Source organism: Salvelinus fontinalis, chromosome 11 (assembly GCF_029448725.1).
Source record: "Salvelinus fontinalis isolate EN_2023a chromosome 11, ASM2944872v1, whole genome shotgun sequence".
NCBI classification, from domain to species: domain Eukaryota; kingdom Metazoa; phylum Chordata; class Actinopteri; order Salmoniformes; family Salmonidae; genus Salvelinus; species Salvelinus fontinalis.
The window spans coordinates 44,357,346-44,472,916 of NC_074675.1; the positions used below are offsets into that span (position 1 = coordinate 44,357,346).

The 115,571-nt window shown below is 43.2% G+C and overlaps 2 protein-coding genes across 6 annotated transcripts; one reads left to right on the forward strand and one right to left on the reverse strand.

Moving 5' to 3' along the window:
- Window positions 1–16,232: 16,232 nt before the first annotated feature.
- Window positions 16,233–67,793, forward strand: LOC129865779 (rap1 GTPase-GDP dissociation stimulator 1-like). 3 transcript variants are annotated; one of them, XM_055938787.1, is made up of 16 exons: window positions 16,233–16,514; window positions 16,634–16,718; window positions 23,904–24,014; window positions 26,268–26,390; window positions 28,188–28,313; window positions 32,182–32,328; window positions 36,672–36,800; window positions 37,227–37,352; window positions 51,158–51,301; window positions 58,198–58,329; window positions 62,555–62,689; window positions 63,069–63,194; window positions 64,293–64,432; window positions 65,066–65,192; window positions 65,647–65,775; window positions 65,958–67,793. In XM_055938787.1, the coding sequence occupies exons 2-16, from the start codon at window positions 16,715–16,717 to the stop codon at window positions 66,083–66,085; spliced, it is 1,827 nt and encodes a 608-aa protein (XP_055794762.1). In that variant the 5' UTR covers window positions 16,233–16,514; window positions 16,634–16,714; the 3' UTR covers window positions 66,086–67,793. The 3 variants fall into 3 exon arrangements, with proteins under 3 accessions (XP_055794762.1, XP_055794763.1, XP_055794764.1); XM_055938788.1 differs by having other exon boundaries at window positions 16,233–16,718; window positions 23,907–24,014; XM_055938789.1 differs by lacking the exon at window positions 32,182–32,328 and having other exon boundaries at window positions 16,234–16,718.
- A 433-nt stretch (window positions 67,794–68,226) lies between these two features.
- On the reverse strand, window positions 68,227–101,749 carry LOC129865781 (tetraspanin-5-like). 3 transcript variants are annotated; one of them, XM_055938791.1, is made up of 10 exons: window positions 101,100–101,735; window positions 89,199–89,249; window positions 80,925–81,071; window positions 79,316–79,486; window positions 76,026–76,151; window positions 75,425–75,472; window positions 75,059–75,175; window positions 72,920–72,981; window positions 70,470–70,515; window positions 68,227–70,290 (listed from the first exon to the last, which is right to left on the reverse strand). In XM_055938791.1, exons 1-9 carry the CDS (start codon window positions 101,178–101,180, stop codon window positions 70,503–70,505), a joined length of 816 nt encoding a protein of 271 aa, XP_055794766.1. In that variant the 5' UTR covers window positions 101,181–101,735; the 3' UTR covers window positions 68,227–70,290; window positions 70,470–70,502. The 3 variants fall into 3 exon arrangements, with proteins under 3 accessions (XP_055794766.1, XP_055794767.1, XP_055794765.1); XM_055938792.1 differs by lacking the exons at window positions 68,227–70,290; window positions 70,470–70,515 and adding an exon at window positions 70,532–72,252 and having other exon boundaries at window positions 101,100–101,743; XM_055938790.1 differs by lacking the exons at window positions 68,227–70,290; window positions 70,470–70,515; window positions 72,920–72,981 and adding an exon at window positions 72,989–73,434 and having other exon boundaries at window positions 101,100–101,749.
- Window positions 101,750–115,571: the final 13,822 nt, after the last annotated feature.

The window sequence follows — 115,571 nt, forward strand, 5'->3', positions numbered from 1 at the left end:
TCAGAAACACAACCAGTCACAATGTTTTCCTCTGATTAGGCTACCTCAAAAGTACCTTGTAGGCATGCGCACGTTTGTCCAAAAATATAATTCCAGCGACCTCAAAATGGCTTGACGTTAAAAAGGTTGGATGGAAACCTGGTTATGTGAGTAACTTTGCAAGTAATGTTGGATAAAAAAAATGTCACGACAACATGGGAAATCATGCAATTTATTAGGCTACAGGTTAAATAAGTTCGGATGAACTTCAGAGGGTGGTGAAAGTGCAAGGCGATGAGCTTGATGCTCCTTTCAATAAAAATTGAGGGTCTTATTCTGGTGCGCGAATTGAATGTGAGACTGTGTTGCAGCGTGCCATGAGGATCTATGCCTGGCGGACGTTTGACAAATTATCTCATCATGTAGTATGCTATACCCGCACAGTATCTGCAAATTGTTGGCTAGAGCGCACGTGCCAATATCAGAGTGGGCATATTCGTTATACCTACGCAACATTTATAGTGACATAACTATCAGCTTAGCATTGATAATGCGATGGAAACCCATTTAACTTGTATTTTTTATTCGGTACATGGGAATTTAATCGCAACAGTTATGTCTATATGCACAATATATTTTATGCACATACTTTTATCCCCAACAAGTCAATTTGATGGAAACACATCTCTGTTGAGAAAATGGCCAATACAACATACAGAGATATAGCCAGACGCATGTTTCGAAACACAAAAAAAGAAAAACCGATTGCAAGTCGGACTGCGAATCGCAGAACAATGTTTCAACGTCAAGAACACGTCGCTCTACAAAGCACAACGGCCCGGAGAGCTCTGCAGGTAGTCAGCACCGTAGACAGCAGTACCCAAGCAGAGATTCATCGAAACATTAACATTCATCGCAGCACATGACATGCTCATTTAGCCGACAAATAGGCCGACATTCAAAGATAAAGTAGGTCTACAACTACAAAACTGGCACAGCGTAGGCAGTATCACACACACATACCGCCTGCCTATAGGTGCAGAGAGGTGATGATAAAGAGGGCCTGTAATAACATTGACTGCATTCATCTTAACCAAAGACCAATAAAAACAGTTTTTAAAAAGTCACCAGGTTCTCTGCTCAGCCGATCTAGCCATGTTGTGGTTTCATGAAGCCGCTTCCTCGTGCGCCCTCTTCGCAAACTCAGTTGTTGCGTTATTTTGTCAGGCCGTCTCTTTCAGTGTTCTCCATTGTGTCATAGGCCTCATCTGTGCGCATCTGTCTGATCTCAGCCATCCAGGTGTCAATTAGGTCCACGGCAGTGTTTACATCTATCCAATCATTTTGCAGATACTATAGTTAGAAAGGATGCACGTTTTCTTTAGTAAACAATTCCAACATATATAAATGTAAACTCAAATGTGCAAATTTTTTAAATCAGGTCATCGACTTCAGAGGCCGACTTTGGTGTAAGCTTGTATGGCTATGGTGCTTTATATGGTGCTTTATTCGGCGCAGGGCTACAAGGATCATAGGCAGGCTCCGTATAACCGCTTCTGTGGCCTGTTTCCAGGAGGCCCAGCTTGTGTCCAATGGGCTCTTTCCATCTGCATTTTTTTCCTGTTCCTCCTCAAGTAGGCCATCTTAAACCTTGAGAAGCTAGAAGTCAAAAAGCAGTACAGGGTGCTCCAATATACCAACAAAAACACGTTGTTTTCGCTACACAAGGAACATGCATCATTCATTAGAACTAAATTGAGGTTGTATGCTGCAGCAGCAGTGCATATAGAAAGCCTTGTTCGAACAGGTTATTTGATTAAATCGACACCCGCTACGCTTCAATCAAAGTCACTGCTATCTTGGATCGTCACTACAGTAAACCCTAACCATAAGGGCCAGTTAGGGTAAATGGAGCGTTTTGAATTTGGAACCTTACATTAAAACCACTTCCAATTTGAACTTCAAGCGGATAGGGATTTCCCAACAATACCGGATAGCACAGAACCTTCCGTCGCCTCAAGTAGTCCCTGTCACGCCAGAGCTGGCGCTAGCAGCAGTGGTTGGGTTTTCCATGCCGGTTTTCTTGTTGCAAGGACGATGACTAGAAGAAGTAGGTTGCAAGGATGATGACTAGAAGAAGTAGGTTTTAAGTGGAACACAGGATGCAATTAAAGTTGTAATATTCTCTCGCTGCTTGCGGTTTAGCGCACCTGATTTGCAGCCTACTTTTTATCCAGATCATTTTTTGCCTGAATGTAACTTAACTAGCCCGGGGCCGGGCAACAGCTAGCTAGACGTGACCTGGCCTCGATGAGCTCGTGCAACAGAGTAGGCTACACATCAACCGAATATGACAGACCTTGGTCATTTCTTTATTGAAATAATAATAAATAACATTGGCTTGATTTTCGAATAATTGTCATGTTGTTTTGGTACTGTGTGAAGTAGACTGTAAGCAGTGGCGGAACTAGAGTTTTATACATGCGGTGTTTTATACTTAACCCGGAGTTCTTCAATGTGGCAGATATTGTGGTCCAAAAGGGTTACTTCATTAGCATTCTTTAACATACTATGAATAGTCAGTGTCTCTAAATCGGAACTGCAGCTCAATTTCCCTCTCACACACTGTACTATACTCACATACTGGAAAGACTTGGGTCACTCTGTTTTCATGAATATATAATCTGGGTCTAAGTGTTGAACATCCAAAATATTTTCAGAAAATAAAGCTCAAGCAGCAAGGAGATAAGATTGCAATTTATGTAACACACAAATGCTTAGTTAATTTACAAAAAATGAAATTGATGATTAAAAAAACACTGCAATTTGACATACCAGGTATCAAGCAGAAATGGACTTGAAAAATAAAAATAATTTTGGTGCCCATCAATATTACAAACTTAGAGTATCATATTTATGCTCATATACATTACAGTTCAAAAGTTTGGGGTCACTTAGAAATGTCATTTTTTTTGTATAAAAAAAAAGCACATTTCTTGTTCATTAAAATAACATAAAATTGATCAGAAATACAGTGTAGACATTGTTAATGTTGTAAAGGACTATTGTAGCTGGAAACGGCAGATTTTTTTAACGGAATAGGCGTACAGAGGTCCATTATCAGCAACCATCACTCCTGTGTTCTAATGGCACGTTCAGTTAGCTAATCCAAGTTTATAATTTTAAAGGCTAATTGATCATTAGAAAACCCTTTTGCAATTATTTTAGCATAGCTGAAAACTGTTGTTCTGATTAAAGAAGCAATAAAACTGGCTCAAAATGGCCAGAAACAAAGACTTTCTTCTGAAACTCATGAGTCTACTCTTGTTCTGAAAAATGAAGGCTATTCCATGAGAGAAATTGACAAGAAACTGAAGATCTCGTACAACGCTGTGTACTACTCCCTTCACAGAACACGCAAACTGGCTCTAACCAGAATAGAAAGAGGACTGGAAGGCCCCGGTGCACAACTGAGCAAGAGGACAAGTACATTAGAGTGTCTAGTTTGAGAAACAGACTCCTCACAAGTCCTCAACTGGCAGCTTCATTAAATAGTACCCGCAAAACACCAGTCTCAACGTCAACAGTGAAGAGGTGACTCCGGGGTGCTGGCCTTCTAGGCAGAGTTGCAAAGAAAAAGCCATATCTCTGTCCAGTGTCTGTGTTCTTTTGCCCATCTTAATCTTTTATTTTTATTGGCAAGTCTGTGATATGGCAGCCTAGTTTTTTTTAGCCTAGGCAGACGATAGTGGGCGCTAGATCTGCACTGTCTTCTTGGATTGATGTGCATTCCCGGCTCGAAGGCTGCAAAGGCATTATTTTCCTCCTTAACTAGTTTTAATGGCAGGCCGTCTGGGGAAAAAAGCTAGGAAAATATGTGTACTGTCTTAATACTTGAAAATAAAGGAGAGCCGCACACTCTAGGAGCTCAGATGCAATTTTAATTTTTTTATTACTGTCTTAAGGGTCAGGCTTTTTATCAGGGGGTGGATTTGGTATTATTATAATTTTTTTGTCCAGGAGAGGGTAATGTAATTTGTAGTCGATGAAATGGGGGGCAGGTAGCCTAGTGGTTAGAGTGTTGGGCCAGTAACGAAAAGGTGGCTGGATTGAATCCCAGAGCTGACAAGGTAAAAATCTGTTGTTCTGCGCCTGAACAAGGCAGTTAACTCACTGTTCCCCGGTAGGCCGTCTTTGTAAATAAGAATTTGTTCTTAACTGACTTGCCTAGTTAAATAAAGGTTAAAAAAAATGAAATGTCATATTGCATCAGTGTTTGTTAATTAGTTGCTTATTATATATGTGTGCCCGATGCTGCCCCTCACCCCTGTGAAGACTTACAGAAAACATATGACCTCTGTCATTGCCAACAAAGGGTATATAACAAAGTATTGAGAAACTTTTGTTATTGACCAAATACTTATTTTCCACCATAATTTGCAAATAAATTCATAAAAAATCCTACAATGTGATTTTCTGGATTTTTTTTTCTAATTTTGTCTGTCATAGTTGAAGTGTACCTATGATGAAAATTACAGGCCTCTCATCTTTTTAAGTGGGAGAACTTGCACAATTGGTGGCTGACTAAATACTTTTTTCCCCCACTGTATATTAACTTGTACAAGCCCAATAATAGATTTTATTTGAAAATAACAATAATTTCATACCTTGATTGTCACGTTCCTGACCTGTTTTCTGTTGTTTTTGTATGTGTTTAGTTGGTCAGGGCGTGAGTTGGGGTGGGCATTCTATGTGTTGTGTTTCTATGTTGGGGTTAATGTGTTGCCTGATATGGTTCTCAATTAGAGGCAGGTGATTGACGTTTCCTCTGATTGAGAACCATATTAAGGTAGGCTGTTCTCACTGTTTGTTTGTGGGTGATTGTCTTCCGTGTCTGTATGTATACCACACGGGACTGTTTCGTCTGTCATTCGTGTCTGTTCCTGTTCGTGCGTTCTTCGTAGTTTGTAAGTTCTCAAGTCAGGTCTGTCTACATCGTTTATTTTGTTTTGTAGTCTGTTATAGTGTTTTCGTGTTTTCGTCTTACTTTAATAAATTCATTATGTCCACATTCCACGCTGCGCTTTGGTCCAATCCCTACTCCTCCTCTTCAGACGAAGAGGAGGAGAATGACCGTTACAGAATCACCCACCAACCTAGGACCAAGCGGTGGGGGAGAGAGCAACAGCGATCGCAGGATTCATGGACATGGGAGGAAATATTGGACGGAAAAGGTCCATGGGCACAGCCAGGAGAATATCGCCGCTCTCGTGAAGAGCTGGAGGCAGCTAAAGCCGAGAGGCGGTGGTATGAGGAGGCAGCACGGAAGCGAGGCTGGAAACCGGTGAGTCAAGCCCAAAAATTTCTTGGGAGGGGGCTACAAGGGAGTGTGGCGAAGTCAGGTAGGAGTCCTGCGCCAACTCCCCGAGCTTACCGTGGAGAGCGAGAGTACGGGCAGACACCGTGTTACGCAGTAGAGCGCATGGTGTCTCCTGTACGTGTGCATAGCCCGGTGCGGGTTATTCCACCTCCCCGCACTGGCAGGGCTAGATTGGGCATTGAGCCAGGTGCCATGAAGCCGGCTCAACGCGTCTGGTCTCCAGTGCGTCTCCTCGGGCCGGCATACATGGCACCAGCCTTACGCATGGTGTCCCCGGTTCGCATACACAGCCCAGTGCGGGTTATTCCACCTGAGCCCTGTTCCTCCTCCATGCACTAGCCCTATGGTGCGTGTCTCCTGCCCATTACCACAAGTGCCTACACCACGCACTAAGCCTCCTGTGCGCCTCCACAGTCCTGTGCTTCCTGTTGCTGCTCCCCGCACTAGCCTGAAGGTGCGTGTCCTTAGCCCGGTACCTCCAGTTCCGGCACCACGCACCAGGCCTACAGTGCGCCTCAGCCGGCCAGAGTCTGCCGTCTGCCCAGCGGCGTCTGAACTGCCCGTCTGCCAAACGGCGTCTGAACTGCCCGTCTGCCCAACGACGCCTGAACTGCCCGTCTGCCAAACGCCGTCTGAACTGTCCGTCTGCCAAGCGCCGCATGAACTGCCTGTCTGTACTGAGCCTGCAAAGCCGCCCGTCTGTACTGAGCCTTCAAAGCCGCCCGTCTGTCATGAGCCTTCAGAGCCGTCCGCCAGACAGGAGCCGCTAGAGCCGTCCGCCAGACAGGAGCCGCTAGAGCCGTCCGCCAGACAGGAGCCGCCAGAGCCTTCCGCCAGACAGGAGCCGCCAGAGCCTTCCGCCAGACAGGAGCCGCCAGAGCCTTCCGCCAGACAGGAGCCGCCAGAGCCTTCCGCCAGACAGGAGCAGCCAGATCCTTCCGCCAGACAGGAGCAGCCAGAGCCTTCCGCCAGCCATGAGCAGCCAGAGCCGCCAGCCAGCCATGAGCAGCCAGAGCCGCCAGCCAGCCATGAGCAGCCAGAGCCGCCAGCCAGCCATGAGCAGCCAGAGCCGCCAGCCAGCCATGAGCAGCCAGAGCCGCCAGCCAGCCATGAGCAGCCAGAGCCGCCAGCCAGCCATGAGCAGCCAGAGCCGCCAGCCAGTCAGGAGCTGCCAGAGCCGCCAGCCAGTCAGGAGCTGCCAGAGCCGCCAGCCAGTCAAGAGCCGCCCTACAGTCAAGAGCCGCCCTACAGTCATGAGCCGCCCTACAGTCATGAGCTGCCCTACAGTCATGAGCTGCCCTACAGTCATGAGCTGCCCTACAGTCATGAGCTGCCCTTCAGTCATGAGCTGCCCTTCAGTCATGAGCTGCCCTTCAGTCATGAGCTGCCCTACAGTCATGAGCTGCCCTACAGTCATGAGCTGCCCTACAGTCATGAGCTGCCACCCAGTCATAAGCTGCCACCCAGCCCGGAGCTGCCAGAGCCGCCAGCCAGTCAGGAGCTGCCAGAGCCGCCAGCCAGTCAGGAGCTGCCAGAGCCGCCAGCCAGTCAGGAGCTGCCCTACAGTCATGAGCTGCCCGACAGTCATGAGCTGCCCGACAGTCATGAGCTGCCCTTCAGTCATGAGCTGCCCTTCAGTCATGAGCTGCCTGTAGGCCTGGTGCGTGGTGTCGGAACTGGAGGCACCGGGCTAAGGACACGCACCTTCAGGCTAGTGCGGGGAACAACAACAGGGCACACTGGACTCTCAAGGCGTACTATAGGCCTGGTGCCTGATACCGGCACTGGTGGTACCGGGCTGAGGGCACGCACATCATGACGAGTACGGGGAGAAGGAACAGTGCGTACAGGGCTCTGGAGACGCACATGAGGCTTGGTGCGTGGTGCCAGCACTGGTGGTACTAGGCTGGAGACACGCACCCCAGGGAGAGTGCATGGAGGAGAACCAGGGCTCTGAAGACGCACAGGAGGCTTGGTGCGTGGTGCCAGCACTGGTGGTATTGGGCTGGGAACACGTATCTCAGGGCTAGTGCGGGGAGCAGTAACAGGACGCACAGGACTCTGGAGACGCACAGGAGGCTTGGTGCGTGGTGTAGGCACTGTCTTAACCAGACGGCTAGCACGCACCTCAGGACGAGTATGGAGAGCTGTTCCCAGTGACATTAACTCACCAATACGTTCATTCGGACGGATGCCGTGCCTCATGCACCAAACCAGTACATCCCTCATATCTTTCTCCTTCAATTTCTCCATTAGCTCCTTTACTGTCTCTGCGTTACTCATCTCCAAATCCGCCCTCACCGGCTCCTTATGTAAAGCAGGAGGAGTTGGCTCAAGTCCCCTGACGGACCCAACTATATACCCCGAGAGCCCCCCCCCCCAAGACATTTTTGGGTTTGACTTGCGGACTTCCAGCCTTGTTTCCGTGCTGCCTCCTCATATCGCCGCCTCTCCGCTTTCGCTGCCTCCAGCTCCGCTTTGGGGCGGCGACACTCCTCTGGTTCTGCCCAGGGTCCTTCTCCGTCTAGGATTTCCTCCCATGTCCATTCCTCCTTGTACACCTGCTGCTGTCCGTTAACCCGCTGCTTGATCCTCTTCGTCCGAAGAGGAGGAGTAGAGATCAGACCAACATGCAGCAGGTTTAGAAAACATAATGAATTTATTAAACGACGAAGACGAACACGAAACAACACTTGGAATAATTACAAAATAACAAAACGAACGAAGACAGACCTGAACTAGAGAACTTACAAATAACACGAAGAACGTACGAACAGGTATAGACTACAAACCAAAACGCTACAGTCCCGTGTGGTACAAACATACATACAGACACGGAAGACAACCACCCACAAACAAACAGTGTGAACACCCTACCTTTATATGGTTCCCAATCAGAGGAAACGACAAACACCTGTCTCTGATTGAGAACCATATAAGGCTAATTACCAATGGCCTAAACATAGAAACACAAAACATAGAATGCCCACCCCAACTCACGCCCTGACCAACTAAACACATACAAAAATAACAGACAACAGGTCAGGAACGTGACAGTGTTTCTGTAAGCTCACATTTTTTTTTTATCCGCAAAATATACATTTTTATATTTAATAGATTTACTATATGAATACAGTTGTCAGGGACAGGCCAGGTTGGCTATTTTCAAGCTATTCAGAAAATATAGTTTACCAATTACTTCACACTAGAAGAAGTTAAGTTACACTAAAGCTACCCCTAATAAAAATATTGTTTACTTAACTAGAACTACTTTGATAAAGTTGCACACTACTTCCAAACTACTTTGTCATAAGTCTGAAGTGTCATAGAATGCAAATAGCAAGAACAGATTACTATATAGTCAAAATATCCTATTAAACACAACAATGTTTCAAGTGAAAATTAGACGGGTCTAATGCTGAAAAAGAAGATACATTATTGTCTACCACACCCATGTTTTATTTTTACAAAAAAAGTAGTGTTCCAATATTTGACTGCACCGCTACTTGGCAAAAAAATTATTAACTACTGAAAACACTACCAATATTTGAATTTAGTTCAACTACCACCAAGCTACGCAAAATGTAGTTTAATTACTAGTTTAACTAGTCCTACATGTAGTTCACTACTCCCCAACACTGGCTATTTTAGCCGGAACAGTATGCTCAAATGACCTCTTGGAGTAAGGATTAATATTATTTATTTATATAAGAGGAAATGTTGAAAGTACCAATCTACAGCTATAAAAAATACATATGGATAAAAAAATCTCTGCCCTTCTCAGGATAATTGATTTTCAAATGACTCCCTGTCATCAGTGGCTATTTTAGCATGTACAGTTGAAGGCGAAGTTTTCATACACTTAGGTTGGAGTCATTAAAACTTGTTTTTCAACCACTCCACAAATTTCTTCTTGACTAACTATAGTTTTGGAAAGTCGGTTAGGACATCTACTTTGTGCATGACAAGTCATTGTTCCAACAATTGTTTACAGACAGATTATTTCCCTTATAATTCACTGTGTCACAATTCCAGTGGTTCAGAAGTTTACATACACTAAGTTGACTGTGCCTTTAACCAGCATGGAAAATGCCAGAAGATGATGTCATGGCTTTAGAAGCTTGTGGTCAGCTAATTTACATAATTTGAGTCAATTGGAGGTGTACCTGTGGATGTATTTCAAGGCCTACCTTCAAGCTCAGTGCCTCTTTGCTTGACATCATGGGAAAATCAAGACCTCAGGAAAATAAAAATTGTAGACCTCCAGAAGTCTGGTTCATCCTTGGGAGCAATTTCCAAACGCTGAAAGGTACCACTTTCATCTGTACAAACAATAGTACGCAAGTATAAACACCATGGGACCACGCAGCCGTCATACCGCTCAGGAATGAGAGGCATTCTGTCTCCTAGAGATGACCGTACTTTGGTGCGAAAAGTGCAAATCAATCCCAGAACAACAGCAATTGTAAAGATGCTGGAGGAAACGGGAACAAAATTATCTATATCCACACTAAAACAAGTCCTATATCGACATAACCTGAAAGGCCGCTCAGCAAGGAAGAAGCAACTGCTCCAAAACCACCATAAAAAGCCAGACTACGGTTTGCAACTGCACATGGGGACAAAGATCGGTACTTTTTGGAGAAATTTCATTTGGTCTGATGAAACAAAAATGGAACTCTTTGACCATAATGACCATCGTTATGTTTGGAGGAAAAAGGGGGACGCTTGCAAGCCGAAGAACACCATCCCAACCGTGAAGCAAGGGGGTGGCAGCATCATGTTGTGGGGGTGCTTTGCAGGAGGGACTGGTGCACTTCACAAAATAGACTGGTGCACTTCACAAAATAGATGGCAACATGAGGAAGGGAAATTATGTGGATATATTGAAGCAACATCTCAAGACATCATTCAGGAAGTTAAAGCTTGGTCGCAAATGGGTCTTCCAAATGGACAACGACCACAAGCATACTTCCAAAGTTGTGGCAAAATGGCTTAAGGACAGCAAAGTTAAGGTATTGGAGTGGCCATCGCAAAGCCCTGACCTCAATCCTATAGAACATTTGTGGGCAGAACTGAAAAAGCATGTGTGAGCAAGGAAAGTGGTGATCCTAACTGACCTAAGACAGGGAATTTTTACTATGATTAAATGTCAGGAATTGTGAAACTGAGTTTAAATGTATTTGGCTAAGGTGTATGTAAACTATCGACTTCAACTGTACATCTTGGTGAGGCAAACAAAACGGAAATGTGGGGATGCATGTCACTACACAACACGGCACTAAACAATACATTAATTTCACTATAACTGTGACAAACGGAGCCCACAAACTGTTAGGGCCTACATAAAGCTGCCCCACAGCAGTCCCAACACCTTACTTACCACTGCTACACCTGGCTATCAGCAGAGCCTTGTCTGGCAGCGAAACAGTTCATTCAGCCTCATTTACTGCCTTTTAAAAAAACATGGCTGACTCTCTTAAACAAATGTGGTTTCTACTGACACTTGAGATTTACAAACTATGGCATAAGAGGACGACAAACGGATAAGAGGCAATCCGTCATTTAGATTAAGACATTAATGAGCGAGCTAGGACGGACGTAGCCATAAGTATTTGTTCAACACTTTTGAAATATACAGCGACAGAATTCAGAACATGAGCCGCTCTTAGTGTTCTCCCTGTATACCAAGTCAGAACCGTAGGCTAAATAACGGGGGCATATAAGCAGACAATGATATCTCTTACAATATTCAATGATTACATTTCTCTAAAACAGGTTAGTCTACATGTGCACCACCAAGTCAGAACAGTAGGCGAAATTAAGAGGGGAAAATAGACCAAATTATTAGGGGTAGGCACATGGGCTACTAACAGTTTACTACACAACACACACTTAATATTACTTTCTTAGCTACAGTATGCATATTACATGATTTATGCAGCAACATACAATACATTTTTGTGCTCCCCTTGTTGTGCTGTGCTCACTTGAACAGGAAGGTGGTGCAGCTGTCCTTCACAGGGTAATTTTGACATCAGTCTGGCATTCTCTGAATTTATGGTGCTTTCAAGACAACTGGGAACTTGAAAAAAAAAGTTTGAATCATGACGGATGTGATCTATTTATTTCATATATTTTCGATCTCAATTTCCATCTACGGACTGAACATACTCTCCTGCAACCCGCCTCACTCAATGTGATACGGATCTGCAAATTTTGACACTTTAGAACCGGAACCCCCATCAGAAGCTAGCCAGCTACTAGCTAGTAGTCAGTTAGCCAATGCTAGCGGTCATCACCGTTAACTCGGACATCAGCCAGCCTCAGCCCGGTTAATTCCTGCCAGTCTGCACAGCGCGATATCAACCCAGAGCATATCGGACTGCTTTTTCTCTACCACATCTCCGGATTCCAACAGCAAACTCTGAACCTTTACACCGGATCATCGCAGCTAGCTAGCTGCTATCCGAGTGGCTACTCCTGGCCAACGACTCTGTCCCGAAGCAAGCACCAGTTAGCCTGCAGCTAGCCTAGAGCTAGGCCCATCTCCCGGCTAGCCGAAGAGGTCCATCAGCCAATTCTTGGGCTACAATACCTATTTTGCCAATTTGGCCTGGATCTTTTTACTGCCAACACGGAGCCCCGCCGATCCATCACGGCTGGTCTGCCGACGTAACCGTCCAAGGGGGTTTTCAACAGGTTCTTCCGTTGCGATGTCCCCCGGAGGCCCGCCTGCTAGCCCCTGCCTTCTAGCTGTCTGAATCGCCGTGTCTCCAGCTCGCCTAGCTACTCACTGGACCCTATGATCATTCAGCTACACATGCCTCTCCCTTATGTCAATATGCCTTGTCTATTGCTGTTTTGGTTAGTGATTGTCTTATTTCACTGTACAGCCTCCAGCCCTGCTCAATATGCCTTAGCTAGCCCTTTTGTTCCACGTCCCACACATCTGGCTTAAATGGTGCCTCTGGAGAAAACGTCTCTCATCATCACTCAATGCCTAGGTTTACCTCCACTGTATTCAAATCCTACCATACCCTTGTCTGTACATTATACCTTGAATCTATTCTTCCACGCCCAGAAATCTGCTCCTTTTACTCTCTGTTCCGAACGCACTAGACGACCAGCTCTTATAGACTTTAGCCGTACCCTTATCCTTCTCCTCCTCTGTTCCTCTGGTTATGTAGAGGTTAACCCAGGCCCTGCAGCCCCTAGCTCCACTCCCATTCCCCAGGTGCTCTCATTTGTTGACTTCTGTAACCGTAAAAGCCTTGGTTTCATGCATGTTAACATCAGAAGCCTCCTCCCTAAGTTTGTTTTATTCACTGCTTTGGCACACTCCGCCTACCCAGATGTCCTAGCCGTGTCTGAATCCTGGCTTAGGAAGGTCACCCCCAAAAAATCCAGAAATGTCCCTAACTATAACATTTTCCAACAAGATAGAACTGCCAAAGGGGGTGGAGTTAGCCTGCAGAGTTCTGTCTTACTATCCAGGTCTGTGCCCAAAGAATTAGAGCCTCTACTTTTAAAAATCCACCTTTCCAGAAACAAGTCTCTCACCGTTGCCGCTTGTTATAGACCCCCTTCAGCCCCCAGCTGTGCCCTGGACACCATATGTGAATTGATTGCCCTCCATATATCTTGAGTTCGTACTGTTAGGTAACCTAAACTGGGACATGCTTAACACCCCGGCCGCCCGACAATCTACGCTAGATGCCCTCAATCTCACACAAATGATCAAGGAACCTACCAGGTACAACCCTAAATCTGTAACCATGGGCACCCTCTTAGATATCATCCTGACCAACTTGCCCTCTAAATACACCTTTGCTGTCTTCAACCAGGATCTCAGCGATCATTGCCTGCGTGTGTAATGGGTCTGCCCCTCACCACCCCTCATCACTGTCAAACGCTCCCTAAAACACATCAGCGAGCAGGCCTTTCTAATCGACCTGGCCCGGGTATCCTGGAAGGATATTGACCTCATCCCGTCAGTAGAGGATGCCTGGTTGCTCTTTAAAAGTGCTTTCCTCCCTATCTTGAATAACCATGCCCCATTCAAAAAATGCAGAACTAAGAACAGATATAGCCCTTGGTTCACCCCATACTTGACTACCCTTGACCAGCACAAAAACATCCTGTGGCGTTCTGCATTAGCATCGAATAGCCCTCGCGATATGGAACTTTTCAGGGAAGTCAGGAACCAACATACTCTGTCAGTTAGGAAAGCAAAGGCTAGCTTTTTCAAACAGAAATTTTCATCCTGTAGCACTAATTCCAAAGAGCTTTGGGAAACTAAAGTCCATGGAGAATAAGAGCACCTCCTCCCAGTTGCCCCATGCACTGAGGATAGGAAACACTGTCACCACTGATAAATCTACGATAATAGATAATTCCAATAAGGATTTCTCTACAGCTGGCCATGCTTTCCACCTGGCTACCCCTACCCCGGCCAACATCTCAGCCCCCCCCCCCCCCCCCCCCCCACCCCGCTTCTCCTTTACCCAAATCCAGACAGCTGATGTTCTGAAAGAGCTGCTGCAAAATCTGGATCCATACAAATCAGCTGGGCTAGACAATCTGGACCCTCTCTTTATAAAATTATCCGCCGCAATTGTTGCAAATCCTATTACTAGCCTATTCAACTTTTTCGTATCATCTGAGATCCCCAAAGATTGGAAAGCTACCGCGGTCATCCCCCTCTTCAAAGGGGGAGACACTCTAGATCCAAACCGCTACAGACCTATATCCATGTTACCCTGCCTTTTCTAAGGTCTTCGAAAGACAAGTTAACAAACAGGTCACCGACCATTTCGAATCCCACAGTACCTTCTCCACTATGCAATCTGCTTTCCATCATAACCGTCATCGATAAAAGACCGTACTGTGCAGCCGTCTTCATCGACCTAGCCAAGGCTTTCGACTCTGTCAATCACCACATTCTTATCGGCAGACTCAACAGCCTTGGTTTCTCAAATGACTGACTCACCTGGTTCACCAACTACTTCTCTGACAAAGTTCAGTGTGTCAAATCGGAGGGCCTGTTGTCCGGACCTCTGGCATTCTCTATGGGGGTGCCACAGGGTTCAATTCTTGGGCCGACTCTTTTCTCTGTATATATCAATGTCGCTCTTGCTGCCGGTGATTTTCTGATCCACTTCTACGCAGACGACACCATTCTGTATACATCTTGCCCTTCTTTGGACACTGTGCTAACAAAGCTCCAGACGAGCTTCAATGCCATACAACACTCCTTCTGTGGCCTCCAACTGCTTTTAAATGCAAGGAAAACTAAGTTCATGTTCTTCAACCGATTGCTGCCCGCACCCCCGCACCCTCCCGCCTGACTAGCATCACTACTCTGGGCGGTTCTGACTTACAATATGTGGACAACTACAAATACCTAGGTGTCTGGTTAGACTGTAAACTCTCCTTCCAGACTCGCTTTAAGCATCTCCAATCCAAAATGTAATCTAGAATCGGCTTCCTGTTTCGCAACAAAGCATCCTTCACTCATGCTGCCAAACATACCCTCGTAAAACTGACTGTCCTACCGATCCTTGACTTCTGCGACGTCATTTACAAAATAACCTCCAACACTCTACTCAACAAATTGGATGCAGTTTTTCACAGTGCCATCCGTTTTGTCACCAAAGCCCCATATACTACCCACCAATGCGACCTGTATGCTCTCGTTGGCTGGCCCTCACTACATATTCGCCGCCAAACCCACTGGCTCCAGGTCATCTATAAGTCTTTGCTAGGTAAAGCCCCGCCTTATCTCAGCTCACTGGTCACCATAGCAACACCCACCCGTAGCATGCGCTCCAGCAGGTATATTTCACTGATCATCCCCCCAAATCACTGAAGCTGGAGTCTTATCTCCCTCTAACTTTAAGCATCAGCTGTCAGAGCAGCTTTCCTATCACTGTACCTGTACACAGCCAATCTGTAAATAGCACACCAAACTACCTCATCCCCATATTGTTACTTATCCTCTTGCTCTTTTGCACCACAGTATCTCTACTTGCACATCATCTGCACATCTCACTCCAGTGTTAATGCTGAATTGTAATTATTTCACCTATATGGCCTATTTATTGCCTTACCTCTCAACTCTTCTACATTTGCACACACTGTACATACATTTTTCTATTGTGTTATTGACTGTACATTTGTTTATATGTAACTCTGTTTTGTTGCACTGCTTGGCTTTATCTTGGCCAGGTCGCAGTTGTAAATGACAACTTGTTCTCAACTGGCCTACCTGGTTAAATACAGGTGAAATACAATGTGAAAAAAATAGAGGCCTGAGTTCCAGACTTTGACCATTCAAAGCGTATTTTCCCAGTCGGGGTTAATTTGAGTTCCCAGGTGTCTGTAACTCACTGAAGTCAGATTTCCCAGTTCTGAGTAAAAACATTTTTTGAGTGTGGCAGAAATGGCCAATGTAGAATTTTTATAATTTTAAGCTTGGAAAAGAGACCCTTAAACCGAGAATTGGGACTACACACGCACTCCACTGAATAGCAGGCTAGTGATTGCTTTGCAATGCTTGCAGTTAGCCACTTATTTTTCAATTTGCGATTTCCAATTTGTTGTGTAATGTTAATTTGCAATGGCCTGTGATACTAGTTCAATGAAAATAGTGCCTTAGTCTTCCAGTAAAGTAGCTAGCAGACCAAACCATGTAGCTACAATTCTGTTTGTATGACTTAATTGCTATGAATAGTGATGTCACTTGAAAATTGGACATTTTTAATAACACTTTAGGGCGTGGCACAAGCAAACGACACAGACTTTGGCCAATGATCGTGGAAAACGAGTTATGTGCAGGCCAAGAGCCAATCAACCGCCAGCAATAGGCTGCGATTCACTGTGCGTGGAATCTGTAGCTGATGCATGTGCAAGCGAGCGAGTAGTAGGAAGTGCGTGTCTAGCAGAGTTGAAGCAAACTCTGTGGTTGAAGTAGCGAATATTGGCGTCGATGTGGATTAATATTACTAGCGGATAATTTACTCAACCATACCATAGTTGTGAGGTGGGGGTTGTACTATAGGCTACGCTTCAAGCTTTCCCGGTGGCATCTGGGAGGGAGCGTGCTGTGGCTTACTGTTTTTTGCCGGGGACGACACGGCGTGGGTTAGCTAAGGTGGGCCTTGCCTGGGTATATGATTGACCAGCTAGCTAGATAGCATCTTCAAATAATATAAAATCAAGTGTTGTTAACCAACACTAGCTAACAACTTGCACGTTTTTCGCTGTGAATAGCAGTTTGACAGCCTCCTGGGCGCATCCTGATCCGAAACTGCTTGGAGTATCGCTCACACTAGCTAACGTTACAGTAGCTAAATGGGTGAGTAATCAACATCTGCTTCAGAACGTCATTTAACGTAAATATAAATTAGACAGACGTCGACATAGTAGCCCACAAATGCCAGGGTAGGGTATCGTAATTAGCCAAGCTAACGTTTACTAGCAGAAACATTTCCTTTGGGAGCATCAAACTAGAAGACCGCACTCGGTGGCTCTAGCGTTGGATTCAAAGGAGTTACGTTAGGTGGGGTGAACATAGAGAAAACGGGCAGCTAGCGGTTCACATGCCCATCGTAGCCTATACTTGTCAGACGGAGAATCGCATTATGTAACACGGGCATTGCTAGACAGAACCTGCATTTGACCGCCATAAGCTGTCATTTTTGGGGACGAGCTGCGTTTGTTTCAGTTTGAGCCTCCTTGTGACGTGTGGATTTTTTTGCATTGATTCCTCAACTATAGATTATTTAGTTAACCACATGCATAGCATACATGTTATGACAGCCATACTACTTGTTTACTAACATAGTGTACTAAACTGTCTGAAGCGCAGAGATGTTTATCATCCATCTCCCACTGTTACGCAATAGGCCGGCGCACACACACACGCCGTTTTGTATTAGTGTCCTTCTGGGGACCAAAGAATTGATTCCCATCCTAAATCCTATTTTTCCTAACCGTAACCCCAACTGTAATTGTAACCCTAAACCTAACTCCTATGCCTAAAATATAAATGTTCCTTATATGGACCTGCAAAATGTCCCCACTTGTCTGAATTGTCCATGTTTTACTATCCTTGTGAGGACTTCTGGTACCAACAGGATAGTTAAACAAAAACACAGAGACAGACTGACAAATCAAAATGTTCATGGCCAATTAGTAATTGTGCGCTGACTGAGGATGCTATCTCTTAGTGTAATGTACTTACTCCCATTTTAACCAGAATAAATGATTTCAAGTGACTTGCATTGGACCGTTGAGGATGTACTGTACTCTTGTCACATCAGGGTTTTTGACTATTCCAGAATTCTAGGGTATATGTTGAGCCTCCATTGCTGTACAAGGTGCAATCATACGATACTAGCCTTCAGAAAATGTTGCGTGATTCAGCAGAAAGGAGGTCCGATGGACCCATCCATCCACAGACACAAAACACATTATCTCTATAGGACAGGGGTGCTCCAGCAAAGCAGAAACACACTTAGGTCATTGCATTTATCACGGTCGTTCCACCAAATTAGTACCTTTTTAGCATCCCTTTTGATATTTTATGTAAAAATTGTGCACCAATATTGAATTTTAAAAGCTGTTATATTGAAGTGGCCTTTACCATAGACCACATGGAACATTAAATCTGAGTGGCCAAAATTCTGCATTTTGGCATGTCCTTCGGTGCGCCCTCTGTGACTTAGGAAGATTTTACCATTGTAAAACTCTCGTTGATTTCAGTCATTTCTGAAGATTGTTATTGATTTAGTGATTAATTTTATTGCACGTCTGTCCTTCATTTTAAGTTCAACCCTGTTATGTGAACTGAACTCATTTTAGTATGGTGAAACTACTACTTAATTTCTTTTTCAAAAAAATCATTGAACATGTAATAGTCAAATCATAGTATAAAACTCAGATCTGGTATTACACTTTTTGGCAATTTTCTGGTGGAAAACTGAGCAGGTCGATCATAACGTCAACCCTGTAACCCGTAGATAGACAGGCAATTAAAAACTAAACACAAATACTGTCAGTTCTCTACTTACCCACAGTTAGATTAACTTGTGTATACCATTTCTATGTCTCTGCTTCCAGTTTGAAGAGGTAGTTTGGCAACTGGAAGTCTACAGGTACAGTAGCGTGCGCTAACTTCCTTCATACCGCGTGCAGAAATATAAACATCCATGGTATCCACGTTTTTTTTAAACTACTTTAAAAAAAAAAAAAAAATATCCGACTCTGGATAAGTAGAAACACAGCTTCATTGCCAGTCTCGCAGTATCCCTTTTAGCATTTTTTTGTTTTGTTGTGAAGTTTGCATTCAATTGCCCCTTCCTGTTGCACACAGCAAGCTTCCATTCCCCCTGTCACAAGAGGGGTTAAGGCTAATTTACTGGCCCATTGAGACAAAACGGCTGCAATCTCAAATTATTTCTGATTGTTTTCAATTAAAATGGTCAAAATAAACAGCTTTTTGGCAAAGAGCAATTTCTCAAGCAAGAATTTAGCTAGGACTGTCTGGGAGTGGTCTGAGTTGGGAGGGGAAAACTGAAAATTAGCTGTTATTGACAGATTTTTAGAACTAACTAATTAATCAGCTGGTGACCAGGCATGCTAAACCTCCATCCCACAAACAGGTTTACATTTCAGACAGTCTTTTCAAGTAGCTCTTACACTAAAAGGGGCGTCATGGTCACAATTTCAGTATTATCCCAACCACATAGTGTGGAAATGTGTATATAAAACACTGGAAAATGTATGTTTTTGACTGCACTTTTAAGATAATCTCCAACCCTGTTAATCAACCTTGTTTCTTTATTTGGCACGTAATAGGTACAGTTGAAGGTGGAAGTTTACATACACCTTGGCCAAATACATTTGAACTCAGTTTTTCACAATTCCTGACATTTAATCCTAGTAAAAATTCCCTGTCTTAGGTCAGTTAGGATCACCACTTTATTTTAAGAATGTGAAATGTCAAAATAATAGTAGTGATTTATTTATTTAACCACATTCCCAGTGGGTCAGAAGTTTACATGCACTACTTGGTAGCATTGCCTTTTTAAATTGTTTAACTTGGGTCAAATGTTTCGGGTAGCCTTCCACAAGCTTCCCACAATAAGTTGGGTGAGTTTTGTCCCATTACTCCCGACAGAGCTGGTGTAACTGAGTCCACTTTATAGGCCTCCTTGCTCTCACACGCTTTTTCAGTTCTGCCCACAAATGTTCTATAGGATTGAGGTCAGGGCTTTGTGATGGCCACTCCAATACCTTGACTTTGTTGACCTTAAGCCATTTTGCCACAACTTTAGAAGTATGCTTGGGTCATTGTCCATTTGGAAGACCCATTTGCGACCAAGCTTTAACTTCCTGACTGACATAACATAATTATGACTCACATAATTTCCATCCTCATGATGCCATCTATTTTGTGACGTGCACCAGTTCCTCCTGCAGCAAAACACCCCCAAAACATGATGCTGCCACCCCCGTGCTTCACGGTTGGGATGGTGTTCTTCGACTTGCAAGCCTCTCCCTTTTTCCTCCAAATATAACAATGGTAATTTTGGCCAAACAGTTCTATTTTTGTTTCATCAGACCAGAGGACATTTCTCCAAAAAGTTCGATCTTTGTCCCCATGTGCAGTTGCAAACCGTAGTCTGGCTTTTTAATGGCGTTTTTTGGAGCAGTGGTTTCTTCCTTGCTGAGCGGCCTTTCAGATTATGTCGATTATAGGACTCGTTTTACTGTGGATATAGATACTTTTGTTCCTGTTTCCTCCAGCATCTTCACAGGGTCCTTTGCTGTTGTTCTGGGATTGATTTGCACTTTTCGCACCAAAGTACGGTCATCTCTAGGAGACAGAATGCCTCTCCTTCCTGAGCGGTATGACGGCTGCGTGGTCCCATGGTGTTTATACTTGCGTACTATTGTTTGTACAGATGAACGTGGTACCTTCAGGCGTTTTGGAAATTGCTCCCAAGGATGAACCAGACTTGTGGAGGTCTACATTGAACATTTTTTCTGAGGTCTTGGCTGAACAACCCTCCAGGCGAGCTTCAATGCCATACAACTCTCCTTCCGTGGCCTCCAACTGCTCTTAAATACAAGTAAAACCAAATGCATGCTCTTCAACCGATCGCTGCCTGCTCCTGCCCGCCTGTCCAACATCACTACTTTGGACGGCTCTGACTTAGAATATGTGGACAACTACAAATACCTAGGTGTCTGGTTAGACTGTAAACTCTCCTTCCAGACTCACATCAAACATCTCCAATCCAAAGTCAAATCTAGAATTGGCTTCCTATTCCGCAACAAAGCATCCTTTACTCATGCTGCCAAACATACCCTTGTAAAACTGACCATCCTACCAATCCTCGACTTCGGTGATGTCATTTACAAAATAGCCTCCAAAACCCTACTCAATAAATTGGATGCAGTCTATCACAGTGCCATCCGTTTTGTCACCAAAGCCCCATATACTACCCACCACTGCGACCTGTACACTCTCGTTGGCTGGCCCTCGCTTCATACTCGTCGCCAAACCCACTGGTTCCAGGTCATCTACAAGACCCTGCTAGGTAAAGTCCCCCCTTATCTCAGCTCGCTGGTCACCATAGCAGCACCTACCTGTAGCACGCGCTCCAGCAGGTATATCTCTCTAGTCACCCCCAAAACCAATTCTTCCTTTGGACGCCTCTCCTTCCAGTTCTCTGCTGCCAATGACTGGAACGAACTACAAAAATCTCTGAAACTGGAAACACCTATCTCCCTCACTAGCTTTAAGCACCAGCTGTCAGAGCAGCTCATAGATTACTGCACCTGTACATAACCCATCTACAATTTAGCCCAAACAACTACCTCTTTACCTACTGTATTTATTTATTAATTTATTTTGCTCCTTTGCACCCCATTATTTCTGTCTCTACTTTAAACTTTCTTCCACTGCAAACCAACCATTCCAGTGTTTTTTTTTGTTTTTATTTGACTTGCTGTGTTGTACTCACTTCGCCTCCATGGCCTTTTATATTTTTATTTATTTATACATATATTTGTTTGCCTTCACCTCCCTTATCTCACCTCACTTGCTCACATTGTATATAGACTTATTTTTTTTTCACTGTATTTTTGACTATATGTTTGTTTTACTCCATGTGTAACTATGTGTTGTTGTATGTGTCGAACTGCTTTGCTTTATCTTGGCCAGGTCGCAATTGTAAATGAGAACGTGTTCTCAATTTGCCTACCTGGTTAAATAAAGGTTAAATAAAAATACAAAAAAAATAAATTTCTTTTGATTTTCCCATGATGTCAAGCAAAGAGGCACTGAGCTTGAAGGTAGGCCTTGAAATACATCCACAGGTACACCTCCAATTGACTCAAATGATGTCAATTAGCTGACCACAAGCTTCTAAAGCCATGACATCATCTTCTGGCATTTTCCATGCTGGTTAAAGGCACAGTCAACTTAGTGTATGTAAACTTCTGACCCACTGGAATTGTGAAACGGTGAGTTATAAGTGAAATAATCTGTCTAAGCAATTGTTGGAACAATGACTTGTCATGCACAAAGTAGATGTCCTAACCGACTTGTCAAAACTATAGTTTGTTAACAAGAAATTTGTGGAGTGGTTGAAAAACAAGTTTTAATGACTTACTATAGTCATTTTTAAAAATGTTAACCTCCTGAGATGGGAAAACAACATGTTTTTTTAATTAAGTTGAACATGCGCTCTTTATAACAATGTTGGATGAGGTTACACGACCAAAAAGGTACTCATTTAGTTGAAGAACCCATTAATCCTTTTGATTTAAGTAGATGAGTAGAATTGTCAGTAGGCTATCTTGACTCCTTGGAACAGAAAGCTAGGCTTGACTGGCCCTGTCATGTCTTTATGCAAACATTGCCTGTGTGTTTTATGACGTGTTATGAGAACACTTGACTCGGGCCTCATTGGCTATAAGGAGGGACCCTGACAGATACCATCATCTGAAAGGCAAGAAAAATCCATTATAGAATTGAGGCCAGCCTGGAAAAAGAAAGTCTCGTTTGACTGGTTTTAAAATGTCATACGATTTAATCCTAATCCTCACTGCACACAGGAGAACACCTGCGGGATGGGGAACGTCAGGGTCTTTGCTTTCTGTCTCTGTGTGTCACCGCACCTCCGCTTGGCCCCGTGCAGCCCAGAATCCAATTAGCTGAGCACTGTAACAGCTCCAGACACCAAAATCTGTAAATTATTAGTATGCCCAGCATACCAGGTGTACTGTCTAGACACAGAGAATGTCCATTACGATAAGGACCCATCACAAAGTACTGGCGGATTCCAACATGACTTGAACTCATATTCGTATTTTATTGACATGTTGGTGTTTACCCAGTGAGTATGTTGACGCAGTCGTAATGGTTTGATACCCACTGCCTAGAGCTGGGACAATAAACCAAACATTTTAGGCACCGGCCACTTATCGTGGACATTTTGCTCATGTCGTTCATTATGATAAATAACCTATAGGACTCTACTAGAGAAATGTGAAGTTTGAAATGAAATACGTTTGCTAATATGGGTGTTTATGAACTTAATGTTCAATTTAGCGTTATGAAAATATCTATTTTCTTTTAATGCAATACAGATTTTTGTCCATATTGCCCAGCTCTACCGCTGCTACGTGTCAGCTGTGCCCGAGGTTGTGGAGCTCCTCAGGGATGAGTTCTACATCCGCTCATGTCCTGATTTATACTGGGGCTCACCACTGTATGACCCCTGGACTGTCTACCATAGTGTTTTGTCTAGAGCTACCATTTGAGAGGGAGAATGAGGAAGGGAGGAGGCAGCACAGGGCTGTGTGGGTTCTTATTTAGTCTGAGGAGCCAAAAGGCTTAGACAGTCAGGGGAAATCTTAAATTCCAAAAATTATGCATGTTTTCAGGACAATTTGTCATGTTATGGTCTCCCTTGATTTTGTAATACTGTTTGAGTCACTCCGATAGCGTAAGAACAAATCATAAGCCATGGCAACATTTTTTAGAATTGAAGGAAATTTTGCTTTAAAATGGCAAAATTGTCTCCGCGGCCAAGTTATATATATTTTTTTACGATTGTCAATTGCCAACTGTGCCCAATACCACAACCTTGCCACGCCTCCCATCTAAGCCCCATTTGGACAAAAAAACAATCCTGCTGTCTGTCTGCCTTGCTGTGTAATAATGTTACTAAAACAGGGATTATAGACTACTTATTTTGAGACCCATTTTTATTCAGAATTCACAAAATGATGGATGGGGGATTTAGTGTCGCCTACATGTCTTCTCGTATACCGTTTTACTGTGTGATATGATTTGTGGTTGCTCTATACTGTATGGCCCAAGGTAGTTGTGGTCAAATCTAACATCCAGCCCTAGTGTGTGATTTAAAAACATTGAATAACATAGGCTACCTTAGACCGAGGAGTAAATTGACAGGTTAGGACGAGTGCTCATTCACCTTTGCCCTTTTCCCTCCTCTCCCAGCAGATAACCTGAGCGAAGCGTTGAAGAAGCTGAAGCTAGCCTCAGCAGACAGCGCCACAGACAATGTGGAGAGCTGCCTGGACTGCTTGCTCAAAGCACTGGCCCACAACAGTAAGTTTGACCCACATTCCTCAGAGTAAGTGAAATACACAGTACAGGATGGAGGAAAAATGAAGAGCCTAGTTAAAGACTAATTGGAGAACAAAAAAACATCCTAGTCACCAGGCTCACATTTGTTTTCGTACAAGGCCTAATTAAGAATATCTCAGTCAGTGTTGTTCACAAACTTGTCTGTCCTCCTTAGTTTGGGAAACGCAACCAATATGGCCGAAACGCAAACAATACAATATTATCACGTTACTTAAGTGCCGATACGGTATGTATCGCGATTCTCACGATTCTATATGTATTTCGATTCTGTGATTTTATTGCGATTCAATGTTCCAAACATATTGATCACCATGTCTGCTGCAGAGGAGAAATGGAGAGGTATGAGAGAACTAGTTTTGATCAGTCGTGGAAATAAAAGTGCTGAAAACGTTCTCTATTTAAAAACAAGATGGAGAGGAAGCTATGAAGGAAAATACTAGAGTTTTTGTGCAAGTATAGCCAACTAGCGCAAAAAATATTGCAGTATTGTCATAACGATTAAAAAATATTGTCGGAAGTCAAATCCCGATATGTAACTATATTGAGCCCCTCCCCACCATCACTAATAACCATCTGCATGATCTGGCTCGGCCTATCAAGTATCTTGTTTTTGGAGCATTGTAATGGCCTAACTTCTGTGCTTTTAAATTCGAGTTGTTGGTTTTCCGCATCCTCTACTGTCTTTTTAGCTTTGTGCTCTGGTGTAGCTAGGTTTAATGTTCTACTGCACTTGGAAGCACAACCCCCCCCCCACCCCCTCTTAGTCTCTTTTGACACTGACAAGTGATGAGCGTTCAATAGTCTGTTTGGGTGAGGAGATGGCCAAGAACCAAAAGGCGCACACTTTTGCCGATGCTACCTTTAGCCTAATAGTAAAAATCCAAGTGACGGTAATAATCATTTCATTGGTTAACCCTGCAGGTCTAGGGACTTAGATCGCAACATCTACTAAGCTAACATATGGAATTGTTTTAAGATGGTCATAAAATGTACTGTTTAAGCTAGATATTTTATCTTTTTAAATTAAACATTGAATTTGACCTTTACTGCAATAGCCCATAGAAACTGATTGAATTACACATTTGTATATGACAAAACAGTCAAAATGTATTGTAATGAATATGGTTTTGAAGTGCCCGTCATTTATCTGGGAGATAAGAAAACTCAGGCATTTTTAGACCTGTTTGGTTACTTCACTTGTGGCACTTTTACCCCCTATGCACGTGGTGCTATTTTTACAGCCTGGTACCAGGTTACCTTCAGACGACTCCCCTTAAGCTTGTGTGCGTCGTAGAGAAAATTAACTGACATTTGTGTGTGTGAGAGTCTCCCCTTTGTAGCTCAAACGGTTCTGGTTTTAAAGACCATTTCCTTGTCTGGAGCCTCTTGTGTAGAAAAACACAGCTTTTAGAAGCCTCATGTCATGGAATAGGCACACACGTTATAATGGCGGAAAGAGGGGATTGAGCTGCGGTGACTTGCATAAACACACAGGGAGCTTTTCAACATGTGATGCCTATGGGCGGCGGGTGGCCTATGGGCGGCGGGTGGCCTAGGGGCGGCGGGTGGCCTAGGGGCGGCGGGTGGCCTAGGGGCGGCGGGTGGCCTAGGGGCGGCGGGTGGCCTATGGGCGGCGGGTGGCCTAGGGGTTGGAGCGCTGGTCCAGTAACCGGAAGGTTGCTAGATGGAATCCCCGAGCTGCCAAGGAAAAAACTGTCGTTCTGCCACTGAACAAGGCAGTTAACCCACTGTTCATAGGCTGTCATTGTAAATAAGAATTTGTTATTAACTGACTTGCCCAGTTAAATAAAGGTAAAATAAAAAATTGACTAAGAGATTAATAATCAGTTCAGGGCTGCACTGTCGTCCTGCTAGTAATTTGATTTATATGGGACATTTTCTAGAGCTTGGTTTAGGATGATCATAAATAACCCCAAAATGGAATGACCTGGATGGGAAGGGATTATCTGCCTCTCCTTGCCCAACTCACCTATTTTTCAATTAATCCTTCCTCGATTCCCTACCATCTTTCTACTGTCCTCTTTCTCAATAAAGCATTCGAAGGTCAGATGGGAGATACCTTGGATCTCCTCCAATATGGTTGAGAAAGGGCCAAGGGGATAGGATGCAAGAAATCAATGAAAGACAAATTGAGATAGAGCCCTTGTCTTTTTTTCACAACTGTTCACCTCCTTTCTCCGCTCTTCCTCCTAGATGCTAATGCCAGTGAGAAGGTCCAGGAGATGGGCGTTCTCCCCCTGCTTCCCACCCTGCTGGCCCCACAGTCCTCCTGCACCCCCAAAGTAGCCAACATCATAGCCGAGGTGGCCAAAAATGGTGAGGCTCCCCCCGCTTGGTTTCTCCACACCTCATCTCATCCTCCCCAGGAAACATCATTCTCCTCACTTTTGGTTCCGCCGTCTTGTCAGTATACCATTTTATTTATTTTTTAACCATTTTTTTTTTTTTTTTTACCAACATTTTATTATATTCTCAGCTTTGTGTGTGTGTCTGTCATACAGTGGCGGTTTAGCATATATCTGTATTTGTTATTTAATTGTCATTATCTTAATTTTGTTAATTGAATGGGATTGTGATTCATCTAGTTGTGGGCTGATGGTGAAGATTATGGATGATTCTCTTACAGATGATCAATCTTAGACAGTCACTTATGGGTGATGATTCTATAGATGTTTGCTGTGTAGCCTAGATTGTGGTCTAGTCCCTGTGCTCATTTCTGTTTGTCCACGCCACTCCCCATAAGCAATTCTGCCTTTAGCCATTCCAACGGCAACAGATGGCTTCAGTCTTTCTAACAGAAGGCACCATAGGAGACCTGTCTGTTGGCGTTGCCATCCGTCTTGCTTTCCTAGACCGTAGTCGTTTTTACACAATGTCAGCACAGTGAATCATGCATTTACTTCCTGCCGTACTGTAGCTTGATCAAGGGAAAATGCACAGCAGTGTGTGGCTCATTTTGAGATTCAGGAACTCGTAAGATCTAGTTGAGGTTAGAACGACTCAATCAACCTAAGGCATTCATAACGCTCACAAAAGCACTTACCTAATAGACATGAAATAACATCTGCATAGTGTCCTATGTAAAGCTTTATACTAAGGTTGAGATTGGGCATTCAAATAAGTTGATGGCTTCTTGACTTCGCTCCAATTGTAGAGAAGTCACACATTTTCTTGGCCACATGTTGGACTCAAGCAGTCTTCCATTGGCAATGTGGCAGATTACAGTATGGAGGCCTCTCAACTTGCATACTGCAGTTACAGCAACAACTGGGCCATACTAAGTGCTTTTAGAGTAATTTATGAGTGGGTTTCAGGGAAGGCAGGTGCCGAGTTGAAAGGAAGTGACTTGAGAGTTGGGGGAAGACAAGTCTAACATAATGAATGGCTCGCTGCCTGCTGATGTGCCAGCCTGAGACTTGGCACCAACCCGCTGGCATTTTATCTGTCAGAGGCCCTGGAATTGTCTATGCCCAGTCCACAGTGGAATGCTTACTGTGTAAAAGATACTGGACTAAAATAACCTTTTTTCTAGTGTTTCTAGTGTTTAAAGTGTTTAAACACTTATTTCAAACCTAGTCAGTATTATGTGAAGGTTTTCTGTATTTGGCAGAACTTTAGGGCTGCCTTAAACGTGTTTCTGACAAAGATCCAGAGTTGTTTCATCCAGTTTATTTTTTATATGCGTTCATATAAAAATGGTCAAATGTGGATGCACTTAAGAAGCATCCAGTCTTCCGTTGACTAATCAATTGGAGTTTGGCACACACAGTATATTTCTGAGCAGATTGGAGGTTATAGTGAAATCCATTTAAATTCCAGTCAAACCAGCAAATTAACTGAAAATCCTCAGAAAATAACTGGTCCACTTTTCGGTCAATTTCAACTTGATTTTAAATGTCATCTCCTTAATCGAGACGGAATGGACCATGAAGATAGGAGTAGGGTGAAGTTTCCCCTAGACACTGATCATGGGTCATTTTTTTAATTTATTTCCCCTCGCTAATGGTTAAGTTTAAGATTGGGGATGGGGAAGTTTATCCCAGGTCTGTACTGTTGGGGAAACTTCACCCTGGAGCCTAATTGCTAATCCTGACTGCTTCCTCTCCCCTCCAGAGTTCATGCGGAGCCCCTGTGTGGAGGCAGGCCTCATCCCTCCCCTGGTGCAGCTGCTCCACTCCAAGGACCAGGAGGTGCTGCTGCAGACGGGCCGCGCCCTGGGAAACATCTGCTATGACAGCCGTAAGTTCATCCTGCTATAGGTCTCCCTCTCAAAGGCTTCTTTTACACATTTCCTATAGGTTTCCTTTAAACATTTGTCATAGGCCAGTTGGAAAAGGACCCGGAATCGGTGTGTCTGGGTTCCGCCATAATTATTATAATTTATGGGAAGGGGAGGTCTACTTTATAAGGAAGGGGACTGCATCTTGCCTAGGTGTAATTATAGGGGAAGTACTGAATCGACTTTTCCTTTCAACTGGCCCTCCTCTCTTCCCTCCTCTCCCCTCCCAGAGGTGCTGAGTTGCATCATGCCGGGGAAACTGGTGTCAGGATTCTAAACCGGCTGTTAGCGTTATCTGCTCTTTTTGATGACATTGGTCTGCTGAAAATCTGTTTAGTCTTAGTTCATCATAATATAATGCGATTTAACCTATTTCTCATCTGGATATATTGGAGGTGGGGAATAGTCTGGCCGGCTGTAAATTGGAATAGTCTGGCCGGCTGTAAATTGGAATAGTCTGAGGTGACTACCAGTATGATATTGTCTGTGCTTCACCTCATTATCAATATGAAATCCATATTTCATCTGTGCACTGACTACTTACTGTAAGTCGCTATGGATAAGGGCGTCTGCTAAATGACTAAAATGTCAAATGTACTATTGAGCATTTCTGTCCGTTTCAAGAGGCGACGGAGTGGCAGCCGTAGTCAGTCTAGCCCTGAGCTCCTGCCACATTTCTTTCCCCAGACAGACACCTCAGAGACCTATGTCTGTCACACAAAGGTAAAACTGCTTACAATTTCCCCCGATGCCTATAGAATAAAAAAATGTAGGTGACTTAATCAAGAGTTGTCGTGAATACATTTGAGGAGAAAATGTAATTGTCGGGTTTTGCTGAGTAATTAGTGGTCTGTCTGTGTTGGGGCGAGGCCTTAATGGCAGCTGTTGTTTCTGGGGCATTGTTTCTCCCAGACGTCTGTGGTTTGATAGAATCAGAAAGAGTTTGAGTGTGGGGGCAACTGATGAAGCCTTTTTTGGCATGGTGGCAGAAGTGTGTGCGTGTGTGTGTATCAGTCAGAGCTGCAGCTGTTTTCAACTCTTAATAGGGGCACCACTGAAGAAATCAGTTTGGAGGGAGTCTGTAGCTGTCTGGGTTCTGGCCCTTTCAAAATGTAATCAACCCAGCAACAACCCTACCACTTCAACTGCCAATTGCATTCATACAACTTCCAGACCTAGCAACAGAAAAACAGTGCCAGCATTTTGTCCATTGTTGATTTAACGCCATCCAGATTCAAGCCAGTTTGTTTAGTCCTTCTCCCTTGCTTTCTCTTTTTTGTTTCTTTCTCCTGCACTTTCTCCATCCCTCTCCTGCACTCTATCTCTCTCTCCAGTCTATGCGCATGCACACACATATACGCACGCACACTCTCACACACACACACTTGCGCTCACACTTTTTTTTTTCTCTCTTTCTCTCAACTCCATCTCTCTCCCCTCCTTTCTCTTCCTGTCCATGGTTTAGTGTTAAGGAAGTGGGCAGGCATCCAAACCAGGCTGAGGTTGGATGTGGGGGTCGTGGTTGCCTGTGGACTAGCAAGGTCGTGGTTGGCTTGTATCAGGAGACTAGAGGCGAACCAGTCTGTGCATGTCCAGGAACGGGATGACTGATCATTTAACACTTCCTCTGCCAGCAAGCCAGCTACGCTCCAGACACCCCATTCTGTCTGCCACCGCCATGCACACATAACACTGTATAATGTGTTGTGTTTCTGTGTTAAAACAGCTAGTACAGACAATGATATACTGACAAGGCCCATAACGCTTCCTCTGCTAGCTACACTCCAGACATCCCCATTTAGTCTGCCGGCGTCAAGAGCACAATGTGTGTCGGTATGTTCCTGTGTTGGCTAACGCAACGCATATACAGACGTCTTGTTGACTTTTCAATGTCCAGCGTTGGCGTACTGTCACAGGATGTGGCTTGTAATTTTCACAAAAGGAAAATACTCTTCCATTCCTTAATTGGAGAATTAGTGTCTACTTTGACAGTGTCTACTAGTGTATACTTTTTTATCCCCACCTCTGAGTTCGAAGAAAAGTCATGAATTCCTGGTCTGTAGTCTGTGGAAATTCAACCAGAATAGTATGCCTAACATTAGGAACTCCTTCCTAATATTGAGTTGCATCCCCTTTTGCCCTCAGAACAGCCTCAATTTGTCGGGGCGTGGACTCTAGGTGTCGAAAGCGTTCCACGTTTCTTGACACAAACCGGTGCGCGTGGCACGTAGTACCGTACCCCGCATTCAAAGGCACATAAATATTTAGTCTTGCCCATTCACCCTCTGAATGGCACACATACAATCCATGTCTCAAGGTTTAAACATCTTTCTTTAACCTGTCTCCTCTTAATCTACACTGATTTTGAAGTGACTTTAACAAGTGGCATCAATAAGCGACTGTTGCTTTCACCTGGATTCACCTGGTCAGTTGATGTCATGGAAAGATGTTCTTAATGTTTTGTACACTCAGCGTATCTATCGTCAGAGCACATGGCCTCCCTCCGGCTCTGGTCTTTCATGCTACATTATCTCTTGGCACATCAAGCACTCCTTGTCTACGTGATGTCTGCAGGCAAAGGTGATGTCCTTAAAGTTCAAACCCTAACCTCAGGCGCACCAACAAATCTCAATTTTAGTTGACCACAACTAGCATTGTTAACCACGTTTCTATCACAGGTGAGGTTGAGTCCTATTTCGTTTAATGATTTATAAATATGACCGGATTATTCTATGCATTTTTAAAAAAAGATCGGATTTGCATGGCTGTAGTCGATTGCTATGTCGCGCAGTATCCTACAAACGTACTGTGATCTGTAGTAATGTGGTGCTAATTCAGGTTACTCAATGAGGCGTCTGCTAAAAACGATTTCATAAAAACAGACTAGTCACTCGGTATGACATAACTTCAACTCCCATGGTCCCAAGGCTGTCTGGTCTTCAGTTCCCAAGATGTCGCCTTTTATTTGCACAAAGAGAACAGCCGTTTTGTCTCTCCTCAATTCAGCTGGGTTTCAGTCCCTCTACCTCCATACGTTTGCTGTTCAGTCATGCTCATTTGCATAACATGACTCAACTACATTCTGTTTAGCTGGACGCTAGTATGATTGTTGCTACCACTAATAACTATACTGTGTGCGAGCTTGACAGTGATTCTGACAAGTGGCATAAGATTGTCCACCAATTTAAGGCTGTATATTTTGAGCTAATTGGAAGATTTGCTGTGATTAATCGTGACAAATTGCAAATTCAGAATTTGATCAAATTTAACTGTAATTTACGATTTCTTTTAATTTATATATATATTTTTTTATACGAAAAGCATTACAAGAATATTGACCTGTCGGTTATGTCCAAAGTAACGGTAAGCAAAATCAAGGAAAATTTAAGGCGCACTTTTTTTTTTTTAACCTCAATGTCGATTTAAGACATCACATTGTTGTTTTTAGCTGTATAGATGTATTTTTAGATTTTTTTCAGTGCGTTTTGAATGCTTTCAGACTACGATTAATCGCAAAAGAAAGGAGTGCACTAAAATGACAAACTGGAGTTACATGTTTAACTCTGACAGCCCTACTGGGGTGGGCATGACCAAAAACACACTGGTATGCGCTTTGGTAATGCTAGTTCTTTTTATTTTATTTTTTGCTTTTCCTTGTTCTGATTAATCATTATTCTTTATGGTTATATTTAAATAGCATTTGTGATTTTGTATTTTTTTTCTTTTTTTTTGCTTGCTTAACTTTCTATTGATTTATTTTCCAGGTTGCTTGTTGTGATTTTTGTGGTTTTTCTTTGTTGATGTCCCCCTGACCTCTTTGTTTTGCAGATGAGGGCAGGAGTGCAGTTGACCAGGCGGGAGGGGCTCAGATAGTAGCTGGACACATAAAGTCAATGTCCCAAAATACTGACCCGGACAATGGAAAGCTCTTGACTGTCTTTTGTGGCATGCTGATGAACTATAGCAATGAAAATGGTAATGACAAACTCCCCCCGGATAAACAAAATTAACCAATCTAAACAGAGTAAACTTTTTAAAGAATTAATCTAAGAGATAAAGTGAGATGTTTTATTGTCACATACACCAGATAGGTGCAGTGAAATGTGTTGTTTTACAGGGTCAGCCATAGTATTACGGCGCCTCTGGAGGAAATTCGTGTTAAGTGCCTTGCTCAAGGGCACGTCAACAGATTTTTCGGCTCGGGTATTCAAACCATCAACCTTTCAGTTGCTGGCCCAATGCTCTAACCGCTAGGCTACCTGCCGCCCTACTTTGGCAGTGTTGGTGACTGTACTAAATGTAATGTTGACACCTTTTATCCAGTCTTAAAGTGATAGTTTACTTAAAAATGAAAATTGTCTGATATTTTCAGACCTCAAATGTAATTAATGACGAGACGAGTCCACGTCCCAGGCCATCTGTTGTGCTTGTTTATGTGGATCGCCATTAGCTTTTGCAGCTGCTATATGCCTCAAATCCAAACTGATTGTTATTTCCATATAGCTGGATCTACACAACTGGGACTTTTTAATAGATGGTGTAGGGGCATGGACTCATTAGCTGACTGTTTTTGAAGTCTAAAAATGTCTGACAAATTTAGATTTTAGCCAATGTTCAAGTTTATATTAGTCAGCCTTTACTCACCATGGTGACAGGAGGTGGTGATAAAGAGGACTGTTCAATATCTGTCCCCTGGAGAGTGGTCTGTCTGCTTCAAGTCCACTTCCATTGCTTTCTATTGTATCTTGCTTGAGGCCTTGGTAATTTTCCTCTTAAAGCAGTGACTGCTTGTCCTTGTAATTGGTGGTAGGTGGTGATGGTGTCCCTACAGCTTATACTGCAGCCATTTCTTCCCCTTTACACAGCACTCTCTTGTTTTCTAGTTAGATTGCCTATTCTCCCACAACCCTCCTTGCAAAGCCTATATGGTCTATCCAGGTGCAAGGTCCGGCGTAATCAATATGGATCACTTCTGTTGTCAACCTTCCAGCACCTGTTCCAGTTTAATTAGGCCGCGTTCCAAATGGGACCCTATTCCCAACGGGACCCTATTCCCAACATAGTGGACTACTTTTGACCAGAGAATAGGTTGCCATTTTGGACTTGTGCATAGACTCATAAAATATGAATCTTTCATTCAAATGAACACATTGTTTAGAACCGTTTAACTGTGCTAGGTAATTAACTAGTCTTGTTGTGATGATGCAACAGTTTTGCCACTGGGGATAAGCAGTGACTCATTCTCTTTTGCAAGTCACTTTACTGCACAACTCTTAACACTGCTTTTTAAAGGTAGACTCTGCAATATGACATCATACACAGCAGGGGGGACTTCCTGCTTACAGACATCAACAACAAATCAAATCTACCAAAACAGCCACTATTGACTCTTCCCAATGTGCGTCCTCACTTGAAGCCTGCCCACATTGGGAAGAGACAATAGTCAAGTGTCAGTCTTGCCAGATTTGAAATTGGTTGAGGTCTGTAAGCAGGAAGTCACCCCACTGGGTATGATGTCATATTGCTGAGTCTACATGTAAAACATTTCAAGTAGCTGCTGTGGAACCCTCTTCAAATTGGACTATAGAAAGTTGAGTTTTGGTCTTATTTGTTCCCCAGGAGTGTATTCACTAGTGACCTCATCACAGATTCTGTGCATAAACCGAAGAATAAGATTCTGCACGTAAACTGAAGAAACTGTTGCGGCGGTATAGAATGCGTAGGATAATGAGCAGCATTAGTTCTGGTGTTTGGACCCCGAGTAGTCATAGCTGATCAAATTACACAAGATTTTAGTTCTGGGTTAAGCGAGATTACTAGGAACCAAACGGAAGTAAATGGGCCGAAACGGAGTTGTAGCTGAATTTGTCCCATAAACTGTTTATTAATTGTTCTGATGCAAAACAATTTTGCAACGGTTTGCATGAATGAAAACACCCCAGGCTGGTTAGTGGTGTAGTGACGGATGCTCGGTGGGTGTTTTATGGCACTTTCGTCTACGTTCTAACCCTGATGTTCCACGACGTACTGCTCCTCTCTGAATAATGTCAATTATTAATGAACGGGCCAAGTTCTATAACTTTTTCTCCTCCTTGGGCAAGATGCAGAACGTAATTTTCGGTCTATCGCTTCACCTGTACGATCCCTGACCAGTCCGAGGTCACTCACCAACTGTTTTGTTCTCCCGTCGAAAATAGACTGAGGAAATTTAAGTGACCAAAAATGTGGCGTTCAGGGGAGGTACATGCAAGTCAGCGACAACTCAGGCTTTCTCTTGTTCTTTTCCCCCAATCAAACATGGAGCTAAGATAATTTTCTTCGTTAACCTAATGATCTGCGATCAGATCATCAGACATTAAACAGTGCTGTGGTTACACAGAAATAGAATTACTAGAACGGACATCCCCATTCGAGGCAATGTTCCACGATGTTTAGAATTCTGTTTACATGCGAGTTACTGTCCTCTGCTTGAAGCGGTGCTACTTCCAGTGACACTGACATTTAGCCTCAGCTGCCAAGCACCGTTATCACTGCACTAAATCAAACCATTTCACGGAGCTCAGCAAAGCCTGATTTGACTTGAGTTAAATCAGATTCAAATATCTCACACAGACATGTTTTGACTCCATTAGTCAATTATGGTTGGTTGTGGCCTCCAATCTGTTGAGCTTTGAATAAGGCCATTTTCTTTTATTGCCGCTCCATGAAAATGATGTTTGAGAAAACGAGACACTTCATGTAGCCTCTATACCAAAGTTGAGAAAATAATGTAAGTAAACGTAATTACAAATAGTGTGTAACATAACTGCCTAGTGCAATTACGTCCTGCTCAACACTGTTCATAGATGTAGTACCCAAATTAAGTTAATTATTTAGCACGAGGTTAGGTGTGAAATGCAGCCTAGAGTTGTTTCCAAGCCCTGTCATCGGCTATAATAAAACAAACGCTGTCTCAGATGTCACCACTCAAAAGGCTGAAAAAGTTGATGGTTGAAAATAATACATACAAATACCGCATGCTCTACACGTCCTTGGAACGGTAAAGAGGAGAGAAACCGCCTTCTCTACGCTGAGATACGGAATCTAACACGTCAGAGTGATGGCGTTCGTCTGCTCTGCGCACCACAGCGAGGGCCTGGAGCATTTTTGCAATTACACAATGCAAATTAGTTTGTGGCCGCCAGCGGATCATTCCCTTAAGCTGGCTGTTTGTAAACTCACCACAGCTAATATAACCTTCATTAACATTGATAGAAGCTCTGTACGTCCACTGGTTTTTACAGCGTCTGTGCAAATTGAAGAAATAGAAATCAATATTTTTGTATAAATGTAAATTTGGAATATGATAACTTTGACCCAAGTTGGTTTATGATTCTGGAATTCGCTCTTCTCCAGTAGGCCTTCTGCTTCTGTCGAGGCCTATTGTGGATTATGGTTAGGATCTAATGTTTTGAGTGAATAACAGTTCTGGCGGATGACAATTGCTGTTGGTTGTTTTTAAAAAGTTCCAGCAAAAAATGTCAGCTTGTATTTCAGAGAACCCTTATTAATTCACTAATATAACTATTTCTCAATTGGTTACCTCCTTTTAGCACTCACCCTCCTTCCTTCTAGCCTTTTATCGTCTCCTTCCGTCTCACTTTCCCATTCTTCTTTTCTTTAACTTTTCCTTTTTCTTCTTGTACCCTCTCTCTCCGCCCATTTTGTCAGTATTGGTAGTCTCTTAAAGCCAACTTAATCAACTCTTTCTCTTATCTTTCCTCTCTAGGCTCTTCTAGCTGGTTTTCCAGAGCTCACTACAACCAGGGAAATACATCTGCACTCTGATATCCTGTATTTGAAAAAAATATATACTGTTTAGCTAGTCTGCATTTAGCAAATGGTAGTTCAACTGTGCAAATTTGTTTCCTTGTTTGCATTAACTAATTTCCCTTTTTAGAAATTGCCTTTATGATCCTCTTGAGACTTGATTTTAAGACGTATGGCTTTATACCTTCCATTAGCTTTTCCACTTCTAATTATATTATTGACTAGTGTGGGTGTGTGTTTTTATGGCAGCGCGAAGCTGGCAGACAGACGTTTTCATAGCCCAATAATGTATCTCTCTACGTTTTAGGGCTGAGACAATAGTGCCTTCATAAATTACACACACACACACACACACACACACATCAGGGTGTTTCTGTTTAGTTAATTTGCCTAATTAGCAGAAACACTGCCCACCCTGATCTTTGTGGCCTTATTGTAATTCCATTTCCCAAACACTAGATGGCAGTGCTCTTACCTATCCTCTGATCTCCTCTGTGTGTCCTCTCCAGACTCCTTGCAGGCCCAGTTGATCAACATGGGGGTGATCCCCACCCTGGTGAAGCTGCTGGGGCTCCACTCAGACAACACAGCCCTTACAGAGATGTGCCTCATCGCTTTCGGAAACCTGGCTGAGCTCGGTGGGTAGTGGGACATCTTAGAGCTGATCAGAGAGGTCACTATGTATTTTGTGTATATACCAAAGAAAAGGTTTTCTAAATTAATTCTACGGTACATTGAGTAGAATACTGCTGCCACCCCACCATTCTGGACTTGGTTCAGTTTTTATACCATGCTGTCTGGGGCCTGGGCTTTGAGCATTAAAAAAAGGGTCAACCCCAGATTAAAGTTGAGCCGTGGACTCTCCTGTCATTCACATATGTTGTAAATCCGTGGACAGAACTGATTCCGGTGTGTGTCTTTAGCCTGGTGCCAAATCTTTGATCGTTATCATGCCGTACGCTCGGCATGAAAATGAATAAACACAGAGAAGAGTTGGCCTACGCACAAACCGACTGGACCAGTCATTTCATCTTGATTGAACTGTTTTTCTTCCGTCTCTGCAGAGTCCAGTAAGGAACAGTTTGCCTCCACGAACATCGCTGAGGAGCTGGTACGTCTGTTCCAGAAGCAGGCAGAGCACGAGAAGAAGGAGATGATCTTTGAGGTCCTGGCTCCACTCGCTGAGAACGGTAATTCAATACAACTTTTTCTTTATCCCCACAGGGGCAATTAAGACCGGCAAGTGAGGTTATAAATATTAAATATACACTATACATTACCTTCGGAAAGTATTCAGACCCCTTGACTTTTTCCATGTTTTGTTACGTTACAGCCTTATTCTAAAATTATTAAATAAAAGACTATCATCAGCAAGCTACACACAATAACCAATAATGACAAAGCGAAAACAAGATTTTGAATTTTTTGTGAATTTATAGCAAATATAAAAACATACCTTATTTACATAAGTATTTAGGCCCTTTGCTATGAGACTTGAAATTAAGCTCAGGTGCATCCTGTTTCCATTGATCATCCTTGAGATGTTTCTATAACTTGGAGTCCACCTGTGGTAAATTCAATTGATTGGACATGATTTGGAAAGGCACCCACCTGTCTATATAAGGTCCCACAGTTGACAGTGCCTGTCAGAGCAAAAACCAAGCCATGAGGTCGAAAGAATTGTCCGTAGAGCGCAGAGACAGGATTGTGTCGAGGCACAGATCTGGGGAAGGTTACCAAAACATTTCTGCAGTATTGAAGGTCCCCAAGAACACAGTGGCTCCATCATTATTAAATGGAAGAAGTTTTGAACCACCAAGACACTTCCTAGAGCTGGCTGCCTGGCCAAACTGAGCAATCGGGTGAGAAGGGCCTTGGTCAGGGAGGTTTCCAAGAACCTGGTGGTCACTCTGACAGAGCTCCATAGTTCCTCTGTGGAGATGGGAGAATCTTCCAGAAGGACAAGTGGCCAGACCGAAGCCGCTTCTCAGTAAAAGGCACATGTCAGCCCGCTTCGAGTTTGCCAAAAGGCACCTAAAGCCTCTCAGACCATGAGAAACAAGATTCTCTGGTCTGATTAAACCAAGATTGAACTCTTTGGCCTGAATGCCAAGCTTCATGTTTGGAGGAAACCTGGCACCATCTGTACGGTGAAGCATGGTGGTGGCAGCATCATGCTGTGGGGGATGTTTTTCTATGGCGGGGACTGGGAGACTGGTCAGGATTGAGGCAAAGGTGAATGGAGAAAAGTACAGATCCTTGATGAAAACCTGCTCCAGAGGGCTCAGGACCTCAGACTAGGTTGACGGTTCACCTTCCAACTGGACAACGACCCTAAGCACACAGCCAAGACAACGCAAGAGTGGCTTCGGGACAAGTCTCTGAATGTCCTTAAGTGGCCCAGCCAGAGCCTGATCTTGAACCCAATCGAACATCTCTGGAGAGACCTGAAAATAGCTGTGCAGCGACGCTCCCCATCCAACCCGATAGAGCTTCAGAGGATCTGCAGAGAAGAATTGTAGAAACTCTCCAAATACAGGTGTACCAAGCTTGTAGCGTCATACCCAAGAAGACTCGAGGCTGTATCCCTGCCAAAGGTAATTCAACAAAGTACTGAGTAAAGGGTCTGAATACTTATGTAAATGGGATTTTTATGTAAAAGCAGTTTTTTATATATACATTTGCACACAAAAAAACTTGTCATTATGGGGTATTGTGTGTAAATTTGAGGGGGGGTGGAAACAGCCTTATTCTAAAATGTGTCACGTAACCATGTGGAAAAAGTCAAGGGGTCGGAATACTTTCTGAATGCACCATATATACAAAGTATGTGGACACCCCTTCAAATGAGTGTATTCTGCTATTTCAGCCACTCCCGTTGCATGGCTGTGTGCTTAATTTTATACACCTGTCAGCAATCTCCATAGACAAACAATGGCAATAGAAGGGCATTGTTGAAGAGCTCAGTGACTTTCAACATGGCACCGTCATAGGATGCCACCATTCCATCAAGTCAGTTCGTCAATGTCTGCCCTGCTAGAGGTGCATCGGTCTACTGTGCTGTTATTGTGAAATGGAAACGTCTAGGAGTAACAACGGATCATTCACAAAGTGGTAGGCCACACAAGCTAACAGAACGGGATCTCTGAAATGCGTAGCCAGTACAAAATCGTCTGTCCTCGGTAGTGAGTTTTCCAACCGAGTTCCACACTGCCACTGGAAGCAACGTCAGCACAAGAACTGTTCGTCAGGAGCTTCATGAAATGGGTTTCCATGGCCGAAAAGATGCACACAAGTCTAAGATCACCATGCACAATGCCAAGCTTCGGCTGGAGTGGTGTAAAGCTCACCGCCATTGGAAACTCTTTCTCTGGAGTGATGAATCACGCTTCACCATCTGGCAGTCTGACGGATGAATCTGGGTTTGGTGGATGCCAGGAGAACGCTACCTGCCCCAATGCGTAGTGCCAACTAAGGGAATAATGGTCTGGGGCTGTTTTTTCATGGTTCGCGCTAAGCCCCTTAGTTCCAGTGAAGGAAAAGCTACAGCATACAATGACATTCTAGAGGATTCTGTGCTTTCAACTTTGTGGCAACAGTTTGAGAAAGGCCCTTCCCTGTTTCAGCATGATAATGCCCTGTGCACAATGCGAGGTCCATACAGAAATGGCTTGTCGAAATTGGTGTGGAAGAACTTGACCGGCCTTCACAGAGCCCTGACCTCAACCCCATCAAACACCTTTGGGATTAATTGGTACACCGACTGCAAGCCAGGTCTAATCGCCTAATGTCAGTGCCCGACCTCACTAATGCTCTTGTGGCTGAATGGAAGCAAGTTCCCGCAGCAATGTTCCAACATCTAGAGGAAAGCCTTCCCAGAGAAGAGTGGAGGCCGTTATAGCAGCAAAGGGGGGACCAACGCCAAAATAATACCCAGGATTTTGGAATGAGATGTTGGACAAGCAGGTGTCCACATACTTTTGGTAGTGTAGCTGCGAGCAGCAATAATTGTGGTTCACAGGATGACCAAAAGGAAACGAGATCAGTTGGGAAACAAAGCAAGCACTCCATCATGTAGGAACTCTTCCTTTATGTGAAATCAGTGAAAGCATTAACATGTTTCTCTCAATACCACAACGATGACACAAATTAAGTTTAGTCTAGTGCTGTAAAATCAAATTTCATTGGTCACATTCATGTGATTAGTAGATGTTATTGTGGGTGTAGCGAAATGCTTGTGCTTCTAGCTCCGACAGTGCAGTAATATCTAACAAATTACACAACATATACACATCGAAGTAGGAATGAATGAAGACTATATGCATATATGGACGAGCGATGTCAGAGGAACCGACTAAGATACCATAGAATACAGTGTATACATATGAGATGAGTAATGCAAGATATGTAAACATTGTTAACGTGACTAGTGTTCCATTCCTTAAAGTGGCCAGTGATTTCTAGTCTATTCCTATAGGCAGCAGCCTCTAATGTGCTAGTGATGGCTGTTTAGCAGTCTGATGGCCTTGAGATTGAAAAACAGCTTCAATCTCTCGGTCCCAGCTTTGATGCACTTGTACTGACCTCGCCTTCTGGATGATAGCGGGGTGAAGAGGCAGAGCCTCGGGTGGTTGTTGTCCTTGATGATCTCTTTGGCCTTCCTGTGACATCGGGTGCTGTATTTGTCCTGGAGGGCGGGTAGTTTGCCCCCGGTATTGCGTTGGGCAGACCACACCACTCTCCGGAGAGCCTTGTGGTTGCGGGCGGTGCAGTTGCTGTAGGTTGGTTCTTTGACTGCACCTTGTAATCATTCTTGGTCATTACTTAATGTGTTGAGTTTATATACCAATATACCAATTCAATTTTAGATGGCCAACTATAGATGGCTGAATAGATTGAGAGATATATATATATATATATATATATATATATATATATATATATATATATATATATATATATGATTTCTTTTTAAATTAGGAGAGCGAGAACTTGTGAAAGAAAATGAGGGGGAGAATGAGGTATATGGAAAAGGAAATGATGGCTAGGGTGCAGAAATGTAGTGTTGAATTATAATGTTAATGTTGTATTAGCATAGCCATAGGGATGCATTCCCTAGCTATTTTACATTAACCATGCGAACATGTCAGATAAGCATACAGAAAAAGTGGCGTGTGCATTTTAGAAAATGTCCAGTTAAGAATTTGAACCTCCCCTCAGCTGTATCGGTCTATCAGAAATGAATAATGTGTTGGTTGAAGTCAGTTAGGTGAGGAAGTGCACACTGCAACAACAAAATAAATTGAGCGACCACGGCTGGATTTGGGTCGGCTCCTAAAACCAAAACGTGCTCGTATGCCAAGTAGAATGCTAACCTTGTTTTGGGACAGTATATGATATTTGAAGGGGGATTGTCATTGTCAGTTTAAAGTACAGTGGCCAATTTCCACTCACGGCAGTCGGGCCTATATTATGTGGAGTTATCTGTGGCCTTGATAACTGCATATTGGAGTATAGTGGCTCTCGTATCCAAAGCTGCTGGGCTGAGGCTGCTCAGAGAGCGAGGGAGAACTAACACCCATAGTGGCAGGAGGAAGAAGACTGATGATGAGCGAAGGGCTCTGACAGTGAACAGGAAGGAGAAGATTGGTCCACCACCATCCTGCCAACTTGACACAACTGTGGGAAGCATTGGAGTCAACATGGGTCAGCATCCCTTTTAACACCTTGTAGAGTCCACGCCCTGACAAATTGAGGCTGTTCTGAGGGCAAAAGGGGGTGCAACTCCATATTTGGAATGTGTTCCTAATGTTTTGTACACGTGTGTTAGACTGAGCGTGTGTGTACGTGCACGTTTTGTGAGAGACAGAATGTGTGTGTGAGCATGCGTGACAGAGGGAGTGACTCACTGACTGTTGTTGTCGTTCTTGGCAGCACACTGGGTTTTCCCCCTCTGCCCTGTTCTTCGACAACGTTCTGCTTAAACTCTACTCCAGAGAACTTCCCCCTCTCTGGCACACGGACGCAGACACAATACAATCCTAGACTCAAAACATCTAATCTCGCTTACCCCTCACACAAACCCTGTATCCTTTTCTCCCGTCTATGAATGTACTGCTGTAGTGACCTCTTTACCGTTTGACCATAGCCACTGCCCAAGCCTGAAGTGTTTTTTTCCCAACACATAGTCCACATTCAAGATTCCCAAAAGCCAAATGGCAAAAAGCACTCACGGAGATCCAGGGACATGGTGCAACAATTTATATATATATATATATAATATTTGTGGTAGACCTGATCACCGACAATGACGAGACAGCCTATAGGGAGGAGGTCAGAGACCTGGCCGGGTGGTGCCAGAATAACAACCTATCCCTCAACGTAACCAAGACGAAGGAGATGATTGTGGACTACAGGAAAAGGAGGACCGAGCACGCCCCATTCTCATCGACAGGGCTGTAGTGGAGCAGGTTAAGAGCTTCAAGTTCCTTGGTGTCCACATCAACAACAAACTAGAATGGTCCAAACACACCAAGACAGCCGTGAAGAGGGCACGACAAAGCCTATTCCCCCTCAGGAAACTAAAATGATTTGGCATGGGTCCTGAGATCCTCAAAAGGTTCTACAGCTGCAACAGAGAACATCCTGACTGATGCCTGGTATGGCAACTGCTCGGACGCCGACCGCAAGGCACTTCAGAGGGTAGTGCGTACGGCCCAGCACATCACTGAGGCTAAGCTGCCTGCCATCCAGGACCTCTACACCAGGCGGTGTCAGGAAGGCCCTAAAAATTGTCAAAGACCCCAGCCACCCCAGTCATAGACTGTTCTCTACTAACGCATGGCAAGCAGTACCGGAGTGCCAAGTTTAGGACAAAAAGGCTTCTCAACAGTTTTTACCCCCCAGCCATAAGACTCCTGAACATAACTATTTGCATTGTGTGCCACCCCCCCAACCCCTCTTTTACACTGCTGCTACTCTCTTGTTTATCATATATGCATAGGCACTTTAACTATACATTCATGTACATACTACCTCAATTGGCCCGACCAACCAGTGCTCCCGCACATTAGCTAACCCGGCTATCTGCATTGTCCCACCACCTGCCCACCCCTCTTTTTACGCTACTGCTACTCTGTTCATCATATATGCATAGTCACTTTAACCATACCTACATGTACATACTACCTCAATAAGCCTGACTGACCGGTGTCTGTATATAGCCTTGCTACTGTTATTTTCAAATGTTTTATTTCTTTACTCACCTACACACACACACCTTTTTTTCACACTATTGGTTAGAGCCTGTAAGTATTTCACTGTAATGTTGTATTCGGCGCACGTGACATACTTTTATTTTTATTTTCTATAGATCTAACACAAATGAATTCTTTGATCAATATAAAGCGTAGATTACTGGAACTGTAAAAACATGAGATGGTCTGCTATGTATGTTTCAAGACATGTCTAGCTAGGACTCCTACCGAACGCCCAACTTCTTCCATTTATCCTAGACTACACACTTGCCACAGTACAATGAATGGGCAAGAGGGGGAGCCATATACTTATATAAACTAATAACAAAATGAATAGATCAATCCGGAAGGGAAAGGGGGATACCTAGTCAGTTGTACAACTGACTGCATTCAAACAAAATGTGGCTTCTGCATTTAACCTGATGACGTTAAAGCGGGGGGCTGCCTTAATGTCATCGGCGCCGGGGGGGCAGTTGTTGATTAACTACCTTGCTCAAGAGGAGTACGGCAGATTTTTACGCATTGCCGCCTCTGGAATTTGAACCAGTGACCTTTCCGTTAGTGTCCCAACAATCTTAACCGCTAGGCTAGGTAAGTATAACTCATATAAGTCATCTGTTATATCGCAGTCCAATTCATCCCAAAGGTGTTCGATGGACTTGAGGTCAGGGCTCTGTGCAGGCCAGTCAAGTTCTTCCACACCAATTTCGACAAGCCATTTCTGTATGGACCTCGCATTGTGCACAGGGCATTATCATGCTGAAACAGGGAAGGGCCTTCCCCAAACCTGTTGCAACAAAGTTGGAAACACAGAATGGTCTAGAACAGGGGTGGGCAAACTTTTTGACTCGCGGGCCACAATGGGTTCTAAAACTTGAGAGGGGCCGGGCCAGGAGCATTTGGAGGGAGTGTTTGGGCCGGATATACTAAAGCATTAAATGTAGTGTGTGCAAACCTCATAGCACAGTAAGAACACTACAACCCAATTTATTAACTGTCTTTCAAATGTGAAAAATAGCCCTTATCAGTTAATAAATTTGTCTCAAGGAATATGCAAGATATGGCATTTACATACTATTTCGCAGATACCGGGATGAGGAAATGTAAATAGATTAAAATAACATACGCACTGTGATTTATCAAGATTGCGTCTGTTTTTAATAAGTTTCAATCGAAGGTGCAAAGTTAAAGAAATCAACATTTATTGAAAAATGGAATCACTTTCAACATTCAAAACATTATTACACAACGAAATACTCAAGCTCAATAATATCTACTTGTGTTAAACTCCGCAAAATCATGGATGGATTGTCCTGACCGCGCGCTCTACAAACTCGCCACGGACGCCCTCGCCTTCACGCGCAAACAGTACACGTGTATCGTTGCCAAGCACACAGACATAGGCTGTATTAAATATCCTACCTGCAGCTGAAAATTTAAATTTAAATTAAGAGCGATGTGCGGCGTGTTAATAAAGCTACTGTACCGCTGCTGTGCGTAAATACGCATTGCTCTTAATTAAAATACGCACTTCCAAACTTTCCATATGCATTTTTTCATAACACAGCAGAAAAACTCACCATTTCAGTGGGAACAGTGTTGTTGGTCTCCCTTTTTTGCCAGTGCATCAAAGTCTGGAGTTAGTTTTGTTGTGGCAATTCTCAGGACAGATCTGAGGTGTTGGTCAGTTAACTTGGATCTGTGATGGGCTTTGTTGATTTTCATGACGCTAAACGTCTGCTCACACACGTAGGTCGAGCCAAACAACACCAGCATCTTCTGCGCCGTCCTCCGGAGGTTTGGAAACGCGGTCTCGTTAAGTGAAGCGTAAAAGTCATTCAGTTTAAGAGACTTGAACTGAATGAACTGATTTTGCTAAACTGATTTTTTCAAACTTGGCTTTGCTCTCCGGACACAAGAGACCTGCTGTCTCTACCATGCACTCTTTCAAAAACTCGCCTTCGGAGAAAGGCTTGCTAGGCTTTGCTAATTTGAATGCCAGCAAATAACTTGCCTTGGTACTTGACTCTTGAATTGCAGTTTGTCGGTGAAAAAAGTTCTGTTGACTCTGTAAATTAGCTGCCAACCTCTGAGCAGTAGCCGCCCGTTCTTGTGTTGACTGCTTGCTAGCATAGTTTGCATGCTTCGTGGCAAAGTGACGGCTGATATTGTGCTCTTTGAAAACCGCAACAGCTTCTTGGCATATCAGACATACAGCCGTTGATCGGACTTCAGTGAATAAGTATTTTGTTGTCCACTCCTTATTAAACACTCGGCATTCGCTGTCCACTTTCCTTCTCTTTGGTCCGCTCATTTTCACAGAAGGGCTTAATGGTGACGTGAAACGAAGTGAAAATTAAAGTGAAATAAAGAGAAATACGCGCCACTCCAACAACGGTCAATGTGTTTTGAGTGCGCCATCTATTGGGGAAACGTGGGCATTGCAGGGAAAGGGGAAAAAAAGGAGGTTTTTACTATAATTTGGACAAGTTCGGCGGGCCGGATTAAAAAGCCTAACGGGCCGTATGTGGCCCGCGGGCCGTAGTTTGCCCATGTCTGGTCTAGAATGTCATTGTATGCTGTGTAGTTAAGGTGCCTAGCCTGAACCATGAAAAACAGCCGTATTTCTGTATCCTAGTCATGTGAAATCGATATTAGGGCCTCATGAATTCACTTCAATTGACTGATTTCCTTATGAACTTTAACTCAGTAAAATCTTTGAAATTGTTGCATGTTGCGTTTTTTATTTTTGTTCTGTGTGTTTCTTTCTCTCTCATTCTTAACTGACTTGCCTAGTTAAATAAAGGTGAAATGAAACTGGCTCTCATGAGGACCGCCACAGGAAAGGAAGACCCAGAGTTACCTCTGCAGAGGATAAATTCATTAGCGTTGCCTGCCTCAGAAATTGCAGTCCAAGTAAATGCTTCAGAGTTAAAGTAGCAAACCCATCTCAACATCAACTGTTCAGAGGAGACTGTGAATCAGGCCTCCATGTTCGAATTGCTGCAAAGAAACCACTACTAAAGACACCAACTAGAAGAGACTTGATTGGGCCAAGAAACACGAGCAATGGACATTAGACTGGTGGAAATTTGTCCTTTGGTCTGATTAGTCTAAATTGGAGATTTTTGGTTTCAACCGCTGTGTCTGTGAGAACGGATCTCCGCATGTGTATTTCCCACCGTAAAGCGTGGGGGTGCTTTTCTGGTGAAACACTAATTTATTTATTTATTTAGAAGTCAAGGTACACTTGACCGGCATGGCTACCACAGCATTCTGCAGCGATACGCCATCCCATCTGGTTTGCGCTTAGTGGGACTTTCATTTGTTTTTCAACAGGACAATGACCCAACACACCTCCAGGCTATGTAAGGGCTATTTGACCAAGTAGTGATGGGGTGCTGCATCAGATGACTTGGCGTCCACAATCCCCTGACCTCATCCAAATTGAGATGGTTTGGGATGAGTTGGACTGCAGAGGGAAGGAAAAGCAGCCAAGTGCTCAGTTTGTGGGAACTCCTTCAAGATTGTTGGAAAAGCATTCCAGGTGAAGCTGGTTGAGAGAATGCCGAGTGTGCAAAGCTGTCAAGGCAAAGGGTGGCTATTTGAAGAATCTCAAATAAACAAATTAAAATATTTTAACACTTTGATTCCATGTGTTATTTAATAGTTTTTATGTCAATTATTCAACACTGTAGAAAATAGTACAAATAAAGAAACCCTTGAATGAGTAGGTGTTCTAAAACGTTTTACGCTGAGTATACAAAACATTAAGGATACCTGCTCTTTCCATGACATTGACTGACCAGGTGAAAGCTATAATCCGTTATTGATGTCACTTGTTAAATCCACTTCAAATAGTGTAGATGAATGGGAGACAGGTTAAAGAGGGATTTTTAAGCCTTGAGACATGGACTGTGTATGTGTGCCATTCAGAGGGTGAATGGCCAAGAAAAAATGTAAGTGCCATTGAACGGGGCATGGTAGTAGGTGCCATGCACACCGGTTTTTGTCAAGAACTGCAACGCTGCTTTTTAAAATGTTATTTACGCTCAACCATTTCCAGTGTGTCACCACCTAAAGGACATGCAGCCAACTTGACACATCTGGGGGATTCATTGGATTCAACATGGGCCAGCATCTATGTAGTGTGCAACTCAATATTAGGAAGGTGTTCCTAATGTTTGGTATACATGGTTCTCTGTATGTTTTTGGTTTTCAATGCAATATGGATAACCGGCTCTAACAACTTCTGTATGAGGGCTCCGTTATAATGAACCCTTGTTTTGTCATCTGTCCAATGTAAGTAACACTTCATTTCTGTGTCATGTAGGGTGAGGCCAGAGATTGAGGCAACATGAATGAATTTATATATATATATTATAACCGATGTTAGGACATATGCCTGTAATAAACAGTACATAGACCTACATAATAATTGGAAAGGCAGCATAGCAAACTTAATTATTTACAGATGCATTCTGTACAGTTTATTACATTTTCTTAGTGGCATTGTGCTTCATTACAAATTAGTCCAAGAAGCTAAACAACAAATGGTTACCAAGACCACCCCCGCCCCCTTAGTTACACAAAAAGTATTTCAGCATCACAGCCAGGATAGTAATAACAAACCACCATCTCTCTTGGTAAACCCCAGGTGACACGTCAACACTATTTCCTGTTATTAAAAAAAAAAAAAAAAAAAGTGAAAAGACAGTCAGATTGGCTTTGCAACACATTATCTACGTAGGCCTGCCTCTCTTTCTTCCTGTTTCACTTCATATATAAACTACCTACTACTTACCTTTTCATTTTCACTACACAACAAATGCACTGCCGTATAAATATATTTCCTTGGCCTTTTTAAGTTACCTGAGAGAAGTGTGATGTTTCTCCTGATCTCCTGTCGCAGGTCCTCGTTCTTTAAGACAAAAGTCAGGGTCTTATTGACCGCTCCTTGCAGGGATACTGTGCTCGAAACAGTGTATAGGCCCTGTGTGTCCTGGGAGAGGTGTGTGACTGTGTCTTCGGTGACGTCCTCACCACTGACAGTCAGCCACTGCACTGAGGGTCGGGGGTACCCCTCGGTGGTCAAGAGTAGCTCCACACCACAGGCAGATGTTGAGAACTTCAGGCGAGGCTCAGGGTAGAACGCTATACAGAACAATGATAGAATTGGATGTTGAAGTAGTATCATGACTGTGTGCTTGCTAAGAATATGAAGGGGAGCATGACTATAACAACCCCAATGGACTTCATTGGAGACATGGCTGTTAAATCAACTAAATGTTCCACTGAATAACATGTTTGTAAAGAGTGCAAAATCATGAGTCATACATACATGTATATAACTTATGCAAGGTGCTTGATTGTTTCTCAGCAAATTACAAGTTAGGAATAAATACTTTATTACTTGTTCCAAAAAGCAGGAATATAGATGTGGGTGTTACCTGCTAATTTAAGGGATACAGATGTCCTCTTTGGGCCCATTTCTGTGTGCACAGTGCAGGTATAGTTTCCCTCATCTCCCAGGGTGGCACGTTCCAGCCTGAGAGAAGCGTTCCCCTTCTGTATATCAGAGTGGTACAGGCTGGTTCTGTTGACATAGCGACTGCTCTGGTCGTTCAGGTGGTCCTGACCATAGTAGAAACTGTGGACCACCTCCTTGTCTAACTTCCATTCAATCTGGCTACGTGTTCGATCCCATTGTTTGTCCACAGGGAAGCTGCAGTCTAGGACTATATGTTGCCCCAGGATGGCAAGCTGCGTCTTACTGGGAACAGTGGTCTCAAACTCAGCTACGAAGACAGAAAAATAGAGGTTTTATAGAACCTCAGTCTCATAGAAGGCATTATCCACTGAGCCAAAGCTGTTCTGTGAAAGATTGACATTTTAGTCATTTAGCAGACGCTCTTATCCAGAGTGACTTACAGGAGCAATTAAGGTTAAGTGCCTTGCTCAAGGGCACATCGGCAGATTTTTCACCACGGCGGCTTGGGGATTCGAACCAGCGACCTTTCAGTTACTGTCCCAACACTCTTAACCAGTAGGGTGGGTACCTGCCACTCCAGATTTTGGAGTTGGTTCAGGAAGTGTGCAGTTCCATTTCTTACTTCTGGAGTTTTAGAAATAGTCTTGAGTTTTGTACAGTACAACCATACTGTGTGCTGTACTTTTACGTTTTAGATGGTTAGATTAGCAAAAATGGCAGAAACTTGCATCCAGTACCTTTAAAAATGGACAAATAGGACAGAGTTTGGATATAGGGCTATGTCCAAACATTCTTATCCAAAATGGCCAATTCATTACTGTATTGAATGTGTCTCGAAACCATTTTTGTTATTTTCAAACAAACCTTTGACCTTGCAAGTAATTGACCACATAAAACTTGATGTTCTCATCTGCATATTTAGTAACACATTTTTTTATAATCACTCTGTCTATATTACTGGTAAGATTATATTAATTGAAGATGATAACTGAATTGTTAGACTTACTTAAGTGGAATAACTTGAAGAGCAGAAATGAAACAACAAAAGTGAGACAGGATTTCCAGTTCATAGCCATGTTCTTGAGTGGACTGCATTCATTCAGCAAATCACATGGAAGTCCTTCAAGGAAGTTCAGCTGCAGACTCTTCCAACCAAATGTCCTCTTTTCCTTTTATATTTGTTTCTCAGTCTAACTCCGCCCCTCTCTGTCTCCACTTACTACATTAAGCATTCCTCTAATCAGTTCTCTGCCAGAGTGACTCATTTTGACTACACAAGTAAATTGGTGTCTGTCATTCCCCCAAGGGCATAGCAATTGTTCTACAGTCACCCACATGACTAACATGTAAAAAAAAAAAAAAAAAATGGGGGAATGTATTTTGGCTGATTGACCATTCTTGGTACACACGGGAAAATGTTGAGTGTGAAAAACCCAGCACCGTTGCAGTTCTTGACACAAACCGGGGTGCCTGGCACCTACTACTATACCCCATTCAAAGGCACTTAAATCTTTTGACTTGCCCATCCACCCTATGAATTGCGCACACATACACAATCCATGTCTCAATTGTCTCAAGGCTTAAAAATCCTTCTTTAACCTGTCTCTTCACCTTCATCTAGTTTGTTGAAGTGGGTTTAACAAGTGACATAAGTGATCATAGCTTTCATCTGGTCAGTCTGTCATTGAAAGAGCAGGTGTTCTTAATGTTTTGTACACTGGGTGTATACTGAACCATCATTATCCATGTCTGGACAGTGGACTTTTTTAAATTATTTTTTATTTTTTTACTCTGACACGCAAGTAGGAATTGGGTACACAAAAAAAGCATCAAGATATACATCCTGAAAAAGATGAGGCTGTTAGAACACTGGGATTTTGTGTCTGAGAATTTTAGCTGCAGCCAATGCTTTTTCAATCCGAGTCATTTCAAATCAAATTTTGTTGGTCACGTGCAGATATTATTGCGGGTGTAGTGAAATGCTTGTGTTTCTAGCTCCAACAGTTATTGCCAGATGAATGACCGGTTAATGATTGTCCGACAAAAAATGCACACAGTCTGAAAAATAGTTGACTTAAGTACTTTTGACGGACAGAAATGGACAATGATTGGGGTGTATAGCCTAAAGGTACAAACGTGGGGTGTGTCTGGGAGAGCTGTGGTGTGTGTGTGTATCATAAGTTGTTGATAGCATTTCCCGGCGGTGGATTAACTAATTTCTAATTTTGTATAACTGTCTCTCTCTCAGATGTGATCAAGTTGCAGTTGGTGGAGGCGGGCCTGGTGGAGTGTCTGTTAGATGTGGTGACTCACACCGTGGATGGGGAGAGGGATGAGGATGTGGCCCAGCTCAAGACTGCCTCCGATCTGATGGTGCTGCTGCTTCTGGGAGGTACCACACACATAGCGATTTCCGTTAGCCAGCAATTGCCGGCTTTTGGCCCAAAAATAATATGAAAAGCTGATTTTTAAATAAAAATTACCGGGAGAAAGAAAAATACATTGCAAAATAATGCTTTTTATTAATTGATGGAAATACCAATCGATGGAAATAGATTTGACCGTCATGCTTATCGCATAATTGCGTAATTTTGTGTAATTTAAATTGGCCTGTGTGTATTTCCGTTAGTCATCGTATATCTTAATTATCCAACACCACTATCCTACACGCACAGCATACAGAGCTATTTTGAGCGGATTTCTCCTGCTACTCCTCAGGAGATGCTTTATAAGACGGAGATGGGTGGGTATGCTTTATAAACATACACCAAGTCCCTTTTCATCCTTCATTGACCCCAACATATAAACTCAGCAAAAAATGAAACGTCCTATCACTGTCAACTGAGTTTATTTTCAGCAAACTTAACATGTGTAAGTACTTGTATTAACATAAGATTCAACAACTGAGACATAAACTGGACAAGTTCCACATACATGTGACTAACAGAAATGGAATAATGTGTCCCTGAACAAAGGGGTGTCAAAATCAAAAGTAACAGTCTATCTGGTGTGGCCACCAGCTGCATTAAGTACTGCAGTGCATCTCCTCCACATGGACTGCACCAGATTTGCCAGTTCTTTTTTATTTATTTATTTTATTTAACCTTTATTTAACCAGGTAGGCAAATTGAGAACACGTTCTCATTTACAATTGCGACCTGGCCAAGATAAAGCAAAGCAGTTCGACACATACAACAACACATAGTTACACATGGAGTAAAAACAAACATATAGTCAATAATACAGTGAAAAAAAATAAGTCTATATACAATGTGAGCAAGTGAGGTGAGATAAGGGAGGTGAAGGCAAACAGATATATGTATAAATAAATAAAAATATAAAAAGGCCATGGAGGCGAAGTGAGTACAACACAGCAAGTAAAATAAAAACAACAAAAAAACACTGGAATGGTTGGTTTGCATTGGAAGAAAGTGCAAAGTAGAGACAGAAATAATGGGGTGCAAAGGAGCAAAATAAATTAATAAATAAATACAGTAGGTAAAGAGGTAGTTGTTTGGGCTAAATTGTAGATGGGTTATGTACAGGTGCAGTAATCTATGAGCTGCTCTGACAGCTGGTGCTTAAAGCTAGTGAGGGAGATAGGTGTTTCCAGTTTCAGAGATTTTTGTAGTTCGTTCCAGTCATTGGCAGCAGAGAACTGGAAGGAGAGGCGTCCAAAGGAAGAATTGGTTTTGGGGGTGACTAGAGAGATATACCTGCTGGAGCGCGTGCTACAGGTAGGTGCTGCTATGGTGACCAGCGAGCTGAGATAAGGGGGGACTTTACCTAGCAGGGTCTTGTAGATGACCTGGAACCAGTGGGTTTGGCGACGAGTATGAAGCGAGGGCCAGCCAACGAGAGTGTACAGGTCGCAGTGGTGGGTAGTATATGGGGCTTTGGTGACAAAACGGATGGCACTGTGATAGACTGCATCCAATTTATTGAGTAGGGTTTTGGAGGCTATTTTGTAAATGACATCACCGAAGTCGAGGATTGGTAGGATGGTCAGTTTTACAAGGGTATGTTTGGCAGCATGAGTAAAGGATGCTTTGTTGCGGAATAGGAAGCCAATTCTAGATTTGACTTTGGATTGGAGATGTTTGATGTGGGTCTGGAAGGAGAGTTTACAGTCTAACCAGACACCTAGGTATTTGTAGTTGTCCACATATTCTAAGTCAGAGCCGTCCAAAGTAGTGATGTTGGACAGGCGGGCAGGAGCAGGCAGCGATCGGTTGAAGAGCATGCATTTGGTTTTACTTGTATTTAAGAGCAGTTGGAGGCCACGGAAGGAGAGTTGTATGGCATTGAAGCTCGCCTGGAGGGTTGTTAACACAGTGTCAAAAGAAGGGCCAGAAGTATACAGAATAGTGTCGTCTGCGTAGAGGTGGATCAGAGAATCACCAGCAGCAAGAGCGACATCATTGATGTAAACAGAGAAGAGAGTCGGTCCAAGAATTGAACCCTGTGGCACCCCCATAGAGACTGCCAGAGGCCCGGACAACAGACCCTCCGATTTGACACACTGAACTCTATCAGAGAAGTAGTTGGTGAACCAGGCGAGGCAATCATTAGAGAAACCAAGGCTGTCGAGTCTGCCAATGAGGATGTGGTGATTGACAGAGTCAAAAGCCTTGGCCAGGTCAATGAATACGGCTGCACAGTATTGTTTCCTATCGATGACGGTTACGATATCGTTTATGACCTTGAGCGTGGCTGAGGTGCACCCATGACCAGCTCTGAAACCAGATTGCATAGCGGAGAAGGTGTGGTGTGATTCGAAATGGTCGGTAATCTGTTTGTTGACTTGGCTTTCGAAGACCTTAGAAAGGCAGGGTAGGATAGATATAGGTCTGTAGCAGTTAGGGTCAAGGGTGTCCCCCCCTTTGAAGAGGGGGATAACCGCAGCTGCTTTCCAATCTTTGGGGATCTCAGACGACACGAAAGAGAGGTTGAAGAGGCTAGTAATAGGGGTGGCAACAATTTCAGCAGATAGTTTTAGAAAGAAAGGGTCCAGATTATCTAGCCCGGCTGATTTGTAAGGGTCCAGATTTTGCAGCTCATTAAGAACATCAGCTGACTGTATTTGGGAGAAAGAGAAATGGGGAAGGCTTGGGCGAGTAGCAGAGGGGAGGGCAGTGCTGTTGTCCGGGGTAGGGGTAGCCAGGTGGAAAGCATGGCCAGTCGTAGAAAAATGCTTATTGAAATTCTCAATTATAGTGGATTTGTCGGTGGTGACAGTGTTTCCTATCTTCAGAGCGGTTGGAAGCTGGGAGGAGGTGTTCTTATTCTCCATGGACTTTACGGTGTCCCAGAACCTTTTTTGAATTTGTGTTGCAGGAAGCAAATTTCTGCTTGAAAAAGCTAGCCTTGGCTGTTCTAACTGCCTGTGTAAATTAGTTTCTGGCTTCCCTGAAAAGTTGCATATCACGGGGGCTGTTCGATGCTAATGCAGAACGCCATAGGATGTTTTTCTGTTGGTTAAGGGCAGTCAGGTCAGGAGAGAACCAAGGGCTATATCTGTTCCTGGTTCTAAATATCTTGAATGGGGCATGCTTATTCAAGATGGTGAGGAAGGCATTTTTAAAAAATGACCAGGCATCCTCTACTGACGGGATGAGATCAATATCCTTCCAGGATACCCCGGCCAGGTCGATTAGGAAGGCCTGCTCGCTGAAGTGTTTCAGGGAGCGTTTGACAGTGATGAGTGGAGGTCGTTTGACCGCTGACCCATTACGGATGCAGGCAATGAGGCAGTGATCGCTGAGATCTTGGTTGAAAACAGCAGAGGTGTATTTGGAGGGCAAGTTTGTTAGGATGATATCTATGAGGGTACCCGTGTTTACGGAATCGGGGTGGTACCTGGTAGGTTCATTGATAATTTGTGTGAGATTGAGGGCATCAAGCTTAGATTGTAGGGTGGCTGGGGTGTTGAGCATGTTCAAATTTAGGTCGCCTAGCAGCACGAGCTCTGAAGATAGATGGGGGGGCAATCAGTTCACATATAGTGTCCAGTGCACAGCTGGGGGCAGAGGGTGGTCTATAGCAGGCGGCAACGGTGAGAGACTTGTTTTTAGAGAGGTGGATTTTTAAAAGTAGAAGTTCAAATTGTTTGGGAACAGACCTGGATAGTATAACAGAACTCTGCAGGCAGTCTTTGCAGTAGATTGCAACACCGCCCCCTTTGGCCGTTCTATCTTGTCTGAAAATATTGTAATTGGGGATAAAAATGTCTGAATTTTTGGTGGTCTTTCTAAGCCAGGATTCAGACACGGCTAAAACATCCGGGTTGGTAGAGTGTGCTAAAGCAGTGAACAAAACAAACTTAGGGAGGAGGCTTCTAATGTTAACATGCATGAAGCCAAGGCTATTACGGTTACAGAAGTCATCAAAAGAGAGCGCCTGGGGAATAGGAGTGGAGCCAGGTACTGCAGGGCCTGGATTCACCTCTACATCACCAGAGGAACAGAGGAGAAGTAGGATAAGGGTACGGCTAAAAGCTATGAGAATTGGTCGCCTAGAGCTACTAGAGCAGAGAGTAAAAGGAAGTTTCTGGGGGCGATAAAATAGTTTAAAGGAATAATGTACAGACAAAGGTATGGTAGGATGTGAATACAGTGGAGGTAAACCTAGGTATTGAGTGATGATGAGAGAGATCTTGTCTCTAGAAACATCATTGAAACCAGGTGATGTCATCGCATATGTGGGTGGTGGAACTGAGAGGTTGGATATGGTATAGAGAGCAGGGCTAGAATCTCTACAGTGAAATAAGCCAATAAACACTAACCAGAACAGCAATGGACAAGGCATATTTACATTAAGGAGAGGCATGCTTAATCGAGTGATCAATAAGGGTCCAGTGAGTAGAGGTTGGTTGGGGTCGTGGCGATCCAGACAGCTGGCCGGGTATATGGCTATCGGTAGCAGCATAGGATGGAGGTCTGTTTGTAGATACCTCGTGCGTTTCCGTAGGTAGGTTCCGTGTAGTGGGGTTTTGTTCAGATAGCAGCCGATAAGACAGCTAACGATTAGCGGGCCTCAGATGAGCGTTCAGGTAACGTCGGGACGGAGGTGCCGGTTGGATAAATCCCTCGGGCAGATAACGTCGGCAGTCAGTCGTGAGGGCCCGGTGGGGTTCCGTATCTGCAGCAGCAACAAAAGAAACGGGTCCGGATGGTGATGGAACTCCTCAGCTGGCTAGCTCCAGCATGATTTGAGTTTGCTCCGGGGTCGACGTAAGCCAATAGTCACACGGTATGCAGCTAGCTAGCTGCGAAATCAAGGTGCAAGTGTCCAGAGCCTGCGGTTGGAATCCGGGGAAACTGAGAGAAAAAAAGTCCCGGAATGCTCCGGTCCGAGTCGCGTTGCACAAAAGTGCCGGTAGATTATCGAGCTAAAGGAATAGCTGATGACCGCAAAACGTGGGCAGCTGAAACACCAACGCTAGCCAGCAAACCGGCTAATTTCGGGGCAGCTACAGATTAGCTTCTGGCTAGCTATCGGAGTAGCTTCTGGTTAGCTTTCAGGCTAGCTTCTGAATTAGCCCCTGGCTATCTTCCACGATGGATTTTCAGATTGAGGTAAAATAATACTTATTGTAATTGGTGAAGCGGGTTGCAGGAAAGCTTTTGCAGGAAAGCTTTTGTAGTTGAGTTCTTGGATAATAAAATAAATAAAAGATATGTGAAGAAAAGGTGTAAAAATATATATATACAGGACACGACACGACAATACGTAAAAAGACGTCTGAACTGCTAAGCCACCTTGGACCTTCTTGCTGTGAGATGTTACCCCACTCTTCCACCAAGGCACCTGCAAGTTCCCAGACATTTCTGGGGGGATGGCCCTATCCCTCATTCGCTGATCCAATAAATCCCAGACGTGCTAAATGGGATTGAAATCCGGGCTCTTCGCTGGCCTTGGCAGAACATTGACATTCCTGTCTTGCAGAAATCACACGCAGAACGAGCAGTATGGCTGGTGGCATTGTCATGCTGTAGGGTCAAGTCAGGATGAGCCTGCAGGAAGGGTACCACATGAGGGAGGAGGATGTCTTTCCTGTAACACACAGCGTTGAGATTTCCTGCAATGACAACAAGCTCAGTCCGACGATGCTGTGAAACACCGCCCCAGACCATGACGGACCATCCACCTCCAAATCAATCCCGCTCCAGAGTACAGGCCTCGGTGTAACGCTCATTCCTTCGATGATAAATGCGAATCCGACCATCACCCCTGCTGAAACAAAACCGTGACTCGTCAGTGAAGATTTTTTTTTGCCAGTCCTGTCTGGTCCAGCGACGGTGGGTTTGCCCATAGTCAATGTTGTTTCCGGTGATGTCTGGTGAGGACCTGCCTTATGACAGGCCTACAAGCCCTCAGTCCGGCCGGAGGGATTGTGCGTTCCTGGTGTAACTCGGCAGTTGTTGTTGCCATTGTGTACCTGTCCCGCAGGTGTGATGTCCGGATGTACCGATCCTGTGCAGGTGTTGTTACAAGTGGTCTGCCACTGCGAGTACGGACATGGAAATTTATTGTTTATGGTTCATTGAACAAGCATGGGAAACAGTGTTTGAATCCTTTACAATGAAGGTCTGAAGTTATTTAGATTTTTACAAATGATCTTGAAAAGACAGGGTCCTGAAAAAGGGAAATTTCTTTTTTTGCTGACTTTACATTCCTTTTACATTCCCTCACCACTTTGTTATACTGAAGCCAAGAAGTAGGACATTTATCCTGTAACATTATCTTCCAAAACACATGTGCTTATTTGTGTGGTCTCTTTTTTTTTTTTTTTTTGTAAATAACTGCTGTGACATTTTGATGGCCTCTCTCCCCTCTGATGCAGTGGCCAGGTGTTTTGTGTTTACATCTCTCTCCCATCTGATGCAGTGGCCAGGTGTTTTGTGTTGACATCTCTCTCCCCTCTGGTGCAGTGGTCAGGTGTTTTGTGTTGACATCTCTCTCCCCTCTGGTGCAGTGGCCAGGTGTTTTGTGTTTACATCTCTCTCCCCTCTGGTGCAGTGGTCAGGTGTTTTGTGTTTACATCTCTCTCCCCTCTGGTGCAGTGGCCAGGTGTTTTGTGTTTACATCTCTCTCCCATCTGATGCAGTGGCCAGGTGTTTTGTGTTTACATCTCTCTCCCCTCTGGTGCAGTGGCCAGGTGTTTTGTGTTTACATCTCTCTCCCCTCTGGTGCAGTGGCCAGGTGTTTTGTGTTTACATCTCTCTCCCCTCTGATGCAGTGGGCAGATGTTTTGTGTTGACAGCCTCCACATCTCTCTCCCTTCAGATGAGTCCATGCAGAAGCTGTTTGAAGCGGGCAAGGGCAGCGTGTTCGAGAGGGTCCTTTCCTGGGTACCATCCCACAACCACCAGCTGCAGTTGGCAGGGGCACTGGCCATCGCCAACTTTGCCCGCAACGGTAAAGAGATTACTGCACACGTTGTCCGTAGTAACAGCTCAGTGGGCAAACCTGGTTGAAATCAAGTCATTGCAATGTTGAAAGGACATCGTTACCATGTTGAAATTACGTTGTTGAAATGACGTCGTTGCAATGTTGAACTGAAATAATTCAACCAGTTTTGCCTGCTGGGATAGGGAACCAACAAAATGGGTTATTCAGGATAAAACTGCCTTGACCTGCCTCGATATTGACTAATCTCATCATCACTCAAACTGGAAACATATCATGTAGAACAGAAACACTTCTCTCTCTAGTTGTCAGCACCACAACACCAGTTGATCAATCAATCAAATGTATTTATAAAGCCCTTTTTACATCAGCAGAAATCCAGCCTAAAATCCCAAACAGCAAGCAATGCAATAGTAGAAGCACGGTGGCAAGGGAAAAACTCCCTAGAAAGGCAGGAACCTAGAGAGGAACCAGGCTCCTGAGGGGTGGCCAGTCCTCTTCTGACTGTGCCGGGTGGGGATTATAAATGTACATGGCCATTTAAGGCCAGATTGTTCTTCAAGATGTTCAAGTCTTCATAGATGACCAGCAGGGTCAAATAATTAAAGTCACAGTGGTTGTAGAGGGTGCAACAGGTCAGTACCTCCAGGAGTAAATGTCAGTTGGCTTTTCATAGCCAAGCATTGAGTTTGAGACAGCAGGTGTGGTAGAGAGAGTTGAAAACAGCAGGTCCGGGACAGGGTAGCACGTCCAGTGACCAGGTCAGGATTCCCTAGCCACAGGCAGACCAATTGAAACTGGAGCAGCAGCATGACGAGGTGGACTGGGGACAGCCAGTCTTACCTGAGGCATAATGCTAGGGCTCAGGTCCTCCGGGAGGGGAGAGGGAGGGAGGGAGAACTTAAATTCACACAGGACACCAGGTACAACAGAATAACCCCAGCCCCCCGGCACATACACTATTGCAGCATAGATACTGGAGACGGGTGGGTCGGGTGACACTGAGGATATAACCCCACCCACTTTGCCAAAGCACAGCCCCCACACCACTAGAGGGATATCAACAAACCACCAACTTACTACCCTGAGACGAGGGTGAATATAGCCCACAAAGATCTCCTCCCGCACAAGCCTGAGGGGGTGCAAACCGGACAGGAAGATCAAGTCAAATTGTATATGTCACATGCGCCAAATACAACAGGTGTAGACCTTACAGTGAAACACTTACTTACAAGCCCTTAACCAACAATGCTTTAAGAAAAAAAAGTTAAACATTGAAAATAGAAAATAAAAGTAACAAATAATTAAACTGCAGCAGTAAAATCACAAGTGAGGCTATATACATGGGGTACTGGTACAGAGTCAATGTGCAGGGGCACCGGTTAGTCGAGGTAATATGTACATGTAGATAGAGTTGTGACTATGCATAGATAATGAACAGAGTAGCAGCAGCGTAAAAGAGGAGTCTGGGTCGCCCTTTGATTAGCTGTTCAGGAGTCTTATGGCTTGGGGGTAGAAGCTGTTTAGAAGCCTTTTAGACCTTGACTTGGAGCTCCGGTACCGCTTGCTGTGCGGTAGCAGAGAGAACAGTTTATGACTAGGGTGGCTGGAGTCTTTGACAATTTTTAGGACCTTCCTCTGACACCGTCTGGTATAGAGGTCCTGGATGGCAGGAAGCTTGGCCCCGGTGATGTACTGGGCCGTACGCACTACCCTCTGTAGTGCCTTGCGGTCGAAGGCCGAGCAGTTGCCATACCAGGCAGTGATGCAACCAGTCAGGATGCTCTCGATGGTGCAGCTGTAGACCCTTTTGAGGACCCATGCCCAATCTTTTCAGTCTCCTGAGGGGGAATAGGTTTTGTTGTGCCCTCTTCAAGACTGTCTTGGTGTGTTTGGATCATGATAGTTTGTTAGTGATGTGGACACCAAGGAACTTGAAGCTCTCAACCTGCTCCACTACAGCCCGTCAATGAGAATGGGGGCGTGCTCTGTCCTCCTTTTCCTGTAGTCCACAGTCATCTCCTTTGTCTTGATCACATTGAGGGAGAGGTTGTTGTCCTGGCACCACACGACCATGGTCTCTGACCATCACGTTTGTGACTTAACCCACTCAAGTGACGCACCCTTCCAAGGGACAGCATGGAAGAGCACTGGTAAGCAAGTGACTCAGCCCCCGTAATAGGGTCCGAGAGAATCCCAGTGGAAAGAGGGGAGCCGGCCAGGCAGAGACAGCAAGGGCAGTTCGTCGCTCCAGTGCCTTGCCGTTCACCTTTGCACCCCTGATCAGGGTCCCATGTGGCCCAGTTGGTACAGCATGGCGCTTGCAACGCCAGGGTTGTGTGTTCGATTCTCACAGGGGACCAGTACGAATGACTAATATATAACACTCAGATTCTATAATCACAGTGCATTTGGAAAGTATTCAGACCCCTTGGCATTTTCCACAATTTAAGTTACAGCCTTATTCTAATTATTATTATTCTAATTACAGCCTTATTCTAATACCCCATAATGACAAAGCAAAATGTATACAAAAAACATGCAATCACATTTACATAAGTATTCAGACCCTTTACTCAGTACTTTGTTGAAGCACCTTTGGCAGCGATTACAGCCTTGAGTCTTCTTGGGTATGACGCTATAAGCTTGGCACACCTGTATTGGGGTAGTTTTTCCCATTCTTCTCTGCAGATCCGCTGAAGCTCTGTCAGGTTGGATGGGGAGCGTCGCTGTACAGCTATTTTCAGGTCTCAAGAGATGTTTGATCGGGTTCAAGTCCGAGCTCTGGCTGGGCCACTCAAGGACATTCAGAGACTTGTCCCGAAGCCACATTGTCTTGGCTGTGTGCTTAGGGTCATTGTCCTTTTGGAAGGTGAACCTTCAACCCAGTGTGAGGTCCTCAGCGCTCTGGAGCAGGTTTTTATCAAGGATCTCTCTGTACTTTGCTCTGTTCATCGTTGCCTCGATCCTAACCAGTCTCCCAGTCCCTGCCACTGAAAAACATCCCCACAGCATGATGCTGCCACCACCATACTTCACCGTAGGGATGGTGCCAGGTTTCCTCCAGATGTGACGCTTGGCCTTCAGGCCAAATAGTTCCATCTTGCTTTCATCCGACCAGAGAATCTTGTTTTTCATGGTCAGAGTCCTTTAAGTGCCATTTGGCAAACTCCAAGTGCGCTGTCATGTGCCTTTTACTGAGGAGTGGCTTCCGTCTGGCCTCTCTACCATTAAGGCCTGATTGGTGGAGTGCTGCAGAGATGGTTGTCCTTCTGGAAGGTTCTCCCATCTCCACAGAGGAACTATGGAGCTCTGTCAGTGTGACCATCGGGTTCTTGGTCTTCCCTGACAAAGGCCCTTCTCCCGATTGCTCAGTTTGGCCAGGTGGCCAGCTCTAGGAAGAGTCTTGGTTGTTCCAAACTTCTTCTATTTAAGAGTGATGGAGGCCACTGTGTTCTTGGCGACCTTCAATACTGCAGAAATGTTTAGGTACCCTTCCCCAGATCTGTGCCTTGACACTATCTTGTCTCGGAGCTCTACGTACTATTCCTTTGACCTCATGGCTTGGGTTTTGTTCTGACATGCACTGTCAACTGTGGGACCTTTTATATAGACAGATGTGTGCCTTTCCAAATCATGTCCAATCAATTGAATTTACCACAGGTGGACTCCAAGTTGTAGAAACCTCTCAAGGATGATCAATGGAAGCAGGATGCACCTGAGCTCAATTTCAAGTCTCATAGCAAAGGGTCTGAACACTTATGTAAATAGGGTATTTCTGTTTTTATTTTTAATAAAAAAATCAAAAAAACTGTTTTTGCTTTGTCATTATGGGGTATTGTTTGTAGATTGAGGATTTTTTTTCTTCAATCCATTTTAGAATAAGGCTAACAATGTGGAAAAAGGGAAGGTATGAATACTTTCCAAATGTACTGTATACATAACAAACACGCTTCTCTGTCATGTAGAACAGGGAATCAACTTTTGCAAGTCCCCCCACTTTCTTCCAGATTTTCTGTCTAGTTAAGTCTGCCCCCCTCCAATGAAAACACACTCCCTCAGAGTGAGCTGAATACAAGTCCCAAGCCTGACAATTAGTCATTGCATACCATTACTCATTTACACCACAGAGTTTCAGAACACATGTTTCATCTGATTGTGAAATCTTAAAGCCAGGAAAATGTTGTTTAGAAAATAGTGGGCAGAGTTATCACTATTCACCTCCCCCACACAGATGGTAACTGCATACACATGGTGGAATCAGGCATCGTTCAGAAGCTTCTGGAGCTGCTGGATCGCCACGTGGAGGAGGGTAACGTCACCGTGCAGCACGCTGCGCTCAGCGCCCTGCGCAACCTGGCCATTCCTGGTGAGACGTCCAAGGCGCTCCATGCATGATTGAGTATACTGTCAATGTTCTATATGACGTCTTTGTAATCTGTGGGTGGGGGGCTGTTCTTGGCAAATGCAACTACAAACAACTTCTAGTCAAAAGTGCTTCCCTGTACTTAAGTTCCTTCTTTGAGCCTTAATATTGGTTGAATACAATAGTTACTAAATTAGTCTATCGTTTATTTTCATGGTGTACAACATTGTCAGCGAAGAGCTTAATTGATATGTACAGTCCATACCTAAGGAAACAAAGCCGATTACACATGTCTTTGAGGAGGGAGCATAGTTTGAAGCGAGAATAGTTTGGATTTATTTATTTAACATGTTTAATCTTTTATTTATAATCTTTCCCTAAGTGGTGAACAAGGCTAAAATGCTGTCAGCTGGTGTGTCAGATACGGTGTTGAAGTTCCTCCCGTCAGAGATGCCTCCTGTCCAGTTCAAACTGCTGGGGACGTTACGCATGCTCATCGACACACAAGGTAGAGCATCTTTATAACACCTATATATCACAATTATAGCACATTTAATACACTGTAAAACAACTTCCCAAGGATGCCCCCGAGGTCTGTGCTTCGCGCTCAATTTAAATTGACCAGAATCAGTCACAGGTGTGAATGTTCCACCCCATTAACTCTGCAGAAAGATCTGAAGGAACATTTTCTGAAATGGAGGCTAGAATGCTTTCCTAACGATGCTCTAAACTTGATTCTTTCCAAACCTCACTCTTTGTCCTTAAATTGATCTGTATCAAATCCAGGTGCAAAGATTTTATTTATTCAGCAGAGTATTTTCGAGAGCCATGCGTCCTCCGAAACGCGGCCCTGCCAAGCCGCACTGCTTCTTGACACCCTGCTCGCTTAACCCGGAAGCCAGCCGCACAAATTTGTTGGTGGAAACACCGTACAACTGGCGACCGTGTCAGCGGAGGGCGATGGGACAAGGACATCCCAGCCGGCCAAATCCTCCCCTAACCCGGAAGACGCTGGGCCAATTGTGCGTTGGTCACCCGGTTGCGGCCGGCTGCAACACAGCCAGACATCGAAGCCGGATCTGTAGTGACACCTGTGCCACTCGGGAAGCCATTGAAAGGAAAGTACAGTCTTTAAAAAAAAAGCCAGGAATGCGATAAGTTTTCTGCCAAACGTTTGAATCTTCATCAAATAGTGGTTGGGGAGGACCGGACAAGGCCAAGTGCAGTCCAGTTGGATCCAAAGTGACATGGCGATCGATGGAGTCCATCTTTGATTGAGTCGCTATGGACCGGAGTGTCACAGTGAGATGTTGACAGGGTGTTAGAATAGCAGGCAACTCAAGGTGATAGGATATTAATACCTGTATGTCGTTACAATAGGCATTTTTATCTCTTCCTTCCTGGAGTTCAGAGATTCATTATAACAAATACTAGAAAGTACTCATTGTTACCAAGAATTGACCCATTTAAAAATAATTTCATCAAGAAGTTACCAATTTTTAGGTCGAATCATTTCAAGAAACCAGTCATTTCAGTTTATATACCAGAGAGCTGCCAATGGTAATGGGGATGTAAAATAAAGTGTTACCTGTTGTTTTCTCCCCAGCGGATGCGGCAGACCAGCTGGGGACCAATGCCAAGCTGGTGGAGCGTCTGGTAGAGTGGTGTGAGGCCAAGGACCATGCAGGAGTCATGGGAGAGTCCAACAGACTGCTCTCAGCTCTCATCCGCCACAGCAAATCAAAGGTTAGGGCCAGCTGCCATGGAAACACACACACCGTCTGTGACTGACTAGCTGGCTGGCTGTGACCACAGAATACATTCTGACCCATGATTGAACTGTTCAGATCATAAAGGGGAACAACAGACTGTGATTCATTGTCTAACTCTTCCTGAAATACGATCTTTCTTGTTGGTTAATGCCTAGACCTAGCGTTGGCAGTTTTGCAATACTGCCCATCCGGTCTCATCTCAGGGGAGAATGACTCAGGTGTTACTCGGACTGGTTTTCTCCTTCTAATCTGTAGATTTGTGACTTCCGTCCTACTTGCAACTCGTCATATAGAATAGCACCCCTGTAGCAGTGCTAGAGATGTCATACTTACGCACCGTACACAAGTCATGTTTCATTTAGAGCAGGGGTCTCCTCCTGGAAAGTCACTGGGTGTGCAGGTTTGTGCTCCCACCCTGCTGTAACTTACACACCTGATTTCAGCTAATCAGAGTCCTGATGAGCAACGGGTTAGTAGAGGGTATGTATGTGTGTTAGGGCAGGGCTGGAGCAAAACCCTGCATGCCCAGTAGCTCCCCCACGAGATGGATAAGATATCCCCGTTTTAGGATTGTGTCCCATTGAAATGTTTGTTTTTGTGGTTTTAGGACGTCGTAAAAACTGTCATCCAGGGGGCAGGCGTGAAGCACTTAGTAGTCATGGCGATGAGCGAACACATGATCATGCAGAACGAGGCGCTGGTGGCTCTGGGCCTCATCGCCGGGTTGGACCTGGGTAAGAGTCAGGGGTCACAGTCAGGTTCATGTCACAGTGCAGCCTAATTCTGACTACTGTATTAGCCACATGGTTTTGTAAAGTCCAGATTGGGAGCGCTTCCTTTGACTGTGCCTGGGTTGTGTTCAGTAGGGCATACTGTAGTAAAATGTTTAGAAATGGAGAGGGGGAAAAAAGCTAAGTTTCTGTTTAACTCAGTTTAAAAAATCTCAATTTTCCATGCTCAACTGCAAGTAGTTTGATGATGCACAGGGTGAGTTAGAACCATACAATGGAAAGCAATTTTGACCTAGTGAGATGCACTGTATGAATTAAATTCACTGTTGAAGCATTTGTAACGGGGTGCTCAGTACACCCTTTTCTCAGAAGCAAAGCATTGACTCTGGTGGAGCATTGAAATGCATTAAAACAATTGGACAAATGAGTCTGTGACTTGTGTTTTTCATGGTTTCAGTGGGGGCTGAAAAGGACTTTGTCGGGGCTGGCCTGGTGCAGGTGCTCCACAAGCTGCTCTCAGACGAGAGGACCGCCCCGGAGATCAAATACAACTCCATGATCCTCATCTGTGCGGTCATGGGCTCAGGTAAAAGGGGCGGCCATTTTGAATCAGCCACTTAGACAGCTTCTGCTCCAATATCCAAACTAAGGCATAGCAGAGTGGTATACTAGTATGGACATTGGGATATAGCTGAATGTTCTGGTTTAGATTTGTGCTCGTCCTTTTAAAGACTTCTGAATGAGACCTGTTATCTTTCCCTCCTCCAGAGCCTCTCCATAAAGAAGTGCAGGGCCTGGCCTTCATCGACGTGGTCTCCAAGCTGCGGTCGCATGAGAACAAAACGGTGTCCCACCAGGCGTCGCTCACAGAGCAGAGGCTAACGGCACAGAGCTAAAGGACTCTTAACGCCCACAATCCCCCACTCCCCCCAATGCCTGCCTCATAGCCAATCCCTGCCCCCCTTCCCTCTCTCTCCAGAACCTCCCTCTGTGTGTCCTATCATCACGTGCCAAGGTATCCTGTCCCTTTGCCCCCGTCAACAGCCAGCTGTTCCAGCTAAAACGTGCCCGCCCCCTCTGCCTTCCAGCCTGCCTTTAGCCTGCCTTCCCACACTACCGCCGCTCATGCATGCGTACTCCTCCATAATAAAAACGAGACAGCCTTTTCTTTCTGCAATAGATAAACATACAAAGAGAGAACACTTTTTATGATGACCATAGCTGTGAAAACCGTTGAAAAACAATACAAAAGAACAAAAAAACTGTGAGTTAGGTTGGTCTGAAAACAAACTAAGCAGCCATGCATCCATCCTATGTCTCATGTTAGCTTGAGTTGAAGACGAACTGCATGTTTTAGTCCAGTTGATGGTGTATCCATGTTCATTTGGACCCTCGCATACCCAAAACCACAGCCCTGGGCAGATCTTCCAGAGCTGAGTAGGGTTCAGTCATGTTGTATTTAAACTGGCGTTTGAAAGGAGTTGGCTTGATAATACCCAACCGATCCCACTCTCTTCCCTTAACTTTCCTACAAACCCTGTCTCAAACAACCTACCTTACTGTCCCCAACAACCTTACTGTTATATCAAGGGTATGTTTAGAATGGGGAAATGTTACAGAATGTTCAGATGTAAATATATTATGTAGAACAGATATGACCCGTCTGTCAAGTAGAATATGGAATTATGTTAACTAAATGTGTTAGATTTCTATCTGCAATGTTGTAAATGTTTAACCCCAACTGAACATACCTTAGGCTATGACTCCACTAGCACGTAATAATTCTCACCTGACATTGAGGAATCCTGTATAAGTTACAAGTTAGAACCCTCAGATAAACAGTCACTCCCTCCCTGGTCTCCGAGTGTAGCAGTCAGCCATACTAGGTGTGTAGTATATGTCTGTATGGATTATGATGAACCGGGTGCGCCAGGGAAGACCGATGGGGTGTGTTCCAGGGCGTCTCTTTTTGCAGTAGCGCTGCACATTTCCGAAGATTCCTATATCATATTAATGTGGTTCCTAAGTTATTTAACACTTCTCCAGGTGTTGTGAGATCTGATCGTCTATGTAACGCGACTGCAAAAGAGATGACCTCGAACGTCACCGTCGATTGGAATCTGGCTGCGTCGTTTCACATAGTCACTGTGGTCTCCCTGACAGCTACGCGAACCTCCCAATAACCCTGTCAGAATGGGCCGGTCCAGACAGCCAGAGAAGATCCCCCGTCTATGTGTGGTACCGCTCTATGGTTTATCCCAGCCAGCGCTTTGTTTGCATGTGTGATGGTTTCTCTCCCACTCCAAGTATCGAGAACATGCCCATTCCAGCATGTTGGATACTGCGATAGGCAACGTCTGGTGACATAGGCGTTTTTTTAAATATAAATTATTTGTTTACTAATCGGTCTTGTTAAATTTTCTTATTTTTTGTCAGGTATGAATGGTAATTTCAGATTTGTAACTTTACAAAGACACAATCCAATCAAGACGTAACTACAAACTAACTGCGTTCCGGTATAAATGTTTGTTGTAAATGTTATTGAGTTGTACATTTGGAAGATTGTAACTCAAACAGATAATTAAAGATGATTGCTGGCGATAATGTATCTGTTGCTTCTAGAGTTTGTACTGCCTGTTGATAAAGTAAGAGGGTGACATCTGTTTCATAATATTGATAAGTCACTCTAATCATGTTTCATTCATTGTGTCAAACAGGGTTTCCTGAGTGCATTGGCAAGGGCAATGGTGTCACCTAGGCTGCATTCCATTCCATATGGTTGTCCCCTCCCATCTATCCTTGTTCAGAGACAATTAGGTTAGGGGTAAGCAGAAGCCCCATCTCAAATAGAATGCAGCTTCACATGCCTGGCTTTGAGGCGCTCTGATAGGCCTGGCAAACACTACGTAGTTTTGACAGATGTAATGTCCATTGATCACACCTTTGTCACTGTTTCTGATTGGAATTAGCTCCATCTGATTGAGGGACTGGCCAAAGCACCATTGACCAATACATGAATGCGTAATGGAGTCAGAGAGAAAGATGCCAATTCCCTTTATTAATTATTAGCACTGTTAACAATGTCAGCAGGTCAACAAAAATGATTTATTTCATGGGAATGAAAGAAAAACAAAGGGCTCGATTCAATCATTATCGCAGAAGTTCAGCGCGATTTGAAATTTAAAGGTAGTTTGTGATAAGGCCGATTTATCAAATCAAACTGTCACATGTGCCGAATACAACAAGTGTAGACTTTACCTTGAAATGCTTACTTACAAGCGCTTAACCAACAATGCAGTTCAAGAAGAAGAAAATATTTACCAAATAGGCAAAAAATAAAAAAATAAGAATAACTAGGCTATATACATGGGGCACTGGTACCGAGTCAGTGTGCAAGGGTACAGGCTAGTTGAGGTAATATGTACATGTAGGTGGGGATGATGTGACTGCATAAGTAACAAACAAACAGCAAGTCGCAGCAGTGTACAAAAGGGGAGATCAGTGTACATTTTCCAGTGGCTATTTTTATGAATTATTCAGCAGTCTAATGGCTTGGGGGTAGAAGCTGTTGAGCCTATATGCAAAGTTTACCATGAGTGCAATCGTGCTATAGCACTGAACTTCCTCAATACAGATTGAATCAAACCCTTATTTTTTTGTTCTGAGGGTAGAAAGGAGTGTAATTGGTAAAGTTATTTTAAAAGCCACACCAGGAATCGAACCAAGGACCTAATGCATGGACACCCTCGTGTTACGACCTCTGCCACCCAGGACCCCATCCACCAGCCTTAGGTTTTGGTCCTTTAACCAGTCACAAGAAATAGTTAGACAAGAAATGTGAAAAGTGATTGGTTAACTTTAGAAAGTAAGTTCCAGGTTGGAAAACAAGACATGAGGAGCCTAGTCTCGTAACCTGTATTTAACTCTCCTGCCACCTCCCTACAAGCATTTATTTACTTGTTTTGACTCACTGCTGTACACTCCACTCACTGATCATTGAGCTAGAAAACTGAAAGCACACAGGGATTTGAGCCAGGAACCCTCAGCACGGCAACCAATGTGTTACGCCCTCCACCACCAACAAATGTCAGAAAGTGAGTTAGTTTTATTCACTCACTGGTCATTGTAAGCTCCCCCTGCTGAGCAATCGAACAAATCACATTCAGCCCTCAGAACAAGATTGAATATGAAGTGACAGGGATTCCTAAAGATTGACACGTCACTTAGAGGTATTGAAAACAGAAGAACACCATCGCAAGAAATGGACATTAAGTTCTATCCCTGTTTTTCAGTTCATTGAATGTATTGACAATTCATTTTAATGTAGAGTGCAGAGATCAGACCTTGGTCAAATACATTGATACTTGGAAGTGTGCTTGATTTAGCTTGTCTGTTACAATAGAACCAATCGGCTAGTCCCCCCAAAAGTGCAAACTCTTGCTAAATCAGGCCCACCTCAAGTATTAAGGTATGTAACGTACCTGTATGTATTTCACCCAGGTAGAGATGCCATGAAATATAACGAATGCCCATCTGTGCCACAAAAACGCTTGAGCCGACAAGGCTACTGCAGTTCAAAGCAAACGACTTGAGGGCTGCGACTACTACTGTACATTTGCATTCTAGCACCATTACTCTCTTCCCTAATGCTCAGTGTCGCCACAAATACAGCTACCGTTTCTGTTAAAAATACCTGTGTCAATAAGAACTTCTGTACATCATGAATTTAAACGAGAGTCCATGCCATTGTGATAGGCATGCAGTGCATTTACAAACACCCCCCCAAGTTAATTTTGTCTTCGTTATTTTCTGTACATTTCTACACAAAGGGTTTACCACATGGATGGAACCGCATGGAACAAATGGGATGCAAAGCGTGGGTAACTTTCCCCAAATTCCCCAAAATCCTGATTGGAGGAATCTTCCAACTGGGATTTCTGGAAAGTTACAGTAATTTTGCAACCCCAAACACATCTTTAAAATGGATCAGAATGTGCCAGTCATCATGACGGAATATGGTGCAGGTGGTATCCTTCCCAGTTCTAGCAGGCTTCTAGCATCTTTTGATGCTCTGAAACTGGCGTAGCCATGCTGAAGAGACCTTTGGGACAAATGGAAATCAAGGTCAGACACAGCTCTTAAAACAAACTAATCATAGTCCCAGTATTACTAGGGCAAACATTGAGAAAAGTCAACAACACGGTTGTATTTGCGACAAAACAGAACTATGGTGTATTGTACCATTTACGCTCAGCTAGGTGACTTGGTAGTGATCCTTACCTGTGCGTTCCTGGGTCAAGATGGGCCGCGACATCAGGTAAATAAACTACACAGCAAGAGAAAGCAAAAGGAAGGTTTAAAACATGTTCCTTTCATAACATAAGAGCAAAGCCAGGGAGGGGGAGCATTCAGAATGCCTGAAGTTGTCAAATATTATCAGGTGTTTTTCAGTCCCACTCTGCTGCATATTCAGTAGTGTTCTCAATACTCTGGAACCACATGTTAAATTCAATTCTATTTACATTCCTGAGTTTTCGGTGAACATGTAATGCATCATCAATACACCCCTGGTGGAGAAGTTGGGTGGGAATGGTGCAGGGAGTCACAGAGTGATGGCATGGCACAGGGCATCGGAGTGGCAGAGTTTGAGACAGTGACAAGAGTGGGAGAGTGGCCAAAGGATTGGTGGAGGGATCTGAGGGAAGTTGGGGGTTATTCTGAAACTGTTTCCATTCTTCATGACGACAGGATCTGGGTTGAACTGATGGCTGAAGGAAATGGGTCATGTCCAGTCCTTAAATCTATTGGCTGACTGCTGCCAACAGGGAGCTAGTTAAGCCTCCATCTTATCCTGACATTTTGATTTACATACCCATGCGAATGTTATACGTCAGGGATCATCAATTAAATTCAGCCGCAGGACAATTTTTTTCTTGAGCGGATGGTCGTGGTTCCAGAGCACAAACAAATATATATTTTTAGACTGCCAATTGACAGCAAGAAGCCTAAATGGATATAATATTTGACTAAAACAATCCTTTCAAACCTTGATTACATTTGGGAACATTGTCCTGCATCTTTCGGATGGGACGTTAAAACGGTGTCCTGACTCTCTGTGGTCATTCAAAATCCCATGACGGTTATTGTAAGAGTAGGAGTGTTGAGCCCGGTGTCATGGCTACATTTCCAACATGGTCACCTAATCCTCCCCCTCATCACTGATTGGCATATCACTCCTCACCATGCCACCTGATGTGTGTCGCTGTGCATTACAGAGGTGGGTGCCGCTCATTGCTGGTGGATGAGTTGAGTTTCCCCCTACTATGTAAAGCGCTTTGAGTACCTCAGTTGGATAATATAACATATTATACAACTCTATTATGCTTGGAAATACTTGGGAACAAATTTCCTAAATTAAAATCCTTTGGAGCTGATTTCCTGTTTTTACAGTCGTTTACGACCAACAATAAAAACAAATTTTTGCTCAGAAAACTTTGGCCAAATAAAACACATTCGATCTATAATCTTAATGCACCTGCCAGAGTTGTAATCCCTGATACTGATCTGTACTTTGTATTAATGTTAACATACTGTTATGAATAAAACATGGGTCTTGCAGGGTCTGGGCCGTTGGAAATCATTCACTACAGTGACTACTACTGATTCACGGAGGACAACAACAACACCCACCGGCTACAGTTCATACGGAGTACAACAACAACACCCACCGGCTACAGTTCATAAGGAGGACGAGCACAACACCCACCGGCTACAGGTCATACGAAGGACAACCACAACATCCACCTGCTACAGTTTATACGGAGGACAACCACAACATCTACCGGCTACAGGTCATACGGAGGACAACAACATCTACCGGCTACAGGTCATACGGAGGACAACAACATCTACCGGCTACAGTTCATACGGAGGACAACAACAACACCCACCGGCTACAGTTCATACACACGCTCGCGAGTATGTTCCTCATGCGTAGTATGCAGACCCTTTTTTTCCAGAGTGAGGCAGGGGTCGGTGCATGGAGAGAGAGTGCGGGGGCACCCTGACAAAGTATGGGGGATGAAAAATGAAGCATGAGGTGAGTTGGCATGACGATGGTGTGGCAGAGTAGCATTGTGGCACAGGGATGGGATAATTATGTCGACAGGGGGTGCTGTGCTCCTGTCTCCTAGCTGAGCGGCCAGCTGGAAGTAGCAGAGCGCAGCACCTTTGCCAAATGACTCAGTCAAACTAAAAGGTTAAGTTATCAAGCAGAGCAAAGTCAAAGAAAGTACAAATAAAAGTTTTACTCAGCATATTCTGGATCTAGGTTGATATGTATCCAAAAACTAGTAAGAGCCTTGTAAAGTGCAGATTTAGTGGTTACAAACATCAATACTGTTAAACTTTTCTTCATTTTAAGAGAAGGAGTTAAATTCCACCATTTGTTTCTTTTACAGCAGCTTGATACCTACGGCACAATATCTTCTTACTTTATTCTATGCCAAATATAATGAAGCACTTTTTCTAAATAGTGTCTGGTTCAAACAAAACACCATTTAGAACCTTGGATTCAGTGATTGATTTTCCATGCTGTTAAAGCCTATCCTACGGCGTGTCAAAATCAATAATGAATCCAGTTAATAAAATGTGGTCGGGAATGAGGAAATACATCAGATGTGATAGAATTAACTTGAGACGTTCATTTGAAGTATTTTATATTTTCTCACCAGCTTGCTCTCACAGCTTCGATGTCACTAACTAAGTTTTGTGCCAAGCATATTCCAAATATCTGTAAAAGAAAGAAAGATAATTATGAATGTGATGTCTTTTGTAATTAAATCATGTTTCATTAACATTAAAAAATATATATATACATACATACTGAACATAAACACAACATGCAACAATTTATTTCAAAGATTTGACTGCGTTACAGTTCATATAAGGAAATCAGTCAATTTAAATAAATGTATTAGGCATTAATCTATGGATATTACGAGTGGGAATACAGATATGCATCTGTTGGTCACAGATTCCTTAAAAAGGTAGGGGTGTGGATCAGAAAACCAGTCAGTATCTGGTGTGACCACCATTTGTGTCGCGCCTCATGCAGCGCGACACATCTCCTTCCCATAGAGTTGATCAGGCTGTTGATTGTGGCTGGTGGAATGTCGTCCCATTCCTCATCAACGGCTCTGCGAAGTTGCTGGATATTGGCAGGAACTGGAACATGCTGTCGTACCTGTTGATCCAGAGCATCCCAAACATGCTCAATGGGTGACATGTCTCAATGGGTGAGTATGCAGACCACGGAAGAACTCGGACATTTTCAGCTTCCAAGAGTTGTGTACAGATCCTTGCAACATGGAGCCATGCATTGTCATGCTGAAACATGAGTTGATGGCGACGGATGAATGGCACAACAATGGGCCTCAGGATCTTGTCACTGTATGTTTGTGCATTCAAACTGCCATCGATAAAACTGCTATTGTTTTCGTTGTCTGTAGCTTATGCCTGCCCATACCATAACCCCACCATGGGGCACTCTGTTCACAACGTTGACATCAGCAAACCGCTCACCCACACAACGCCATACACGTGGTCTGAGGTTGTGAGGCTGGTTGGACTTATTACCAAATTCTCAAAAACGACATTGGTAGATAAATTAACATAAAATTCTCAGATCAAGACCCTGGTGAGGACAAACAAGCACGCAGATGAGCTTCCCTGAGACCGTTTCTGACAGTTGTTCAAACCCACATTTTCATCAGCTGTCCAGGTGGCTGTCATTAGATGATCTCCGCAGGGGAAGAAGCCGGATGTGGAGGTCCTGGGCTGGCGTGGTTACACGAAGTCTACGGTTGTGAGGCCGGTTAGTACTACCAAATTCTCAAAAATTACGTTTGGCTTGGCTTATGGTAGAAATGAACATTACATTATCTGGCAACAGCTCTGGTGGACATTCAGCAGTCAGCATGCCAATTGCACGCTCCCTCAAGACATCTGTGGCATTGTGTTGCGTAACAAAACTGCAAGTTTTAAAGCAGCCTTTTATTGTCCCCAGGACAATGCTGTGTAATGTTCGTGCTGTTTAATCAGCTTCCTCATATGCCACATCTGTCAGGTGGATGGATCATCTTGGCTAAGAATAAATGCTCACTAACAGGGATGTAAACAAATTTGGGCACAAAATTTGAGAGAAATATGCTTTTTGTGCATATGGAAAATGTCAGGGATCTTTTATTTCAGCTCATGAAACATGAGACCAACACTACATGTTGCGTTTATATTTTTTGTTCAGTGTATACGTGTTTATATTGTCACATATGCCGGATAGGTGCAGTGAAATGTGTTGTTTTACATGGCCAGCACTAGTAACCAGTGACTGAGTCACATGCAAGCTTCTCTGCTCTGAATTTCTGCTCGTTTAATCCACTTCAATCAGTGTAGATGAAGAGGAGGAGACAGGTTAAAGAAGGATTTTTAAGCCTTGAGACAATTGAGACATGGATTGTGTATGTGTGCCATTCAGAGGGTGAATGGACAAGACAAAAGATTGCAGTGCCTTTGAACAGGTTATGGTAGTAGGTGCCAGGTGCACCGGTTTATGCCAAGAACTGCAACGCTGCTGGGTTTTTCACGCTCAACAGTTTCCCGTGTGTGTCAAGAATGGTCCACCACCCAAAGGACATCCAGCCAACTTGACACAACTGTGAGAAGCATTGGAGTCAACACTGGCCAGCATCCCTATGGAACGCCTTCAACACCTTGTCACCCTGATGAGACAAGTTAATGTTCTGAGTCGGAGAGTAGCTAGTCCTGTTTGTACAGTAGGCTAAAAGGAGTCAAAGAAACGTTTCTCTCACCTGTAACAACGCAACTCCTATGAAGATCCCAGCCACTACCGTCAGGTTGTCCTGCAACCACCTCTCAAACTGTGGCACACAGCCTTTCACATGGATGTAGGTCTTCTGCTCTACGTCCTACAACAAGGGACAGTAACATGTTAATTAGGGAGATCTCCTTAGCCTGCAAATGTCATGAAAGTCAAACATACACCTTCATTATACAACCATATGTGATCATTAATTATATAACCCATTATAATATAATTTGACTTTCTCTATTCTGAGTATTATCTCTTAGATGCCATAATAATAAAGGTCACTATATCAAGGAAAAGTGTAAAAGGAAAGAGGTAGATGGAAAGAGAGAAATGGAACAACACTCACCGTTTTGGCTCGTACGTCATAGCCACACTGCGTGTTTATCACGTCCTCCTAAAGAAGAGAAATACAAGTGTTATCAAAAAAAGCAGATGTCAACTGTCATCATAACCCGGACCACCACTGATAATACCACTGCCACACATGACCATTTCCTGTTCAAAAGATGGACAGTTTTTCGTCGGACAATCATCATTCGTTGTCATTTAGCCGGCAACTCCCAATTAAGTGTTAGCTCCATCCAAAATTCTCGGGACACAAAATCCCAGTGTGTTGGTGCCCTTAACCTTGGTGCCAGTCTGAGAAATGAGTTTTGCCCTCTCATAGATACTGTCATCGGGACAAACCAAATAATGGAAAACCATGTAAAGCTGTATTTTCAGCGACTATAGTACTCATTAATTTCAATGTAGGATCTTAATTTGACCACTCTTTTGTTGCAGAGAATGTTCCTGCACAGTAGCAAATGCAAACTTGTAGTCTAGTTGAGGTTTAAAAAGGCTTCTGAAGTTTGTAATTTTCACTTTAAAATGTAAGACTTGATTTGCCGAACCCCATGACCCATGTCTCTGACCAACCCTCCCTAGCCCCTGTGAGAGTTCCTTGCCGCAGGGTCCTTGGTGCAGCAGGAGAAGGGGACCCCACATTTCTCCCGGCTGGGGTTGGTGTCCGTGCAGTTAAAATAGATGTTGAGGTTCCAGTCGTCCGCTCCGAATGCACCGCAACAATCCCACTAAGGAGAAGAAAGCAGAGAAGAAGAGAACGTCAATAAGGAATCCATGTTTTATTTACCTTTTTATTTAACCTTTAATTATCCAGGAAGTCCCATTGAGATCAGGAGAATTATTTTACCCCACAACACATGCACGCGCACACACACACGCACACGCACACACACACACCTCTTCTGCAACGGTATCATACACGATCAAAACAAAAGAGGTTCAATGTTTAGAGGGGATAACGTTGTAGTGGATTCCTCTCTCGTCTCACACAGCATCAGTGTGGGTGGAGTGTGACAAACAGAGATTGGGGAAGGCTTGACAACAAGGCCCGTATTCACAGTGTCTCAGAGGAGTGCTGATCTAGGATCAGTTTTGCCTTTCAGACCCTAATGAATAACAAAGGGGTGAACTGATCCTAGATCAGCATTCCAACTCTGAGTTGCTTTGTGAATAGAGGCTCAGATGGAATACGATCTGGGAGTCATATGGTCAGAGTCGCCACACGCGTCTCTGCCAACCAGTTGGCTACACTAACAAAGGTCTGCTACTGAATAGAAAAACTGACTCTAAGACCAATCCAGCGCCAGAGAGGAGATTCTACTCAAGAAAGCCGTTGTGAATTCAATAAAAATGTGGGCTAAAGCATATCAAATCATTTACGTTAACAATATAAGAAACCTGAGTGACGATTTTAAGACACATTCTTAAGTGAAGCAAAACAACTTAAATGTACATATCATGTATTACAGTATATCATATTTCATGTTTTATTACACAGCAAGCTGTTGCAAAACTACTGTATTGCACTGTAAGTAATTCAGCATAACTCTAAACTGGTAATCTCACAAGAAGGGTAGGCTTAATAGCTTTAGCACGTAATAATAATTTGACGAGGTGATTAGCAGCCCAATAAGGAAAGAGGGTTCAGCTAGTGCCGGGGTAAATTGTATTGAACACTGTCATTAGCTTCCCACTGTTTATCTCCCTTTTTCCCCCCCTCTCTTTCACATTTTGTCTGTATAATGCCATTTCCATAAAGAAAAGTTTTAAACATAAATGTGTTTTTTTGTCACATTTAGGTCATAGGTGCTTAAGACTATGATTTGTCTTGAAGTTCATACCCTTTACACACAGAGCAATAAGACATTTTCAAACACATTTTAAACAATCTGGAACAAATATAGGGATCAATTATGAAACATGTACAAGGTTATTAATTTGACACACAACCTAAGTACAGCAATGGTAGTAGCTGCAGTTTCACAGCAATCTAGTGAGTTCATTGATTAGATTCAAGAGAAGCAAATCCCAGTAGACACTTGGGCCCTCAAGGACTTGCCCTCTTCTGAAATATCTACTGGAAGTCATTGAAGTGTTTAAAAAAGGCAATCTCGATTTCAGTAACTTAGCCTATGGATGCCACAGTTTGTTTTGGTTGCAGTGCCCCAGGTGGGTGGAGATTTCAATGTAGTGCCAGTGGTGGCTGGTGCCACTAAATTGGAGGAGGAGCGCATTGTAATAGCTGGAATGGAATAATGGAAAGGTATCAAACACATGATTCTGTCACATCCTGTTTCCATGTGGTTGATACTGTTCCATGTATTCCATTCCAGTCTTAACTATGAGCCTTCCTAGCGGCATCCATACTCCGCCACCTCATTGCCAAAGTCAATCAAATATGAACACCACCACTGTGAACACCTGCATTCATTTAGCTGCTCTGTGATTGTTCCCCCATGTATCTCAAGTGTGATGAGAGAGTTGCAGTCCTCTTTTATCCGTCTCAGGTTAGAGCACTGATACTGTGGTTTGTCACATCTCCACCCAGAAACGATTAACTTGATGTCTTTACGTCCTTGGGATCCACAAAGTACTCTGATCGCCTCCTGTGTCAGCCAAGTGCAGAACAACTTACCGTTATGGTCTTCTCTGGCGAGCCTCGTCTTGTAACAAGAAAACGAAAACACCATGACCATTCATCCCTGCTGGAAATATAGGCATGGAAAAGGATGCCAATCAAGCTGAGCAGAGATGTATAACTTCATGGGGGGGGGTTCAGACTTCGGGTAAGTTGATTGTTTTATCCAGTATCGTAACTGTAAATCAGTTGGCAGGTCAATGTGGAAATGCTCCTTCAGGAAGCAACTCGTTTTTCTGTTAAACAGGCCAAATAGAAATGGCAAAATTGCATTTCCCAAGTTGATTGCAATTCCATCAGCAAATCCTTCTTAGCTTGGTGATCCTTCTCTCTGACTCTTGCTCATCACACAGAGCCAATGATAGTGCTGTGCTGTGAAGTACTCTTAGAGGGTGAGGTGAGCAAAGCTGTAATCAGTTTGGCAGCTGATTGTCTTTTTCATTAAGATCTTGTTCAAAAACAATGACACTTGGGAGAGCCCAGAAAACTCTTGAATCTTAATAAACAATAATAAACAATGATTAATTTAAGATTGACTTTGAGTGTCCCATGTGTAGAATTCAAACGACAACAGCATGATCATTACATAGGTGCACCTTGTGCTGGGGAACAATAAAAGGCCACTCTAAAATGTGCAGTTGTCACACAACACAATGCCACAGATGTCTCAAGTTTTGAAGGAGCGTGCAATTGGCATGCTGACTGCAGGAATGTCCACCAGAGCTGTTGCCAGAGAATTGAATGCTAATTTCTCTACCATAAACCACCTCCAACATCATTCCAACTGGCCTCACAACCGCAGACCACATCAAACCACGCCAGCCCAGGACCTCCACATCTGGCTTCTTCACCTGCAGGATAGTCTGAGACCAGCCACCCGCACAGCTGATGAAACTGAGGAGTATTTCTGTCTGTGGGGAAAAACGTATTCTGATTGGCTGGGCCTGGCTCCCTAGTAGTTGGGCCTATGCCCTCCCATGCCTGTGAGTGGGGCTAACAGGCTCTCTCCTAATCACTCACACATTCACACTCACACACACACACACCTGCTCCTACCCCCGCACCTTACCAACTCTTCACCTCACTCAAACCAGAGCTCCATGGAATAAATGGAACAGTATAAAACACATCAAACATTTGGAAACCTCATGCTTGACTCAGTTCCATGTATTCCATTACAATGAGCCCATCCTCCTGTAGCTCCTCCAACCAGCCTCCTCTGACACACATTCACACTGATTTTCAAACGCGTACATATTCCTGAGTGAAGTCTATAAGGTTCTGGAGGTCGATGTCGTCACGGTATGCCCGGATGTTGTTATTGATGAAGAAGTTGAGCTGGTCCTTGATCCAGTCCTTGAAGGTGAAGGCCAACACTCCAGCTGTCAGCTCCAGGAAGAAGATGATCCCCAGGAACACAGAGAACTGGAACAGAATGGGGGGGGAGCATGTGAGCAAACACAGAACAAAGCTACGATTAAGCCCCAAAGTCCAGTGTTTCTCACTCCATTCTTGGGGGATCTAGAGGGATACAGGGGGTGTATATTTGTGTTCTAACCCAGCACTAACACACCTGATTAATCAGCTGTAATTCTGACATGTCATAGAGGGGACATGGAGGGCTGGTCTCTCAGACTCAGATTAAGCCTACTCATCATGGACTATACAGCGTGGGACAGTCCAAGAATAAGCTTAATTTGAGTCCAGGAAACTGGGGAGGGAGTGGGATTTCAAAGTGGAGTCAATGATGAATATACACTGCTCAAAAAAATAAAGGGAACACTTAAACAACACAATGTAACTCCAAGTCAATCACACTTCTGTGAAATCAAACTGTCCACATAGCAAGCAACACTGATTGACAATAAATTTCACATGCTGTTGTGCAAATAGACAAAAGGTGGAAATTATAGGCAATTAGCAAGACACCCCCAATAAAGGAGTGGTTCTGCAGGTGGTGACCACAGACCACTTCTCAGTTCCTATGCTTCCTGGCTGATGTTTTGGTCACTTTTGAATGCTGGCGGTGCTTTCACTCTAGTGGTAGCATGAGACGGAGTCTACAACCCACACAAGTGGCTCAGGTTGTGCAGCTCATCCAGGATGGCACATCAATGCGAGCTGTGGCAAGAAGGTTTGCTGTGTCTGTCAGCATAGTGTCCAGAGCATGGAGGTGCTACCAGGAGACAGGCCAGTACATCAGGAGACGTGGAGGCCGTAGGAGGGCAACAACCCAGCAGCAGGACCGCTACCTCCGCCTTTGTGCAAGGAGGAGCACTGCCAGAGCCCTGCAAAATGACCTCCAGCAGGCCACCTCCGCTTTTCATGGACAAAGACATATACACTCCCCTCTGTATTTATTTCGACAGTGAAGCTAAAACTTATAGTTTGTGACTCCAAAATGACCCAATACATTATTCACCATTCAGTTCCTATTGGGCACAACATAATCCGAAACACAAGCAAAACAAACTGCAAATGCATCAAACAAGTTTGCAGTCACAAGTTTGATGTAGTCAATGTGTGCTAGGACTATGGAACCAAATACTACACTTTTGACTACTTTAGTACACTATAAGTGGATTTGTCCCAAAACGTATTACACATTCAAATAGAGGGACTAAATACTGTACATAAAGTGCTTTAATTTCTAAACGGTAAAACATACATGTATGAAAATACCCTCAAATAAATGGTTTACATTCTTTACTGTCATCTCATGTCAAAGATTTGATCTCAAATCCCAAATGCTGGAGTATAGAGCCAAATTAAATAAATACAGAGGGGAGTGTATATTCATATATTTGTTAATGTCCATGTCTAAAGGGCGAGCCGAGTGGGAGTGAGAGAGTTGTGGACGTACAAACTTGAGCAGGAAGGTGTTTTCCCTCAGCGCTCCGATGCAGCCGGCAAAGCCCAGGATGAACATGACCCCTCCCGTCACCAAGAAGAGCCAGACGGGGTCAAAGCCCCCCAGGTCTGTGATGGACGAGATGTTGGAGAGAACACCCTAGAGACAGAGAGAGAGAGAAAGAGAGAGAGAAAGAGAGAGAGAGACACAGAGAGAGACACAGAGAGAAAGAGAGAGACACACAGAGAGAGCGAGAGCGAGGAGAGAGAGAGTTTCAATGTGTTAACAGTGAGCACAGTTAGAATTGTATGCTTTGCTACTCTTCCAGACACGAGGGCGGTCCAGGAAAAAGACTGATTATTTATTGTACTAATCAGATTATTTATTTGTGTAATATATACACTATGTGGATACCTGCTCGTCGAACATCTCATTACAAAATCATGGGCATTAATATGGGCATTAATATGGAGTTTTTCCCCTCTTTGCTACTATAACAGCCTGGCTTGCAGTCGGTGTACCAATTCATCCCAAAGGTGTTTGATGGGGTTGAGGTCAGGGCTCTGTGCAGGCCAGTTAAGTTCTTCCACACCGATCTCGACAAACCATTTCTGTACAGACCTCACATTGTGCACAGGGGCATTGTCATGCTGAAACAGGAAACATCCCCAAACTGTTGCCACAAAGTTGGAAGCACAGAATCATCTAGAATGTCATTGTACGCTATAAGATTTCCTATCACTGGAACTAAGGGACCTTGCCCGAACCATGAAAAACTGCCCCACATGATTATTCATTCATCCTCCACCAAACTTTACACTTGGCACTATGCATTCGGGCAGGTTGCCTTCTTCTGGCATCCACCAAACCCAGATTGGTGGATTCACCAACTTCCAGTTGGTGAAGAGTGATTCATCACTCCAAAGAAAGCGTTTCCACTGCTCCAATGCTGGCGAGCTTTACACCACTCCAGCCGACGCTTAGCATTGCGCATGGTGATCTTAGGCTTGGCCATGGAAACCCATTTCATGAAGCTCCCGACGAACAGGTCTAGTGCTGATATTGCCTCCAGAGGCAGTTTGGAAATCGGTGAGTGTTACGATTTTTACACGCTACGGAACTGCAGCACTCGGCGGTCCTGTTCTGTGAGCTTGTGTGGCCAACCACTTCGTGGCTGAGCCGTTGTTGCTCTTAGACATTTCCACTTCACAATAACAGCACTTACAGTTGACTGGGGCAGCTCTAGCATGGCATACATTCAACGAACTGACTTAATCCTATGACGGTGCCACTTTGAAAGTCACTGAGCTCTTCAGTACGGGCCATTCTACTGCCAATGTTTGTCTTGCATGGCTGTGAGCTCGATTTTATACACCTGTCAGCAACGGGTGTGGCTGAAATAGCCAAATCCACCAATTTGAAGGGGTGTCCACATGCTTTTGGCCATGTAGTGTATGAGACCTTACCCAGCTATCACATTTGGCTCCTTGGAAGTTGCGGGAAATAAGTTTTTGGTTTCCCATTGGTTCCGGGAACTAAACAATACGTTTCCTGAGCATTAAAACAGAACGTTTTTTTTACGTTCTGAGACCGGAAGTAAAACGTTCGCCTGTTCTGAGAAAATATACTTTTAGGTTGCAGGGAGGTTCTGAAAACGTTTTACTTTGGTTCATTGCAAGTTTTCCTTGGAAGTTTTATTATCATTCTGAGAACAGAAATGCTAGGTTATTTGAAGGTAATGAAGTAATGTTCTGAGAACATTCTTTAAATGTTGTGAATGTTTTGAACAAAATGTAAAGGTTATTTGGAGGTTTTTTAATAACTTCCTTAAAACTTTCACTGAATGTTTCAATAAGACTTCTAGCTTAAGTTAATTGTTTTGAACTCCAGCACGGATAGGACACATGGACATTCATTAAATTAGGCATTAATCATGCAAAGACATGTATTTTTTATGATGACACGGATTCAATGAGATTCAAACCTCTAATCTTATTTTTTCTATCCATGGAGTAAGTCCCCTTCGACACCAGGATCGAGCTAGCATGCCAGTTTTCTTTTTACTCATACAAAGCTGTTAATTTTAGTTTATTCAAACAGACCCCATTTCAAAGGAAACAAGCACTCATTAAGATCAGGTGTGGCCAATTAGTGGCCACGGCCAACACACCTGAACATACTTAACAAGATAGCGGATAGAGAGATTTTTATTGACGCTGAGAACAGAATGTACAGTGCTTCAGAAAATATTCATACCCCTGGACTTAAGCCACATTTTGTTGTGCTACAGCCTCAATTCAAAATGGATTAAATATATATTTTTCTCACCCACCTACACACAATACCCCGATATGACATTTCGAAAAACATGTTTTTTGAAATGTTAGGAAATGTACTGAAAATGAAATACATCTCATTTACATGAGTATTCACACCCCTGAGTCAATACATGTTAGAATCCCCTTTGGCAGCGATTACAGCTGTGAGTCTTTCTGAGTAAGTGTCTAAGAGCTTTGCACACCTAGATTGTACAATATTTGCACATTATTCTTTTAGAAAATTCTTCAAGCTCTGTCAAGTTGATTTGTGAATATTGCTAGACAGCCATTTTCAAGTCTTGCAAAATATTTTTAAGACAATTTAAGTCAAAACTGTAACTCGGCCACTCAGGAACATTAAAGGTAGCTTTGGTAAGCAATTCAAGTGAATATTTGGCCTTGCGTTTTAGATTATAGTCCTGCTGAAAGGTGAATTTGTCTCCACGTGTCTATTGGAAAGCAGACTGAACCAGGTTTTCCTCTAGGATTTTGCCTGTGCTTAGCTTAATTCCGTTTCTTTTTATCCTAAAAAACTCCCTAGTCCTTGCCAATTTCAAGCAACATGCTTGAAAATGTGATGAGTGGTACTCAGTGATGTGTTGTGTTAGATTTGCCCCAAACATAACACTTTGTATTCAGGACATAAAGTTCATTTCTTTTCCACATTTTTGCAGTTTTACTTTAGTACCTTACAGCCATTCAACTATGTAACTGTTTTAAAGTCACCATTGGCCTCATGGTTAAATCCATGAGCGGTTTCATTCCTATCAGGCAAGTGAGTTAGAAAGGACGCCTGTATCTTTGTAGTGACTGGGTGTATTGGTACACCGTCCAAAGTGTAATTAACACCATGCTCAAAGAGATATTCTATGTCTGCTACCAATAGCTGCCCTTAGTTGCGAGGCAATAAAAAACCTCCCAGGTCTTTGTGGTTGAATCTGTATTTGAAATTCACTGCTCGACTGAGGGGCCATACAGATAATTGTATGTGTGGGGTACAGAGATAAGGTAGTCATTGAAAAATCATGTTAAACACTGTTATTGCACACAAAGGAACGTATTATGTCACTTGTTAAGAAGAGTTTTACTCCTGAACTTATTTAGGCTTGCCATAATAAAGAGGTTGACTACTTATTGACTCAAGACATTTCAGCCTTTCATTTTTTTATTAATTTGTACAAATGTCTAAAAACATAGTTCCACTTTTATATTATGGGGTATTGTGTGTAGGCTGGTAAAACAAAATTTGACCCCTTTTAAATTCATGCTGTAACACAACAAAATGTGGAAAAAGTCAAGGGGTGTGAATTCTTTCTGAAGGTAGTGTATATGTGGGGAAGGTAGTGTATATGTGGGGGCGGCAGGTAGCCTAGTGGTTAGTGTTGGGCCAGTAACCGAAAGGTTGCTAGATCAAATCCCCGAGCTGACAAGGTAAAAATCTGTTGTTCTGCCCCTGAACAAGGCAGTGTTCCTAGGCTGTCATTGTAAATAGGAATTTGTTCTTAACTGACTATGTTTTTAAATAACATTCTTAGAACGTTATGTTGAACTACTGAAATTCCCGCAGAAGAACGTTGTTTCTTAACGTTCTCTGAAAAATTTGAGAACATTACTTTAAATGGAACCACGAGGAAACCTGTAGGAAACGTTATGCTGAAGTACTGAAATTCCCACAGAAGAACGTTGTTCATTAACATCCTCTGAACTACCAAACATTACATTAAATGTAACCATGTTTGAACTTTTAGGAAACGTTCTGTTAAAATAATGTAATACCAAGAAAATAACTTTAAAGTTCCTTAAATGTGCTAAGAATGTTCCAAAGCTAAGGAACTACCCTGCGCCATTCCTAGAATGCTGTGGGAAGGTTGTATGGAGAATATCCATATCACAACCACTCTCTCACCAAGCTCTAAGAAATACGGTTCTCAGAACGTTATGTGCTAGCTGGGTATGTTCTGTTCTTACTGTATATTGATCTTCTTATGGTATAATTTCTTTGTGCAATATACAGTACCAGTCCAAAGTTCCGACATACCTACTCATTCAAGAGTTTTTCTTTATTTTTTTATTATTTTCTACATTGTAGAATAACAGTGAAACTATGAAATAACACATATGGAATCATATAGTAACCAAATTGTTAAACAAATCAAAATATATTTTATATTTGAGATTCTTCAAAGTAGCCACCCTTTGCCTTGATGACAGCATTGCACACTCTTGACATTCTCTCAACCAGCTTCAGGAGGAATGCTTTTCCAACAGTCTTGAAGGAGTTCCCACATATGCTGAGCACTTGTCGGCTGCTTTTTCTTCACTCCGAAGTCCAACTCATCCCAAACCATCTCATTTGGGTTGAGGTCAGGTGATTGTGGAGGTCAGGTCATCTGATGCAGCACTCCATCACTCTCCTTCTTGGTCAGATAGCCCTTACACAGCCTGGAGGTGTATTGGGTCATTGTCCTGTTGAAAAACAAATGATGGTCCCTGTAACGGTAGTCCTCCTCCTCTTCAACCGAAAAGGAGGAGTAGTGATTGAACCAAGGCGCAGCGGGTTGTGAATACATAATTTAATAAAGACACGACAAAACAATGAAGACAGAAAACGACCTATACTTGAATAAACTACAAAATAACAAAACCGAAATATATAGACAGACCTTAACAATACGAACTTACAAATAACGCGAAGAACGCAAGAACAGGGAAAAATAGACTACACAAAAGAACGATGACCAAAACAAACCGAACAGTCCCGTATGGTGCGACAAACACTGACACAGGAGACAACCACCCACAACGAACACTGTGAAACAACCTACCTAAATATGACTCTCAATTAGAGGAACGCCAAACACCTGCCTCTAATTGAGAGCCATACCAGGCAACCCTTAAACCAACATAGAAACAGACAACATAGAATGCCCACCCAAACTCACGTCCTGACCAACTAACACATACAACAAACTAACAGAAATAGGTCAGGAACGTGACAGTCCCACTAAGCGCAAAGCAGATGGGATGGCGTATTACTGCAGAATGCTGTGGTAGCCATGCCGGTTAAGTGTGCCTTGACTTCTAAATAAATCACTGACAGTGTCACCAGAAAAGCACCACCACACCAACACACCTCCTACATGCTTCATGGTGGGAACCACACATGTAGAGATAATCCGCTCACTTACTGTGCGTCTCACAAAGACACGGCGGTTGGAACCAAAAATCTCATATTTGGACTTATCAGACCAAAGGACAGATTTACACCGGTCCAATGTCCATTGCTCTGTTTCTTGGCCCAAGCAAGTCTCTTCTTATTATTGGTGTCCTTTAGTAGTGGTTTCTTTGCAGCAATTCAACCATGAAGACCTGATTCACGCAGTCTCCTCTGAACAATTGATGTTGAGATGTGTCTTTAACTTGAACTCTGTGAAGCATTTATTTGGGCTGCAATCTGAGGTGCAGTTAACTCAAATGAACTTATGCTCTGAAACAGAGGTAATTCTAGATCTTCCTTTCCTGCGCTTGATGGTTTTTGCGACTGCACTTGAAGAAACTTTCAAAGTTATTGACATTTTGACTGACCTTCATGTCTTAAAGTAATGATGGACTGTCGTTACTCTTTGCTTATTTGAGCTGTTCTTGCCATAATATGTAAATGGTCTTTTACCAAATAGGGCTGTATACCACCCCTACCATGTCACAACACAACTGACTGGCTCAAACGCATTAAGAAGGATAGAAATTCCGCAAATTGACTTTTAACAAGGCACACCTGTTAACTTCTCTGGGATATGTAGGACGGTAACGTCCCACCTAACCAACAGCCAGGGAAATTGCAGGGCGCCAAATTCAAAACAACAGAAATCTCATAATTAAAATTCCTCAAACATACAAGTATTATACACCATTTTAAAGATAAACTTCTGGTTAATCCAGCCACAGTGTCTGATTTCAAAAAGGATTTACGGCGAAAGCACACCTTGCGATTATGTTAGGTCAGTACATAGCCACAGAAAAACACAGCCATTTTTCCAGCCAAAGAGAGGAGTAACAAAAAGCAGAAATAGAGTTCAAATTAATCACTAACCTTTGATGATCTTCATCAGATGACACTCATAGGATTTCATGTTACACAAAACATGTATGTTTTGTTCGGGTAAAGTTCATATTTATATCCAAAAATCTGAGTTTAGGCGGGACGCTACTGTCTCACTTAGCCAAAAGCCAGAGAAAATGCAGCGCGCCAAATTCAAATAAATTACTATAAAAATCAAACTTTCATGAAATCACACATGAAAGATACCAAATTAAAGCTACACTGGTTGTGAATCCAGCCAACATGTCAGAATTCAAATAGTATTTTCGGCGAAAGCAAACGATGCTATTATCTGAGGATAGCACCATTGTAAACAAAGAGAGAGAAGCATATTTCAACCCTGCAGGCGCGACACAAAACGCAGAAACAAAAATTTAATTCATGCCTTACCTTTGACGAGCTTCTGTTGTTGGCACTCCAATATGTCCCATAACCATCACAAATGGTCCTTTTGTTTGATTAATTCCGTCGTTATATATCCAAAATGTTCATTTATTTGGCGCGTTTGATCAAAAAATAACACCGGTTCCAACTTGCTCAACGTGGCTACAAAATATCTCTAGGTTACCTGTAAACTTTGCCAAAACATTTCAAACTACTTTTGTAATACAACTTTAGGTATTTTTTAACGTAAATAATCGATAAAATTGAAGACGGGATGATCTGTGTTCAATACAGGATTAAAACAAACTGTAGCATGCTTTCTGGTTACGTGCCTCTAACAAAGAGTACACTTCACTCGACCGTCGTTCTGAACAGGGCTACTTCTTCATTCCAGAAAGGAAAAACCCTCAACCAATTTCTAAAGACTTTTGATATCCAGTGGAAGCGGTAGGAATTGCAAGAAGGTCCCTTAGAATTCTGTATTCCCAATGAAAACTCATTGAAAAGAGAGTGACCTCAACATTTTTTACATATGAATGGTTTGTCCTCAGGGTTTCGCCTGCTAAATAAGTTCTGTTATACTCACAGACATGATTCAAACAGTTTTAGAAACTTCCGAGTGTTTTCTATCCAAATCTACTAATAATATGCATATCTTGTCTTCTGGGGATGAGAGCTGGCAGTTGAATTTGGGTATGCTTTTCATCCAAACGTGAAAATGCTGCCCCCTATCCTAGAGAAGTTAATTTAAATGCATTCCAGGTGACTACCTCATGAAGCTGGTTGAGAGAATGCCAAGAGTGTCATCAAGGTAGAGGGTGGCTACTTAGAAGAATCTCAAATATAAAATATATTTTGATTTGTTTAACACTTTTTTGGTTACTACATGATTCCATATGTGTTATTTCATAGTGTTGATGTCTTCACTATTATTCTACAATTTAGAAAATAGTAACAATAAAGAAAAACCCTGGAATGAGAAGGTGTGTCCAAACTTTTGACTGGTACAGTACATGTATATCTTAATCTCTTCATTCAAAGACTCAATCATGGACACTCTTACTGACATTTGTGACTGCTTTGCATGATGTATTGTTGCCTCTACCTTTCTTGCCCTTTGTGCTGTTGTCTGTGACCAATAATGTTTGTACCATGTTTTGTGCTGCTACCATGTTGTGCTGCTGCTTGTTGTAGTCATGTTGGTGTTTCTACCATGCTATGTTGTTGTCTTAGGTCTCTCTTTATGTAGTGTCCTATTGCCTCTCTTGTCGTGATGTGTGTTTTGTCCTATATATTTATTTATTTTTAATCCCAGCCCCCGCCCTCGCAGGAGACCTTTTGCCTTTTGGTAGGCCGTCATTGTAAATAAGAATTTGTCCTTAACTGACTTGCCTAGTTAAATAAAGGTTAAATCAAATAAATAAAAGTATATTAGACATCATTGTATGTTCTTATAGGGTTCTTATGTTACCTAGTCTCACTCACCTTCTCATTCCAGGCCCATAGTCCAATCCCCAGGAAGGCCACACCGAGCAACTGAAAGAGGACAGACAATAAGTAACATTAATAATCACATAACAAACCTCAGGGAGATACCCAAAGGGTGAAACCTCCCCTCAAGTTCACTTTTGTTGAAATTCCCGGAGGATGAATTATCTTTCAATTTCACCTTCGATGCTTACAAAGGTTGCAGAAACACACAACTCCCATTACTTCACTTTCGAGTGCTAAATTTCATGTTTGGACATCTTCAATTGGGTAATCTAAACAGGAGTCAAGCAACAACAAGCAGGAATGTACAATCCTCCTGAGGAGTTTCTTCACCCTTAATAAGTAGCCTACAATGTCTGCAAAGTAAAGAAATCATTGGTTTAATTTCTTGGCCGATTTTTTTATTTAACATTTTAGTCATTTAGCAGACGCTCTTATCCAGAGCAACTTACAATTAGTGCATTCATCTTAAGATAGCTTGATGAGACAACAACACATCACAAGTACATCAAGAACATTTTCCCTGAAGAAAGTATTTATCATCAAAGTCAGTGGTAGTAGGAAAAGTGCCTTTTTTTGAAGAGGGGGAGGGCGGGGGGGGCGTGAGAGTTATTTAAGATAGTCTTCAGAGAGGTAGGACTTCAGATGTTTTCGGAAGATGGGCAGTTCCCCTTGACGCCACACTGTCCTGACTTTAGGGGGAAGCTTGTTCCTCCCAAGACAGAGAAAAGCTTTGACTGGGCTGAGCGGGAGCTGGGGTGGGACGGCCAAGAGGCCAGTAGTGGTGGAATGGAATGCTTGAGGATTCCTGAGAGGAAGAGCAGCTCCGTTTTGTTGAGGTTGGCCATGAAGTGGTGGGCCGATATTCAAGCTGAGATGTCTGCCATGCATGCAATGCATGCAGAGATGAGTGTCACCAACTGGGTGTTAGAAGGGTAGTTGAGTGTCATCCGCATAGCAATTATTGGAGAGACTATGTGAGAATATGACAGGGACAAGTGACTTGGTGCAAAGAGAATTGAAATTTTGAAGCCCTTTAAATTCCAGGTTTGTCTCGGTTTGACAGAACTAAAGGTAGGCTTGGTGGTAACATTTAATACCACTGTCTCAGGGTAAGTTGGGGGGTCCGAAGTGTCTGCCTGCCTGTCTATCTGCATGTCTGTCTAACTGCCTGTCTGACCGTCTGTCTATTCTGTTTTTCTGCCTGTTCATCCTTCTGCCTGTCTGTCTGAGAGGATGCTGTGGGGGCCGGGCATTTGGAAGCTGACAATGCCGGGGCCAATTCAAACAACAACAACAACAACAAGTGAACGGGACAGGCCCAAGCTCCACCCTTCTAGCTTGTCTTGATCAGGCCATGTCAGCCAGCTATGTTTAACTCTGCTTGCCCTATAATGTCACTGAATGATACGAACAAACTGCTGCATCTACAAGCCAGCAACAGAGGACACTGGCAGAGTGGCTATTGCACCAAGAGCCACTTCATGTGGTTGTAATACAGAGCTGTTGGTTAAGGGCTGGTCTGAGATCAGAGGCTAGAGGGGAGTGCAAAGATGGTGACACAACCAAAAGAGATGTGTGGCTACATGAGCTGAGCTGTAAAGAGGAGCAGCACACCTCTAACTTTCAATCAGCTTTCGTTCGATGATCAACGATGCAAGTTCATTGACACTCTGGAGAAGAATAACTGCAAGGTCATTACATGTAAAAGGAAGGCCCAATATTGATGGCCATAGTGATGATCCTATTTACTGTCCGTCAGTGGCAGGGGCCCACTAGGCAAACACTTTCCACGTCATTTCAACAACAAAAAGCCTATGTGATGACATTGAATCAACGTGGAAAACAAATTATATATTTTGAAAGTCATCAACGTAAAGGAATTGTCTTTTTTTCACACAACTTTTAACCTAAATCCGATGACAATGTGATTTTTTTTGTTGAATTCACATTTAGTTGACAACTCAACCAAATGTGAATCAAAACTAGAAGTTGAACTGACATCTGTGACCAGTTAGGCAGAATGAGCAGGCCTGTTTGTCCTGATGGTCGGAACACCCCAAGGGCTTGGATCAATATGCCGTACCAACACGAGAAACAGCTAAGCCTCATTAGCTGGGGGTTTCACACTGTCAATAAACACATACACGGCACACACACCCACGCACACATTCAGACATGCAAACATTCATGCAAATCACAAACGGAGTGATACACAGAAATGTGGTAGCTTGGTAGCTAAAGGCATCCGTTGTCGTGACGTCAGAGAGGACTTCGACCTGTCACTCATCTCAGCTTGGCTCACGGTCACATATAACCCTGCATGACATGCTCACACCAAACATGCCACTGTAATAACAGACACTCACACTGTCACTGTAACAGAGTGGGAGCAGAATAAGCCATCACACCACCACAATCAGTATTATCATTACTGTGTAATTACAGTCCTAGTTTTGATTTCATGACAATGGAGTTAAAAGTAAGCAGTATTTTCATATATTTACAATTGAGTCATTTAGCAGATGCTCTTATCCAGAGTGACTTACAGGAGTAATTAGGGTTAAGTGCCTTGGTCAAGGGCACATCGGCAGATGTTTCACTTAGTCGGCTTACGGATTCAAACCAGTGACCTTTCGGTTACTAGCCCAACGCTCTTAACCATTAGGCTACCTGCCACCCTATACATGATGACTCACTTTGGGAAGAGAATAATGGTGTTAAATCTCAGGTTGTTTCGTGCTGTATCAGAGCCACCTTATCAACACACACTGTGAATCACGTAGTCTAGATATGGTTAGTTTACTGTGTGTTTTGAAGAACCATGCGCGGCTCTAGGGAAAAGAGAAAGTGGGTCTGGTCCTCTGGGTACCATTTTGAAGGTAACCTGGTTGAGGGAAGAGAGAGCCATGATAATTGAAGACACCCTAAATAAAGTAAACCATCTAACATGTTAGGATAAGGTATATTTTATATCTGCATCATTGAAAGATGGATTAAAGGTTACTTTACACATAAATACTAGCTATTTGTTTATAAAACATGTGTGAATTATAACCCTCTCTATAATGAATTCTCCCTTCAGCCATTGAAAACAAGACGAGTGCAACGTTAGCGCAGGAAAATGCATACTGTCACTTTAATTCCCTGAGATGGCATTGAATATTAAAATGGGTGGCAAGACCTGATAGCTTTTCCGAAAACCTATACACATTCAAATGTAGGTAACTTGACCTGACGATGTCCCGGACATTTTCTGGAGGGTCTTTTACACAGCTCACTGCTCACATAAATATTGCAGTGGAGCCAAATGTCGGCTTGCAAGCTCATGCTGTTTCTATGGCGACGCCTCTAGTGTCTAGATTGGCGGAGGGGGTGCCGGTGAAGTTAACTGGGCTGCTGGGGGGCACAGAGCTGAGCACTAAGCATTGAGCTATGGGAGAGACATTGGGAAAAGAAGTCCGCCAATACGCATGTGTGTCAAATCAATATATAGAGAGAGGGAACCGTATAGGCACCGTATTCCCTATATAGTGCACTACTTTTCACCATGCGCCCATAGACCTCTGGTAAAAAGTAGTGCACTATGTGTAGGGAATAGGGTGCCTTTTGGGGGATAGACATACATTATGCTACACAGATTCACACTCCTTGGTTGGACTGAGAGTATTGCTTCAGAGATGATTGACAACGAGACAAATCCATATACTAAAACCGTCAGACACTATATCAGAACTGATTAAAATGAGAATATCTCCAAGGGCCAGAGGATAAATGTCCATTCTGTCACGTTCCTGACGTATTTCTGTTAATTTGTTATATGTGTTAGTTGGTCAGGACGTGAGTTTGGGTGGGCATTCTATGTTTTCTGTTTCTGTGTTGGTTTTGGGTTGCCTGGTATGGCTCTTAATTAGAGGCAGGTGTTTGGCGTTCCTCTAATTAAGAGTCATATTTAGGTAGGCGTTGTCACAGTGTTCGTTGTGGGTGATTGTCTTCCGTGTCTGTGTATATGTTTGCACCATACGGGACTGTTTACGGTTTGTTCGGTTTATGTAGTCTGTTCCCTATTCGTGCGTTCTTCTTGTTTTATGTAAGTTCGTCGTCTAGGTCTGTCTACACCGTTTGTTGTTTTGTTAGTTTAGTTAAGTTCGTGTTTTCTTTAATAAATTATGTGTTCAAACTCCACTGCGCCTTGGTTCGATCAATACTCCTCTTCAGATGAAGAGGAGGAGGACTGCCTTTACACATTCAGCATTATTTCAACACTGTCGGGGGTCTCTGTCTAAACTCACATGGATAGATTTAAGCGACGAGGAGGATTATCATACTGTATAAAGCTATAGCCATATTTCCCCCACACTCCTCTGTGTCCATACAGATTTAACTAGATCTACTGAGGTGACAGTGACAAATTACACCATAACCCTTTGGTTTCCATGGTTCTTGTTTTCTAAAGACTCCAATTGTGTAACATGTTACCCCGAACTTCACCAGACACCGCGAGGTCCTCCAGACTTTGGTCCCAGACAGACCACTCTCATGGCTGCGGTTCTATTACTATAGCTGTGTCCAAAGCCTTCATTTATCCACTGACCTTCAGTTCATTACAACTCCATGAGAACTTTCTGTAATGTTGATAGAATGTAGTGTAGATACAACTTTTATATAATGCAAATATTGACTTCCAATGCCAGAAAGAACAAAATGATTTGGGTTATAAATGATCATGTTAAAAAGTGGTTGAGTGCATTCAGTGAGTTACAACCTTTACATTTTAGTCATTTAGCAAACGCTCTTATCCTGAGCGACTTACAGGAGCTTTCCTCAAGGGCACAGACAGATGTTTCACCTAGTCGACTCAGGGACTCGAACCAGCGACTTATTGGTTACTGGCCCAACGCTCTTAAAATTACTAAGCTACCTGCCGTCAAAAGTCGTGCTCAACTATGTGGTCGCACAATATTTGGAAATACTGAATGTATGAATTACATTGGGCATCATGTGAATGTGTGGCCACACAAGGAGAACGTTTTTGAGAAGGTGTTGGATCAGATAGCATATGCCATGACAGAACGTTTTAGGCTGACACTGCACTCATAATCCCATTGAAAAGCAATCAATTATTGGCACAACCTCTCTTCAGCTCACTAGCTCCATTAGTTAAATCTGATGTCATACGCACCTACACTACCATTCAAAAGTTTGGGGTCACTTAGAAATGTTCTTGTTTTTGAAAGAAAAGCACATCATTTTGTCTATCAAAATAACATCAAATTGATCAGAAATACAGTGTAGACATTGTTAATGTTGTCAATAGTACCCGCAAAACACCAATCTCAACGTCAACAGTGAAGAGGCGACTCCGGGATACAATAGTCATTTACAACATTAACAATGTCTACACTGTAATTCTGATCAATTTGATGTTATTTTAAATGGACAAAAAAAATGCTTTTCTTTCAAAAACAAGGACATTTCTAAGTGACCCTAAACTTTTGAACGGTAGTGTATGTATTACACAATGCACGGTACCCTGGGGCGGCAGGTAGCCTAGTGGTTAGAGTGTTGGGCCAGTAACTGAAAGGTTGCTGGATCGAATCCCTGAGCTGACAAGGTAAAAACGTCTCATTCTGCCCCTGAGCAAGGCAGTTAACCCACTGTTCCCAGGGCACTGAAGACAAGGATGTCAATTACGGCAGACCCCTGCACCACTCTGATTCAGAGGGGTTTGGTTAAATGCGGAAGCCGCATTCAGTTCTCTTCCAAAGACATTTAAGTTGTAGTCCTGTAGTTTATCAAAGCCTTCTCTCACACACACAGGCTATATGGTTACATCTTGAAGGCAACAGGAAAGGGGATCTCCCACTCTATGGTTCTGGCCTTTGCATCTCAGCAGCAGATATGTATTAGCCATAAAGAGCTTAACTCTTCACCAGCAACCGTATTAATCTCAACATCAGCTTTACGAAAAATATCAAAAGCACATATTTTATAGGCCTAAGCATGCCGGCGACATTGCACTAACATGAAAGGTTAAACAGGCACTTGCTGCCCCATTACTGAAGAGCTCACTAATGGCAAAACTATCAGTACAACACTGGCTCTCACGGTCATGGACATGGCAAACGGCACTGAAAGCAGACAATGGCGAATGGGAAAGACTTTAGGAGGGTGGACAGAGGGAGGGGTGGAGGGGTTGAGGGAAACAAAGGCGATGGAGGGCGTTGAATGGGATTACATTAGCATTGAATTAACCAGGAAACCGGCCTGTCGGTATCAATTCGGCCAAACTCCTGTGAGCCAGAATGAGACCCGAGAGAGTCACATGACCTCAACGTGACATCATCTCAATGGGACAAGGGGAGAAAATCTCTAGTCTCCTATTCCCAGTCCAAAACCAGACAGAGCCATCCTTCAGGGAAAGACGTTGAAGCGCCAAATTAGATTATCCGGCCCATACGGTTATTATATTACAATGACATTGTTATTGTCTTTGTCCCTCTGGAGATGAGAAATTACTATTGAGCTCAGGCTTGTGCATTTCTCTAAGAGAGCAGTTGAAACTAATAAGAAAACATGTTCCACCAACAATAGAATCTGAAAGGTTTATTTAGTACATGTTCCAGCTACAGGGTATTCTATAATGAGCTCTTCCTGTGTCTGAGATGAAGTCCCTGAAATAATGGTTGGAGCTTTAGAAGCTATCCTCCTCTTCAGTGTGTACTCGTAGTCCAGCAATCCATGACAGGCTATAGTTTCTCAGTAGATTTGAGACAATTCACTAATTGGCCTAGTCACAATTCGATTATTGTTCACCTAACACTAACGCACCTAAACTGTTTTGGAATCAGTGCCGATTTTAGCATGTAAATCTTGGTGGGTCAAACAAAACAAAAAAAATTAGGATGCAAGCCAGCAAAGCCACTACACAACACTAATCAATAAATGAATTGCACTATAACAGTGACAAATGGTGCCCAGAAACTGTTAGGGCCTACATAAAGCTGTCCCAACAGCAGTCCCAACACCTTACCACTGATACACCTGGCTATCAGCAGAGCCTTGTCTGGCAGTGAAACAGTTAATTCAGCCTCATTTACTGCCTTTAAAAAAAAAGCTGATGTGGCTGACTTGCTTAAACAAATGTGGTTTCTACAGACAATTTACAGTGCTGCTTGAAAGTATGTGAACCCTACAGGGCTGGTCATTATTTTGCTATAAAATATTAAAATAACATATAAAATCCTTTAATGACAGAAACAAAAAATATATTTCATTGTTTATATAACAAAAGTGGATTATTTAACAAAAACTCAGATTTGATGTGTGCAAAAATGTGAACCCCTTCAGTCAATAGCTTGTGGCACCTCCATTAGCAGCAATAACTTGGAGTAAACATCTCCTATAGCCAGTAATCAGTCTCTGACATCTGTTTTGAGGGATTTTTGTCCACTCCTTCTTACAGAACTCAGCCAATTGAGTGAAGTTTGAGGGGTGTCTGGCATGAACTGCCCGCTTCACGTCCTGCATCTCGATTGGATTTAGGTCAGGACATTGACTTGGCCAATCCAAAACACAAATCGTCCTTCTCCTGAGCCATTCTTTGGTAGATTTGCTTCAATAGGTTCAATTGGATCATTGTCTTGTTGGAAGATCAATTTTCGGCCCAGCTCTAGCTCTTTTACTGATGGCCTGATATTCTGTTCCAGAACCTCCTGGTAATATCTCAGAATTCTTGGTTCCCTTGACGATGTGGAGTCATCCAGGTCCAGAGGAGGAAAAGCAGCTCCAGATCTTGACATTCCCACCACCATGCTTGACTGTTGGGATAAGGTGGTCTCTGGCAAAGTTAAGAAGGGCAGTTTGGTTATTTTTGACAGCAAAGGCTTCTTCCTAGCAACCCTCCCATGAATGGCATTTCGATTCAGTGTTCTTCTTATTGTTGAAGCATGCACAGTTACCTGAGATGCAGCAAGGGAGGTCTGCAAATCTCTAGATGTTATGTTTGGGTTGGCTTTTACCTGATTTATTATCGTTCTTGTGGCTCTTGGGGATATTTTGGAAGGGCATCCACTTCCACTCCTAGGTTGCTGTCATGTTAAATGCTCTCCATTTGTAAATGATTTGCCTCGCAGTGGACTGATGGAGCTCAAATCTTTTTGCGATGATTGTATAGCCTTCCCCAGACTGATGTCATCTGAGATCTCCTTTCCTCTCGGCATGGTGTGGTTTGTATTCACCTGGATGGGTAGCACCAAACTGACCACGTTTCTTATCTCTATTTATCAGAGTCCCACCCAAACTCTTTCCTAACAATCTCTCCTTTGATTGATTCATTTTGTACCCAATTATTTACCCACCTGATTCTACTTACCTACTTAATTTAACCAATGCAACTTGGGGTTCACTTATTTTTGCACCTGCACTAATTCCTTTTTAATTCTGTTTTTCTACAACACGCATGATTTCCTCTACAACAGTGGAGGCTCCTCAGAGGAGGAAGGGGGGGACCATCCTCCTCAGTAAACTTCATAAAATAAAATAAACATTTAAAAAGTTATAATTTTTAGATAAAACTATTCTAAATATATTCACATTTCACCAAATAATTTATTAAAACTAGAGGTCGACCGATTATGATTTTTCGACACTGATACCGATTATTGGAGGACCAAAAAAGCCGATACCGATTAATCTGACATTTTTTAAAATTTATTTGTAATAATGACAATTACAACAATACTGATTGAACACTTATTTTAACTTAATATAATACATCAATAAAATCAATTTAGCCTCAAATAAATAATGAAACATGTTCAATTTGGTTTAAATAATGCAAAAACAAAGTGTTGGAGAAGAAAGTAAAAGTGCAATATGTGCCATGTAAGAAAGCTAACGTTTCAGTTTAAGTACCTTGCGCAGAACATGAGAACATATGAAAGCTGGTGGTTCCTTTTAACATGAGTCTTCAATATTCCCAGGTAAGAAGTTTAAGGTTGAGGTTATTATAGGAATTACAGGACTATTTCTCTCTATACCATTTGTATTTCATATACCTTTGACTATTGGATGTTCTTATAGGCACTTTAGTATTGCCAGTGTAACAGTATAGCTTCCATCCCTCTCCTCGCTCCTACCTGGGCTCGAACCAGGAACACATCGACAACAGCCACCCTCGAAGCAGCGTTACCCATGCAGAGCAAAGGGAACAACTACTCCAAGTCTCAGAGCGAGTGACGTTTGGAACGCTATTAGCGCGCACCCCGCTAACTAGCTAGCCATTTCACATCGGTTACACCAGCCTGATCTCGGGAGTTGATAGGCTTGAAGTCATAAACAGCACAATGCTTGAAGCATTGCGAAAAGCTGCTGGCAAAACGCACAAAAGTGCTGTTTGAATGAATGCTTACGAGCCTGCTGGTGCCTACCATCGCTCAGTCAGACTGCTCTATCAAATCATAGACTTAATTATAACATAATAACACACAGAAATACGAGCCTTAGGTCATTATTATGGTAGAATCCGGAAATTATCATCTCGAAAACAAAACGTTTATTCTTTCAGTGAAATACGGAACCGTTCCGTATTTTATTTAACGGGTGGCATCCATAAGTCTAAATATTCCTGTTACATTGCACAACCTTCAATGTTATGTCATAATTACGTAAAATTCTGGCAAATTAGTTTGCAACGAGCCAGGCGGCCCAAACTGTTGCATATACCCTGACTCTGCGTGCAATGAACGCAAGAGAAGTGACACAACTTCATCTGGTTAATATTGCCTGCTAACCTAGATTTCTTTTAGCTAAATATGCAGGTTTAAAAATATATACTTCTCTGTATTGATTTTAAGAAAAGCATTGATGTTTTTGGTTAGGTACAGTCATGCAACGATTGTGCTTTTTTCGCAAATGCACTTTTGCTAAATCATCTCCCGTTTGGCGAAGTCTTTGTTAGGAAAAAATAGTCTTCACACAGTTTGCAAATAGCCAGGCGGCCCAAACTGCTGCATATACCCTGACTCTGTTGCAAGAGAAGTGACACAATTTTCCTAGTTAAAAGAAATTCATGTTAGCAGGCAATATTAACTAAATATGCAGGTTAAAAATATATACTTGTGTATTGATTTTAAGAAAGGCATTGATGTTTATGGTTAGGTACACGTTGGAGCAACGACAGTCCTTTTCGCGAATGCGCACCGCATCGATTATATGCAACGCAGGACACGCTAGATAAACTAGTAATATCATCAACCATGTGTAGTTAACTAGTGATTATGATTGTTTTTTATAAGATAAGTTCAATGCTAGCTAGCAACTTACCTTGGCTTCTTACTGCATTCGCGTAACAGGCAGGCTCCTCGTGGAGTGCAATGTAAGGCAGGTGGTTAGAGCGTTGGACTAGTTAACCGTGAGGTTGCAAGATTGAATCCCCGAGCTGACAAGGTAAAAATCTGTTGTTCTGCCCTTGAACAAGGCAGTTAACCCACCGGTTGCAAGATTGAATCCCCGAGCTGACAAGGTAAAAATCTGTTGTTCTGCCCTTGAACAAGGCAGTTAACCCACTGTTCCTAGGCCATCATTGAAAATAGAATGTGTTCTTAACTGACTTGCCTAGTTAAATAAAGGTGTAAAAAATATATTAAAAAATATATATTTTTTAAAAATCGTCCAAATCGGTGTCCGATTTCCGATTGTTATGAAAACTTGAAATCGGCCCTATTTAATCAGCCATTCCAATTAATTGGTCGACCTCTAATTAAAACACTCTGTTTTGTAATGAAGGCCTACAGTAGCCTCAACAGCACTCTGTACCAGCGTGTAGCTAGAGGACATCTAGCTTCCGTCCTCCTCTTGGTACATTGACTTCAATACAAATCCCAGGAGGCTCTTGGTTCTCACCCCCTTCCATAGACTTACACAGTAATTATGACAACTCCCGGGGGACGTCCTCCAACCTATCAGAGCTCTTGCAACATGAACTGACATGTTGTCCACCCCAAGCAAAGGATCAGAGAATTAATCTAGTGCTGAAAGCATAAACTACAGCGAGCTAGCACTGCAGTGCATACAATGTGGCTGAAACACCTGCATTTTGGAGCTGCCTTACTCAAGAAAGCAAAGAGACCATCCATATTTGTATGGAAGCTTTATTAACTCGATTTTATTTTACATTGTTTGCAAACGGATATGTGACACGTATTAATGCCAAAATAACATGCAAAACAGGCAACTACAAAAAATGTGGGGCTCAAAACAGGTAGGGCTCTGCACCTGCCAAGATTGACTGGTCGCCACTGCCTGGAATGAACATTCAAATCAGGCTTAGTGTACTATCTTACGCAGTGGGATTTGAATGCGACATAATGTTGTCTGATGATGATATATTGCATATTCATGTTCATTCATACATTTGCATGTGAGGACAATAAGCTTCTCACGTGTCACGTACGTGAGTTCGTCACGACAAACAAGGACAGAAAGCCGATTACCGGGGACACTGGAGTGTAGGCGACTTTAAATTAAAAAGTGCTCTGGGTAGCAGCCTACAGTATGTGAAGGCTATTGTGAATGTCAACAAATCTAAATAAGCAAGATTAAAAAGCGCTTGTAATGCATATCAACACAAACAAAAGGTTTTGCTGCTATTCACATATCGAACGATCACATTTGAATGTTTATCATCGGCTATTATAGCATATTATTATAGACATAGCTAGCTTGTGAGGGATTGGTTGTAAAATAAGCATGGAAAAATTACAAATGATCATTTCATTTATGAAGCCATTTCCTCTAGATGGGCCTACTGTTTAATTTAACAACATGGATGGAAGATTGCCCAATAAAAGACAATGAGATACAAATATAGCAAAAATAAAAAAATAAACTTACCCAAAATATTATGTTAAATCCAAAAATAAAATATTTGATGCAGCAACTGACTTCGTGACCTTTAAATTGTTTTCCTGACATGCTTGAATATCATCAACATACAGTACGCTTCATACGCGGAAAAGTCAACGGGATCATGGGCTCGCAAGTGGCAGGTTCAGCGATCCAGTTCTTGCAATTTGCTGCCTGCTCGATTCATCCAAATGAAATAAACATAATGTAGTCTATCCCTTGATACGGATGTCACACTGATAAAAGCAGAACAATGCACAATCCAGCACAGGAAAGAGCAACAAACGTCAACCTACTAGGCTATGTATTTAGAACTAACTGACTAGTGTTCTGCCCGCAGCACAAACGATGTCACGTTCGTATGATAACGAGGAAACCTTCAAAATAAAATCCCGCATTTCAAAGCATTGCAATGTCAATAACTCCTTCAAATTAGGTATAAATGATACTCAAGAAGAGGCTATGTCTATGGAAAATAATGAACTATGTATAATGTTTGTTCGAACGCGCTAGCAGACTGGAATTTACCTTCCACAAAGTTGCATTATTTTCCAGAGAATGCATAGAGCCCCTAGTTGATTATATCGTTAATACCATGCCTATACATTTGCCACTAGAAATGTGTTCAACATCCACTGAAGTAGCTAGCAAATTTAGGCTACAGTAGTTGCCATGGTAACCAAACACACATATTTAGCTAGTTTAGCTAACAAAAACATCAGAATATGAAAATCGAATTCAACAATAGCAATACTGTTTTCAATTAGACTTTTTCTTTCAAAATCATCTCAAACAAAACTTGTAAAAAACTATAGCCATTGAGTTCTACCATGCAAATATACAGTGCTTTATTGTAATCGCTCCTCTTTCACCCCAGCTGCCAAACTAACCCTGATTCAGATGACCATCCTACTCGTGCTAGATTACGGAGACGTAATTTATAAATCAGTAGGTAAAGGTGCTCTCGAGCGGCTAGATGTTCTTTACCATTCGGCCATCAGATTTGCCACCAATGCTCATTTTAGGACACATCACTGCACTCTATACTGGTCATCTCTGTATAACCGTCGCAAAACCCACTGGTTGATGCTTAGTTATAAAACTATTTTAGACCTCACTCCCCCCTATCTGAGACATCAACTGCAGCCCTCCTCCACATACAACACCCGTTCTGCCAGTCACATTCTGTTAAAGGTCCCCAAAGCACACACATCCCTGGGTCGCTCATCTTTTCAGTTCGCTTATCAGTTCCAGCTAGCGACTGGAACGAGCTGCAACTACAAACTGGACAGTTTTATCTCAATCTCTTCATTCAAAGACTCAACCACGTACACTCTTACTGACAGTTGTGGCTGCTTTGCGTGATGTATTGTTGTCTATACACTCTAGCCATTTGTGCTGTTGTCTGTGCCGAAGAATGTTTGTACCCTGTTTTGTGCTGTGTTGCTACCATGCTGTGTTGTCGTCTTATGTCTCTCTTTATGTAGTGTTGTCGTGATGTGTGTTTTCTCCTATATCTTTATTTAATTTATTTGGAATCCCTGCCCTCATACCCGCAGGAGGCCTTTTAGTAGGCCGTCATTGTAAATAAGAATGTGTTCTTAACTGAATTGCCTAGTTAAATTAAAAAAAATAAGGAAATAATGCATGTCTAGAATGCCCTTCAAGGCAATCAGAAATGAGTATTCAACAATGCCATGGTATCCACCTAGGGCGTGTTCGTAAATTCACTCTGGCTATCTACTCATCATCTACTCTCATCATCATCTACTCTCATCTGAGTGTTCCAGAGCGCAGAATAGCTGATTAATTTATGAACGATCAACACCCGTTGAATATGGCCGGTGTCAGTAAACATGCAATTAAATTGTTGCCAGGAGCACAGTTACAGTCAGTCACCAATGCTCTGGATAACATGAAAACGGCCTAACCAGCTCTGCTAGGGTGACAAAAATGGTCAGAGTGAAGTGTTCTCTCATTTATGTCTGGAAGTAGCTAGCAAGCTAGCCATCCTACAATCTAAGCTTGATACCCTCAATCTCACACAAATTATCAATGAACCTACCAGGTACAACTTCAAATCCGTAAAAACTGGCACCCTCATAGATGTCATCCTAACTAACTCGCCCTCCAAATACACCTCTGCTGTTTTCAATCAAGATCTCAGCGATCACTGCCTCATTGCCTGCATCCGTGATGGGTCTGCGACCAAACGACCACCCCTCATCACTGTCAAACGCTCCCTAAAACACTTCTGCGAGCAGGCCTTTATAATCGACCTGGCCGGGGTATCCTGGAATGACATTGACCTCATCCCGTCAGTAGATGAGATTCTTTAAAAGTGCCTTCCTCCTTCCTTCCTTAAATAAACATGCCCCCAATCAAAAAATGTAGAACTAGGAATAGATAAAGTGCTTGGTTCACTCCAGACCTGTCTGCCCTTGACCAGCACAAAAACATCCTGTGGCGTTCTGCATTAGCATCGAATAGCCCCCGTGATATCCAACTTTTCAGGGAAGTTAGGAACAATAATACACAGGCAGTTAGGAAAGCTAAAGATAGCTTTTTCAAACAGAAATTTGTATCCTGTAGCACTAACTCAAAAAAGTTCTGGGACCCTGTAAAGTCCATGGAGAATAAGAGCACCTCCTCCCAGCTGCCCACTGCTCTGAGGCTAGAAAACACTGTCACCACCGATAAATCCACTATAATTGAGAATTTCAATAAGCAGTTCTCTACGGCTGGCCATGCTTTCCACCTGGCTACCCCTACCCCGGTCAACTGCCCGGCACCCTCCACAGCAACCCGCCAAAGCCCCCACCATTTCTCCTTCACCCAAATCCAGATAGCTGATGTTCTGAAAGAGCTGCAAAATCTGGACCGCTACAAATCAGCCGGGCTAGACAATCTGGACCCTCTCTTTCAAAAATTATCTGCCAAAATTGTTGCAACCCCTATTACTAGCCTGTTCAGTCTCTCTTTCGTATCTTTTGAGATTCCCAAAGATTGGAAGCTGCCGCGGTCATCCCCCTCTTCAAAGGGGGTGACACTCTAGACCCAAACTGCTACAGACCTATATCTATCCTACCCTGTCTTTCTAAGGTCTTCGAAAGCCAAGTTAACAAACAGATTACCGACCATTTCGAATCCCACCGTACCTTTTCCGCTATGCAATCTGGTTTCAGAGCTGGTCATGGGTGCACCTCAGCCACGCTCAAGGCCCTAAACGACATCATAACCGCCATCGATAAGAGACATTACTGCGCAGCCGTATTCATCGACCTGGCCAAGGCTTTCGACTCTGTCAATCACCACATTCTTATTGGCAGACTCGACAGCCTTGGTTTCTCAAATGATTGCCTCGCCTGGTTTACCAACTACTTCTCTGATAGAGTTCAGTGTGTCAAACTCTCCTTCCGTGGCCTCCAACTGCTCTTAAACGCAAGTAAAACTAAATGCATGCTATTCAACCGATCACTGCCCGCACCTGCTCGCCAGTCCAGCATCACTACTCTGGACGGCTCTGACTTAGAATACGTGGACAACTACAAATACTTAGGTGTCTGGTTAGACTGTAAACTCTCCTTCCAGACTCACATTAAACATCTCCAATCCAAAATTAAATCTAGAATCGGCTTCCTATTTCGCAACAAAGCACCCTTCACTCATGCTGCCAAACATACCCTCGTAAAACTGACCATCCTACCGATCCTCGACTTCGGTGATGTCATCTATAAAATAACCTCCAACACTCTACTCAACAAACTGGATACAGTCTACCACAGTGCCATCAATTTTGTCACCAAAGCCCCATACACTACCCACCATTGCAACCTGTACGCTCTCGTTGGTTGGCCCTTGCGTCATACTCGTCGCCAAACCAACTGGCTACAGGTTATCTACAAGTCTCTGCTAGGTAAAGCCCCGCCTTATCTCAGCTCACTGGTCACCATAGCAGCACCCACTCGTAGCACGTGCTCCAGCAGGTATATCTCACTGGTCACCCCCAAAGCCAATTCCTCCTTTGGTCGTCTTTCCTTCCAGTTCTCTGCTGCCAATGACTGGAACGAACTGCAAAAATCTCTGAAGCTGGAAACACTTATCTCCCTCACTAGCTTTAAGCACCAGCTGTCAGAGCAGCTCACAGATTACTGCACCTGTACATAGCCCATCTATAATTTAGCCCAAACAACTACCTCTTCCCCTACTGTATTTATTTATTTATTTTGCTCCTTTGCACCCCATTATTTATATTTCTACTTTGCACATTCTTCCACTGCAAATCTACCATTCCAGTGTTTTACTTGCTATATTGTATTTACCTTGCCACCATGGCCTTTTTTTGCCTTTACCTCCCTTATCTCACCTCATTTGCTCACATTGTATATAGACTTATTTTTCTACTGTATTATTGACTGTATGTTTTGTTTATTCCATGTGTAACTCTGTGTTGTATGTGTCGAATGGCCAGGTCGCAGTTGCAAATGAGATGCATGCTCGCTCTCGCTTGTTGAATGTGAAATAGGCTACACTACAGCATTAAGAACGGGTGGGGAGTTGGAAAGGAGAAACCCATACTTTCCGATAGTAGGCCAATCTTAACCCTGGGCTACATACATCCTGACAAAATACCTCATATGAGTTACCTGGTAATGTACCTTTCTGGAAGAAAAAAGAAACGCACACCTATGTAGGCGAGGTGCTGGCTAGCGGAGTAGAAAACTAGAAAATAAAGGAGAGCCGCACACTCTAGGAGCTCAGATGCAAAAATATTTAATTACCAACGTTTCGACAGACAAGCTGTCTTCATCAGGGTACAATGAATGTACCTTTCTGGACCTTATAAACGGTCGAGAATAGAGCTAAACTGAATTATTTCATAATGAAACAAAATAGGATGTTTAAGAGGTTACTCAAATTAGCCTACATCACTGCAGTTTATGGCCTATGGACAATAATTGTGTACTCACTTGATAAAAATAATAAATTCCTCATTGTACTTTGTTGTTGTAGCCCAAGGATAAAAATGATCGTCTAAAAACATAGGCCTAATCAATAGTGGCGTTTTGCGTGCCCGAGGACCATAGAGTGCAGCCTGCTGTAATGCACTACAGATCTGTCATTTCATAATCTGTAAAGTTTTTTTTGCACTTTGACAGGAAAATATTTAGCCTAAAGCCATAAGAAGCTAGATATTAGGCCATTCATTAGCAAAATTGTAGATAATGAATGGCCTAATACCTAGCATCTTACTTCACCTCACTAGCCTCTCCTCCAGCTGTTCCCGTGAGCAACAACACGCTATAGCAGAGATGAGTAACCTTCAACTTCATGTTGGTTTATTTAACCGACCTGGAAGACCAGTTGTGTTGAATTTAGGCAATCATTGAACTGATCAATTTGCTCAGTTGGTCAGGTGTGGTGCCTAGTTCGGAAAAAATCCTTGGTTGCCTTACCCCTGGGCTAAAGGCTATGCAAGCCTCTCTGCAATAGGCCATTACTCTTCTTGTGAAATACCAGGAAAAGCTATAATAAAAGCTAAAGCTATAGGACATTTATTTTTTATAGCCTATTCTGGGGAAAGAAGCAGGCTTGCTCTTGCTGAATGTAGAACAGGCCCACAGCGTAGAACATGTATGTCAGGGAATGTCAAGGAGACAAAGTGCATTGGTGTGATCACTTTTGGCCGGTTATGATAACATTGCAGCACTGATGCATTGCAAATAGTTGCACAGGATAGACAGAGAGATGAGCACTGTGAAAAAGAAGACCCAAAGGAATTGACAACCATTAGAAAAATGGAAATCACTTGCAAACCACTTGGGCAAGGAGGCAATGACATGCTATAATATGTGTGCAGGCTAAACAGTGTTTGTTGTTGAATTGTTACATTTAAATACAAGTTACTTTATTATTTTCATTAGGCCTATGTAACCGATGTGAAATGGCTAGCTAGTTAGCGGGGTGCGCGCTAATAGCGTTTCAATCGGTGACGTCACTCGCTCTGAGACCTTGAAGTAGTTGTTCCCCTTGCTCTGAAAGGGCCTCGGCTTTTGTGGAGCGATGGGTAACGATGCTTCGAGGGTGGCTGTTGTTTATGTGTGCAGAGGGTCCCTGGTTCGAGCCCAGGTAGGGGCAAGGAGAGGGACGGAAGCAATACACCTACATGTAACTTAAATGTAAGTATTATTTGCAGTTGTCCTTTTGACAATGAACACATGCTGATAGCACTGAATGATCTGAACCAGTATCTGTGCATTAGAGACCTCATGAATAGTCTTGTTACAACTTTTCTAATAGGCAGCGTGCAGTAGGATGCATTGATTGACACATGTGTAGGACTGCAGAACTACAAACTGTTAGTGTCCTCTAGCGTGGCTGCTCACCAACGTTTTATAGTTATTGGCTTGGTGGATGGTCATTAACTGACAACATAACTAACATTTTTTTATATTATTTTTAATTTTATCCCCTTTTCTCCCCAATTTTCGTGGTATCCAATCGCTAGTAATTACTATCTTGTCTCATTGCTACATCTCCCGTACGGGCTCGGGAGAGACGAAGGTCGAAAGCCATGCGTCCTCCGAGGCACAACCTAACCAAGCCGCACTGCTTCTTTAACACAGCGCGCCTCCAACCCGGAAGCCAGCCACACCAATGTGTCGGAGGAAACACCGTGCACCTGGCCCCCTTGGTTAGCGCGCACTGCGCCCAGCCCGCCACAGGAGTCGCTGGAGCGCGATGAGACAAGGAAATCCCTACCGGCCAAACCCTCCCTATCCCGGATGACGCTAGCCCAATTGTGCGTCGCCCCACAGACCTCCCGGTCGCGGCCGGCTGCGACAGAGCCTGGGGGCGAACCCAGAGACTCTGGTGGCGCAGTTAGCACTGCGATGCAGTACCCTAGACCACTGCGCCACCCGGGAGGCCAACATAACTAACATTTTAATCACAACAGAACTAGTCTACTAGTAGGTCTAGCTAACGTTAGCGAACCTGAACGAAATAAATATAAAATTACACTTACACTTGTTAACTTGACTTTTATACTCTATAAATTGACTCCTTCAAATAATGTACTCTGGCAAGTTTGCCACAGGCGTGCTGCAGTAGGGAAGTAAAGCAGAAGTCGATTGTTTGGCAATACCCAAAGCAACGTTCAAAAATTAGGTGGATAACGGTGTTGAATTTTAATCCAACAAGAAAATGCAATAAGTAATTTATGAAAACAAATCAAAGATAGTTTTAAAAACATTTTTTATGACCAATAATGAAAGAATACAATGTTGACACTGGTATGGGTAGGTAACAACACATCCGCCACTCTGATCCTCAACACAGGGGCCCCTCAGGGGTGCGTGCTCAGTCCCCTCCTGTACTCCCTGTTCACTTATGACTGCAGGGCCAGGCACGACTCCAACACCATCATTAAGTTTGCCGATGACACAACAGTGGTAGCCCTGATCACCGACAACGCCGAGACAGCCTATAGGGAGGTCAGAGACCTGGCCGTGTGGTGCCAGGAAAACAACCTCTTCCTCAATGTGATCAAGACAAAGGAGATGATTGTGGACTACAGGAAAAAGAGGAACGAGCACGCCCCCATTCTCATCAATGGGGCTGCAGTGGAGCAGGTTGAGAGCTTCAAGTTCCTTGGTGTCCACATCACCAACAAACTAACATGGTCCAAGCACACCAAGACAGTCGTGAAGAGGGCACGACAAAACCTATTGCCCCTCAGGAGACTGAAAAGATTTGTCATGGGTCCTCAGATCCTCAAAAGGTTCTACAGCTGCACCATCGAGAGCATCCTGACTGGTTACATCAATGCCTGGTATGGCAACTGCTCGGCCTTCGACCGCAAGGCACTACAGAGGGTAGTGCGAACGGCCCAGTACATCACTGGTGCCAAGCTTCCTGCCATCCAGGACCTCTGTACCAGGAGGTGTCAGAGGTCATAGACTGTTCTCTCTGCTACCGGACGGAAAGCGGTATCGGAGCGCTAAGTCTAGGTCCAAGAGGCTTCTAAACAGCTTCTACCCCCAAGCCATAAGACTCCTGAACACCTAATCAAATGGCTACCCTCTCCCCCTCTTTTACACCGCTATTGTTATCATCTCTGCATAGTCCTTTAATAACTCTACCTACATGTAATGTTGAAGTCGGAAGTTTACATACACTTAGGTTGGAGTGATTAAAACTCATTTTCAACCACTCCCCAAATTTCTTGTTAACAAACTATAGTTTTGGAAAGTCGGTTAGGACATCTACTTTGTGCATGACACAAGTAATTTTTTCAACAATTGTTTACAGACAGATTATTTCACTTATTATTCACTGTATCACAATTCCAGTGGGTCAGAAGTTTAAATACACTACATTGACTGTGCCTTTAAACAGCTTGGAAAATTCCAGAAAATGATGTCATGGCTTTAGATGCTTCTGATAGGCTAATTGACATTGAGTCAATTGGAGGTGTACCTGTGGATGTATTTCAAGGCCTACCTTCAAACTTGGTGCCTCTATGCTTGAAATCATGGGAAAATCTAAAGAAATCAGCAAAGACCTCAGAAAAAAACATTGTAGACCTCCGCAGGTCTGGTTCATCCTTGGGAACAATTTCCAAATGCTTGAAGGTACCGCGTTCATCTGTACAAACAATAGTACGCAAGTATAAACACCATGGGACCAAGCAGCCGTCGTACCGCTCAGGAAGGAGCCGCGTTCTTTGGTGCGAAAAGTGCAAATCAATCCCAGAACAACAGCAAAGGACCTTGTGAAGATGCTGGAGGAAACAGGTACAAAAGTATCCATATCCACAGTAAATCGAGTCCTATATCGAAATGCCGCTCAGCATGGAAGAAGCCACTGCTCCACAACCGCCATAAAAAAAACAGACTACGGTTTGCAACTGCATATGGGGGACAAAGATCGTACTTTTGGAGAACTGTCCTCTTTTCTGACGAAACAAAAATTGAATTCTTTGGCCATAATGACCATCGTTATGTTTAGAGGAAAAAGGGGGATGCTTGCAAGCCGAAAAAGAACACCATCCCAACCGTGAAGCACGGGGGTGGCAGCATCATGTTGTGGGGGTGCTTTGCTGCAGGAGGGACTGGTGCACTTCACAAAATAGATGGCATCATGAGAGAGGAAAATGATGTGGATATATTGAAGCAACATCTCAAGACATCAGTCATGAAGTTAAAGCTTGGTCGCAAATGGCTCTTCCAAATGGACAATGACCACAAGCATACTTCCAAAGTTGTGGCAAAATGGCTTAAGGACAACAAAGTCAAGGTATTGGAGTGGCCATCACAAAGCCCTGACCTCAATCCTATAGAACATTTGTGGGCAGAACTGGTAAAGTGTGTGCGAGCAAGGAGGCCTACAAACCTGCCACAGTTACACCAGCTCTGTCAGGAGGAATGGGCCAAAATTCACCCAACTTATTGTGGGAAGATTGTGGAAGGCTACCCAAAAGGTTTGATCCAAGTTAAACAATTTAAAGGCAATGCTACCAAATACTAATTAAGTGTATGTAAACTTCTGACCCACTGGGAATGTGATGAAAGAAATAAAAGCTGAAATAAATCATTCTCTCTACTATTATTCTGACATTTCACATTCTTAAAATAAAGTGGTGATCCTAACTGACTTAAGACAGGGAATTTTTACTAGGATTAAATGTCAGGAATAGTGGCTTAAGGACAACAAAGTCAAGGTATTGGAGTGGCCATCAGTTTAAATGTATTTGGCTAAGGTGTATGTAAACTTCCGACTTCAACTGTACATATTACCTCAACTAACCGGTGACCCCGCACATTGACTCTGTACAGGTACCCCCCCTGTATATAGTCTCGCAATTGTTATTTTACTGCTGCTCTTTAATTACTTGTTACTTTTATTTCTTATTCTTATCCATATTTTTTTTTAACTGCATTGTTGGTTAGGGGCTCGTAAGTAAGCATTTCACTGTAAGGTCTACACCTGTTGTATTCGGCGCATGTGACTAATAACATTTGATTTGATTTGAATGTTGGGCTGTAGAGAACTTTTGTATCTGTCTAAAGTCCTGTGGAAAATACTCAGTAGGGTCTCTACTAACCAAGTATGGTTAGCTTTGGAGAGGGACTGTGTCGGACGGCCTTCTGCTGGCTTTTTACTCCACCCCCTCCATAGCCCCCAATGCAATACACTGTAATAGACTGTACATGGGATACATATTGGCTTGTAGAGATACGTTTTCTACCTGTCTCAGCAAAAGTAGGGTGGGAAATACTCAGTAGGGTCTCTACTAGCCGTTTCTTTATAGAGAAATAAAATCAAGAACTTTGTGGAACACTGGGCTGAAGGGAGTTGTAATTTTCATTAAGCAAGTATTCAACCTAGTTCAGTGCAAAAATGTGATAATTAATTACAATGAGCATAATCCGTTGCGCCAGTTTGTTCCGGCTCAGAGGAAGAGGCGAAGTGAGAGGTTTCACGCTCGCCAAAATCTGTCCAAAATAAACTCAATGTGTTTCTGTGGGCTTATTTTGGATTTAAGCTTGTCGCCTGCCTGCCTTCCCACCGTTGAGACAACAACTCCCATTGTTAGGGCATAGACATGAGCACCTCGTCATTTTATACAGATCTCTGGATCTCTCTTTTAAGCCTGTACCTTAGGTTAGATACACACAGACCACATAAGAGAGGAATGTACACAACACAAGGACGAGATGGACAGAGACAGTTCATGAACACCTTATCTCCTTTGAAGAACTAGTCAAATGATTTTGTCAGACAGCTGTGCAGCATACTTAGGCAGGCTAGCTAAATAGGATGACTAAGGGGTGCACATTGGCTGACTGCTACTGCCTGAGCAGAGATGAGATGGTTACTTTAAAGGAAAAATCCACCCAAAACCACTTATTCCTTTAATTTACAGTGTTAAATAGCACTAATATGTGAAACAATTTTTTGGGTGAACAAATGTTTCATTTTGACGTTTTAAGGTTGGTAGCAACATGGAAAATCGTTGTGGAAATCTGTTGCAACTCCAGTGACTACAGTCCACTACAAAGTCCACAAGCTCTCTCTAAGGGCTGGTCGGCAAGCTAGCAAACGTAGCAAAACACAATAATACCAAAGACAATATCAGCATGTAACATAGTTAGTTAGCTGTAAAATCGCCTAAACAAGCTGCACTATCAATGTAGGAGTCTGCAGCCACACCATGTTCAACCTGCAGATCCTTCAATGAGTGTCTGGGAGTCTATTAGGCACTAGCTCAAAAACCCAACATTAGCAATAATTTTGTGCAATGAGAGCGTTATATGTTCCTTCATTCATTGAATTCCTATCTCCTTTCTATAATGTCTCGGGCAATGGAACCATATGCAATGCACCCTGGACTAAAGAGGCAGGCAAATAGGGAAAATGTGCTAGACCCTCCGTTAAATTAAACATTTATCGAGGTAGGAATATCGTAAATATATGATCAATGGCTCATTCGAGAGAAGACATCTTCCCGATTTTTGACATCGGCCAGTATTAAAATCTGACATGTATGATAGACGTTTTCACGATCTAAAAGTCGTATTCCTATTTACTTCCAGTGTAGTGAGTGCGAGTTTATCACGGTGCTATGTCATATCGGACAGTTTTCTGCCTGCTTTAATGCCAATAACTCAGATACACAGGAAAACATGAAATGACAGAGGGAATTGACAGAAAATCACTCAGAGATGCACAAAAACAATACAACATTCAAAATGGGTGAACCTTTAAGAAATTAAAAATAGTTATCACATAAAAAAGTAATACACAACTGAAATATTTTATTATTTCATAGTCATTTCCTATTTTTCTTTTGATGTCTATCCAATGAGGACCTGACAGAGACAATGGAACATTTTCAATGTTTTGGTAATTCAATGTTCACTATTTTTGGCTTTGAAATTTCCATTAAAAAGGCCGACAATCATTGTAAGGTCATTATTTCGTAATGCATTTCATGTTTAAAAAAATAAAAATTCGCACTGAAACTGAACCGACCTCAACAAGCACTAATCGGGCGCTATAGAGAACGACACACTCCAAAACTAACCATATTTGGTTAGTAGAGACTGTACTGACTATTTCCCACCCACTTTAGCTGAGAGTATACCGTGTATTGCGTTGCAGTGATAGGAGTCGTTGGTGTCTGTAAAGAGTCACCAGTACATTTAGGTTTTGCAGACTCTATTGAGTAATTCCAATAACATATATTTGTATTTGATTAAAAGTGTATTTCTTTAAATATAGCATACACAATAGCTTTAAATACACCAGTGTTTGTGTAAACTTTCAAAATAAATGCTGGGCTCCCAAGTGGCGCAGCAGTCTAAGGCACTGCATCTCAGTGCTGAGGCGTCACTACAGACCCTGGTACGATTCCAGGCTGTGTCACAACCGGCCATGATTGGGAGTCCTTTCGGGCGGCGCACAATTGGTAATGCATAGGGTATATGAAACTACACAAAGTGGATGTCTACATATATCCAGGCTACTGCAGTAGGCTATCTATAATGTATGGTGGATATTGAGTTCTCAACACATCTATTGACTGACCTCTCCTCAATTGGTCTTCTCTGTCTAAATCCTTCTATGGACACTCCTGAATTTCCAATGTTGCAGGTACCTCTGAATGGGATGACTGTCTCATTATAAAAGCTTAGGAGTTGGATGATCACTTCACTACCCAGTCAGCGGGCAAGATTGTTGTAATGATGGTTGTTAACTAATGGTTAAATAAAACATTTACACATGAATTTGCCTCGTGGAGCACCAGGCTCCCATTCTCGTCTGTGTAGCACAGCTAGAAGCCAACCACGTCCAGAGGCTTGGAGGAGAACATGAAGGGGGACACGCTGAACACGTCGTGGCCGGACGAGGGTAGCTGATCTAGGGTGAAGAGCCTCTCTACCAGGGGGGTGTCATGCTCAGGCCCCCCGCGTCAGGCTGTGTAAAGCTACTGTGACACTGAGGGTGTCGGGTCTTGCAGAGCAGGACAAGCTTGGAAGCCATGGAAGGCTTCAGGTTATGGGCTTGCTCGGTCCAAGGAACATAAAGATAGACCATGTTGATCAATGGAGTTGATTGCATCCAAAGTCAGCCCATAGCACACAACACACAGACATGACGTTCCTGGGATAAGACACAGGCATCAATTAACAACATCACATACATAACTTTCCTGGGACAACTATGGTATAATGTAGTTGATATTAGCGAACTACAAGCTAATATTATTTTCAGGACTAAGAGGAATTTCACTAGCTATAAAACATATTCCTCAAATTCCATATGAGGACCTATCAATGTCAGGAAAAAATCTTATTTATGGTAACCGTTTCAAGTTAGCCTCCTACCCAGGACTCTTTGTAAACTCTGCACCAGTCCCGGGCCTCTTGTGTGTGTAGGAGCTTGTAAACCTGTCTCATATATTGCTGTGGCTTGGCTTGATGCGGTGCAGACAGCTTATTGATTTGCAGCAGCTCCAAGTCGTCTGTTAGAAATATGCCCCAGGCACAATTCAACAGCAGAAGGAACAGCATGACATGCAGGCATCTCAAACAGGCAGTAGGCTAATGCACCTAATAAGCTGATTTGCACAGAAGAACCTTTAATTCAAAAACCTTAAACTTCGCAAACAGGATTTTGAGGTAATTCACCTAAAAAGCTGGTTTGCACACCACCATAAAACTCTAAATACAAACCTTTGATCAAAAAATCTTCTCAAACAGGTGTCGTGGATGAGCCAATGTGTAATCATCTTCTTATCTGATCCCAGGATGATGGGAAATGCTATTTCTGTCTATAGAAAAACTCATTCAGATTGGCTGGGCTTGGCTCCCCAGTCGGTAGATCTGGCTCACAAGTGGGTGGGCCTCTGCCCAGTCATGTGAAATCCATAGAGTGGGGCCTAATGAATTCTATTCAATTGACTGATTTCCTTCGATGAACTGTAACTCAGTAAAATCTTTGAAATAGTTGCTTGTTGCAGTTATACACCGCTCAAAAAAATAAAGGGAACACTTAAACAACACAATGTAACTCCAAGTCAATCACACTTCTGTGAAAACAAACTGTCCACTTAGGAAGCAACACTGATTGACAATAAATTTCACATGCTGTTGTGCAAATGGTATAGACAAAAGGTGGAAATTATAGGCAATTAGCAAGACACCCCCAATAAAGGAGTGGTTCTGCAGGTGGTGACCACAGACCACTTCTCAGTTCCTATGCTTCCTGGCTGATGTTTTGGTCACTTTTGAATGCTGGCGGTGCTTTCACTCTAGTGGTAGCATGAGACGGAGTCTACAACCCACACAAGTGGCTCAGGTAGTGCGGAAGTAGGAGAGATAAAGACGTAAATAAACTATAAAAAAAACATGCTATGAATATGTTTTTCTTGCAGTCATGAGATATGAAATA

What these genes read in the sequence shown, in the direction of transcription:
- LOC129865781 (XM_055938790.1), bottom strand. Translation starts at nt 101,180, where the DNA reads ATGTCAGGAAAACAATTTAAAGGTCACGAAGTCAGTTGCTGCATCAAA. An exon ending in GATTTAACATAATATTTTGG is followed by an intron (nt 89,250 to 101,099) that starts GTAAGTTTATTT and finishes GTCCTCTTTCAG; the next exon opens with TTGCTCGGTGTGGCCTTCCT. An exon ending in TAGACTTCACTCAGGAATAT is followed by an intron (nt 76,152 to 79,315) that starts GTACGCGTTTGA and finishes TCTTCTCCTTAG; the next exon opens with TGGGATTGTTGCGGTGCATT.
- LOC129865779 (XM_055938787.1), top strand. An exon ending in CATGCTCATCGACACACAAG is followed by an intron (nt 63,195 to 64,292) that starts GTAGAGCATCTT and finishes TTTTCTCCCCAG; the next exon opens with CGGATGCGGCAGACCAGCTG. An exon ending in TCCGCCACAGCAAATCAAAG is followed by an intron (nt 64,433 to 65,065) that starts GTTAGGGCCAGC and finishes TTGTGGTTTTAG; the next exon opens with GACGTCGTAAAAACTGTCAT.